We start from the raw sequence: 118,359 nt of genomic DNA, 5'->3' as shown, positions 1-118,359 counted from the left end.
AGGAGGGAGGAGAGTCCGTAGACAGAGAGAGAAGAGGAAAGGTAAGAGTGTAGGACTGAGAATAGGAACTCTGAATGTTGGTACTATGACAGGGAAAGGTAGGCTGGCTGATATGATGGAGAGAAGGAAGGTGGATATACTGTGTGTACAGGAGACCAGGTGGAAGGGTAGCAAGGCTCGTAGTATAGGAGCAGGATTCAAGCTGTTTTATTATGGTGTGGATAGTAAGAGAAATGGGGTAGATGTGGTCTTGAAGGAGGAGTTTGGGAGGAATGTTCTGGAAGTGAAGAGAGTGTCAGACAGGGTGATGAGTCTGAAGTTAGAGATTGAAGGGGTGATGTTGAATGTTGTTAGTGGTTATGCCCCACAGGTAGGTTGTGAGTTAGAGGAGAAAGAGAGATTCTGGAGTGAATTGGATGAGGTGATAGAGGGTATTTCCACAGGTGAGAGAATGGTGATAGGAGCAGATTTTAATTGACATGTTGGTGAGGGGAACACAGGTGATGAGGAGGTGATGGGCAAGTTTGGAGTTAATTAAAGGAACCTTGAAGGACAGATGGTAGTGGACTTTGCTAAGAGGATGGACATGGCTGTGGTTAACACTTATTTTCAGAAGAGGGAGGGGCATAGAGTGACTTACAAGAGTGGAGGTAGGAGCACACAGGTAGACTACATCCTATGTAGAAGAGGCAATCTGAAAGAGATTAGTGACTGTAAAGTGGTAGTGGGAGAGAGTGTAGCCAGACAGCATAGGATGGTGGTGTGTAGGATGACTTTGATGGTCTGTAAGAAGAAAGGGTCAAAGATAGAGATAGAGAAGAAAACCAAGTGGTGGAAGCTCAAAAAGGAGAAATGTTGTGAGGACTTTAGACAGAAGTTAAGGCAGGCTCTGGGTGGTCAGGTAGTGCTGCCAGATGACTGGGAAACTACAGCAGAAGTGATCAGGGTGACAGGAAGAAAGGTGCTGGGTCATCTGGAAGGAGGAAAGAAGATAAGGAGACTTGGTGGTGGAATGAGGGAGTTCAGGATAGTATCCAGAGGAAGACGTTAGCCAAGAAGAAGTGGGACATGGACAGGACTGAAGAGAATAGACAGGAATACAAGGAGCTACAGCGCAGAGTGAAGAGGGAGGTGTCTAAGGCCAAGCAGGAGGCATATGATGAGTTGTACACTAGGTTAGACACTAGAGAAGAACAGAAGGACTTATACTGGTTAGATAGGCAGAGGGATCGAGATGGGAAGGATGTGCAGCAAGTTAGAGTTATTAAGGATAGAGATGGAAGGGTGCTCACAAGTGAGGGGAGTGTACAGAGGAGATGGAAGGAGTACTTTGAAGAGCTGAGGAATGAGGAAAATGAGAGGGGAAAAAAGAGTAGAAGGGGTGACCTCTGTGGAACAGAAAGTAGATAAAATTAGAAAGGATTAAGTCAGGAAGGCTTTGAAGAGGATGAAAAGTGATAAGGCAGTTGGTCCTGACGACATCCCGGTGGAGGTCTGGAAGTGTCTAGGAGAGGCAGCAGTGGAATTTTTAACTAGTTTGTTTAACAGGGTTTTAGAGAGGGAGAAGATGCCTGAGGAATGGAGAAGTAGTGTATTAGTGCCAATCTTTAAGAATAAGGGTGACGTGCAGAGTTGCAGCAACTAAACGTCGATAAAGTTGATGAGCCATACAATGAAGCTATGGGAAAGAGTAGTGGAAGCTAGGTTAAGGAAGGTAGTGGAAATTTGTGAGCAGCAGTATGGCTTCATGCCCAGAAAGAGCACAACAGATGCAATTTTTGCTCTGAGAATTTTGATGGAGAAGTATAGGGATGGTCAGAGGGAGTTGCACTGTGTGTTTGTAGACTTGGAGAAGGCGTATGACAGGGTGCCAAGAGAAGAGCTGTGGTACTGTATGAGGAAGTCAGGAGTGGCAGAGAAGTATGTCAGAGTAGTGCAGGACATGTATGAGAGGAGCAGGACAGTGGTGAGGTGTGCTGTAAGTCAGACAGAGAAGTTCAAAGTGGAGGTGGGACTGCATCAGGGATCGGCTCTGAGCCCCTTCCTGTTTGCTATAGTGATGGACCAGTTGTCAGAGGAGGTCAGACAGGAGTCTCTTTACACAATGATGTTTGCGGATGACATTGTGATCTGTAGTGCGAGCAGGGAGCAGGTGGAGGAAAACCTGGAGAGGTGGAGGTTTGCGCTGGAGAGAAGAGGAATGAAAGTCAGTCGTAGTAAGACTGAGTACATGTGTGTGAATGAAAGGGAGGGAAGTGTGTTACGGCCTATGCCTGGAGTGTGTATTCTCCTTCATGTGACGTCATGTCTCTTCTAATCTTTCTCTTTAAGTCTGATTGTTTAGGTCCCTTGGTGCACCTGCGTCTCATGGTATGTGTGTTGATTAACTATTGAGGACGCTGAAGTGGAGCATGGCGGGGGTAAGGAGAGCCACCAGCAAACAAGTTTTTTGATCCTTATTTTTCTTTTTTAATTTTGGTTGATTAATCTTCGTTGTCCTTATATTTTGGAGGTGTTCTGGGGTTTGATTGTGGTTTTCATTTTTCGAACGTTCTTTTAGGAACCTTTGTTTTTTCTTTGTTTTTGTTTTGATACGTGTTTCCTTGGTGTTATGTTTAGGTTTGTTCTTTAAATAAATGTTTTTCCTTTTGCATGACATCTAGGATTCACGCATCCTTCTTTGTGTTGCGTTCCCCTTTCTGGCTAATTTAAAATAGGGGTTCGTAACATAAATTGGGGGCTCGTCCGGGATAACTCTGTTTGATGTTGTTTTGTTGAGCAGATAGGCTAATAATGGTGGTGCGAAGCGATCTCCGGGTAGGTAGAGTAAACCAGGGGGACTGTGTCTAGCGCCGGTTCTCACAACGGTTTACTGGTTTATTGTTTTGTTTATTATTTTAGTTTGTTGTTTTTGGAGGAATCCCGGGGGGGAGGCTTGCCTCTCAATTGGTACCCTCTGAAGACTAGAGAGGAGGTAGTTAGATCTCGGTTAGGTAGGTGTAGGCCCGGAGTCGTTTGTACTATTATATTATGATTCTGTTTTTGCTCATTCATTTATGATGGCGACATTTGATTTAAATGGGTTTTTAAATCAACCTAGTGCTGCAGTGTTAGAAACGTGTAGAAAGGACGATTTGTTCCTTATTGTTCAATATTTTGAAATTCCTGTTTCGCAAACATTGCTTAAGAAGGATTTAAAAGCTTGTTTGTTGGCTGGGTTAATTAGTAAAAGGGTGTTACCTTCAGTGCATAACATTTCTGAATCAGCAGAATCGGTTGCAGCTGTGGTGGATGAAGCGGAACTTGCTCCACCGCGTTCTCCTGTTGGTGATCCAGTTACTCCGGTTGCCGGTGGTGGGGTGGAGGTAGGACCACGACCACCTCTTTCGATGCCTAAATTTGAACCTTTTTCACTCTCTACTGAAGCGTCACCAGCATCTCAGGTCGATTTGCGTTTGAAAGTGCGGTTGGCTCGATTACAGCTAGAGACGCAAGATAAAGCTCAAGCGCGGAAGGATGAGTTGCAGCATCAGCTTGAATTGTATCGGGTTGACGCGGATACGAAAGTTAGAATGCGGCAGTTAGAGTTGCAGTCTTGGCGAGACGACCCAAGAGGATTTAAGAAATCACCTGCGGTGGAAGGTAGGCCTAGTTCTGAGAGTGAGGCAGCTGCGGTATTATTAAATCCTACAACAGTGCCAAATGATCGTGGCCCTACAGCTAGCTCGGGATCTGTGTTAACGGATTCTTTAAATGTTCCTTCGACATCTCCATTTAATGTGGCGAAGAACATTGTAATTGTTCCACCGTTTCCTGAGAAAGAAGTGGAGGCTTATTTTCACGCATTTGAGCGCATAGCTTCTGCTTTAAGGTGGCCAACTGAGGTCTGGTCATTAATGTTACAATGTAAATTGACAGGAAAAGCGCAAGAGGTTTGTGCATCTCTTCCTTTGGAAGAAAGTGTTCAGTACGAGACTGTGAAAAATGCAATTCTCCGTGCTTATGAGTTGGTGCCTGAACATTACAGACAACGATTTCATATAACGAAAAAATCTGCGTCTCAGACATATGTGGAGTTTGCCCGTGAGAAGGGTATACTTTTTGACAGATGGATAAAGGCGTGTAGAGTCACTGACTATAATTCCTTGCGAGAACTTCTGCTCATTGAGGAATTTAAGAATTGTGTTCCGGAGCGTACTGCTTTGTATTTAAATGAACAAAAGGTTAGTACTATGCAACAAGCAGCCGTCTTGGCAGACGAGTATGCATTAATGCATAAACCTGTGTTTTTAAAACGTGCGGGTGAGGCTGGATACACTTCACAAAAGGGAAATGAAGTTGGCCCTTTTGATTTTAAAATAAGGCCTAGTACATATAGCCCAAAAATTCATAAAGAGTGTGGCTATTGTCATAAAGTGGGACATATAATTTCTGAGTGTTGAAGTTTAAAACAAAAACAAGAGCGACCAGATGCTCCGCTGACTCAATCCCGGGGTTCAGTTTTAGTGAAAGTTGTGTCTCCGCAGCCTGTGACTTCTGTAGTTCCTGACGAGTGTTTTCAGCCCTTTGTGTTTGATGGTTTTGTGTCACTGACTGGTCGTATTGAGGATCAGAAAGCTGTGAAGATTTTGCGTGATACAGGGGGATCTCAGTCCTTTATATTGTCCGATACTCTGCCTTTTTGCGCGGAATTTGCGTGCGATACCAGCATTATTGTACAGGGTATCAAAATGGGTTTTACACCTGTCCCTCTTTATCGTGTTTGGGTGTCGTCTGATTTAGTCTCTGGGTGTTTTAATGTAGCGGTCCGTTCTTCCCTACCTGTGAAAGGTATTGATTTTATCATGGGAAATGATCTTGCTGGAGGCAAAGTAATGCCAGTTGTGCATGTCACTAACATTCCACTTGTTGATCAACAACCTGATGCGCTTGCACAAGACTTTCCAAATGTGTTCGCTGCTAGTGCAGTCACGACCCGCGCTCAGGCAAAACGTCTCGTTAAGGAGAATGAAATGAGTTTAGGTGAGTCCGTTTTTGCAAAGATTTTTAAGAAAGATGCATTTTCGGAGATTTTGGATACTTCTAAGCCGATAACAAAGTCTGTTGTTTGTCCAAGTCCTGATGTATTTCTGCCCGTTTCGTGTGATGTTCTTACTGAGGTGCAGAAAAGTGACCCTACGCTGGCGAAATGTCGTTTAAGCGCTGACATTAAAATGTCACTGCGGCGTAATCATCAGTTTTTTTTGGAATAACACTGTGTTAATGCGTAGCTGGAATGCTCGACCATTGAGTGATGAGAACTCGGATGATTGGAATGTAGTCCATCAGATTGTGGTACTGTTGAAATTCCGACAGCATATTTTGAGCCTGGCACATGATCATCCTTGGTCTGGACACCTGGGCGTAAATAAAACCTACAATCGGGTGCTCCAACACTTCTTTTGGCCTGGGCTGAAAACTGATGTTTCTAGCTACTGTAAAACTTGCCATACATGTCAAGTAGTAGGAAAGCCTAATCAGGTTGTGCCACCTGCTCCGCTTTGTCCTATTCCGGCTGTAGGAGAACCATTTGAACGTGTTTTGGTGGATTGTGTTGGTCCACTCCCACGAACTAAGTCTGGTTCCCAGTATATTTTAACAATTATGTGCGCTGCCACACGATTTCCGGAAGCGATACCGTTACGGAAAATAACTGCTAAATCTGTCACTAAAGCTTTAATAAAGTTTTTTACTATGTTTGGATTACCAAAAACTGTTCAAACTGATCGAGGCTCGAATTTTCTGTCTAAAGTCTTTCAAAACGTATTGAAAGATCTGAAGGTGTCACATGTCGTATCCAGTGCCTATCATCCAGAATCACAGGGTGCTTTGGAGCGATGGCATCAAACTCTTAAATCTGCTTTGCGGAAGTATTGTCTGGATACTGAGAATGAGTGGGATGATGGGGTGCCTTTGGTGTTATTTGCCCTTCGTGAAGCACGGCAGGAATCACTTGGTTTTAGTCCATCTGAATTGGTTTTTGGACACAACGTACGGGGTCCTTTAAAGGTCCTAAAAGACGAATTTTTTGGTACAGGTTCGTCTGAGAAAAGTAACGTGTTTGATGTTATTTCTCGTACCCGTGAGCGTTTACGAAGGGCTTGTGCTGTTGCAAAAGAAGCGCTCTCCTTGTCACAGAAGAAGATGAAGCGGTGCCTCGATAAGCGAGCTGTGGCACGAAACTTTACACCGGGAGAGGAAGTATTGGTGTTGCTTCCTTCACCTGGTTCTGCATTGGCTGCACGTTTTACAGGTCCGTATGTGATCAAAAGTAAATTAAGTGACACGGATTATATAATTCATACTCCAGAACGCCGACGGAAGACGCGTTTGTGTCATGTGAATATGTTAAAACCCTATCTATGCCGTGCTGGTAAAACCGAAAAGGAAATGAACTTCTCTGAGAGTAAGTTACCGGTGCAAGAGGCAGAGCAAGTGTCTATGCTGTCCTGTACCCTGGTGATTGAGGAGGGTGATGATGGGTTGAACATGTCCACGGAGCTGTTAAATGGTGGTTGTTTAAAGAATTCTGAAGTTTTAAAAGTGTTCCCTTCTCAACTATCTCATTTATCCAGTGACCAACGGCAGGATGTGATTGAGTTGGTGGAAAATTTCCCTAACCTGTTTAATGATGTTCCATCTGGTACCTCGGTCATCCAGCATGACATTGAGGTAGGTAACGCAGTTCCAATAAAGCAGCATGCGTATCGCTGTCCAGCTGGTAAGAGGGAGATCATGAAGCAGGAAGTGAAATATCTAGTCCAGAATGGTTTTGCTAAAAAGAGCAATAGCCCTTGGAGTTCACCATGTGTTTTAGTGCCTAAAGCTGACGGGTCATTTCGTTTTTGCACTGACTTCCGAAAAGTGAATTCTGTTACTGTACCGGATGCATTTCCATTGCCACGTATAGATGATTGTATCGATAATCTTGGCACTGCTCAGTACATTACTAAACTAGACCTTTTAAAAGGCTATTGGCAAGTGCCACTGACTGAACGTGCTTCTGAAATTTCTGCATTTGTGACTCCTGATTCTTTTCTTCAGTATACCCGGATGGCGTTTGGACTGCGAAATGCTCCTGCCACATTCCAAAGGTTGATGTCTATGGTTTTGGGTGACGTTCCGAATTGTAACATCTATTTGGATGACGTAGTCATTTATTCTTCTGCGTGGGCTGATCACATTTCCACATTGCACGATGTTTTTAGTCGATTAGTAGCCGCGTCCTTAACGTTACACTTGAAAAAATGCGACTTTGCAAAAGCTTCCGTCACGTATTTAGGAAAACAGGTCGGGAACGGTCAAGTACGTCCTGTGGACGCAAAAGTGACCGCTATCCTTGTGTACCCTGCGCCTACTACGAGGCGAGAGTTGCGACGCTTTTTAGGGATGGCTGGCTATTACAGATGCTTCTGTAAAAATTTCTTGACTGTGGTTGCCCCCTTAACGAAAATGTGCAGTCCTAAAGTTGTGTTTAAGTGGACTGACGAATGTCAAAATGCATTTTTGGGTGCAAAGTTGCTTCTTTGTAGTGCTCCGGTGTTGTCTGCTCCTGACGTGTCTCGTGCGTTTAAGCTCGAGGTGGACGCCAGCGCGACCGGAATTGGAGCGGTCCTGCTTCAGGATGGTGCTGATGGTATATCCCATCCAGTGTCTTATTTTTCTGCTAAATTTAATCGTTACCAATTGAACTATTCTACTATTGAAAAGGAGACTCTGGCTCTGTTGCTTGCTTTGCAGCACTTTGATGTGTATGTTGGATGTAGCTCTTTTCCTATCGTTGTCTATACGGACCACAATCCGTTGTTTTTTTTAAATAAAATGTACAATCATAACCAACGTTTGATGCGCTGGGCTTGGATGGCTCAACATTACAATCTTGAGATCCACCATAAGAAAGGAACTGACAATGTCGTGGCAGATGCCCTTTCTCGGGGCTAGGTAGTTATCTTTTTTTTTTATTTTTATTTTTTTCTCCCTCTTAGATTCACTGGGGGTGTGTATTTTTCTTGTTTGCTTTCATCTGATAGCTTCACCCAGAACCTGTCTGTTTTGTAAATAGGAGACTAGGTTCTTCTTTTAGGTGGGGGAGTGTTACGGCCTATGCCTGGAGTGTGTATTCTCCTTCATGTGACGTCATGTCTCTTCTAATCTTTCTCTTTAAGTCTGATTGTTTAGGTCCCTTGGTGCACCTGCGTCTCATAGTATGTGTGTTGATTAACTATTAAGGACGCTGAAGTGGAGCATGGCGGGGGTAAGGAGAGCCACCAGCAAACAAGTTTTTTGATCCTTATTTTTCTTTTTTAATTTTGGTTGATTAATCTTCGTTGTCCTTATATTTTGGAGGTGTTCTGGGGTTTGATTGTGGTTTTCATTTTTCGAACGTTCTTTTAGGAACCTTTGTTTTTTCTTTGTTTTTGTTTTGATACGTGTTTCCTTGGTGTTATGTTTAGGTTTGTTCTTTAAATAAATGTTTTTCCTTTTGCATGACATCTAGGATTCACGCGTCCTTCTTTGTGTTGCGTTCCCCTTTCTGGCTAATTTAAAATAGGGGTTCGTAACAAGTGGAACAGTAAGATTACAGAGTGAAGAGGTGAAGAAGGTTTAAGTACTTGGGGTCAACAGTCCAGAGTAATGGAGAGTGTTGGAGAGAGGTAAAGAAGCGAGTGCAGGCAGGTTGGAATGGGTGGAGAAAGGTGTCGGGAGTTCTGTGTGATAGAAAAATATCAGCGAGACTCAAGGAGAAGGTGTACAAGACAGTGGTGAGACCGGCTATGCTGTATGGTTTAGAGACAGTGGCACTGAGGAAGAGACAGGAGTCAGAGCTAGAGGTAGCAGAGCTGAAGATGTTGAGGTTCTCTTTGGGAGTGACAAGGTTGGACAGGATTAGGAACGAGTACATCAGAGGGACAGCTCATGTTGGACGTTTGGAGGACAAAGTTAGGGAGGCCAGATTAAGATGGTTTGGACATGTTCAGAGGAGGGAGAGTGAGTATATTGGTAGGAGAATGTTGGACATGGAGCTGCCAGGCAGGAGGCAAAGAGGGAGGCCAAAGAGGAGGTATATGGAGGTAATAAATGAGGATATGAAGCTAGTGGGTGCAAGTGTTGAGGTTGCAGAAGATAGGGATAGGTGGAGAGTGATGATTCACTGTGGCGACTCATATAAGGAAAAGCCGAAAGAAGAAGAAGTCTGTAGGAGCTCCCGAAAATGAACATCAACGTTCATCATTCACAGTATGTAAGAACACTTGCAAAGCTCCTTCTATTAAGCATGAGAAAGGTGTCAGACTGTATGCTTTGTCATACATAAACTACATAAAATACTACTATGAAGGTAAGAAAATATCTAATAATAGAAACCAACAACCAGGCTAATGCTAGCCCAACAGTATGATTTTATTTTAAGATTGAAAAAAGCAAAAGTTAGACATTGCTGTCTCATTGTACTGCTGATTATAAACGATGCTACCAGAGACGTAAGATTTGTTCTATTTCAAAATGGATATACTTCACAGCCCTGAGTGCAAGTAGCACACTGACCATTTGAGGCTCATGCACATGCACATGACATGCAGTCCCCTCAGAAAGTACTGGACTGGCAATGCCAGTTCTATTGTTTTGCTATATGCTGAAGATATTTGGGTTTGAGATCAAAAGATGAATATAAGACGATAGGATTTCAGCTTTCACTTCTTGATATTTACATCTAGATGTGTTAAACAACTTAGAACATGGCACCTTTTGTTTGAACCCACCCATTTTTCAAGTAATCAAAATTATTGGAACTTATGACTGACAGGCGTTTCTTGTTACCCAGTTGTATTAGATGATTGTTTAAACAATTAATAGCTATGAATGTCTACTCTGGGTTTTGCCTGCGAAGACTGCATTTGTTTTCAAAAAGGATAAAAAACATGAAGACCTTGTCTATGGGACAAGCAAGTCATTTTGAAGTTGAGAAAAGAGGGAAAATCGATCAGAGCCATTGCACAAGAATTGCGCATAGCCAGGACAACAAATTGGAATGTCCTGAAAAAGAAAGAAACCACTGGTGTACTAACAACTAGACATGGAACAGGCCAACCAAAGAAAACAACAGCAGCTGAAGACAGAAACATTGTGGAAGCTGTGAAGAAAAACCCAAAAACAACAGGCAGTTTCATCACCAGCAACCTGCACAGGGCAGTGGTGAAGGTATCACAATTCACCTTTCGAAGAAGACTTTGAGGGTAGAAATATAGAGGCCATACCACAAGATGCAAACCACTCATCAGCAGTAAGATACAGAAGGCCAGACTGGAATTCACAAAGAAATACACAGATGAGCCACAAAAGTTCTGGAACCAAGACTAACTTGTACCAAAGTGATGGAAAGGCCAAAGTCTGGAGAAAGAAAAGATCTGCTCATGATCCAAAAGATACAAGCCCATCGGTCAAGCGGGTGGAGGTAGTGTCTTTATTATCTTTATTGATGTTGTAACTCATGATGGTAGCAGCAAAATGAATTCAGAAGTATACACAAACATTCTGTCTGCCAATTTACAGAGAAATGGATCCAATGTATTTGGGAGGAACTTCATCAGGCAGCAAGACTATAACCCAAAACACACTGCCAACACAACAAAAGACTTCATCAGGGGGAAAAAGTGGAAGGTTTTAGACTGGCCAAGTCAGTCATCAGAGCTTAAAACAATTGAGCATGCATTTCACCTCCTGAAGAGGAGAGTGAAGGGAGAAACCCCCCAAAACAAACTGAATGGAGAAGAAGCTGCAGTACAATCCTGGAAAAGCATCACAAAAGTAGAATGCAACAGTTTGGTGATGGGTTGCTGGCTTGATGCAGTTATTGCAGGCAAGGTATATGCAACCAAAAATTAAGTATACTATACCTTTGTTCACCAAAAATTGATCTCTTTTTGATCTCAAACCCAAATGTCTTCATTGTATAGCAAAAACAAAAGAATTGGCCTTGTCCTTCCAATACCTTCAGACAGGACTATATAAGAAAAAGCACAATAATGGCTAAGCGAGGCACAATCTCACGGAAATCACCAGACAAATGCACAGCATATGCTTTGTTAATCTGACCTAAAAATAAAAAAAATAAGATGACAGTGTAATATGTGGATTGTAAATGTGAATCAACACATTTTAGTTATAAAATGCTTCAGTTCTTGGTTGATTACTTAGTGCCTGCTCATGTGCTAACCACATACCATACAGTATACAGTAAGTAAATATTTGCATTTAACAACTAATTATTTTCTTCTGACTTCATAACAATTTGCTCAGATTTTATGTTCATCTCTGACTGTCTATGTTAATGTCACGAAATGGTGGGTGGAGACGGATGCAATTGCAGTAAAAGACTTTATTGAAAGGCAGGCAGGCAGACAAATCCAAAAACGAAGAGCAAACACATAGTCAAAAACAGGCACAGGGTCAGGTGGTCAGCAAACAGGCATAACTAAGCATAGACAAGAATCACAAAACACGAGAAGAAGAACAGGATCAAAACCAAGAAGCATGAACACTAAGCAAAAGGCTCGGTAGTGTACAAGTGGCAAAACACTGATACAATACTCTGCACCGTTACAATGAAACACAAGGGTAAAAAATAGACAAACTAATCAAGGGAAATCAGGAACAAGAGTAGCAGGGTCAAGAGGCAGGGCTAGGACAGGCTTGCTGGGGTCAGGTAGCAGGGTTAGGACAGGCTTGCCAGTGTTACTGGGCAGGAACCAGGCTTTGGAGGCCAAGCCATCGGCCTCTGGCAGGGGCATGGCGTGGGAGGCCGTGCCATCAGCTTCAAACTGGAGCAGAACCTGGGAGGCCTTATCATCAGCCACGGGCAGACATGGCATGGGAGGCGTGGGATCACCTCTTTGGTCTCAGGCTGGTGCTCTGGAGGTGAGGTCGCCATGTTGACCTCTGGAGGGAGCTCTGCAGGAGAGGCCTACCTGTCGGCCTTTGTCTGGAGCTCTGCAGGGAAGCAGGCCGCCCTGTTGGCCTCTGGCTGGAGCTCTGCAGGGAAGAAGGCCACCCTGTCGGCCTCTGGAAGGAGCTCTGCAGGAAAGGAGCCCGTCCTGTCAGCCTCTGGAGTGAGCTCTGCAGGAGAGGAGTGGTGGGCTGGGCCAGTGAGCCAGCACAACATGAACCCCAGCTGCTGCTTCTCGTTGGGCTTGAGGTCCACCATGCTTACAAAATAAAATTATCAATGCAAAAGAAAACATTTAGGATAAACAGAAAATCCAATAAATGATTCTGTGGGGAGATGGATGCAAGTGCAGTAAAAGGCTTTATTGAAAGGCAGGCAGACAAGTCCAAAAAAAGTAAAGCAAACAGGTACTCAAAAACAGGCACAGGGTCAGGTGATCAGGAAACAGGCATAACTAGGCATAGACAAGACACGAAACACACAACACCACAAAACACTAGAAGAAGAAGAACAGGATCAAAACCAAGAAGCATGAACACTAAACAAAAGACTCAGTAGCGTACACACGGCAAAACACTGATACAATACTTCGCCCCATTACAATGAAACACGAGGGTGTAAATAGACAAATCAGGAACAGGTGATAATGATGACACATTAGGAACACACCCAATAACAAGACAAGGGAGGAGACAAGATGGAAACCAAAACAAAACACACATGGCTATGTAAACACACGTGTATATGCGCAATGTCGCTCTACGGGCAGTTTATGGAAATCCCTGACAGTTAAATATGCTGAATATGTTATTGTGGTGTACTGGTTTATGAAGTGCATTACTTACCACATCTGGGTGGCCTTAGTATAATGAGCATTATGAGATTTGCGCATGTGCAGTTTTTCCATGTGTCGCTGTTCCATCTAAGCTTACATAAAGAGTGAGCTAAAGGGCATGAGCGTGTTTCCACCTCGTAAATATATAACAAAGAATTGGCAATGAGGCAAAAAGTTTATAAAAGGGAGAAAGGTGACATTGTACACATCAACGCACTAAGGATGGCACAAATTGGAAGACTTGACAAGTTTAAACCTGGAATTGAATCCTGGTCAGCATATACAGAATGAGTGGAACTGTACTTCTTAGCCAGTTGATGATGCAAAGCAAGTAGTGGTTTTGCTTAGTGCAATGGGTGCATCAGCATATGGACCTTTGCAAAACTTAGTTCAGCTGGAGAAGCCTAAGGACAAAATGTTTAAAGAGATTGCGGACATTCTGAAGGCGCAATTCGAGCCAAAGCTGCTCGTAATTACTGAATGCTTTCGGTTTCAATGCTGTACACAAAGGCCCTAGTGAGACTGTCTCCCAATATGTTGCATCGAGGGGGCAGTTGTGGCCTAATGAATAGCGAGTTGGACTTACAACCCAAACGTGAACCTGAAGGTCGTGGGTTCGAGTCTCAGGTCTGGCAGGGAATGTAGGTGGGGGGAGTGAATGACCAGTGCTCTCTTCCACCCTCAATACCACGAGTGAGGTGAGACCCTTGAGCAAGGCACCGAACCCCCAACTGCTCCCCAGGCGCTGCAGCAAAAAAAGGCTGCCCACCACTGCTCCGGGTGTGTGTTCACTACTGTGTGTGTGCACTTGGATGGGTTAAATGCAGAGCACAAATTCCGAGTATGGGTCACCATACTTGGCCACAAGTCACCTCACTGAACTGAAACAATGTGCCATGAAGTGTGAGTTTGGTACAAGTTTAGCTGAAGCTCTGTGTGACTGCTTTGTTAGCGGAACAAAAAGTGAAGCCTGCCAGCGAAGATTGCTTTCACAAGATGGGCTCATGTTCGCATGGGCATTTGAGATTGTTCTCAGTATGGAAATGGTTGACTGGGACACACAGCAGCTGATGAAAATCATTCCACCCATAAATGCCATGTTAAAGACACTAAATGTCATAACTGTGGCAAAGTTGGCCACATCAGGAAAGTATGCAGGGCTAAAGGACAATCACACTTGAACATCAATGCTACCAGGCAGTGGACCAAACACAAAGTAACAAGTTATGTGCAAGTGGAAGAACCAGTGTTAGAGATGTTCTCTGTGTTTAGTGTAACTGATGCAGACAGACAGGCATTCAGAGTAGATTTTAGAGTGAATAATCAAAACATGACAATACAAACAGGCACAGGCGCTGCTGTAAGCATCATTTCTCATGAAAGATCAGGCTGTTTGGTGCTGGAACAAAGCACAGATGTAAAGACTTGTACAAAAAGTCAAACCAAAGAATTGCCACTCATTGTTGTGAAAGGAGCTGGACCAGCCCTTTTTGGTAGGAACTGGCTACAGAAAATAAAGCTGAACTGGAAGCTGATATGACATGTATGTCAGCAGAATGACAAGACCAGGTCTATTCAAGAAGTACCTGCAAAGTACAGTGATGTGTTCAAATATGGGTTGGGTACTCAGGAGATTATAGCCACAATTTCAGTTAGGCCAGATGTGGTGTCCAAGTTTCACAAGAGCCACCCCCAGACTTTTGCAATGAAAGAGCAAGCTGAAAAAGAGCTACAGCAACTAAAAACACAGTAAGTGGGCTGCGCCTATTGTCCCTATTATTAGAAGAGACGCAACTATCCGTTTATGTGGGGAATATAAGGTAACTGTCATTCAGGCTGCTATCACTGAGATCTACCCCTTGCCATGGATTGAGGAGGTGCTGACCGCATTCAGTGGCTGGAAGCTGTTTTGATCTAGCTGCTGCCTATCAGTAGGTCCTACTGGATGAAGATTCAAAGAAATGTACAATTATTAACTCGCACAAAGGCCTGTATGTATGTAACTGCTTAGCTTTTGGAATCAGTGGATTATGAAAAATCTGAGGAAAGACCTCAATGTGATTGTATATTTAGATGATCTGCTCATCACAGACAAAGATGAACAGGAGCATCTAACTAACATTTCCAATTTCTTACAGCATCTGCAAGACAACAGGCTGAAAGTGGAAAAAGTCAAAGTGTGAGTGGGGACAAACATAGATTGAGTATTTGGGCAATATGCTTGATGGGAAGGGTATTTACCCTGCAAAGGATAAAGAGCTTTGGGCTTTCCTAGGTTTAGTCAATTAGTATGGACGTTTTGTGTCACATCAGAGTACTGTGTTAGAGCCACTCTACAGATTGCTGAAGGATCAAGCTGTTTGGCTGTGGAACAAAGCAGAGCAAGATGCATTCAACAGATTCAAAGAACTACTGACCAGTGACAAGGTATTAGTTCATTATGACCCTTTATTTTTGCCTTTAATGCTAGCTTGTGACGCATCTGTCTATGGAATTGGAGCTGTCATTCAGCACACCATGTCAAATGGGGAGGAACACGCAATCGCTTATGCTTCCCGTACTCTGTTTCCCACAGAGAAAAAGTACTCGCCGATTGAAAAGGAAGCTTTGAGCCTGATATTTGGGTCAAGAAGTTCCATCAGTATCTCTGGGGCAGACAGTTAATAACAGATCATAGACCCCTAACAACACTGTTTGGGGAGCACACGTGCCTTCCAACTATGGCTGCTCCATGCATCCAGTGGTGGTCCATTACACTGTCAGCACACAACTATCACATAAGTTACCACAAGTCTGAGGACCACAGTAATGTGGATGGATTGTCACACGTCCCATTGCCCGAGACCAGTGATGTCGGAACAGAAGCAATGTCAGCACACATTCATGCTCTCCTGAATGATCACCTACAAGGGGCTCCCCTCAATGGAACGCACGCAGCCAGAGTGATTATAACTGATCAAGAGCTCTCTAAAGTTTTCAGATACATTATGGAGGGTTGGCCTAGTGAGGTTGTAGAGGAATTGAGAGTTTACTATGCAAAGACAGATGAGTTGTCTGTGGAACAGGGTTGTGTGTTATGGGGCACCAGAGTGATCACATGGATCACAAGTCCACATGGATGTTGAGAGAATCAGCGAGGAGTGTGAAACCTGCTAGCTGGAACAGCAGATGCCAAATCAGGTCCCATTGCATCCATAGGAGTTGCTGGGTAAGTGTTGGAAAAGGTTGCACATAGACTTTGCTGAATAACATGTTCATGATCCTGGTTGATGCACATTCAAAGTAGATAGAAGTTTCCCGCATGTCACAAATCACTTCACAAGCGTTAGCGTTAGGAGACAAGGCCAGGGAGCAGACAGGAAGGCTAAACCGACCAGCTGTTATCTGCACTGAGTCATCAATCAGGTTTCAACATATTGAGACTGTGTCTGTTCTCTGAGCTAAACAAAAATGTAGAAATACTCAAAGTTTGTTTTACTAACCTAATTAACATAAAATTAAATTATACCGAATGCACAGCAAGCACCTTTGATCTGAAGCTAGGATTGTTAAATATTGGATCTCTTATGTCTAAAGTGCTTATTGTTAATTAAACTATTACTGATCAGGAGTTTAATATACTGTGTTTAACAGAAATGTAGATTAAACCAAATGAGTATGTAGCATTAAATGAAGCTAGTCCTCCCGGATACAGTTACATACATCAGCCCCTAACTGGCACTGGAGGAGGTGTTGCAGATATTTAATAATGATAATCTAGGCATCACACAAAAACCTAGTCATAAATGCAAAATGTTTGAAGTGGTTTATGCTAACATACATAGCCACAAAAAATAAGACTACCCAGACAATTCTGGTAATTATTATTTACAGACCCCCAGGTCCATATTCAGAATTCCTTCCTCTGAATCCTCATCTAAAAATAATCAATTCTTCCCACAGAACTGCCTATGTACCAAAATCTTTTAAACTAGCAGTTATCAAACCCGATTAAAAAACCTGACCTCAACCCTTGTCAATTGTCCAACTATAGGCCAATATCAAATCTCCCCTTTATCTCCAAGATCCTAGAAAAGGTTGTAGCACAGCAGTTATGCTCATACGTACACAGGAATAACACTGATGAAATGTATCTGTCGGGATTTAGGCCTCATCATAGCACAGAGATAGTGCTGGTTAAAGTGGTAAATGACCTACTACTGGCCTCTGATCAGGGTTGTGTCTCGTTGCTTGTGTTTCTTGACCTTAGTGCAGCTTTTGATACCATTGATCATACTATTCTCCTTGATAGACTACAAAATGTTGTTGGAGTTAAGGGAATGGCCCTCTCCTGGCTCAGGCCTTATTTGACTGATCATTATCAGTTTGTAGATGTAAATGGTGTCCTCTCTACACATAGTAAGTTAAAGTTTGGTGTTCTCCAAAATTCTGTTTTAGGCCCACTGCTCTTTTCAATATATATTCTACCTCTGGGCAAAATTATTTGTAAACATGGTATTAGCTTCCACTGTTATGCAGATAACACACAGTTGTATGTTTCAGCAAAGCCAGATGACAGACACCAGCTTAATAAAGTTGAGGAATGTGTAAAGGGCGTTAGACACTGGTTGCTTATTAACTTTCTTTTACTTAATTCTAACAAGACAGAAGTACTTGTACTAGGACCACATGCAACTAGAAGTAAGTTTACCACATGCAACTAGAAGTAAGTTTTCTGATTATATAGTAACTCTAGACGGCATTTCTGTTTCATCATATGCAGCAGTAAAAGACTTTGGTGTGATTATTGACTCCAGTCTTTCATTTGAAGCTCATGTAGATAATATTACTAGAATAGCTTTCTTTCATCTCAGATGTATTGCTAAGATAAGAAATATAATATCACTACACAAAGCAGAAAAACTACTTCATGCTTTTGTTTCCTTTAGGCTGGATTATTGGATTACTGTCTGGATGTTCCAGTAGGTGCATAAACAAGCTTCAGTTAGTCCAGAATGCAGCAGCAAGAGTCTTTACTAGAACCAGAAGGTATAACCACATCACCCCTATCTTCTCCACACTGCATTGGCTTCCAATCAAGTTTCATATTGATTATAAAATACTACTATTGACCTATAAAGCATTGAATGGTCTCGCCACTCAGTACCTGAGCGAACTTTTGGTCTTTTTATGATCTGCCACTCCTGCCTCCTGCCTCAAATGGTACAGGCTATTTTTTGGGACCTTGAATAGTGCAGGCTACAGCAGGGGGTCGAACTTTCTCTTACAAAGCCCCACAGCCTTCCATGTAGTGTTTGGGGCTTCGACATAGTCTCAGTGTTTAAGTCTAGGCTGAAAACAAATAGTCAAGCCTTTTGTGAATAGATTTTTCTTACGTAAAGAAGCAGATCTGGAGGGCTCACAGGCATAGAGTGTTGTGGTGAACTGGGATGTTCAGACCCTCCCTCCACCCTCCCTTCTGGCTCTACCTTTTAGTTATGCTGTCACAGCTAGTCTTGCTGGAATCCCTGCTTGCACTCTGCATGCAAAGTCATCGTCCTTAAGCATTACAGGACAAAAGCTTACCTAACAATCTCTTCCTTTCTCCCTCTCTCTCTCTCTCCCCTCCTCTCTGTCAAGCTACACATGCTACTCCTGAGATAACAGTGATCCTGACCCCTTCTGCTCTCCAGACCTGCCTGATCCATCCTAATGCCCTACTGCTGGTTGGAGTTCTCATCATTTGGAGATCGCTCATTGCTGCTGGGGGTGGCCCCACATGGACGGACTGAATATCATTGGGATTGCTGGTGATGGTGCCACTTGGGGGCAGTGAAGATGGCTTGGGGATCTCATATGGGGAGTTGTACTGTGGTGGCTTTGGGGCTACGGTTGCCACAAGCAATTTTGCACTCAAGTCTCCATAAGTGGACAGTGGATATGTTCAACAAACCAGACTACATGTGAAAACTGTAATGAATTTCCTGGTTACACAATTGCACTATTTGTCCATGTAGTACACAGTTATAGAAGGAATTTATTTATAGTTGCACTATCCATTGTCACCCAGATGAGGATGGGTTTGTTCATACTGGGCCAACGAATCTGACGGCAAAGCTGCCAAACAGGAATTGAAGCTGTATCTCAGCAACGACTTTGCGCACTGAAACAAAACATGGTAGGCAGGACCAAGGACCATGCCCTGAGGCTCTACAACAAATTTCATGCCAGCGCCACCTACTAGTCAAAAGTAACAATAACATGCTAAAAAAATGCTTATATCTAACTGCCATGTTTGCTACTCCTCCAGATTTTGTCCAATCTTCACCAAATTGGGCTCACATCATCTTGACAACTGTCTAAACAATGCTGCAGCAATGCCACCCTGCTGCTCATTTGTTTATCTAGACCTTTCCTTCTACAGTCAGAGAATTCCACCACTGTCCGAGTTCAAAACATACACATCATGAGTGAAACTACAAATCACTCTTGAAATCACAAATCACTCTGCTTTACATTGATTGCTTGGGCAACAACTGTAGCATGATCGTGAATGTGTGGCTCACTGAGTATGGGTACTTGGCCCCCGAAAATGCCGCTTACAGCTTTAATTATTATTATTATTATTATTTTGTAAACATAAGCTAAAATTCAGCTGTGGGGTCATTATGCATTGCATCTACCCTTTTTAAGAGTAATTCTAAGGAGCTTTATAAATACTGACCCAGGTGTTCTTTGATTGGTCAGGAATTTGGTGAGGTTTGATAGACACCTTTTTTTGTCCTCACAGAGGTTGTATTTCCAATATAGGCCATGCATTTTTATTAGAGAAAGTAATTCAACATCATGGAACAAATCAAACAATGTTTCTGAAGATACACACATATGGAGCTATTACCATTTTTCTTGACCCACAAAAAGTTATCCTCCTATGGAGCTATGGGAATCTGGTAAACATTCAAACATTTATTTGTTACATAATTTCAGTAATCAGAAAGGATGTAACAACTATAATGAATCGGGAAAGATAATTATTACAGTGCAGGTAAATATGCAGCAGAAAACAGAGTAGACTCATATCCAGCCTCCATAAGACAACTTATTGTGTAGGTATACCCGAGTGAGGAAATGAGGAGCAATAGAGACAAGGGACTGGATCTCAGCTTTCTGCTTCCATCTCAACATGAGTTCCATCTTAGAGACACAGACAATACACAAATGAAAAATGACATCACTAAATGCTTAAGTTTACAGTACTAATTCTTATGCTGCTATTCATATCTTCACCTAGTAATGTGGTACATATGTTGATGTATAGCATCATATACTAGACACTAACTTAATTCTGTTATACACATCAAAGTTGTTCTATATTGCCTTGCCTGCCTTCCAGAATGATTGGCACCTTTCATAAAAATGATCAAAAGTGTTTGTATAAAATAACCACTACATACAATAATTTAAAATACACATTTATAATTATATAATTATAATTTAAATTGTATTTGGATTTAATTTAAATTAGAACATATTTTTAAATAACCAAAATGTGCAAAAATTACTGACACCCCTAGAAATATTTTAAAATAAATGCAAATAATATTTTATTTTTTGTTCTCGGTCCCCACCTGAGTCCCACTCAGTGCTATTATTCCCTCCAGGACAGGCATCAGAAAAAAATGGGCCATTTTCAGAGTTGAATGACATATCACACACACACAGTTAATATCAAAATTGTGCACACAGGTATTCAGACCTCAGACGTAACTACAGTACACGTCTCAAAACATGTGCTAAACAGACACTTGCCCAGAAGTTTGCTGAAAACAGAGGTGTGTGTGTGTGTGTGTGTGCAGACCGGGACATAGGTAGATTTTTCTTGTGTGATTAAGAGCTTGAGCAAGGAGCCATATTAAATCAACAGTTTGATGTATGGTGGAATATGGAATGCCATTCAGAGCCAATATTAAATACATACATATGATACTATTGAACTGTAACCGTAACAGATGAATGCTTAGTCAGCTTATTTATTAAACATTATTTCCCAGGAAAGCACACAGAATTAACCAACACACTGGAAATATTTTATTAATTTGGCAACTCAAAATAGCAAAGTAAGTGTGCTAAAATAGCCTACATCTCCATGCAGGCATATAGTTTCAAGACCTTGATTTACATTTTACATTTACATCATTTAGCCAGTATCAATATCCAGAGTGACTAGAGTACAGATTATCTTCCTTATCTTACTTACTTATCTTACTAATCTTACAATTACTTATCTTGTCTACATTAAGATGTGCACATAATTAACTGCTAGCACACAATATTAAACTCAAAAATAACCTGTCAAGTCACAAAATAAAATCCACAAATTAATAGGTGCTATATTATATGCTACCAAATAATGAGAGTGGAAGCCATACTGTTAAATTTGCAATTATTAAAGTGATAATTACAACTAAGACTATTCATTGTAGGAATATATTGACCAACCAAATAACCCTAACACAGTTAGATTAGAAAAAAATTTGACGTAAAAATAAACAACTCCATCTGCTTCTTCAGTCCACATTTTCTATCCGCCATTTTTTTTGAAAGGCAAGTGCTTTTGTTTAAAGGAGGTGGTGTAAAAGCTACTGATAGACCCTATCAGAGACTTCTACTCAAGAAAATTCTGCCAACCTTAGAGGAGTGAACTACATGCAGGTGAGGGGCATCCAGAAAATCAGGTCTGTTAAGGTTATTTGTTATGTCCTCGACTGTGTTTCTGTCTTTTCTGTGTGCCATTCGTGTGTCTTTTTTCTCCTCCACTTTCAGGCCCAGCCCACTGCAAGGAGTCACGTTTCTGCTTCTGGCTTGCGACTGGAAGATCACAACATCCATTGCTTTTCTCCTGCCACGTGCTTTGTCGTTGGTTGGATATACTGCTTCGGGTGTGTAAGTCTACATCCCCGCGCAGATCACTGCCTTTGCCTTGTTCTGTGTAAATTTAGCTATGTGTGCTGATTGCTCCTGTGTATGTCCTTCCACCTGTTACTGACCTCATTTGTGCTTTGGGTCTTTGGGTTTGATTGTTTCATCTTGTAAATAACGTAACAATAACCACCACTAGTACATTGTAAACAGTGGTTAGTAGGAAGTCGGCACCATTTATGTTTAATTTGATTTCTCTTGGTTTTGGGTGAGCTAGGGAGTGAGGGAAGGAAGTGTATTTTTGTTTATTTTTTTGGTTAGGTTAAGTAGTTCACTTTGTGTATAGTCAGAGGGAATTTTGCTTATTAATTTGGCCTAGTTGGCATCTGAAGCTTTAGCTACTTTGGAAATAAGAGAGAACAAAGCACATGCAATCTTGGTCTTGCCACATCTTTATTCCTAATGCTCAAAGGATTTAATGAGTGTGTCACTTATTGCACGTTATTCTTTTTATATAGTCACTTCTGCTCATTTTCATGAAGGCTGCCAATAATAGAGGGCGCTGTATAGCATTAACACATGTTTGAGAAGGAGGTATTCAGAAAGACTAGGTACGGCATAAAACATGGGATTTTTGACTTATTTTGACATCATAACAGGAATATTGTTTATAAATATATATAAACAAAATAATTAAAAACAGTTTTATTGCCTTCAGTCAACTGCAAGAGCTGATTCACTATTTGTAAATAGGTAGCTAAGCGATGGATTTACTTGAATAATACCCAAAAATATATACTTGAATGTCTCATTGGCTTTACCTCCCTCTCCCATGCAGGATGGCAAGAGATGTAAGGTCTTTTCTTTATATGGTTGAGCTTCCTTTCATCTGCCTCTGTTAATGGAATTAGAGCATCCTGTGGCACTCCAAGGCTGGACACACACAACATTTCATGAGTTAATCAGGAGCAAAGGGTCCAGGTTTTACTGAAATAAGCAAATTTAGGAGATGAACTGGAATTCAGTAAATTAACTTGATAATCATATACACCTTATCAGGAAATCCCAATAAGTCTGGCTGGAAACATTCACTCTTACCCTCAGTGATACTACATGCATACTTTTCCAGAATGACAAATGCGGATCAGTGGTCAGGTTATTGTTTGTTGTTTCTGCAACTTATTTTCTATTTCAATCAGCATACAATTAATTAATCCCATTATTTCTATAACACAAAGTTAAAATTGCATAAAAAAATAGTATAAAGTAATATATTAATAACAATATACTAATAGTATACCTATCCATGGACAAATTTAAAAGGACTGTCCAGGAGTAAATGCCAAGGTGGAATTAATGCTCAGCTAGCATCCAATCAATGGTAACCACCTCAGAATCTTTAATATTTAAAAATTTAAAAAAGCAAACAAATATTTGTGCAAGTAGCTCATTACTTCTGCATTATATTCACCATGGTTCCTGCATGTCTGGTTCATTCATTACAGTCATAATTGTGGAATTTACAGTCAGGGTCTGCAAGAACTCCGGAAGATAAATGTCAGTGACTTTCATCAGATTTTTAAGAACACTTGCAAAGCCCCTTCTAGCAAGCTGGAGAAAGGCTTCAAACAGTATGCTTCACCATGAATACACAACCATGAAGGTAAGAAAACACCTATTAACAGAAATGACCACCTAAGCTAATATTAGCCCACATACAATAGGGTCCAAAAGTCTGAGACCACAAGTGAAAATGCTTCTGTTTGGCATTCTTTTTATAAACACAAAGGTTTTCATTACAAATGATATTATCACCAATAACTTGAGTGAAAACTAGGATCTTAGATATATTTACATGAATTTCCAAATTTCTTAGTATTTGGTATGCCACCTTTTTCCTTAATGACAGTGTGCTCTTGAGCTGGCATGGACTCAAAGTTTGTGTACCTTTGGCACAAAGGCGTTAATATGGTCAATATCACAAATTTGCTTAAATTTAAATAGTGACCTAAAAATTGAATAGTTAAGAGGTTGCATATTTCTTTTTTTGTTCCAGAATTCTAACGCTTTCTGTTTATTTTCAGTTTTAAAAAAATCCGAGATTTTCAATGTGGTCTTGAAACCCACTGAGTGTGTGTGTCCTCCAAACGTTTTGGAACAGCAAGGCCAATTCATTTGTTTTTGCTATACACTGAAGACACTTGAGTTTGAGATAAAAAAAAAATGAATACAGAGACAATAGAATAGAATTTCAGCTTTTATTTCCTGATATTTACATCTAGATATGTTAAACAGCTTAGTGCATGGCAGATCACCCAATTTTTAGGTGAGCGAAAGTATAGGATCAGATAGTCTTAAAGTAAATTAAAGTAAATAACACTTTGACTGCATATCCCTTGCTTGAAATAACTGCATCAAGCCAGTGACCCACTGACATCACCAAACTGTTGCATTCTTCTTTTGTGATGCTTTTCCAGGCTTGTACTGCAGCTTCTTTCAGTTGTTTGTTTTGTGGGGTTTCTCCTTTTCAGGAGGTGAAATCCATGTTCAATTGGGTTAAAGTCTGGTGATTGACTGGGCAAGACTAAAACCTTCTACTTTTTTCCTCTGATGAAGTCAAGTCAAGTAGATCTTTATTGTCATCACAGCCATATGCAGTGTGCAGCACATAGTGAGATGAAATAACTTTTCTCCTATATCCAAGCTGCATGATACATGTATGATATACACAGTGCTGATAGGACATAAATAAAGTGCAACAGGATTCGGAAGCATGCAGGGAGGGGGTATGCAAGACAGTCGGGGTATGTACAAAGATAGGCAGCAGAATATAAATACTCTGTATACTCTGTACAGATTATAATACTCCAACCACAAAAAAAAAGAATATTTAACATGACAATTACAGTAAATGCAAGGCCCAAAGCTGCAACTGAAAATTTAGTAAAAAAGTGTCAGTGCAGTAATTCTTAGAAAACTGTGATGAATGATGTTTATAGTGACAGTGCAGTACTGTAATGAATCAGTACAATCATAGTGTCTGTGCTGTAAACAGTAGGTCAGGGTAGTAAATGAACAAAGTGACATGTGCATCATGATTAAGTTAAAGTGTCTGTGCAGTAGGGCGGAGGGGGTTACTTGGATCCCAGGGTGATATGTTTGTGGGTGGCTGGGGAAGGGGTGAGAGGTATCGTCCACAATCCAGGAGGTCTTGTGGATGCTGCACAAGTGGAAAACGTCCAGGGGGTAGAGGTGCACCAATGATGCATTCAGCTGTCCACACTTTCCTATGTAGGGTCTTTTGATCGGATATCACAAATCCCAAACCAGACAGTTGGTCAGGACACTATCTTTGGTTCCCCTGTAGAAGGTGGTGAAGATGCATGGAGGGATGTTCGCTTTCTTCAGGAACCAGAGGAAATGCAGATGCTGCTGGGTTCTCTTGGCCAGGGAGCTGGTGTGGGTTGCTCATGTGAGGTCTTCCATGACGTGAATGCCAAGGAACTTGGTGCTCATCACTCTCTACACCGTGGAGCTGTTTATTCACAGGGGCAAAAGATCAATGCAGGACTTCCTGAAGTCAACGATCATCTATTTTATTTTGTCAATATTCAGAGACAGACTATTGTTCTTGCACCGGCCATGAGCCACTCCACATTGTCTCTGAATGCTGTCTTATCACTGTCTTATCACTAGCTGATTAGGCTGACTACTGTGATGTCGAACTTGACAATGTGGTTTGAACTGTATCTGGCAGTGCAGTCATGGGTTAGCAGCATGAAAAGCAGTGGGCTGAGCACACGTCCCTGGGGGCCACCAGTGCTCTGGTGGTGGAAGTCACATGTTCCAATATTTTGATTACTTGAAAAATGGGTGGGTTCAAACACAAAATGCCATAATCTAAGGTGTTTAACACATCTATATATAAATATCAAGAAATGAAAGCTGAAATTTTGATCTATCGCCTCATTCATCTTTTGATCTCAACTCCGATTGTCTTCAGTGTATAGCAAAAATAAAAGAATTGGCCTTGCCATTTCAATATTTTTGGAGGGGACTGTGTGTGTATCACACACATATTGTCCATTTTAATAGGAACACCTGTACATTTATGCAGTTATCCAGTCAGCCAATCATGTGCCAGCAGACAATGCAAACAAAAAAAATTGTGCAGATACAGGTCAAGAGCTTCAGTTAATGTTCACGTCAAACATCATAATGGGGAAAAAGTGTGATCTCTGAGACTTTAACCGTGGCATGGTTTTTGGTGGCAAAAGGGCTGGTTTGAATATTTCAGGAACTGCTGATCTCCTGGGAATTTCACACACAACAGTCTCTAGAGTTTACAAATAATGGTTAGGAAAACAAAAACATCCTGTGAGAGTCTGTAGGAAGAAACACAATGAGAGAGCTTAGAGGAGAATGACCAGACTGGTTTGAACTGACAGGCAGTCTATTGTAACTCAAATAAGCACTCTTTACAACTGTGGTGAACAGAAAAGCATCTCACGACACATCAAATAGGTGGATGAGTTACAACAGCAGGAGATCATATTAGGTTCCAAACCTGTCAGCCAAGAACAAGAATCTAAGGCTATCATGAGCACAGATTCACCAAAACTGGACAGTTGAAGACTGGAAAAAGGTAATTTTTTCCCCCTAATCCTTAATTTTTATTCTAATCACTGACAGGCGGGGAACCTGATGTGGTCTTCTGCTGCTGTAGCCCATCCGCTGCAAGGTTCAACGTGTTCTGCATTCTGAGATGCTTTTCTGCTCCCCCAATTGACACAGTGGTTATCTGAGTTTCTATAGCCTTTCTCTCAACTCGAACCAGGCTGGCCATTATCCGTTGACCTCTCTCAACAACAAGGTGTTTCTGTCCACAGAACTGCCTCTCACTGGATTTTTTTTAAATTGCACCATTCCGAGTAATCTTTAGAGACTGCTGTGCATGAAAATCCCAGATCAGCCGTTATACTGTCACCAAAACTCAAACCAGCCCATCTGGCATCAACAATCATGTTATGATCAAAATCACTGACATCACATTATTTAACATGATGTATATACAGTATATGTGTGTGTATATATATACACACACACACACACACACACACACACACAGTCAGGTCCGGAAGTATTTGGACAATGACAGAGTTTTTGTGATTCTGGCACTGCAGTTGCTTTAAAACCAAAAATTTCAAAAGTAATAAAAGTTACTGTTCACATGAAAACATGATATTACTTAATTTCATCAGTAAAAAAGTATACTTTTTAATATATTTCTTTTTAATATTTGAGTACACTGATACATAGCAACAACTTTCACTTGAGTACCTTTTTGGCTGACTACTTCCACTTTTAACTGAGTAAGATTTTAACATATTATACTTACACTTAAGTATATTTTCTCAGTACTTTTTCCATATCTGTCAGAATATGCAAATTGGAAATGTCCCAGCTGCAACATTTTGCATATCCCTCACTTGCATTTTGATAAAAATTTTGATATGAAGTGCTGGCACATCATAAAAGGAACAATGTTTAAAGCTTACCTGAATTTTAAGAAACTCCCTCTGTTTCTTCAAAGAATGCAACAAAATCACTGCACAATTTTCATTTGTGAAATTTAAAACCTGTTTTTTTAAACATTTTATAATATTTAGGGGGTCTATTATATCACACCACCATATGATAGCTGTGGTTGGAAAGGGAAAGAAAAAAAAAAAAACAACAAAAAATGGTGTACTGAAGCACATTGTTCAAACCTTTCAATGTCTGAAGGCAACAGGCCCAACCAAAGCATGGAAGAGACAGTCAGAGTTGGGGCTTCAAATGCCATTGACTGGGAACAAAAGGTAGTTACAATCTTTAGGCTACTCTAATAATTAAAATAGTTCAATGCAAAAAAGGGAAGCAATGCAAACTGAGGCAGAAAAAAAGGAAGCAGTAAAGGAAAGATTTCATTTGCAATCTGTTTATTATGAGGAATGAGATTATGAAAAATTTAATCAACATTCTGATGAACATTCTTATATCAATCAACAGTTTCATACAGTCAGAGATTCAATTGCCACCAGATGCTTCACAGGGAATAATTCAAATGAACTTTTTAAACCATACTAGTAAGTCTTTACTAGTATTTACAGTGATGATGTAAATAATAGTAAAGACTTTTTTCTTAAAAAGAAAAAAGAATTTACTAGTATATACAATGTGGTACAACGACCCCTAATGACTACGCTAAAATCAACATTGACAGAAAAAAATCTTTGTGATTTTTTCCATGCCCAGATTTTGAAGTGATTAGTCAGAGATGAGTTTTGCATATTTGAGTCTAAACAGGAATCATACCTAATAGAGCAAAATATATGCAAATAAGCTAGTGTTCATGGTAACACATCACAAGACACTAATTAAACTTGTCAGGTTAATACAATCTGCAATGCTGAAATAGCAGCCAATACTTACAATTGATCCATACTTATAAATGCACATGATTTCGATCCCTGGGTGGGGAGGAAGGAGGAGAGAGACACTAAATTTCTGCATTCACCATTACTATTACTCTATTAATTAACAATACTTTACTCAGTAAACACTACAGATGCATTCTTTAATGAAGGACAACATATCAAGCTACATACCCCATCATAGTGTGTTTACATGACTAATGATGCTCATAATCATTAATACTTTTTCATACTGAACAGCCTAAAGAACACCCACAGCAGACAGTATTGCATGATAAATTTGTGTCATTGCTGATGAAATTGGACCTGTAACTAATGCATAAAACCATACCGTGTGGGTCAGCATCCACCAAGGCAAATACAGGGATGTGCAGTGTCTCCCATAGTTTCTTCACCATTAGCCTGCTGTTGACATCTGGCATACCTTTTCCCTAACATCCACAGAGATTAACAAATAGTATTTGAGAACTCGCTATTAGATATCATGAGCCATTTTGCAGATCAGTGTTTGGGAATTTTTACTGTTATATGTTGTTCCTGTAATAACAGTCTTTTCTTATAATGATTCTGTCAGTGTTGCTATTCATACTACATGCCTAAGGTTATAAGGAACCACCTTCTTAAGCTGTTATTACCTAATGAGGAGATATAGAAACTCATGTACATCCTTTCTATACTATTATGAATTTTTATTTATTTTGTAACCTATGAGGAAATGTTTTATGGTTTCCACCTCACTATAAAAGAGGTACACCTCTGAGCGTGGACTCACTACTGCTGTATTGCTGAGGTGTGCTCCTGCTACTGAGGAAGAATAAAACTTCTCTCCATTGATCTGTGAGATTGTATGCTGGTCTTATTTAGGGAACAGGGAAAATTATCCAAAAATCCTGGTGCAGAAGTGGGATCCCAAAAAAAGAAAAGGTAGGTGAATATATATATATATATATATATATATATATATATATATATATATATATATATATATATATATATACACACACACTATATTCCCAAAAGTTTTGGGACACCCCTCCAAATCATTGAATTCAGGTGTTCCAATCACTTCCATGGCCACAAGTGTATAAAATCAAGCACCTAGGCATGCAGACTGCTTCTACAATCATTTGTGAAAGAATGGGTCGCTCTCAGGAGCTCAGTGAATTCAAGCGTGGTACCGTGATAGGTTGCCACCTGTGCAATAAGTCCATTCGTGAAATTTCCTCACTACTAAATATTCCATGGTCAACTGTTAGTGGTATTATAACAAAGTGGAAGCAATTGAGAACAACAGCAACTCAGCCACGAAGTGGTAGGCCACGTAAAATCACAGAGCGAGGTGCACAGTGCGCAGAAGTCGCCAACTTTCTGCAGAGTCAATAGCTACAGACCTCCAAACTTTGTGTGGCCTTCAGATTAGCTCAAGAACAGTGCGTAGAGAGCTTCATGGCATGGGTTTCCATTGCCGAGCAGCTGCATCCAAGCCTTACATCACCAAGTGCAATGCAAAGCGTCGGATGCAGTGGTGTAAAGCACGCCGCCACTGGACTCTAGAGCAGTGGAGACGTGTTCTCTGGAGTGATGAATCACACTTCTCTGTCTGGCAATCAGATGGACAAGTCTGGGTTTGGCGGTTTCCAGGAGAACGGTACTTGCCCGACTGCATTGTGCCAAGTGTAAAGTTTGGTGGAGGGGGGATTATGGTGTGGGGTTGTTTTTCTGGGGTTGGGCTTGGCCCCTTAGTTCCAGTGTTGCTTTAAAAAAATAGTAGTCATATATAATATAGATATACATATATAATATGTATATCTATATTATATATGACTACTATTTTTTTAAAGCAACAGGCTGTCACAACAAACACTGACTTTCATTTATTACTCTTTACTGCTCTTTATAGTATTTTTTTAAATGTAGAAACATTTAATTTCATTATTTTTGAAGGCATCATTGCATTTCTTTGCATGTGCCTGTGCATGTGCCTCTTTGAACGGCAGTCCTACTGTAATGCACACTTTAATGACATGGCTAGAAAGCCTTGCTTTTGATAGTGCAGAAATAATGAGTAAACATAAAGAACCAGCTGGTGCAGCTTATGCAGCCTTATATTTGTGGGCTTGTAATACTGATAAACCATCCTGTGAGAAATTGCATCATGTTTTGCTGCTAGGAAGATGCAGCTTAGCCTAACACACGAATTTTCAAAGCATGTGCCTGCTACTGCAGCTGTGCCACTTTATCCAATATTTACTCTTCAACCCTCTACAATTCCTGCATATGATGAGGCAGAACTTTTAGCAGTAGTTGCCACTGTTGTAATGCATCCACTGCTGCACCAGCCCAACCGTAACGGCAGCAACCACAACAACAGCAATATCAGATGCATAACACTCAGTGCAAATATTGAGCAGGGGATGGAATCCCAGTCACCACAGCTTTCCTCTCAAACACTGCCTCAACTATCACAAACCCCCATTTGCTCACTTATAGTAGTAGTGTTTCAGCAGCATATAGATGCTCTTGCTGAGTGGTACACTAAACTACAGAAAAGGTTTTATGGGGAGATGGATAAGAGAAAATGCTTAAAAAGATTCTGCAGCAAATCATTACCATATTGTGTCATGAAACACCACTATCGATCTGTTAGGGAGAGATGTTCTGTGTAAACGCAATGCCACAATTCACTGTAAATTCACTGTTATTTTCTGTGATGATCACAGAAAATAAACTTTGGCCATTGCAGATGTTCTCGGACTCTCTCTCAGCCACTATTGTGAGTCTGCCTTTACCTCAGTTGCAAAATCCAATAACATAATTTGCTCAAACAATGGCAAAGCTCAACCTTTCTTTCAGATCTGCATTATTAACTCATGCTGTCTTGGTTACACTGTACTCCTTCTCATGTTCCAGATCTGTTCAATTCTGCATATCAGAAGAAAATTGTTGAAGCTGGGCATACTGTTTGACTTTCACATGACCGATATTTATGTTGGGCCTGAAGGCTGTGTTTTTAGAGCTAATTTAAGACCTCAGCTAATGGCAAACTAGAAAACCCAGAATCAGAAGTCTCCCTTTCCTTGAAACCCAGAGGGTGTGCACAAAGTTTGGGTCCTATGGTTTTGGCAATGATGCAAATAAAAGTGCGAGGCCAATATAGGCACTTTTTTTCCTAAGTGAGAGACAGGTCACATTTGCATTTGATACTGACATTTAGATATTGACATTTCACTGCTGCCTGCACTACCTGCAGTTAATTCTAACTTGTGTGAACTTGGATTGTAACACTTACTCTCCACAGTTTAGCTGAACACATTATTTATTTATTTAATAATTTATTATTTTTTATAATGTTTTTTTCTGTTTTCACTAGAATGCTACAATACTCAGCATGCAATATGGCAATATATAATTCAAGACATGTGACTCTCATGTGATGTCTTTCCAGAAAATACAGCAGTGTAAACACAGCAGGAGCTACAGTCATAATTTTACACCACCACAATGGATTTGAGCTGAAAGTCTACACTTCAATCACATCTTGATTGCTTCATTTCAAATCCATTGTGGTGGTGTACAGAGGCAAAATTACCAAAATTGTCTCACTGTCCAAATATTAATGGACCTGACTGTATATAAACATGGAACCTTTTTGTGATTTTAACACGTGTGGAAAATAATCAGAAAATACGTTTTATATTTTCATATCACCTATTTTATACTGCATATAATCCATTTTATAATGTTGGTCTTAATGTGACTTGAGAAGTGACTCTGGATTGGGGCAACTTGACATGAGGAAAAACAAGTTCACTGTTATCAAATTCCTAGTAGTCACTATCAGAAGCAGAGTGGAACGAACATATTCGATCACCTAGGAAGGCTCCAGTAAGTCTGTCTAATAAATTTAGTATTACCAAGTTATGCAGAAGACTGCTTAAGATGACAAGTAAAAACTTTGATAGATTAACAGGTAGAACTCACAGTACACATGCAGGAGGTATGTGTGTCAAATATCGATAAGGAGGTTAGTCTGATCTGGTGCTGTCTCAGTGGCCTTGTGTGCCTTTAAGTAACATAAAAAGGCAAATGGGAGATCTAAAAGGAATGTGAGACATCTAGAGGAGCAGGGGTGATAAATAGCGTCACTGCCTGGACGCAGGTGGTTAAAATTCCTCACATCAGAAAACCTGTGTGCAGTTCAGTAGTTTCTACTCCAGGAAAGACTTTATACAGGTTTTGCTTAGTGGGTAGAATTCATATTGTCTGTGTTTGTGTGTTTGAGTTTGTGAACAAAACCCATGTGCAGGTCAATAGTTTCTGCTCCAGTAAAGGCTTTATTCAGGTTTTGCTCAGTGGGTAGAATTCATATTGCTGGGGCTGGACTCTATTCCACTCTGGAGTTGCCCTGGGTGAGAGGCGCAGAGCAGGAATGGGTGTACTCATAGCTGCCAGGTTCGGCGCTGGTATGTTGGAGTTTACCCCTGAACGAAAGGGTCTCCTCTCTTCAGCTTCGTGTCGGGGGGACAGACTAACTGCTGTTTGTGCATATACACCAAACATCAGTTCAGAGTATTCGGCCTTCTTGGAGTCCTTGGGTGGAGTGCTGGAAGATGCCCCCATAGGAGACTCCATAGTTTTACTGAGGGACTTTAATGCTCAAGTGGGTAACGACAGTGAAACCTGGGGGGTTGTGATTGGGAGGAACGGCCCACTTGATCTGAACCAGAATGGTGGAGTTGGATTTCTGTGCTAATCTCAGAAATTTATCCATAACATGTTATAATACCATGTTTGAACATAAGGGTGTTCATAAGTATACTTGGTATCAGAGCACCCTAGACCATAGTTCAATTATCGACTATCCGGTTGTATCACCAGACTTGCGAACATATGTTCTGGACATTTGGGTGAAGAGAGGACCTGAGCTGACCTGCTAAGGCAGCTGAACAGATCTGTGGCTGTAGGTTTGTCGGTGCCTGCTCTGGCAGGAGTCCCCGAATCTGTTGGTGGACATTGGGGGTAAAGGGAGCCGTCAGGGTGAAGAAGGAGGCCTTTTGAGCTTAATTAGCTTGTGGGACTCCAGAAACAGCTGACAGATATCAGCGGGCCTAGGAAGGCGGCAATGGGAGTGGCGGAAACAAAAACTTGTGTATGGGAGGGGTTCAGTGAGTCCATGGAAAATGACTTTCAGTCAGCCTCGAAGAGATTCTGGCAAACCGTCAGGCGACTCAGGAGGGGGAAGTTGGGCTCCGCCAGGGCTGCCTTTTGTCACTGATTCTGATCATGATTTTTATGGACAGAATTTCTATGCACAGCCAAGGGGCAGAGGGGGTCCAGTTTGGTGACCTCAGGATTGCATCTTTGTTATTTGCAGATGATGTGATCCTGTTGGCTTCATTGAGCAGTGACCTCCAGGGTGCTCTGGGACGGTTTGTATCTGAGTGCGAAGCAGCCGAGATGAGGGTCAGCACCTCCGAATCTGAGGCCACGGTTCTCAGCAGGAAAAGGGTGGGTCGTTCCCTTCAGGTTGGGAATGAGATAATGCCTCAAGCAGAGGAGTTTACTCGTGTTCACGAGTGAAGGTAGAATTGTGACAGGTAGAAGTGTGAGATTGACAGTTCGGTGCAGCATCAGCAGTTATGCAGACATTGTATCGGTCTGTTGCTGTGAATAGAAAGGTGAAGCTATCAATTTACTGGTCAATCTACATCCCAAGCCTCAACTATGATCACGAGCTTTGGGTAGTGACTAAAAAAATTAGGTCGCAGATACAAGCAGCGGAAATGAGCTTCCTGCGCAGGGTGGCTGGGCTCAGCCTTAGAGATAGGGGGAGCATCAGGGGAGCTCAAAGTAGAGTCAATGCTCCTCTGTATGAAAAGGAGCCAGTTGAGGTGGTTTGGGCATCCCTGGGGAGGTGTTCCAGGCATGTCCAACGGGGAGAAGACCAAGGACTAGATGGAGAGATTATATCTCTTGTCTGGCCTAGAAGTGCCTGGGAATCCCCCTGGAGGACCTGGAGGAGGTGGCTAGGGAGAGGAAGGTCTGGGCATCTCTTCACAGATTGCTGCCCTCGCAGCCCAGACCCAGATAATTGGAAGAAAATGGATGGATTTTGAGTAGTTTATTGCATTGTTTATTTGCTATCAGAATTTTTAGCATTTTAGTGGGTTAATGCAGTATTTGCTATCTGAATTCTTAGCATTCTCCATTTTGAGTATGTAAATGCACTGTTTATTTGCTAGGAGAAAATTTAGCTTTTTTCTTTTTAATATAATTATTTTTAATTAAGTAGATTAATGCATTGTTTATTGGATATCTGATTTTAGCATTTTTCATTTTGAATGTGTTAAGTAAACCTGCATTATGAGTACATATTGCCAGCTGAATTTTTAGCATTCTGAGCATGTCAATTAAAATGTATAATCAGAGTACTCTTGCTGTTGTATATCTGAAAGTTAGTATTTAGCATTCTGGGTTTGTTACTTAAATTGTATAATCAGCGCATTGTTGGATATCTGAATTTTAAGCTACATAACTGTGTGTGTATGTGTGTTTAAGTGGTAGTGTGTGTAAGAGTGTGTGAACCTGATTATTGATGAATCATAAAATTACTTCTGTAAGATTATAGTCTGCTTAAGTGAAAGGCTTATATTAACAGCTGGGTCATACTCACAGCAGATTGGTAAAATATAAATATGTGTGTTAAAGCATTAGAGAAAACAATTATTCTTTGACTTATTGCAATTATTTATACTGTACATGGTGTTTTGTGGCTGGTCATGGAAAGACTATTATAATAAGCAATGTCAGTAACATCACAGACATAGAATTAAAAAAGTACACTAGCAGACAAAGAACCTATTTTGGCTACAAAACACTTGTTTTAGGGACAAAGTGGAGGAATATCAGACATCAGAGGACATAAATAGTAAATTGTAGACAGTGAGATAATGGTACAATAAATAGAAAATAGTGGTATAATCTGAGAGAATTGATAGCTGACTTAGAACAACAGGATTTTGAGAGAAGTGTGGACTTAAAGGAATCTAACTGACATCCTAGACACTTTACTGCAGCGTGAGGTTAGAGCTAAGGTCAGATTACCCATTTCTGCCTGGATATCAGCATCAAATATAGATTGTGGTGACATAGTAGAAGAACACATCACGGACATTCTAGCTTATGATATCAGTCCCCTATCCCCTTTCCACATACATGTGAGATCTGGATCACCAAAAGACTTGTTAGTTGGAAAAGTGTACTAGTGTCTACCCTCCAGACAGGCTATAGAGAACAATAGAAGAAATCTTAGAAGACATGTTCTGCAAACTAATTTGGCAAGACCAAAGATAAGTAGACAGGTGTGTTTAGGAAAACAATGAAAACCCCGTTGGAAAAAGTTTGTTATAGCCATGCCTCAGAAGAGAAATATATCACTAAGCAGAGCAAAAAATGGACAGTCAAGACTAAAGGTGTTTCCAAGTGGCCCCAAAATGGCACGTTTGACCCCTCATGCATTGCAGAAGTAGAAAAGTTTATAAAACAAAAACACTTCAAACCAGGAAACGCTGATGAGAAGTTAGGAGTTCTGGAAGGATAAAGCTAAAGAAAGGAGAGAGGCAGCAGAAAAAAGACAGGCTGAGGAAAAGGCAAAAGAGGTGGAGCCTTTGAAGCCAGATGCACCAGTTACACTGATAGGAACACCTCACATATCCCCACCTTGTTATAAGGGCATTTATCCACTCACAAAAGAAGAAGAGGGACTAGAACTGGAAGGAGATATTATGTTTAAAGGCATGGTAAGAACTGTCTGAGGCTGTCCACCCAGAAGTGAAGGAGGAAATCCAGTTGCATACAACCCTATTCCAAGACACTGCTTGGTGGGAGAGGCAGGCCAAGGTGACGAGATGAAAAAAAGAACAAGCCCCACCCTCAACCTCTCCTCACCAGCAGGAGAGATAGGATGTCAGATAGGATGTCTGTTTGCGTAGTGTCAAGGAAAGTGGTAGCGCCAGTGAAACTGTTGCCTTTCCTTCGCAGAGTGGCTCACAGCGTGACCCACTCTGCAAGGGGGCTAAATGAACAGATGTATTGAACAACATTGGTTTTTACTTTATTTGCAACCCAAGACTGACAATTGCTAAATGTGATATCTGCAGAAAATACAATGTACATAAGACATTTCAGCCCCAAACAGGAAATCCCTAGCCCCTTAGGCCCATTTGAACACATCTACGTGGACTTTATTGACATGACAGAAAGGAAGGAAGGGAAAAGGTACTGTCTAGTAGTGGTAAACAGATTCTCTAGATGGGTAGAGGCCTTTCCATCCAACCACAATGACGCACACACAGCTGCAAAATGTTTAGCAAGGGAAGTATTCCAATATTTGGCATACCTAAAACGATTAGCTTGGACAATGGCAGCCATTTTGTAAACAGCTGAATTAGCTAGGTAGGTAGCTGCGTTGCCCCTTGTCCTGAGGAGCATGAGATGCTCAAGAAACCGTAGCACACATTTGACCCCACATGAAATGCTTACTGGAAGACCAATGCAAATCCCCTGTGCACAACCAGAGTATCTAGGCCCATAACTTGAGCAATTGGAGAATGAGTTGTCAAACTACTTGAAAGGACTTTCTTCTATACGTCAGTCCCTGTATCACCAGATGAAGGAGGCCAACCAACTTCATGAAGAACCTGTGAAGCCTGAGAACCTGCCCAAGGCAGATGACTGGGTCTGCGTGAAGATGCACAAGAGAAAGTGGGCTGAGCCAAGGGTCCAAGGATTATACAAGGTAATCCTAGCAACAGCTACAACAGTTAAGGTAGATGGACTGAACCTGTGAATCCACCTCAGCTACTGCAGCCCAGCCGAAGACCCTGGTAGATCTCTGAATGAGACAATCGAACACCTAAAGACACAGAGAACAGAGGAAAGAATGAAGTGCTAGTAACCTCTCCTCTGACCTCCAACGAGCCTCTCTACATACTGTAAAATCACAAGGACCAAAAAAAGAATGATAGGTACGTTGTGTTTATTAAGAGACTATTTGGCACCAAGTGATGAATTTGGCATACTGTTGGGACATTTGGACAATTGCAAAAGGTATTTTTTGTGACAAGGGACAAGAACTTTACGACGAGCAGCACCCCACCCATATGCACCACAACAAACTGTGAAACAAAGTAAACTTTATATGAAGTGTAATTTGAGTAAGTTCACATATTGACATCACTGAGGCATGCAATAATTACATTTGTGATCTTCTGGGCAACAGTATTTTTTTAACTAACAAACATCTATAGATCTTAGAGTAACCTGCTATAACATTTAATAACAATAATAAAAACCGTGGGTAATAATGGGAGTATCCACTGCACTGTATGTTTTAGCCCTTTGGACAGGCCTAGCCCTGGACCCACTTGCACAGGTCCCAACCACAGCAGCTCTTTTGTTATTCGAACATGCACATCTCCAGAATGAATGGTGGAAGTTTATGAATTTCACTGCTAGCAGAACGACGAGTGTCTCGTGTTATGTCTGTGTCTTACTACCAAAATGTAGCTCAGCACAAACTGAAGTATTTCCAGCAGAATCCACGGAAGATGACCTATTCTGTCCTTCGCACATGATTAGATTGCATCAATCAAATCACTCTCAACTCAAGCTAGAATAAAATGGTATAGGATATTTTTTTTTACAGAATTTGGTGAGAGGTTCAAAAGCAAAACTTCGTTTTGTCGGAACGGACTCACATATTACACAATTTACCTGTTCCAAGTATTGCCAACAAATGAGCTGGGGAATAAGGGATGAGCCCTACTTGGATAAAGTAAGAACGTTAGAAGAAAAAATCCTTTAATCATTGTATTTGTAGAGCCTCATGGAAAGATAAATATGACCTTTATTTGGGGGTAATTGAGTGTAAAAATAGACAATGGAGGAGAGAGAGTAGATCGACCACAATAAAGGGGGTAGCTTATGAGGACGGAAACTTTTCAGAAATGATTCCAGGGATAGAAACAAGTTATGCCCTTACAGATAAATATTGGTTGTGTGGAACTCGTGTGTATCGTTATTTGTCATATGATAACTCCTACCATATTTAGGCTCTGCAACATATCATAATTGAGTTATGAATTTGAGTTATTTGCAAATGAAATAATTCAGGGTTTTCAATCAGAGTTATGAGCACTGTGGCTTACTGCACTGAAGAATAGGATAGCTACCATCCTGGCAAGGGGGGCGGTATCACATTGCAATAATAATTATTGCTATCATCCTGAGTGTCCTGATTGTGTCATCCTGATTGGGGAAAACCAGGAAGAAGGTTTGGTTTCCTTACTTATCCTCAAACCTACGTGGGAGTTGGGAAAAATTTCCCATGACAGATTTTCTGATTATTTTCCACACAAGCAAGAATATGCTATCTGAACTGTCACTTTGTGCATAATATCAAACTGGACATGTTTCCAAGCCAACAGAAGACCGCTGTTTTTACAGTAAGTTTGGAGTGATAATTCTTGTTCAGGTTGTTCTGCCTGCAGTGCCCATTTCATCTGAGAAAAGTAGTAAATTAGCAGTAAACTTGCCATCCTAACAAAGAATTTAACATGCTTAGTGTGCTAGTAATTTATATTCTTTAAGAAACTTATGTTACTCTACATCAATCTTGTTCTTACTGAGGAGGAGCCTATAATGGACATTTAGCTATCTAAATTTTTTCAGCTTACAAAAGAGTTTATAGCTTCTGGCTAGGCAGCAACTCAAACAACTACGTTGTATGCACCAAGAGCCTACATTCATTTCTCTATCATATACAAGCTCACAGCGTTTATGAGATATGTATACATGTCCAGTCATTGCAGGCTAGACTAACACTTAGCATTATTTAGCCACCACTGACACGACACCATGCCATAGGGATCTTCTAGAGGTACACCATTTGAAAGTGTTAGTTTAGCCAAATAGCACTTACTATTTTTTTTATTGCTAATTAATAATAATTGGTGTAGTATATCTTGATAGATTCTTCAGTCAGATTATAAACATGCAGCTCATTTGCTAGGTGAATCATGTCTCTTTCTAACAATGTTAGAAATCTATTTTTGTTTACAAACACTAAAGCTACTAAACTACTAAAAAGAAATATCAGCTCAGTTGGACTTTTGGTTCCTGAAAAACAGCTATTTGAACTTAACTCCAACCCCTGTGAATATGAATAGCATCCCCCAGTAAACAATTTGTGTGAGACTGCATCAGGTACTAGTAGGTTGCTCCCTGAAACTACCATTCAAGCTTCATAACAATAACTCAGTGTGAAACTTATCAAATGCATGCTAAAACCTGATGATTTTTCAGTAATTAGGGACCATGAAAAAAATCCACTTACAGATTAGCACATTTTCAGACATCTTCAAACCTTGTACTGAACTTGCATTTCAAGTTTGGTTGAAGTCCATATGACAAATCAAATATTACAGCTATTTGAGTAAACCACCTTCGCCTCCTTAGAATAGATGGACACGTGGTGGCCATATTATTTATGAATGTCAAAATGTTTTGATAATTATTGAGGTTCACAATCTCCTAAGTAGTTTGACATCAATAATGTTCAGATTGGCCAAAAATCCTGACAGGAATTAGTTTCAGCAATAGAATCATGCTAAAAAAGAAATTTCTTTCTACACCTTATTTTCCCAGAGATATGCTTGTGTGCAAAAATATGAATAGTGCCCCCCAGTGGCCAATTTGAGTGATACTGCATCAGTTACTAGTGTGTCACTGCCTGAACCTACCATCCAAGTTTCATGATGTTACACCTGTCAAATGCCTGCTGAAACCTGATTGGTCAATGGCAGCAATTTTTTTCTAAATTAATTAGATCATCATCATCAGTAATGTACTAGTAAACTTCTTGAGAAACAGTTATCTGACCTTAGCTCCACCCCTATTCCTGTATGTACTTTTCAGGTTTCAAGCAAATACATGCAACCTTAATGGGTTAAAGCTGTTTGAATAAATTAGACCCCACCTCATAAGAATTGATTGGCATGTGACGGCCATACTGTTTACGAATGTCAACATCTTTTTAATAATTATTGAGTTTAATACTGCTGGGTAATTTAACACCATAATTGTGAAGACAGGCCAAAAATCCCAGGACAGGTTCAGCAAAGTAAGTTTTGCTTATTATGCACATTATCACAAATTTGACTGCGCAAAGCTAAATGGTCCAAAATTTAGTTTTTTTTTTATAGATTGAGCAAAAGTTAAAAAGCAACTTAATGGTACACTTTATTTCCAAGAAATACACTTGGGTTTGTATGCGCAAACACGAATAGTGCCCCCAAGGGGCACTGTGATGAGGCCTGCTGGTAGAGGCTGCAAACCAGCTTTGGCTTTAGGCTATGTTAGCACCAGGCAGGACACAACAGTTGTAGTGGCATGACATATCAGACATTTTCAATACTTCACTTAACTCAGGCATATCCCAGCCCAAAACCGTATCAGCAGGCAATCTTTCAACCACCCAAAACTCATCAGATACAACTGTTCATTAGCATTGACCATAACCTCAGCAGTACTGTAGGATATATTCTATTGTCACCATGAACACATTTTATAGCACTGGTGTTTGAATAGTCAATCAGGTTTTCAGGACCATGGCAGCACTTAATGAGGGACTTTGAGCTCCTTATGTCTCGCAGTGCCTTTAAATTTTGTCCATTAAGAGTCAGGTCATAGAGACGGGCTGAAAGTTCAGGATTGTCTCCATTGTCACCTTTCCTTGGCACATAAAGTCCATCCATCAGTTCATGTTCTCTCACCCAGGTCCAGTCATCATAAGGTAGAATGCAAAGCAGCTGCTCCAGGATGATGCCTCCTATCTCCTCCTTGATGCATTGCTCCAGTCTGAACCAGGGACAACAGAGACCCTTTAAATGGCAGGTTTTGGTGGGTGTTTCTCCTGGTGCTGTACAGTGACGTCCATAAGTATTTGGACGGTGACACAATTTTCATGATTTTGCCTCTGAACACCACCACAATGGATTTGAAATGAAGCAATCAAGATGTGATTGAAGTGTCGACTTTCAGCTTTAGGTTTAACAAAAATATTGCAGTAACCGTTTAGGAATTACCGCCTTTTTTTTTTTTTTTGATTGCCTGAAGTTTGGAACCCACAGCCATCACTAAATGCTGAGCTGCCTCTCTTGAGATGCTCTGCCAGGCCTTTACTGCAGCCACCTTCAGTTGCTGCTTGTTTGTGGGTCTTTCTGCCTTCAGTTTTGTCTTCAGGAAGTGAAAAGCATGCTCAATTGGGTTGAGGTCATCAGACATTTAATTTCTTGCCTTAGGAAGCTCTTGGGATGCTTTTGCCGTATGTTTTGGGTCATTATCTATCTGTACTGAGAGGCGCCATCTTACCAGTTTTGTAACATTTGACAACCTACAAACAGTAGATTTTTGCCTGAAGCATTGACAGTAAGTCTCTGTGGAGATGTTGAACTGCAGGAGATGGCCTGCCTCAGGTCACCATAGATGACTGCCCTCGCCATGTACATAGCGATATATGCTACCAGTGCCTTTCTGGTAAGTAGTGGCACTAACCAACATGCCCATTCCTCCTCCAGCCATCTCCATGCCCTTGCCAAAACGCTCAAAATGGCGAAGATAGTTCTCTATATCCTCCTCCTCTTGATATGCTGGCATTCTGGGCTCCTGACACACATGGCTGATCAGTCACTTGGAGGGGATCTGCAGAAGGATGGGAACTCGGCTGATGTGTCTCCTTTGACGTCACCACATTGCGATGGGCCACTGGGGTGGGGAGCTCTAATCACAGACGCTGAGACAATTCTGGTGTTGGCACTGGCTCAGGTGATCTCCAATGGTGGATCGCCTCTCTGACACCCCGGAGTTCACAGAGAAGCCTCTCTGCCCTCTTTTGCTGAGCCATCAGGAAGTCTCACATCAGCATCACCATGTCCCTCTCTCTGGAGCAGACGTGTTTGGTGTACACTGAGGGGAGCAGGCTCTGGGGAGTGCCCAGTGGGCCTCTTCTTCCTCCTCAACCAGTGTGTCCCAAGCCACTTCCTCCTGTACAGTCTTGCTCTGTTACTGTAGACCCTTCCTGGTACATTTTTCCAATGGGCAGTAGCCATGCCACTGCTGCCACCACTCGTGATGAGGCATGATGGTAGAGGCTCTCTGCACAAAATGATGGCTCAGCCGCAACAGCAGGTCAGTGCAAGGATGTTTATTTGGGATGTGCACAAAAAATATTTTAAAATTTACAAAAGAATGGGAAGGAAAAATGAATATTAACAAAATATATACAGGTCTTGGCTGGACTGCCTTCTTCAAAAATGTACACAATAATAAAACTTTTGATGGTACCACTCTTGCACATCTGACTCCTCATCATCTAACAAACCAACCAACCTACAAACAAACAAACCAATCAACCCCCGAATGTATGAGAGCACCCTGCTTTTAAAGCCGAAGCTCTACCCACTCTGAATGAACCATTATAAGGGTAAGTATCAGGTAAGTATCAATACAACAACCTCCCATATAAAGGTAAGTATACGTCATTATACACATATAAACATATAACCACCCACAAACACAGATAATAGTGGCAACCTGAACCAACCATTAAAATTTCATAACTATAGTTCAATGTTAACACTGTCAAATGCCTGCTAGAAACTAATTGGCTGATGGCAGCCATGTTTTTAAAAAAAAATTAATTAGGTTTCTTTAAAAATCTACTTTCACATTAGCATATAGATGCGGTATTCCGAATTTCAGCTCGATGCAACTTACAGTTGCTGAGAAAAAGTTCTCACCTTAGCTCCACCCAATGTATGATCATGCCACAAACTTTGTACACGACCTCAGAATCTTGTCTTCTATATGCCTTTTGAGTTTCATGCTATGCAAGCACTCATGAGTTGCATCTGTAAATGTGGGTCCTCCTCATCATAAGTGATTAACCTGTTTTGGATAACTTTTATGTTATCACATTCTTCCGAATAATTTGACACCAATTTTCTTGCAGGCTAGGCTAAAAACCTAGGATGAGTATGCAAAGGTACACTATATTACCAAAAGTATTCGGTCACCTGCCTTGACTCACATATGAACTTAAGTGCCATCCCATTCCTAACCTATAGGGTTCAATATGATGTCGGTCCACCTTTTGCAGCTATTACAGCTTCAACTCTTCTGGGAAGGCTTTCCACAAGGTTGAGGAGTGTGTTTATAGGAATTTTTGACCATTCTTCCAAAAGCGCATTGTTGAGGTCACACACTGATGTTGGTCGAGAAGGCCTGGCTCTCAGTCTCCGCTCTAATTCATCCCAAAGGTGTTCTATCGGGTTCAGGTCAGGACTCTGTGCAGGCCAGTCAAGTTCATCCACACCAGACTCTGTCATCCATGTCTTTATGGACCTTGCTTTGTGCACTGGTGCACAGTCATGTTGGAAGAGGAAGGGGCCCGCTCCAAACTGTTCCCACAAGGTTGGGAGCATGGAATTGTCCAAAATGTTTTGGTATCCTGAAGCATTCAAAGTTCCTTTCACTGGAACTAAGGGGCCAAGCCCAACTCCTGAAAAACAACCCCACACCATAATTCCTCCTCCACCAAATTTCACACTCGGCACAATGCAGTCCAAAATGTACCGTTCTCCTGGCAACCTCCAAACCCAGACTCGTCCATCAGATTGCCAGATGGAAAATCGTGATTCATCACTCCAGAGAACGCGTCTCCACCGCTCTAGAGTCCAGTGGCGGCGTGCTTTACACCACTGCATCCGATGCTTTGCATTGCACTTGGTGATGTGTGGCTTGGATGCAGCTGCTCAGCCATGGAAACCCATTCCATGAAGCTCTCTGCGTACTGTACTTGGGCTAATCTGAAGGTCACATGAAGTTTGGAGCTCTGTAGCAATTGACTGTGAAGAAAGTCGACGACCTCTTTGCACTATGCGCTTCAGCATCCGCTGACCCCTCTCCGTCAGTTTACGTGGCCTACCACTTCGTGGCTGAGTTGCTGTTGTTCCCAAACTCTTCCATTTTGTTATGATAAAGCTGACAGTTGACTGTGGAATATTTAGGAGTGAGGAAATTTCACGACTGGATTTGTTGCACAGGTGGCATCCTATGACAGTTCCACGCTGGAATTCACTGAGCTCCTAATAGCGGCCCATTCTTTCACAAATGTTTGTAAAAACAGTCTGCATGCCTAATTGCTTGATTTTATACACCTGTGGCCAGGCCAAGTGATTAGGACACCTGATTCTGATCATTTGGATGGGTGACCGAATACTTTTGGTAATATAGTGTAGGTTATGCAAATTATCTTAAATTGGAATGAGTGGGGATAAAGGGTTCAAAAGGCAAATTTGTGTGCTTTCAGCCACAGAATCATCATAAAGATGATGATTAAGGTATGCCTTAAGATATATACATACCTTTCGAGTTTTGTGACAATAGCTCCATGTTAACATTCCTATTAAATTCCTACTGAATGCTGATTGGCTGATAGAGGCCATGTTTAAGTAATTGGGTTATCATCAAATATCCAGTTACAGATTAGCAGATTAAACCTTGGCTATGTGTGACTATGCCCCCAAATTGTTTATGACATCAGAATCTTATCATATGTATGGCTTTCAAGTTTCAAGACACACTAAGCCTTTGCATTTGGTTTGAAATGTGCTATCGCTAATAATAAAATGTAATAACTAAATAACATTTAATTAAAAATAAATTAAATAACAATACTATTATCACTACCAGTAATAAAATATAAATCTACATAAATGAGTCTATAATAATAAAATGTAGTAGAAGTCAGATAACAGTATTATTCATCAGTAATTAAAAAAAAATGCAATTCTAATAGGTTTTTCAAATATAACATTGCTCATATCTGAACTAAACAAAAAATGGTTAGCAAAAAATGCTTAAATTTCAGGCATATAAAGATTTTTTTTTAATATGCAGCCCTAGGAAACCCACCATAATGATATTTTTCAAAACATATTTGCAACTGTCAGCAGCTGTTCATTTATTTTCATCTGAGAAATCTTTTCTTTAAAATCACAGGTCATTGCTGCACAACAGCTTGCAGCAAAAGAAGAAAGTTTCTCAAGTCTCTGAGTTCCATGGTATCAAATAGCTCTCAAACAGCTAAGCTGCTTTACTGTATTGAAGGTATCAAGAGCCAGCTTGCAACAATGGCTCTGGATTTTTTTTTTTTTACTAGACAAAGAAAATATTTGTGAACAAATATGTGAAATTTGTGAAAAAGCTTGTGACTACAGTTGGAGCTACATGTAACCTGTCCTCCAAAGTTGATGATAGACTCATATCAACTTCTTTTTTCAGTTAGCTACAAACTGTTTTTGTGAATTTGTGTGGCACCCACCTATGAATCTATAACCAAGACTGGTGTCCCTTGGTTTGCTGAGTTTTTCTGATATTGCCCACCATCTAAGGAAACATGGGCCTAAAGACTAAATTTGGAGCCTACCTCTCTCCAGTTCCTATTTGCACTCCACTGAGTCATTTTTGTATTTGAATTCAGTTTTTTTTCAGTTTTCACATCCTCCACTATTCAAAGAAGTAGCAAGCCTATGTTTTCACTCTCTATAATTTCCTGGTGGGTTTCTATTGGAATACTAGCTCCTTGTGGTCAGTTGCTGGTCTCCCTACATACAGTCCCCTCTGAAAGTACTGGAATGGCAAGGCTGATTCTTTTGTTTCTGCTATACACATTTTGTTTGAACCCCTCCATTTTTCAAGTGATCAAAAATATTGGAACACCTGATTGACAGATGTGCCCTGTTAGATTGTTAGTTTGTTTGTTTCAACAATTAATAGTTCTGAATGTCTATTCTTGGTTTGAGCCCTGGGTTTCTCCTGTGAAGACTGCATTTATTGTTAAAAAGGATAAACCAACATGAAGGCCGGAGAACTGTCTATGGAAGAAAAGTAAGTCACTTTGAAGCTGATGCACAAGCCAATACAACAATTTGGAATGTCCCTAAAAAAGAAACACTACTGGTACAGTAATAACCAGAAAATGAACACGGCAGCCAAGGAAAACAACAGCAGTCGATGACAAAAATATTGTGACATCTGTGAAGAAAAACCCAAAAACAACAGTCAGTGAAATCAACAACCTCCACAGGGCAGGGGTGAAGGTATCACAATCCACCTTTGACTCTGAAAGCAGAAATATAGAGGCCATACCACAAAATACAAACCCCTCATCAGCAATAAGAGTCTGAAGGCTAGATTGGAATTCGCAAAGAAATACAGAGGTGAACCACAAAAGTTCTGGAACCAAGATTAGCCTCTACCAAAGTGATGGAAAGGCCAAAGTCTGGAGAAAGAAGGAACCTACTCATCAGTCAAGCATGGCGGTGGTAGTGTCATGGCTTGGGCTTGCATGGCTGCTTGTGGAAAGGGCTCACTATTCTTTATTGATTATGTAACTCATGATGGTAGCAGCAGAATTAATTCAGAAGTTCTGTCTGCCAATTTACAGAGAAAATGCATCCAATCTTATTAGGAGGAACTTCATCATACAGCAAGACAATGACCCAAAATGCACTGCTAACAGAACATCTGGGGGAAAAGTGGAAGGTTTTAGACTGACCAAGTCAAACACCAGACAAACCAATTGAGCATGCATTTCACCTCCTGAAGAGGAGACTGAAGGGAGAAACCCCAAAAACACTTGAAAGAAGCTATAGTGCAAACCTGAAACAGCACTGCAAAAGAAGAATGCAAGAATGCAACAGTTTGGTGATGTCAGTGGGTTGCCAGCTTGATGCAGTTACTACAAAGGACATGCAACCAAATTTTAAGTGTTATTTACTTTAAGACTATCTCTTCCAATAATTTTGCTCACCAAAAAGTGTGTGTGTGTGTGTGTGTGGTGGGGGGGTGTTTTCGGGGTCTGTGTTATTTAACACGTCTAGATGTAAATATCAGGAAATGAAAGCTGAAATTCTGATCTATTTTCTCATCTTTTGATCTCAACCTCAAATGTGTTTAGTGTATAGCTAAAATATTTTCAGAGGGAACAGTATGTAATTTTGGCTCCAAGCGACTTACCAATCTATACTGTGGGGTTCACACTTGTGTGGTCAATGTCTGAGCTCTCTGCAAATTGAGAACGTCCATCAGTTCCGCTCCTGATGCATCAGTAGAAAAGCAAATGTTGGACCCGAGTGTCACAGGTTAAATGGTCTGTTAGGCATAAATGTTCATGGACAAAAAAGACTGATAAGGAAAATTAAAGCAAAGAAAGAGTGTGGAGTCTCTTTCAAAACATGTGGAAGACCTAGCATCAGATATGGCTTAGCTGAATTCAACGATATTACAGATGAACTCGTGCCCTTCAGCAGAATTCTTAGCATAGCCCAAGAGCTGATTCTTCCTCCTACTCCTCAGATGAAGCGAGCAAAAATGCTTATATCTGTGGCCATGTCTTAGAAGCTACCTGTCCAGTGGGTATCCGCCAGCCAAGACAGTTCCAACAATATTAATCTTTGCTGTTCTGTGGATTCTGAAGAGTGATTTTTTTTTCAATCCAAACCTATTAGCACTGAAGTGATTAGAATTTTGACCACTTAGGTTACTGGCTAAAAATGAGAATCCCTTTTTCACTCAGCAAGGAAAAAGAGAATAAATAAAAGAATAAATTAAAATTACAAACTGCCAGGGCATGTTTGCCCTGAATAAGAATATCACATTCAGACATCTCTTTCATGCAATGTATCACAACAGGATACCACATCAATGGTGGCACGTTAGTGCATTAGGTAGCATAGCAACCTCCCAGCCACGAGGGGTTCAAACCCAAGCTGAAGTGACTGTCTAAGTTTCATGTTCTCTGTGCTTTAATCAAGTGTTTGAATGTGTGTTTGTATGATGCCCTGCAATAGAGGAGCATCCATCCAGGTTATGTTCCCAGGATAGGTTATGGCTCCACTGTGATCCTGAGCAGGATAAAGCAGTAACTGAACATGAATGAATCATACAAAGTCAGCAGATACTGTCTCCAATTAGCAGAAAATATCTATTTCTGCTCTTTCTCAATAACAGGATTTATTCAGCAGCAACGATACTTACTGTTATGATGATACATGGATAGAATTGAGTGCAAAACTCATCATCCAAAAGTCTCTGGAAAGTTGCATCTTTTTCAATGACTAGAACAAATTTTGCACCTGACACAATATCTTGATACTATTAAGGAGAACAAACACTTTCAAAGGATACACATGATGGTAATGATTGCTTAAGGAAATGAAAAGGATACTCATGATCCCATTGACATTAGAAGACACAGGCACTGCCTATTGAGAAACACACATTATTTCAATCATTACACAGTGATTAATAATTTTGTTAAACATACAGAAGTCTATGCCAAAAGTGTTATAACAGCAAAAAATATAGATCTTTGGCAAGTATACCGACTTTGTCATAGGTATGACAACAATTGAGGTTGTGGACTGAATTAGAACACTATTTATCACAAATATTGTTGCTTTAGAGAACAAGAACACAAAATTGGCAATGTTACCAAATGCTGTAAGCAATTGGCTCATCTCTGGAAGTGCAGTTAAGGACAGCAATGCACTAACTATTGTATGCAGTCATTATTATAGAGGCTACAGACAATTCAGTACAATAATATATATCGGCACTGGAAAGTTTGTAATCAGTTAATTATTACAAAATTCTTGTAATCAATAAGGGTTCAGAATACAAAACATTTTACCCAGTACATATCACAAAGGAAGGAAAAAAAAAAAGATTCCCAGTCAAAATTTTGTAACAACAACAGATCACCTTTTTCTTTTTTTTTTTTGTCACACTAATTGTGACTGCAAGCAAGTCTTGATTCAAACTAATATTCCATGTATAATAAATTTAAATTTGATTAGGCATACTTTGCTGCTGACTTTTCCCCAATTCGGTCTGTTATGCCTAGTACATGGGAAACCTGACTACAAAAGCTTTGATTCCTGAAAAATTTTTAGGGCCGAACTGCAGTAATACAAAATGTAATGCCTCAAAAGATGCTTTCAGAATACTCACCATAAAAAAGTAGCCCTAAGTTACTTGTAACAGGCATTAAATGCTTACAGGCATTAAATGTCTTAGAATAACAGCTGCAGGAGAGCTGTGCTGATTCAGTTTGTTGTGCTCCAGCCACTAGGTGGCACATGAGATATTGCTTCTTTAAAAAGAACGTTATTTTGTTAGCAGTAGGCCAGATAGTTGCTAGAGTTGTGTTAAATGTAAACAGACATTCGAATTTGTACATGTGCATCTGTAATTGCATTTAAGCATTGTCTGTAGGTGCATTTCACCTTGAAGCACCTATTAACAGTTACCTTATTTAGTCAGTCTAATGATTACAAGTGGATGATTTACTGTAGTTTAAGAACTGAGTTCATGCTAATCTCAGTGTGCCTTGTTAACTTGTTAACTTTGTTTGCTGTTTTTTTTTTGTTTTCTTTACTTATTTCTCTATATTTAGTTTTACTGTGTACACTCTTCATTGGATGGCCAGCGGCAATAAAGCTATTTGACTACAATAGTGTTTCGAGAGAGATTGCTATCTGCCAAGCTGTTGAAGCTGAACTCATAAGCGAGCACAGAGTTGTAAAAATACGAACAAGTAAGACTAAAGTCATCAGTGGTTGAGATATTTATCTGCACTTTTCTTCGTATCATGAAGAAAGATGGAAGGTGAAGACATTGAGGTCAGATCATGCTTTAAATCCTCTTCTCATAAATCATCAGCAAGTATAACTACAACAGAGGCTTGGGCAAGGGCAGAGGCTGCAAAGGCTAGAGCTGTATATGCACAAAAAAGAGTTTGGAAGTCAAGGTAAAGAAAGCACAGCCAAAAAATGTGCAAGTGAAGGAGGTGTGTTTTGAGAGAGATTGCTCTCTGCCAAGCTGTTGAAGCTGAACTCATAAGCGAGCACAGAGTTGTAAAAATACGAACAAGTAAGACTAAAGTCATCAGTGGTTGAGATATTTATCTGCACTTTTCTTCGTATCATGAAGAAAGATGGAAGGTGAAGACATTGAGGTCAGATCATGCTTTAAATCCTCTTCTCATAAATCATCAGCAAGTATAACTACAACAGAGGCTTGGGCAAGGGCAGAGGCTGCAAAGGCTAGAGCTGTATATGCACAAAAAAGAGTCTGGAAGTCAAGGTAAAGAAAGCACAGCCAAAAAATGAAGAAACATGTCTGTAAAGCTTAGAAGCACTTGAAATGGAAAGAAGGTGCATTAGCTGAAGCTACGGTCTTTGAGGCTGCAACTGAAATAGCTTTGCCAGAACAGCTGTCTATCATGACCAATCACTGAACTCCCTAGAAAGAACAAGGATAAAAATGACATCAGGCATTCAGCCAATCCGCCAATGATAAGCCACCATTTGTGGTGGGTGAGCCATTTCTACAAATCAATGACATGTAACCATTTGACCCATTCACATCATACGGGCAGCCACGAGAAAGCTGATAAGAGACACGCCACGTTTCACGCAGCAGTTTACAAACCAAACAGATCATACAGTCACAACGCCATTACAGTATGCATTTAGCAGCCAAAGCCCATACATCCAATGTGTCCTCTCCATCAGCTGGATTGAGCAAATATGATGATATGCCTAAACACTACTGGTCCAGAAGTCCTAATACTGTAATGTAGAGGTGCTAGGGTTAAAGCCGAACAAAGCCCTTGACCTCCTAGACAAATGGCTTGCCCCTGTCTCTACAGAGCATGTCAGACGGATAAGGTCAGTCCATATTATATTTATTATATATATATATATATATATATATATATACAGTCAGGTCCATAAATATTGGGACAGTGACACAGTTTTGGTAATTTTGCCTCTGTACACCACCACAGTGGATTTGAAATGAAGCAGTCAAGATGTGACGGAAGCGTAGACTTTCAGCTTTAATTCAAGGGGTTTAACAAAAATATTGCATTAACCGTTTAGGAATTACAGCCATTTTTTACAGACTCAAAAGTAATGGGACAATTGACCGATAAGCAGTTTCATGGCCAGCTGTGGCCTGTTTCCTCCTTATATCATGATAAATTAAGGAGATAAAAGGTCTGGATCTGATTCCAAGTGTTGAATTTGCATTTGGTAGCTGTTCATGGGAACTCTCAATATGCAGTCCAAAGAGGTGTTGATGCAAGTGAAGGAGGCCATCATTAGGCTGAAAAACCAAAACAGACCTATCAGAGAGATAGCAGGAACTTTAGGAGGGCCAAATCAACAATTTGGTACATTCTTAAAAAGAAGGAATGCACTGGCGAGCTCAGCAACACCAAAAGGCCTGGGAGACCATGGGAGACAACTAAAGTGGATGATTGCAGAATTCTTTTCTTATTGAAGAACAACCCCTTCACAACATCTAGCCAAGTCAGGAACACTCTGGAGGAGGTAGGCCTATCAATGTCAAAGTCTACAATCAAGAGCCACCTTCATGAACGTAAATACAGACGGTTTACCTCAAGATGCAAACCGCTGGTAACACTCAAGAACACAAAGGCCAGATTAGACTTTGCTAAAAAACCTCTAAAAAAAAGCCTGACCAGTTCTGATGCAAGATTAACTTGTACCAGAATGATGGGAAGAGAAAAGTATGGAGAAGGAAAGGAAGGGCTCATGATCCAAAGCATACCACATCATCCGTCAAACATGTGGAGGCAGTGTTATGGCATGGGCATGTTTGGCTGCCAATGGAACTGGGTCACTGGGGTTTATTGATAATGTGACTGTTGATAGAAGTAGCAGGATGAATTCTGAAGTGTACAGAGCTGTACTTTCTGCTCAGATTCAGTCAAATGCTGCAAAACTGATGTGCAAAACAGTGCTTCACAGTACAGATGGATAACAACCCAAAACATACTGTGAAAGCAGCCCAAGAGCTTGGAAATTAAATGTTCTTAAATGGCCGAGTCAGTCACCTGACCTCAACCCAACTGAGCTGCTTTTCACTTACTGAAGACAAATCTGAAGGCAGAATGACCCACAAACAAGCAGCAACTGAAGATGGCTGCAGTAAAGACCTGGCAAATCATCTCAAGGGAGGAAACTCAGCATTTGGTGATGTCCATGGGGTCCAGACTTCAGGTAAGTCATTGACTGCAAAGGATTTACCTCCAAGTAATAAAAATAATCCTAATATTTATGATTATATTAGTTTGTCCCATTACTTTTGAGCCTCTGAAAATGGAGGAACTCTGTAAAAAATGGCTGTAATTCCTAAACGGTTAACGCAATATTTTTGTTAAACCCATTGAATTAAAGCTGAAAGTCTACGCTTCAGTCACATCTTGACTGCTTCATTTCAAATCCACTGTGGTGGTGTACAGAGGCAAAATTACCAAAACTGTGTCACTGTCCCAATATTTATGGACCTGACTGTATATATATATATACATACGTAATGGGTATGAGGACACCTGATCATCACACCCATGGGTACCCATTCCAAAACCATGGGGATTTGGTCATTCCAATGGGCATTCCAATTCATCCCAAACATGCTCAGTGTGGTTGAGGTCAGGGCTCAGGCCATTCAAGATCTTCTACATCAACCTTGGCAAACCATGTCCTTATGGAGCTCGTTTTGTGTATTGATACGACGAAACAGGTTTGAGTCCTTTAGTTACAGTGCAGGGAAATCTTAATGCTACAGCATACTAAGATATTCTAGACAATTGTGTGCTTACATCTTTGTGGCAACAGTTTGGGGATGGCCCAGATATGGGTGTGATGGTCAGGTCCATATACTTTTGGCCATATAGTGTATAAACAATAAAGCACATGGGTCAAACACAAGGCCTTAAGGCCAAATCCGGCCCACAGCCTCATTTCCTTTGCCCTGCGTTAACTTAAATAAATGGTGAAATGGCCTGCAGTAGGCCTACACCACTGTTCAACATTTTCACACTATCCAGAATTCACAGTAGAGCGACCACAGTGTAGTGACCAAAATTGTACAGCTCATGAACACATCAAGTCAAGTGGGATTTTATAGTCATTTCTCTATACAGCTTGTATACATTGGAACGAAATATCGTTTCTCCAGGACCATGGTGCAACACACAACAGTATGCAAGACTACATATAGTGCAAATACACAGCAGTGTGACACAGGACACTAAAAATACAGAACATGGGCTGTAAACTGTAAACTACTGATAGGGTAGCATCAATAGCAGCAATATATTTAGTGTTCCATAAAGTGTCTGATGGAGCTTTTTAAAGTGCGGTGTGCAGTGGTATTGAGTCATACTGGATTAGGTGTTTGACTAGCCCAGGTGAGTAATCTCACCTGCCTCAGGGAAGAAACTGGTCTGGTCTGCTGGTGGTGGCACGGATGCTCCTGTACCTTCTGCCAGATGGCAGGAGAGTGAAGAGTCTATGAGATGAGTGAGAGAGGGGTCGTCCGCAATACTGGTGGCTTTGCAGATGCAGTGGTTGTTGTATGAGATGTCGATGGTGGATAGAGAGACCCCATTGGTCTTTTCAGCTACTCTCACAATCCTTTGTAGCATCTTGCGGTCGGAGACTGTGCAGTTCCCAAACCACATGGTTAGACATTTGGTCAGGATGTTCTCTATTGTCCTTCTGTAGAAGATGGTGAGGATGGGAGGGGGGTGTTTGGCTCTCTTCAGCCTCCACAGGAAGTGGATGTACTGCTGGGCCTTCTTGGCTAGGCAGGTGGTGTTGAGAGTCCAGGAGAAGACCTCTGTCATGTGCACGCCAAGAAACTTGGAGCTTTTGACTCTCTCCACAGTTGTTTCATTGATGTGCAGTGGTGAGTGGTCTACAGGAGTCCTCCTGAAGTAGACAATCACCTCTTTTGTTTTATCAACATTAAGACACAGACTGTTGTCTCTACACTACCTTGTGAGCTGGTTCACCTCCTCCTTGTATGCCCATCTTTGTTGCTGATGAGGCCTACAACTGTAGTGATTGTGACGATGTGATTTGAACTGTACATTGTAGCAGAGTTAAATTCTGAACTGAAGTCTATGAACAGTGTCCTTACATAGTTGTCCAGTTTTTGGCCAAATGGGTCAGAGAATGGTGGATGGTAGCATATACGGCACCCTGTGTTGAGCGGTTGGGATGGTAGGCTTACTGAAATGGGTCCAGTGTGGTGGGAACACTGCTCTTTACGTGTTTCATGACTAGCAACTCAAAGCACATTATGACAGGTGTGAGTGCAACAGGCTGGTAGTCATTCAGGCAGGACACAGATGATTTCTTTGGCACAAGGATGATGGTGGTCACCTTGAAGCACACAGAGACAACTGCTTGGCTCAGGGAAATGTTGAAGATGTCTAAGAGGTCATTTGCAATCTGAGCAGCACATTCCATGAGCACCCAGCCAGGTATGTCATCAGGACATGCGGCTTTCCATGGGTTAACTGTGGACAGAGTCTTCCTGACAGTTACCGCAGACAAAGTACTTCGTAAGTGGGAGTTGGGGTGGGCTTCCCCGCTGCCATGTTGTTCTGAGATTCGAACCGTGCATAGAAATCATTCAGTGTGTCTGGGAGTGGAGGTCACCCTCACAGATAAGTGGTGTAACTTTGTAGTCTGTGATGGCCTGAATGCCTTGCCACATACACCTTATGTCCTTCGTGTTTAGGAAGCAACCGTGGATTCTTTCTGCATAGTTTTGCTTTGCCTCTCGGATAGCCTGGGACAGATTGGCCCTTGCTGTTCACAGGGCTGCCTTGTCACCAGATCTGAAGGCAGTGTCTTGGCTTTTCAGCAGCAAGCGCACTTCAGCAGTCATCCACTGTTTCTGGTTTGCACGTGTTGTGATGGTCTTGAGGGAAGTCTCAGCATCCGTGCACTTGTTGTAGCCAGTCACTGACACTGTGTGTTCCTCTGTCTGTAGTGTTGTGGAATGTAGCAGCCTCTCTCAACATATTCCAATCTGTGTGCTCAATACAGTCCTGAAAAGTGCTGAAATGGCTCCCTCAGATCAGGTTCTCACCTGTTTCAAAACCGGTTTGGTACGTTTCAGAAGGGTCTGTATACTGGGATTAGCATAACAGAGATGTGGACTGAGCAGCTGAGGTGGGGGCGGGGTGGAGCCTTGTAAGCACCATGAATGTTCGTGTAAACAATGTCTAAAATGTTTGTGCCAAGGGTCGTGAAATTAACATGCAGGTGGAATTTTAGCAGCACTGATTTCAGCTTGAGACAACAACAGCATTCTTGCACCATTTGTTGTGTGTGTAAACACGCCACCACTACGAGTTTTACCAGGCAGTGCAGCCTGTCGGCGTGATGTGTTGTTAGCCCGGCTAGCTGAATGGCTGCATCTGGAATGCTGTTGTTGACCCATGTTTCCATAAGAACGAAAAACCAGCAGTCCCTGAGTTCACGATGGGTATTCATCTGTAGTCTGAGGAAGTCCAGTTTATTGTCCAGGGTTTATTGACTAGGGTTAGCCTTTAGCCTAGCACAGATGCCAGCTCAGATACCGTGCTTCGGCTTCCTCATGCACGCTTTCCAGCGTCCTCTATCCCGGTCGGTGGCATCAGGCAATACCGTGGTCCCAGGGCCTGGTTCGCGTAGCAGCCCGAGGTCACATAGCTCTTCCCGCAGTCCATCATTTATTTCTCCTTTTCAGGGATGGATACGTTCACCAGTGCACATTCCAATGCACATTTCTGGTAAAAGTGAAGTGGCCAAAAGAGGCCGCTGCGTGCTACCACACCACCACACCACACCAGATGTATCCACTCCAATACATCTCACGCTGCTTAACTAAAACCAACAAGCAGTAGCCTTTTCCCCATTTTTTTAAATATCTGAATGGTAGTTACCATAAACTGCCATGTGAACATTGATACATTTCTGGTTAAACAATTACACTTTTTGACTATAGAGTGTATAGTTATAGAAGGGAAATTATTTATAAGTGCACTATCCGGTGTCACCCAGATGAGGATGGGTACACTTTTGAGTCTGGTTCCTCTCAAGGTTTCTTCTTAACATCATCTCTGTTTTTCCTTGCCACCATTGCCTCTGGCTTGCTCATTACGGATAAATTTACAAAATCTTAAATTTATATCCAGAATTTATATATATCTGTAAAGCATAACCCTATACAAATAAAATCGAATTGAATTAAATGTGTACCATAGCTGGCTTGACTGTGCTCTGAATGCAGGTTGTTTGTTAAGCTTGATCTAAGTCACACTCAAGTCTAAAAACGATTCAGAAGCACATTGTGCATTGTGCTGGCAGTGGCGTAACTATAAATTAATTTCAGAGGAATGAGGAAATAAAGAAAATAAAATCATGATTGTTTTCCTGATCTGTACAATTAAACTGGTAAGTGTGATGTGCTCATACATTTCAGGTAGATGTCAGACAGCTGTCAGAGCAGTGATGACATATTTGTTATTTAGCCTCATCATTTATGACACAATCTACTGTCATCTTTCATTATAAATAATGTTGCCATAAAATACCTTTATGACAGTTCAACTAAAAAAGATTAAGACGTTAATAATATATAATAATAGAGAAAAAATATTTTGCAATACTTTCTGTGGGAACTGTACATACATACATATTGTATACACACACACAATTTATGGCCCTTGTATGTCTCACAAAAATGCTGATGTGGACCAGGGACAATATACACCAATCAGCCATAACATTAAAACCACCTGCCTAATATTGCGTAGATCCCACTTGTGCTGCCAAAACAGCTCTGACTCGTCAAGACATGGACTCCACAAGACCTCTGAATCAGTGTTATTCACTTCACCTGTCAATAGTTTTAATGTTATGGCTGATTAGTGCATGTTCTGGTGCTGTGTGGGTCTTGCGTCTTGAGGTTTTTATTTTCTTTGTCATAGTATGAATGAAATGTAAGTTTAATTGCAATACCAAAAGACTTATGGTAAGATATGAAAAAATTACGATAACCATTATAATGTCAAAACAGCAGCCTAATGGCTATGTTGAAATAATGAGAAGAACAACTGAGTATAACTCAGTAGTTTCAACCTGCTGCCTCAACTGATTTACACAGACATGGCAGCACAAATTTCAAGAAATGAAAAAAGCTCTTCACCTATCACTTGTAGCCTTTTAGATCTCATGATTCAATATGTATGCTGGTTCTACCTTTGCTCAGGTTTTGCTGATGAAGATACTCTTCTTTTTTTGTAAAAGAAAATACAATCGCCCTTTGTTGGTATAAGTAGGATGTTTTGTTATGAGGTGCCGTTTAAGTTTTGAGGGTTTCATGCTAGCACTGGCTAACTTTTCTAAACATAAAAGGCACTGAGGGGCTTCCTCACCATCTGGATCTCTGCAGGCAATAAAATCTATGTCAAGGTAAGACTGGTCATATTTTCTACGTGGCTCTTTTTTAGATTTTGTTGTTTGATTTTGATCTGAACAGCTGACAGAGGTCTGGGATGCTTTTTCCATTTTAGCTAGCATACGTTGACCGATTCAACCCTTGTGGTCATTGAATGCTAGCATATGTTAATGACGCAGACGTAACCTACCATTCAGCTCAAATGAGTCAGATGATTGATTCAGTGAATGATACGTCAGTTTGAATTTTCATGTGTTTTTAAAAAGAATCATCTCTTAAGAGTCATTTGTTTATGAATCAGACTACACTGGTTTTTGTGTCATTTACCACAACACAAATTTAGCTGCAGCTAAGTGATTTTGTGCAACCCACCTTTTACCACTCTGGGACCCACAGTTTTAAAACCCCTGGATTATGGCACAGGAATAATGGTGGATCTCTTAAAGCCTGTGAGGACAACAGACTGTTTCGAGGACACGTTGAAAATAGTGGTGAGCACTGGGGCTATTTTGTCAGCACAGGTTTTCAGAACTCTTCCTTTCTGTTGCATTAGCAGGAATGCTAGTAGTAGCCAGGATGCTAATATTAGCAGCGCCAGTCAAAATGTCTATAGGAATGGTCAAGTTTGTTAACCAGGAAGTGTTTGGCGCACACAACACTTGGGATCTGCCTCTGTAGTCCATGATAGTCCATAGTCCTTGCCGCACTCTTCAGGTGTTGTTCCTGGATCCGAGACTGAACTTGGTTGCTGGTTGGGAAAGACTCTGATCATTCTCTTGGGAAAGATATCACCTGTCAGTGTAGCAATGAAACATGACACCACTTCTGTAAACTCTCTAATGTTTCTGGAACTAGACTGAAACATGTCCCAATTGATGTCACTCAGCATGTTCTGGAGTGTAGCTTCTGATTGGGCCATCCAGCTTCTGACCTCTTGCTTTAATGGGGCTTTCTGAATTGGGTATAACAGTTGTCCAGAGTCTTTTCACCCTGGTGGGGCTGATGATATGTTGGTATAAGTTTGGCATGTCCTGGTTCAAGCTGGCCCTTTTAAAGTTTCTGGCTACGATGAGGGCATCGCCTGAATATTTGTTCTGATGGCTGTTCAGTGTATTATGAAATACATATAAGGCAATGTCCATGTCTGCTTGAGATTGGATGTAAACGGCTGTGATGATGACAAAAGAGAATTCTCGAGACAGGTTGAAGGGACAGCATCTGATCATCAGGTGTTCCAGGTTTGTTGAGCAGAAATGGAAGAGAACAGCAATGTTCCTAGCATCATACCAGTTGTTGTTGGTAATAAAACAGACTCCCCCACAATTGGAATTTCTGGAGTCTTCCGTTCTGTCCATACAGAAAATGGAGAATGCCTCCACAGGTTGAAGGGACTGGTCTGGTTCTAGGGGGGTGAGCCACATTTCAGTGAAACAATGCATATTTCAGTTTCTCACATCACATTGGAAGCCAATGTGTCATCCAGCTTGTTTTCTGTGGACTGTACATTGGCAAGCGGTGGTCAGTGTGCTCCTGCTTTTAGCCTGCTTCGCACCCCTGAGCATTCCCTTCTGTGTTTCTGTGCATCTTGGCAGATCCCGTTCAGCCAAGAGGGATCACTGATGTGTCCAGTAGCTGGAAAGTGAGCTTAGGTCCTATATTTAAGTGTGTGCTGTGGTCATAGGTGATGAATTGTAAAGATGTGGTGCAAAAGAAGTAAGTAAATTAAGATTAAAAGACAAAAAATGCACAGTGTTAACGAGGCAGCTGCAGTGGCATCTTGAGTCATCTACACCACCTTGCAAGGACATATGTAAGCTTGGACAACCAAAGTAAGAAGTCACTGGCTATGGCAGCCTTATATGACATGGATAATAACCTGATGAGGCTTCAACATAAATGCTTAAAACATGTACAGGTATAACAAAGACAGAAGATCATATATATATACGGTGCGAGTAAAAAGTATTTGATCCCTTGCTGATTTTGTTGGTTTGCCCACTAATAAAGACATGATCATTCTATACTTTTAATGGTAAATGTATTCTAACATGGAGAGACAAATCCAGAAAGTAACTTTAAAGAATATATATTAATTGATTTGTATTTCACTGAGGGAAATAAGTATTTGATCCCCTAGTATGCATTAGGAGTTCTGGCTTTCACAGACCAGTTAGACACTCCCAATCAACTTGTTACCTGAATTGACCCCACCTGTATGAAAGACACCTGTTCACAGAATCAGACAATCAGACAGATTCCAAACTCTCCAACATGGGTAAGACCAAAGAACTCTCTCAGGACCTCAGAGACAGGATTGTTGACCTGCACAAATCTGGAATGGGCTACAAAAACATTAGCAAGATGCTGGGTATTAAAGTAACAACCATTGGTGCAATTGTGAGAAAATTTAAGAAGTATAACATGACCATCAATAGACCTCGGTCTGGTGCTCCACAGAAGATTTCACCTTGTGGGGTGGCAATGATCATGAGAACTGTGAGAAATCGGCCTGCAACCACACAGTGGGAGTTAGTGAATGACCTCAAGGCAGCTGGGACCACAGTCACCAGGAAAACAATTGGCAACACTTTGCGCCGCAATGGATTAAAATCCTGCAGTGCCCGAAAGGTACCCCTGCTTAAGAAGGCACATGTGGAGGCCCGCCTAAGGTATGCCAATGATCACCTCAAAGATGTACAAAGTGATTGGGAGAAGGTTCTGTGGTCAGACGAGACCAAAATTGAACTATTTGGCCTAAACTCTACTCGTCATGTGTGGAGGAAGAAAAATGCTGCCTATGACCCCAGGAACACTGTGCCCACCGTCAAGCATGGAGGTGGAAGCATTATGTTTTGGGGGTGTTTCTTTGCCAAGGGCACAGGGCTACTTCACCGCATCAGTGGGAAGATGGATGGAGCCATGTACCGTGCAGTCCTGAGGGACAACCTCCTCCCCTCTGCCAGGAAGTTGAAAATGGGCCGTGGTTGGGTCTTCCAACATGACAACGACCCGAAGCATACAGCAAAGGCAACAAAGGAGTGGCTCAAGAAGAACCACATTAAGGTCATGGAGTGGCCCAGCCAGTCTCCGGACCTCAATCCAATCGAAAATCTATGGAGGGAGCTGAAGGTCCGAGTTGCCAAGCGACAGCCCACCAACCTTAATGATTTAGAGAGGATCTGCAAAGAAGAGTGGGCCAAAATTCCCCCTGATATGTGTGCTAACCTTGTGGTTAACTACAACAAACGTCTGTCCGCTGTGCTTGCAAACAAAGGCTGTGCCACCAAGTATTAAGTGCTTTTGGCTAGAGGGATCAAATACTTATTTCCCTCAATGAAATACAAATCAATTAAAATATATTCTTTAAAGTTACTTTCTGGATTTTCATTTTGATATTCTGTCTCTCCATGTTAGAATACATCTACCATTAAAAGTATAGAATGATCATGTCTTTATTAGTGGGCAAACCAACAAAATCAGCAAGGGATCAAATACTTTTTACTCTCACTGTATATACAGTTGAGGTCAAAAGTTTACATACCCCTTTCAGAATCTGCAAAATGTTTATTATTTTACCAAAATAAGAGGGATCATACAAAATGCATGTTATTGTTTATTTAGTGCTGACCTGAATAAGATATTTCACATAAAAGATGTTTACATATAGTCCGCAAGAGAAAATAATAGTTGAATTTATAAAAATGACCCCGTTCAAAAGTTTACATACCCTTGATTCTTAATACTGTGTTGTTACCTGAATGATCCACAGCTGTGTTTTTTTGTTTACTGATAGTTGTTCAAGAGTCCCTTGTTTGTCCTGAACAGTTAAACTGCCTGCTGTTCTTCAGAAAAATCCTTCAAGGTTCCACAAATTCTTTGGTTTTCCAGCATTTTTTGTGTATTTGAACCCTTTCCAACAATGACTGTATGATTTTGAGAGCCATCTTTTCACACTGAGGACAACTGAGGGACTCATATGCAACTATTACAGAAGGTTCAAATGCTCACAGATGCTCCAGAAGGAAAAACCATGCATTAAGAGCCGGGGGTGAAAACTTTTTGAATTTGAAGATCATGTAATTATCTTCTGTAGCCTCTGAAGGGCAGTACTAAATGAAAAAAATATGATATTTAGCCAAAATATGAAAAATGTACACATCTCCATTCTGTTCAAAAGTTTTCACCCCCCGGCTCTTAATGCATGTTTTTTCCTTCTGGAGCATCAGTGTGCGTTTGAACCTTCTGTAATAGTTGCATATTAGTCCCTCAGTTGTCCTCAGTGTGAAAAGATGGATCTCAAAATCATACAGTCATTGTTGGAAAAATATATATACACACATACACACAAACTGCGTGCGCCACACACACACACACACATACGCACTCACCGTTCACTTTATTAGGAACACCTGCACACTTGCCAGGCAATCATGTGGCAGAAGCACAATGCAAAAGCTCATGCAGAAACAGGTCAAGAGTTTCAGGTAATATTTACATCAAACATGAGAATGGCAAAAAAAAGTGTGATCTCTGTGACTTGTGATTGTGGCATGGATGTTGGTACCAGACGGGCTGGTTTGACTATATCAGTGAGAGACAGTTCTGTGGGTGGAAACACCTTGTTGATAAGAGAGGTCAGAAGAAAATGGCCAGATTGGTTCAAGCTGCCAGGAAAGACACAGTAAATCAATGACTGTTTACAACCATGGGGAGCAGAAAAGCATTTCAGCATGCACAAAACATCGAACCTTGAGGTGGATAGGCTACAAAAGCAGAAGACCACATTGGCTTCCAATGCTGTTTTCCAAGAACAAGGATCTGAGACTATCATGGGAACGGGCTCACCCAAACTGGACAGCTGAAGATTAGAAAAATCATCTGTCATCCACCTCAAGATTTGATGTGTTGTCATTCTGAGATGCTTTTTTGCTCACCACAGTTGTAAAGAGTGCTTATTTTTATGCATTGAGCTGCCGCTAAATGATTGGCTGATTGGATAACTGCGTAAATCGGCAGGTGTACAGGTGTTCCTGTTAAAGTGACTGGTGTGTGTGAGCGTGTGTGTGTGTATATATATATATATCACACACACAATGGCACCTGTCAAGGGGTGGGATATATTAGGCAGCAAGTGAGCAGTCTGCTCTTGAAGTTATGGGTTGGAAGCAGGAAAAATGGGCAAGTGTTACGATCTGAGCAACTTTGACAAGGGTCAAATTGTAATGGCTAGACGACTGGGTTAGAGTATCTCCAAAACAACAGGTCTTGTGGGGTGTTCCCAGTGCTTCCCAGTGGCAGTGGTTAGTACCCACCAAAAGTAGTCCAAGGAAGGACAACCAGTGAACCGGCAACAGGGTTATGGGCACCCAAAGCTCAAGTGAAGGCTAGCCTGTCTGGTCCGATCCCACAAAAGAGCTACTGTAGCACAAAATGTCGAAAAAGTTAATGCTGGCTATGCTATAAAGGTGTCAGAACACACAGTGCATCGCAGCTTGCTGTGTATGAGGCTGCATAGCCGCAGACCAGTGCCCATGCTGACTCCTGAAAGCACCTACAATGGGCACATGTGCATCAGAACTGGACCATGGAGCAATGGAAGAAGATGGCCTGGACTGATGAATCACGTTTTCTTTTACATCACATGGATTGCCGGGTGCGTGTGCGTCGCTTAGCTGGGGAAGAGATGGCACCAGGATGCACTATGGAAAGATAGCAAGCTGGCAGAGGCAGTGTGATGCTCTGTGCAATGTTCTGCTGGGAAACCTTGGGTCCCGGCATTTATGTGGATGTTACTTTGACACGTACCAGCTAACGGTATTCCCTAAACAATATTAGGCAGGTGGTTTTAATGTTATGGCTGATTTTATATTATATTATATTATATTATATTATATATATATATATAATGATGAAGCACACTGTGTGAACAGTTAACAAAATATAATTGAAAATGATTTTTATGGTTTTATATGGTTTTACAGCCAGAAAACTGGAGAAGGTCAGAAAATTCAGTACAAGGCGGTTAATATGGATGGCTCAAGCAGGGACATCACGGTTCCACTGTTTCTCACATTCCCACAAACATATGATAATATTACTCACATTAAAACACAAGTTTTTTTTAAAAGTCATGAGTCCAGCAGGGTAGCATACTATAAAAAGCTTCCCTACTGTAGAGCAGGTTGTACTGTTTTCTCTGTGCTCCACCATTTCAATCAATTGTGTTTTTATGAACACAGTGTGCTTCATCACACAGTTCAACTAATCGATAATGAAGTCTGTTGTATCCGTAATGCCCTTATATAGAAGACTGAGGCACTTGCACCTTCCCTAGTTGGGTTCATTGAAAGGGATCTGCATGCTGGTGTAAAGAGACAGTGTAATACTGAACGACCACCATATCCATAGGAATTGGCCTATAGGCATAATCACCAACACTTTTCCTGGTACAGATTTTAAGCTAGCAAGTGAAGTGACGCATGTGCAGTTGCTTCTTTAGAGATCACTAATTTGTTAAGAGAGTAAGTTGAAAGGCCAGTGAGTTAGATGCTAGAGAGTTAATTGTGAACAAAAAATCTATCTGCAGCCAATCCTGTGTTTAATCATTGTCTGTAGGTGTATTTCACCTTGCAACATCTTTTAACAGTTCACCTGAGTATTTAGTCAGTCTAATGATTACAACTGTATGATTTTTTGTATGTCAGAATTGAGTTCATACTACACTCAGTGTGCTTATGTACACACCCAGCTAGCTGTGTACCTTGTTAATTGTGAATGAAATGATTTAAGTTTCATGTTTATTTTCTTATTTCTACACTTATTTCTGTATTTTAGGTTTACTGTGTATGTTCCAGGTGCAGTCTTCATTAGATTGGCAAGCTGCAATAAAGCTATTTGAGTACAAGAGTGTTTTAGAGTCTATCTGCCTAGCTGTTGAAGCTAAACTCATAAATGAGGGCAGAATAAGAGCATTTGTCAACATAAAGGCTTGTTGACAACTAGTTAACTGTTTAACTCTTTATATATAGTGGAAAAAACCCACTGTTGTTCATCTACTTAAAACATCTGTGAAAGCACACTGAAAAAATTGGAGATTATTCTGTTTAAAGACTAGTCTACTCAGATTATAAGGACTTCCAAATTCCTTTAATAATCTCCAAATAGACTGTATCACAACAGAAGTACTAGTGTTCGTTGACAACGTCCTACACTAGGTATTTCCAAAAAGACAGAATGCTAGTAGTAGAAGATCATTACACACATCATCCTCAGTGTGTGGACAATAGACTAACATTAATGTAGAGCTTGGTGATGGTGCTGACTTACAGTGGAACTACAGTCCACCCTTGTCCCATCCTCCTCCAAGTAACACAGATCACCAGAGATTAATCCTTTAGTAGTGGCACACTGTAAAGGGAACACATACATTAACCTCCCACAATTATTAGCTACAGGGAAATAACATGACCATGACAATTCTTGGTTTTATAGGAAAAAGGGACATTGACTGAATATCCATGAATATCATAAATTTGGATTTGAACATAAAGGTTCTAATATTGTGTCAAGAGCATTTGAAACAAATTTTTAGAATTACAACAATTCTAACAACTCAAAGAACTGGTCAAACGACAGACTTACAATCCCTACTAAAGACCTTAAGTATGAATGTAAAACAGCATCAGTACTAGGGATGGGCAATATGACAAAAATATATCATTTCATGATTCTCAATGGCATTTCTATGATACAAGATATGTATCACAATATATAGGTTTGCTCACAAATTGCTAGCAATACAGTTTGTCTACAAAAAAGTCAAAATAAAAATAAAAAAATATAATGCATTTCTTATTGTTTATAATTAAAAAATGATAATTTTTATGGATAGAAACACAAAAGGAGGAAAAAAATTAAAATCTGACAACCATCCCATGTACCAACCGACTGCTGGAAAAGCTCCACTCTAACAATGAATGGGCACAGATAAGTCTTGCTGCCAGGAAACCTCAAGCCCTGGTGGCTACAGTTTGGATTGCTCTCTTGGGTGTTGTGGCCACTGATTGTTTAAAAAGTCTCCATCACTCAGATCAGAAGAGATGGAGAGGATGGTCAGTTCCTTCAGTTCCTGGATTATTATAGACCCTTCATAAAGAATGGATGGGCCTACCAAGAACTTTCGGCAACATCTACCTGTACTGCATTCTGTAACCTCTTGTATGGGGTTGGCTGAAGAATTCAAATGCCCTAAGGTGAGACTTAAGATGATACACTCTGAATCTCAGGACAGTGTCATCCAGGTAACTGCACCCATCTGATCTTAGCCTGGAGGAGGTGGTGTCCAGCAGAGACAGTAAAACAGGCAAAGGCTTCTCTCAGGTTTGCTGACTCTGATGCTAATTTATCAAGCTAGTTTAAAATTAATAAAAAAGATTTATTAATTTATTCCTGTGCATGTCCAAGATAAGTGCCTTACATAGTATGTCTCAACCTACAATGACCTGTATACTCCCTAGTGTGCTGCCTGCCATAATCTGGCTTGTTCATAAATACATCAGAGCCCATTCCTCCTCCAGCTCTTAATGAAAACTCTAGTGAGGACGTGGTTACTACATGTCAGCACCTCATCATGCATCTGTAAAGCTAAAGTTTCTGGCAAAGAAATTCAGCCATCCGTTTAATTTACATAATCAGCTTTATTTTCTTTGAACCTGAACTTTGCAGTGATTGGGCATTTTTTCTTTAAACCTGAAATGTCTCTTAGAATTGCTGCAATGTCCACAACCGCTCTGAACATAGCATCCTGCTTTCTAAGAAAGCCTCATTGAGGACTCTTGGTTTCTCTCTAAAATTTGGCCTTTTCAGGTGCTCTGACTCTGCTGGTTATGCTGCTAAATAATTTTTTTCCATATAAACATGAGTCAAAATTAATTCCACATCTGCCGCTGAGAAATCCTTCTTTTTCGGCTGTTTGGTAGTTATTTTGCACTTTCCATTCTGTGAGCTTTGCCTTTTATGGAGATTTGTGGGCATCACTAAATGCAAATCAGCTGTGCCGTGCACATGCTGGTAATTTACGTGATTGCCATTTATCAAAATATGCATGTGAATATGGAGAAAATCAGCATTTCCAAAACTTTTTGTAAATCTGGAGGAAATTTTTAGTTTAGTTTGGCTTACACAAGTCTATTAAAATATTGATAAATGAGGCCCATTGTTGGTCAAGTGCATTCTGAAAGAAGGGGTCTTAGCACAGGTCCTCTTGGCACAAGGCAGCGACACAACACCAACAAAGATGAGCAATGGTAGTGTAGGATGGGCAGCAACAAGACCTGACGAGATACGCAAGAGCAGTGGCTCAGGAAAAACAGGGTGGCATGGTCCAGGAGTGTAAAGGCTGCAATCATATGTGAACTCACAGTACCCTGGGAAGATGCAAATGAGAGGAAATATCTCAGATATGCAACATTTATCTAGAATGATAGGCAGAGAAGATGGAAACTACAGATATTCCCAGTGGAGTTTGTCTGTAGAGGATTTGTGACTATACCTATGGTTAGACGACTAAGGGCACTGGGAGTCTGAGGCCGGGGGTACCAGCAAGTCATAATAACTCTTAGATGCAGCTGAACGAAGCAGCCACTGGACATAGGTGAAAAGGAATGACATTAGTTGGGCCTCAAAATGACCACTGGGTTGTCAGATGCAGAGGGAGTGTACCAGGGACGGCAGACTGCAATGTTGAGCCCTCTGGAGATGTAGTAGGCTTAAATCAAGAAAACATCTAAGAAGGGGGTACTCTGTGTGCTCTGGTGTGAAGTGTGAAGCAAACATTTGAGTAGGCAATTGCTTACAATACATACAATAACCTGGTTGCACAAGTGTGCACATCCTTTTATAATGGGGCATGTGACTGTTCTCAGAATTAACACATGTTCAGAGGTAATTATCAAATCAGGTGCTAAGTTGCTGTATTGCAAGCAAAATGTGCTTTAACAAAATATTAGTTAAAGACTGTGCATACCTATGCACCCAGGCTACTGTAATTTAAAAAAAAAAAAAAAAAACTACAATGTTTTTTGATTTTCATTTGAGTTTTCTTGTTGCTATATCACAAAAGGTGGAAAAAGATCTGACATGACTTATCTTGGTTTAATTTTTTACATCACAAAAACCTGCAATAGCAGTATGTAGACTTTTTATATCCACTGTATATGCTTGAACTCAAAAGAGTATTGTAGCTATCACAATAAAATCACAATATTTTATCATCACATTGCCCAACCCTAATCAGGACTTTTCACAAATACATGCATAAACTAGAAAATATAATCTTGTCCACACTTAGAAAAACTCTTTTAGGCTATATTCCTCAATTGTGCATCTGTGTTTTTTTATGCCATTATCCTCCAATCACTGGTGAGATCAGCAATATAGTCATTTGAACCTAAAATGATAGTCAGATTGCTCACAATTAAATATGCTAGACATGCACACAAAAATGGTGTATGTTTTGTGGTCATATTTTGTTACATTTATATTCACATGGCAAAGTACTGCCATATCTGTGTATTTGTGTTACATTCATAAAACATGTCCTATTTTTGTAAATCTTATTTTATACTTATTGTACACATGTCCAAATGTTTTATGTTATTTTATTTTTAATTTATTATGTGTTATTGTTATCAATGTTATCAAATGTGTTCTTACCATGCAAGTCTTGGTGTACAATTATGTGGTTTGCTGTGCATTGATTTGCTATGTCTATGTGAGATTTTTAATAATCCGGTAGTGTGTACCACTCCACACAAGTGATTACTGCAAACAGGATACTATCAAGCATAAGCTGCACAGCATATGCTACAACTGAAAACAAAGTGTTTTCCAGAATTATCCAGAAAGTGGTATAACTCCAGACCTACAATATAGATTGTACACTGATTTTATTAAGCAAAAATTGTGAACTGCTCTGTCAGAATAGTATTAAGCAAAAATATCAGTGTTTTGGCTGAACAAGAAAAGCAGTGACCAATGTACATCTTCCATGGAAAACAACTTTAGTGGTGGGCTATCAAGTATAAGCTGCATGAAGTGAGTTTGAATGCGTTAACACAGTGGTTCCCAACCTGGGGGGCGCCAGAGTTCACAGGAGGGTCGCGGGAGCTGATATGATTTGAGGTCAAATAAAGATGCATAAAATGTTCCACTAATAGTTTTATATAAAAATATTTTTGTATGTTTTTAAAAAATCATGTGCTTACAATAAGGCAGTCAAAAAACAATTATCTCTTATATAAAATATTATTAAGGATTCTCTTTTACACTAGCCAATTGCGTTCACGTTCCAAGCTATAAGGACTGTTATTGGCTGTTCTCGGTTCAGATAACGTGTCAACACACTATCAAAATCAAATGGAAAAACGTCAGAGAAACGAAAATGCGGTGATTCTTCATCAGATGTGAGGAAAAAGTTTAGACACTATGACAAAACCTACTTAAAAAACAAAATCCCGCAACAGACTCAAAGTCCACAGTGATTTTAGACTGGCTGTTACTGCAATTACACCTGACATACCATCGCTAGTCAAAGGCATGCAAGCCCAAGGTGGACATTAGCGTTACGTGTTTACGCTGACGATATGATTAGCCTGGTAAAAATACGCAGTGTAACTGACAGTAGCCTACATCTGTCCAAGGAAATCTGGGTAAGGAAAAAAGGTTGGGAACCACTGCGTTAACACAAGCAATGCTTGAGGGTTTTTGATAACCACATTATCAGGGGTTTTGGAAAGTCCCACATCGTCCGAGTGTGCATGCATGCTAGGAAATGTACCACATGTAGGCTCCTCCGAGGAACTTTGAGCAGGCATGATACATCATCAACAATGGCATCCAAAGTCTTCTGTGATCCAAATAGCTGGGGGTCATTATAATAGATATCCCTGTTTTCCACAAGACATAAGTCAAAACTGTATGTTATGAATATAAATTATGGGACTGTGTGTATAATTATAGTTACAGTATAATTGCAATTAAGCCAAACAAAAATATTTTAATTCCTTATTATTTTTTTTTTTTTTGCAACAGCAGATTAACATATTTTTCTGTAATCATGTCGAAATGCTTCCAAGAAAAGTGAAACCAGATTTTATTATAATTATTGTTATTATTATTGTTATTATTATTATTATTATTATTAAATCAGATCATACATACCTTTTGGTTACATATGAATCACTCTGGACAAGTTTGTAAATTGTTGACAGGGCCTTCAAAATCAGTGCTGAGAGCAGAGAAATACCAATTTAAGTATTATATAACATGCTCTATTTGTACAGAAAATACAGTATATACAGTATAATACTTAAATACTGTATCCTCCAAATTTGCCAGTGGGTTTGGTATCACTGTCTTTCTCCACAGTAAAACATCATCCAATGATTTTTAGATTTTTTAGTAAATAGTTTTTTTTTAGCAAATTGTAGGTTTGTAACAATACGCAATTATAAAATTTGATTATATATGGAGGTGTCTCAATACAATACAAATGAGTGTTTCCTGAATTCAGTTTCAGGTTTCCATTTTCAGTTACAACATTCAACATCATAAAAGTACAATGACTGAAACTTAATAATGACAGTGTTTGCATGATCCATTCAGATCCATCCGTAACAAAACATTAGAATGAAACAAAATTAAACATAGCAAATCTTTCACTGGTGTGACTCAAGGGGGTGTGTCTGAAGCACAGGCCTTTTCTCATTCTGCTGTTAGCAAGTTGTGCTGTCACTCAAATAGTGCTCTATAGCCCTAGACCAGGGGTGTCTAACGACATACTTTAAACACCATACTTTCTAAACAATATAAAGCTTCCAAAATAACTGAACAAGATAAAAGGACAAGAAAATGCTTTAGATAAACCAATAGAACATGACAATATCCACAAGGCCCTTAGCCATATGCCTAACAATAAAGCACCAGGTCCTGATGGCTTCCCTGCCAAGTTCTATAAAAATATCTGGACTATTTTAGCACCACTATTTAATAGATTCCTAAAATTAATAGAGTATGACACTACAAACAGAAATGAATACTGTAACTATATTACTTCACCTAAAACCCAACAAAGACCCCACTTACCCTCCAGTTATCCCCTATCATCACTCATCAACACAGGCACAAAAATTATAAGCAAGACTCTATATGGAGAAGGACCAGCAAAAATGGCAGTTAGATGGATGCATTTTTGTCATGTTATTGTAACTTTTGACCAGTAAGTGGCACTGTCACAAAATCTTCAAAAATTTATAGCCTCAGGGCATGGTCCTGAAAATGCCTACCAAGTTTAGCGACTTTGCTGTTAGATTTGTTGGCAAACTGAAAAACTGTTTGGAATATCAACATTCTTTTGGTCTGAATATGATGTATGGCACATTTGGTGTTGATTGGACATAATTTGTAGGAGGAGTAGCAAAAAAAACAGTTTTTGACAAAATCCAAAACAGTCGACAGTAAGTACACTTGAATTTCAGATCTTGGTGTGTGTTCACTTCAGCATACCCCAGGGAATTATAGGAAAAAAGAACTGGGAATTTAGTACAAACTCTTCAAATTATATAAGGAAAAAAATAAAAGTTGTCACAGTTCTTGACCACAAGGTGGCACAGTCACAAAATGTCTTGGGTATATTCAGGACATGGTCCTGAAGATAATTATCAAGTTTCGTGATGAAACGTAGATGCATTGCTGAGATACACCCTCACATCCTGTTATTTGCACTTGCCAGTGTGTTACAGGAGAACGGTTTGAATATCAATATTCTTTGATAACTTTTGTTCAGACAGGTCTGAAGATGATTGCTAAGTTGCTGCTGAGATACAGCCTCATTTCCCGTTTGTGGCTTCGCTGTCAGATTCTGGACAAACTGTTTGGAATATTCAAAAGTCTTTTGATAACTTTTGTGACTTTTATTCTGAAGATGACGTGTGCCAAATTTGGTGATGGTTGGATAAAATCTAAGACGAACAGCGAAAAAAAAACCCAGTTTTTGACAAAATGGCGGAAAATCTAATTAGGCAGAAATTGACGCCATAGGGTGCGCTGAAATAGTCTCGACCCAGGGAATCCAGGGATGCCTTTTAAATTTTGGATGCCGTTCAAAAGTTAAACATAACTTCAAAAGTTAAACATCTTCCAAATTAGGCCAAAATTTGGCCCGATGTTGGTGCTAGAGTGTTGGCAGCACTTGTCCCAAATGTGGACAGAATGTTCCTTAGACCTTCCCCAAACAGTGTGCGAAATTTCACAAGTTTTTACTAGATGGTTCTATGGGCTGCCATAGACACCCTGGCCAAAAGAAGAAGAAGAAGAAGAAGAAGAAGAGGTAGAATAACAATAGAGTTTGGTGCTTGGCCCCTTAATAATATAGATTTGGCTAGCCTGCCTGGTCCGATCCCATGGAAGAGCTACTGTCACACAAATTGCTGAAAGTTAATGCTGGCTATGATAGAAAGGTGTCAGAACACACAGTGCATTGCAGCTTGCTACGTATGGGGCTACGTAGCTGCAGACCAGTCAGAGTGCCCATGCTGACCCCTGTCCACCACTGAAAGTGCCTACAATGACAATGTGAGCATCAGAACCGGACCACGGAGCAATGAAAGAAGGTGGCCTGGTCTGATGAATCACTGGGAATCATGATGAAAAACTGTGTAGTCTGGCACAAAGGGTGCCATATTCTAAGATGTTTAACACATCTAGATGTAAATATCAGGAAAGCAAAGCTGAAATTCTGATCTGTCTCATATTCATCTTTTGACCTCAAACAATGTCTTCAGTGTATAGCAAAAACAAAAGTATTGGCCTTGCTGTTCCAATACTTTCGGAGGGGACTGTCAACAAGATGTTAGTAGCAGATCCTTTAAGTCCTATAAATTGTAAAGTAGGGCCTCCACGGATCAAACTTGTTGAATTTGGAGGCCAAGTTAACACTTTGAACACTGTCATGTTCCTCGAACCATTCCTGTACAATTGTTGCAGTGTGGCAGGGTGCATCATCCTGCTGAAAGAGGCCACTGTCATGTGTCAAGGGGTGTACTTCATCTGCAACAATGTTTAGGTAGTGGTATGTGTCAAAGTAACATCCACATGAATGTTAAGGACTCAAGGTTCCCAGAAGAACGCTGCCCAGCATCACACTGCCTCCCCTGGCCTGCCTTCTTCCCGTAGTGCATCCTGGTGCCATCTCTTCCCCAGGTAAGAGATGCACACTTCCATTGCTCACTGGTCCAGTTCTGATGCTCATTATAGGCACTTCCGGCAGTGGACAGGGGTCAGCATGGGCACTCTGACTGCTCTGTGGCTACGCAGCCCCGTACACAGCAAGCTGCAATGCATTTCTGACACCTTTCTAGCACCTTTCTTTCATAGCCAGCATTAAATTTTGCAGCAATTTGTGCTACAGTAGCTCTTCTGTGGGATCGGACCAGACAGGCTAACCTTCACTCCCCACCCGCATCAATGAGCCTTGGGCGCCCATGACCCTGATGCCAGTTCACCAGTTGTCCTTCCTTGGACCATTTTTGGTTGGTACTAACCACTGCATACTGGCAACACCTCAAAAGGCCTACCATTTTGGAAGTGCTCTGACCCAGTCATCTAGCCATCACAATTTGGCCCTTGTCAAAGTTGCTCAGATCCTTATGCCTGCCCATTGTTCCTGCTTAAAACACGTCAACTTTGAGAACTGACTGTTCTCTTGCTTCCTAATATATCCCACCTCTTAACAGGTGCCACTGTAAGGAGATAACCAATGTTACTTACTTCAACTTTTAGTGGTTTTAATGTTGTGCATTATAATGAAATGCAGTTTAAAGGACCCCATTTAGACCAGCAGCAGCACTGCGTCCCGGCATCATGGTAGATTCTGATGTCCAGTGAACATTTCTGATCTTTCTGGAATGTACCAAACCCAAAAATTGAAGTTAATTGAATAAAATATTATTAGGTGGCCATTGTTGTCAACTATAAACACAACAGTTCAATGGTTTGGGAAAGACATTGTTGTTTTGAAAGCAGGAGTTCCAAGCTTATTAGTCACTTTAAAGAGAAAGCTTCCCAGAAAGTTCCACAGGGCATCTAGTTGTGAACTGAAGTGCAGTAGCTGAGGAACTGTACAAATTCAGAAGTTGGATAAAGTTGTGTTCTGTAAATTACTTGTTGTTAATTTGTGACTGAAAAAAGGACTTTCTATTTAGAGCCGCTTGTTTTTCCTATTATTACCAGGGGTATAGTGGCAGTGGCAAGACAAGAAATTGAACAAGGTGGGCCTGGGTAAAATATAGAGTGAGCAAGGGTGTGACAGCAGGGGTATGGTGTGGTCGAGTATCAGATGCAGATGGAGAGGAAGTGGGTTGAACAGGCAGTTAATGCGTGATGATTCTCACCTGTGCTTTATGGCCGCCAGCATACTTGTATGTGTTTCTTTTTGCTTTCAGTGACTGCCATGAGCCAGAGAGGGAGGGACAGTGGCAAAGCTGGTGGAGCTTGCAACACACACACACACACACAATCTTGACCTTGAACAAGGTGAAAGCCACAAGCTAGTGATGGACCCTTTTATGTTACATTTCTGTTAGTTTGGATTTTTTTTGTTGCGTTTTTAAAAGTGCACTGAAAAGTGCTGCTGAAAATACACGTGAGCCCAGAGCACCAATGAAATTCTGCCTGCCTCCTGAGTCATCCTCCGCATCCATACCCACTGGGTTCTACAGTGGTGCCAAAATCTAGCATCAAGGAGGACTCAGCCACATCATGGATGCCTCCTCACTCAGGGACATCCTAAACTCCCTCTCCAGCCTCCACCTAACCCAACACCAAGTGGTTCTCGACCTGAGTAATGAGAAGCAGCTCTGTGCTTTAAAGCTCTCACTCAGGAGTAGGCCAAGAGCTGACAGGCACTCCAGAAGCTGTTGCAGCCCACCATTTCTCCAGCTGTGTTCACTGTCACTGTCCCACACATTATGCTCACCAGTATGGTCTCAACCACCGATCCAGAGGCCTTCATTGAGCTTTTCAAGCCTGCAGCAGCTGCAAAGGAGTGGTTGGAGGATAAATGGGCTCTGCGACTCCTCTCACAGCTTGCCGCCCAGCAACTACCATCAAGGACACGGCTGGAGTATCTGAGCGTCACAAAGGCAGTCCTATAGTGGGTCAGCCAGACAGTGGAGGAGCACCACTGAAGCTTCTGGTCCCTGCAGCTCACCGAGGTCAGCAGCCCCTTCACTTACATGCAGCAGCTGAAGGAGTCCTGTTGCCAGTAGTTGATGGCGGAGGAGGGGGACGCAGAACAGATCATCAAGCTGATGTATGTTCAAGCTTCTTGAACATACATCAAGATGAAGTTGGCGTCAAGATGAAGTTGGCAAAGGATCACCTGGTGACAGTCCCCAGTCCAGGTGTCTCTCTTTTCTCTCTCTCTCTCTCTCTCTCTCTCTCCACCCCCACCCCACCTCCCAGGGCCCCAAAACCAACAACTCAGACCTGGTGTTCCCCCCAGGGGTCCTCCCCTCCCTCCTCCCAGCCCTCTAGCGTCTACCCATGCTCCATCTCTTTCACCACAGGGAACTGTGGCAAAGCCAGGGCAGGATTGTTGGCGCTGCGGGAAATCCAGACATTTCCAGGATCAGTGCTCCCTCATGGCTGTGGAACCACTGACTCGCCGCAGGCCTCCCCCAATCGAGAAGGACTGTACCACAAGTCAGTGGTACTACACATCAGGCCTTGGTGGACTTGGGGTGTAACCAGACCACCGTCCATCAAAGCCTGATTCAATGCAGGGCACCAAACCTTCTCATGGCCTGCTTCTATTGGCCAGGCATTCACGGCAATGTTCACAGGTGGTGTGCAGCGCGAATGTCAGCTGGTGAATCTGCCAGCCACCCCAAAAGTGCCATTTTCCGCCCTGTCCCTTGATCGAGGTCCCCTTCATCCAGCCACGAGGTGCATGACGGCATTGCTTTGTGTTAGTTTTAGTGGCCTATGCAATGTGACACTCAGAAGCAGTGGCTCAGCGCAACATCTCAGCATGCATGTCATGCACCCTTCGTGAACTACAGCTACGAATTATTAGGGATTATATCGATTTGCACCAGTGTTTACCATCCGAAAATCGATGGGCTGGTCGAACTGTTTAATTAAATACTTAAAAATACGATTCATAAGTTTTTACACAATGATGCTTGAATTGGGATAAGTGGATCAAACCCCTTTTATTTTCAGTATGAGAGGTCATGCAAGCCTCCACAGGAGTCCTACCCATTCAAATAATTGTACAGACACATGCTCCACAACGTCTTGGATGTCATTAGGGAAAATTGGGAGGAGGGACCTTCTAACAGTGAAAATGAAATACAGTACGTTCTGGACCTGAGAGTAAAACTCAACACCTCGAGTCAACTAACAAAGGAGAATTTGCTTCAGACCACTGGGAGATAAAGCGCTCATACTACTTCCCATATCAGGCCTAAATTACTTACAAAACGGCAAGGGCCCATTGAGGTCACACGTCAATTGTGGGGAAGTCGACTACAAGGTCAGGCAAGTCTTTCACACAAACAAACACACACAATGTTGCCCCAGCTACAGCGTTTCAGCATCTTTACATGGCTTAACATGAAAACAGCAAAAGGGCCATCACAAAATGCACTGGGTAGTGCCAAACATTAAATATCAGCTAAATCCAGCAGCTGAATGTATCGCACCTAACATAAATTCATCAAATGAAACAAAACTGGTTGCAGAAATAACCTGATAAAATTACAGATGTTTATATTGCTGTGTTTTACAAGCACTTTAGACATTTCAGTAACCCAATTTGAATTTTATTTCCTAGAACTCTTCTTACTAACTCTTACTAGACACCGCTCCAAGCCTATCAATTTAAATGTAATGTTTTTATTTTTTATTCAACATAATGTTTCCTATAGGCTAGGTCGCCAATGAAATTATAACAAAATACACAACAAATCCCATGAATTGTTTGAAAAAGATTTCTTTTAAATCTATTAGGAGAACCATATAACATTCTGCCATGATTAATCTTTGGCTGCTGTGACATTTAAAATAATTTTATTCAAATAAGGATTTTAACAGAAGAAATAAGGATTTTAACAGAAGAAATTTTTAAAATTTTCTCTCACATGCTACAGCAAAAGAATTGAGATTTCGCGTGAAAAAAAGGAAACCAGGCCTACTAATTCCTACGATTAAAGATAATGTGTACAGTACACAGGCATAATTTTATTAAGCATTTATATTACAGTTAAACATGACTAGTTTAGTGTTGGACCATGCACTGTGATCTCCACTCTGCATGAGTCTGATCTCCACTATGACGGCGCATTCCAGCGTTAACAGAAACTGAAACACATTTCATGTTATTATATCCTCTGATTATAGTGTGCAAGAAGTGGGGGAAAAAGGCACAGTGTGGCATCAGTTTCAGAGAAGGTAAACTCTTTATTGAACTAGGTGACAATGAATCAGTAAAACCCTCTCTGATTAAATTCAAATCTATAACTAGCCATTAAACATTATCAGACAGAATTCTCTCACCAAACTTGATTGCAGTTGAAGGGCAGTCACTTCGCAGAGTTGATACAGTGCCACCCGTAGTCATTAGCAGACCAACAGATTTGTTAAATCTGAGAATTTACACACAAATAAATAAATAAATAAATTACATGTCATGCACAACAAGTACTACTGTCCCTGAACCAATCCATTAAATCACCTAATTTGCCGGTCACACAAACACGTCACAGTTTTGGGTTGTGAACAATGCATTGCATGTAAAGCCATGACCCATTAATACACCATAGTGTTATTTTCAGGATTATTCACTTACCATTATGCATTACCACTGAAAGACAGGGAGTGATATTTGGCTAAATTAACACTTTAAATGGCATAACTCTAGAGGATTCTTATGGTTTAGCACCCTGCCTGCAATATTTCTTTGATTACATCATCATAAAGTTGAACAAAGATGGTTGCTAAACTTGTCCATTATAGGCAACTCCTGCATAAGAATGTGATGTAGCTACCTAGTGTTAGATAGCTAGTTTGTTGTTGTAGATTTCAGATGAGCTTTGCTGGGTTGTTAAAGCAATATAAAATAACCATCTTGGTGAACTAGCAAACTAAGCCTGTTAAATTCTTAGTTAGTTCACTGTTATGACAGTTAGCTACTAGATGAAATGGGCACTGCAAAAATTTAGCTCCTTGGACCAATTCTCTCTCCTAATTGTCTGTAGCCACAACTGTCTTCTGCTGAATTGGAAAGGTGTCCAGTTCAATAGTAAATAATAATTTACTATTAATAAATAATAAAAAGGAATGTGTTAATGAACGCTTTTCCAATTCTGACATCCAACAGCACAATGCAACATTTTACAAAACAAATTCTGGTCTGCTTTATAAAATCATTATAGGCTCCGACTGCGTTTCTGCACCCAGGAGGCTTGTCTGACATCACAGTTACATATCTCACTCAGAGAGATCCATTCATATGGGATCCATCAACATCAGTATGAGATGAATTGATCATAACAGTCAATACTTATTAAGACATTCTTTATTTGGATAGACTTTGATGTGTTTTAATTAGGCAAGGTCTTCTACCTTTTCAACAGCCAAATTCATATGTGCATAATTTGTGAAGCACCTGCTGAGAAAACTGAAAGAGCTCTGGTTATAGGAGACTATCATAAGGCACGTGAAATTAGCTAGCCCTTTACTTTAGGGGCACCAGCTGCTTCAGTTATGTAGCTTACAGCAGGTTATGGTCGCTGATCTACTGGATGTCCTGATGGTGCGCCAAAAAAATGTGGGCTTTATAGAAAAATGAGTAGTTTTGAGGGCAAGGCTGGCCTGTTAGGGCAGGATGATATCCATCCCACTTGAGAAGGTGCTGCTCTCATTTCATGCTGCATAACCCACAGGCTTAGAACTGGCTTAATTAATCAGTGACAATCCAGAGACAAGGCCAAGGAGCAGATAAGCAGGCTAAAATGACCTGTCTGCAGTGAGCCGTCACTCAGGTTCAACCATATTGAGACCGTGTCTGTTCCCCGAGCTAAACGAAAGTGTAGAAATGCTCAGAAAGTTTAGTAACCTAATTAACATAAACTTAGATCATACTGACTGCCAGCACCTTTGAAATGAAGCTAGGACTGTTAAATATTAGATCTCTTACATCCAAACTGCTTATAGTTAATGACACTATTACTGATTAGGAGTTTAATGTACTTTGTTTAACAGAAACGTGGATTAAACCAAATGAGTATGTAGGAGCATGCATTAAATGAAGCTAGTCCAACTGGATAGTTATATACATCAGCCTCGTCTAACTGGCAGAGGAGTAGTTATTTGTAATACTAGACATAAATTCATTTGAAATTTTTTATACTAACATATGTAGCCACAAAAAGTCTACCCAGTCGATTCCAATAATTATTATTTATAGACACCCAGGGCCGTACTCTGAATTTCTTCATGAATTTGCGGATTTCATCTCAAACCTGGCTGTTTCTTTAGACAAAACATTAATTGTTGGAGACTTTATATTCTTTTATTTTGATAACCCAGAAGATCTTCTGAGAACAGTGGTTGTGCCCATTCTAGATTCAGTAGGGATTAATCAGAACTTAATAGGACCCACTCGTAATAGTTGTCACACTCTTCATCTAATACTAACATTCTGATTAAATAAAGAAAATATAGTCACATTTCCACAGTCCGAAGCTCTCTCAGATCATTACTTGATCTCATTTAAAATGTGTCTTACTCATAATATGTGCAGGCTACCGTATGAAACGTACATTCACATTGGCTACTACACACAGTTTTATCAATAATCTCCCAGTTATCAACTTTGATTGGATCACAGGAATCACGTGACGCTTTCATGGACCCAGACGCACATTAGCAGAGCTCCACGCTTTTACTGCTTTCTCGACTTATTTTGACATCTGGGGAAGCTTTTCATTTGACGGCAGTTTGCTAAATGGCTTACAGTCGGAAACTGATTGATTATCCATTGCCATCATCTTTTCCATTAAAGAAGAAAACTAAATCAGGATCCACAGCCTTGAGCAACAGGTGATAGAACTACAGGACCGCAGCAGACACAGCACATCTCCTGCTGCTAGGGTTACCTGAAGGGGCAGAGAAAGATGATCCACTTGGCTTTCTAAAGCAATCATTACCGATCTGTATACCCTCGATAGCAGGCAAGAGATATAAGTTGAATGAGCACACCGAGTTTACTCCAGAGCAAGAACAAGCAACAATGTAACACTGAGGTTTTTCTCTGAATTCTCCCCCCAAACAGCAAAGAAACAGAGCTCCTTCACATCAATAAGGAAGAAAATGATAGAGGCAAGGATGCAACTTTCTCCTGTACCCAGCTATGCTGGCAAGACCAAGCTACTGTACTCCCCAGAGGAAGCGTGACATTTCCTATGCTCGACTCTCAAACCCCGTTCTTCAAGTATTGACATGGTAGAAGAAGTTGTTATAATTACATAACTTGGTAAATTCTAACAGTATATGACGGTTGACTACTGGTAGCATTTTTCATTTAGGCAAACAGGCAAGGTGTCTACTAACTTACAGACTCATACGCATAAGTTATAACTTAATTTGTATTTGTTTCCTCTTTCCATGGTGCACTGCATGTTTTATTTTTAAGTCTCTATCCCGTGTCAGCACTGAAACTCAGGAAGTTACTTTGTTTTCTTATAATAGGGGTAATGGCAGTGTACTAATGCTGAGCCGATGCTGACGTCCTCCAATTGTGATAGGGGAGGGTGGCAAACTGGTGTTTGTTTGTGCCTCAGTCCACACCATTTCTGTGGGGTGGGTTTGCTGTATGTTACAGGGTTTTTCTGTAGTGAACAGCAGTTAAGATGGCATTCCAGAGCCCAGTTTTTAAGAGGGCCCCTCCCTAACTGCCAGGGTGGAGAAAGGTTTGCCACATTGTGATTGGATCTTAGAGAACAAACAAACAAATGCCTACATCAGATAAGCTACTAAGACAACTGCCAGACATCTCCCACATCCACACGAGGAAGGACTCCTCATTGGACCACAGGTTGACCCTAACCACCAAACTCATTCCTAAGGTTTAGGCCAGCACTTCCATAAAAATTCCTTAGGACTTCTGGATGCGGCAGCAGTGGCTGAAGCAAAGAAAGGCCACAAAGACCCATTCAAATCCACTCATACATACGTTTGGAATCCTTAAAATTGACAAACTCTAACACATCCACTTCACATTCATGTAAAGAGCAGTTTATGTTACTGGAAAATGATTGTTGACAACAGTTTATATGACCTATTAATACATAAACGAATGCATAGTTATAGTTTAACCATTTCTTATCATGTTTGGACTCTGTGTTCAGGATAAGGCCTATAATATTTTTGAAGGAAGTTTGGAAAAGAAATAATGGAAATAGGCAAACTTTCCACACTAGGGTGGGCTACACTGTGGCCACTTTTGGCATCAGTAGCCAATCACGTTGCTAGAATGGAAGGGTGCCAGATTACAATCTCCTCCTTATCAGAAAGGGATAAAAGTACCTCCCCGATCGGCATCTCCTTGTTCTGAGTTTCTAGGAAAGAAACATTAACAGAAACACCACATTCTGAGTCTTTGGCCCATGAGGAAGAAGACATTAACAGAAACAACCATCCTGAATCTCTGACCTGACAAAGAGAGAGGTAATGGTACGATTAAGGTTAAGCTTTTGCAAGCAAAACCTTCCCTTCAAGGTATAAGTTAATTATTTTACCAAAATAAGAGGAATCATACAAAATGCATGTTATTGTTTATTTTGTGCTGACCTGAATAAAATATTTCACATAAATTAGAATCAGAATCCGAATGAGCTTTATTGCCAGGTATGTTTACACATACGAGGAATTTGTTTTAGTGACAGAAGCTAAACAGAATAGACACAGATAATAAAAAGAATAATATACAAATATACAATGTACAAAATAGCAAAAACACAATATACAAAATAGACAATTTTGTATGTACGGGTATGTGTGTTAAGTAAATAAATGTATGATAGTGTTGTGTGTTCCACGTTTTATTGTCAAGTGATCATGAGATGGATTGCCTGAGGGAAGAAACTGTTCCTGTGCCTGGCCATTCTGGTGCTTAGTTCTCTGTAGCGTCGACCAGATGGCAACAGTTCAAAGAGGGAGTGTGCTGGATGTGAGGGGTCCAGAGTGATTTTGCCAGCCCTTTTGCTCACTCTGGATAAGCACAGTTCTTGGAGAGTGGGGAGGGGTGTACCAGTGATTTGCTCAGCAGTCCGGACGATCCTCTGCAGTCTTCTGAGATCAGATTTCGTAGCTGAGCTGAACCAGACAGTTACTGAAGTGCAGAGGACGGATTCAATAATGGCAGAGTACAACTGTTTCAGCAGCTCCTGTGGCAGGTTGAACTTCCTCAGCTGGGGAAGGAAATAAAACCTCTGCTGGGCCTTTTTAACAATGGACTCAATGTGAATGTTCCACTTCATGTCCTGAGAGATAGTATTGCCCAGGAACCTGAATGACTCCACTATCGTTACAGTGCTGTCCATGATGGTGAGTGGGGGGTGTGCAGGGGTGTTCCTCCTGAAGTCAACTATCATCTCCACTGTTTTGAGCGTGTTGAGCTCCAGGTTGTTAAGACTGCACCAGACAGCCAGCTTTTTTACCTCCTGTCTGTAGGCAGACTCATCACCGTCCTGATTGAGGCCGATAAGTGTGGTGCCGTCTGCAAACTTTAGGAGCTTGACAGAGGGGTCCTTAGATGTGCAGTCGTTGGCATACAGGGAGAAGAGCAGTGGGGAGAGGACGCAACCCTGAGGAGCACCAGTGCTGATTGTACGGGTGCTGGATGAGAATTTTCCCCGCTTTACTAGCTGCTGCCTGTCTGTCAGGAAGCTGTTGATCCACTGACAGACGGAGGTGGGCATAGATAACAGGATCCTCACATAAGTCCCTGGTCTGTCTAGATGTTGCAGGATGTAGTGCAGTCCCATGTTGACTGCATCATCCACAGACCTGTTTTCTCAGTAAGCAAACTGCAGGGGGTCCAGTGAAGGTCCGGTGATGTCCTTCAGATAAGCTAAAACCAGCCTTTCAAATGACTTCATGGACACAGACATTAGAGCCACAGGTCTGTAGTCATTAAGTCCTGAAATTTTGGGTTTCTTTGGGATGGGGATGATGGTGGAGCATTTGAAGCAGGAAGGGACTTCGTATAGCTCCAGTGATCTGTTGAAGATCTGTGAAAAGATGGGGGCCAGCTGGTCAGCACTGGTTTTCAGACAGGCTGGTGTGACACCGTCTGGGCCTGGTGCCTTTCTTCTCTTGTTCTTTCTGAAGACCTGACGCACATCATCTTCACTGATCTGAAGTGCAGGAGTGGGGGAGAGGGGGTTTGCTGGAGGTGTTAATGGTATTTTTTCAAACCTGCAATAAAACTCATTCAGATTGTCTGCCTGTTGTTCATTCTCCACAGTGCTAGGGGATGGTGTCTTGATGCGGGGTCACTGAAAGAGAATTGGTTCCTTAGCTTTCCAGAATAATTCTTCTTTGCCACTCTGATCTCTTTTTCCAGTGTGTATTTGGCCTGTTTATACAAGACGCTGTCCCCATTCCTGTAAGCATCTTCTTTGGCCTGACGGAGCTGTCTGAGTTTTGCAGTGAACCATGGTTTGTCATTGTTGTATGTTAGATAGGTCCTGGCAGAAATGCACATGTCTTCACAGAAACTGATATAGGATGTTACAGTCTCCGTGAGCTCGTCCAGATCGCTGGCAGCAGTTTCAAAAACACTCCAATCAGTGCATTCGAAGCAGGCTTGTAAATCCCGCTCTGCTTCGTTAGTCCATCTTTTTTACAGTCCTTAATACAGGTTTAGCTGATTTCAGTTTCTGCCTGTAGGTTGGTATAAGACGAACCAAACAGTGATCAGAGAGTCCCAAAGCTGCTCTGGGGATGGACCGATATATATATTCTTTATTATGGTGTAACAGTGATCCAATATATTACTGTCTCTGGTAGGACATGTAACGTGCTCTCTGTATTTTGGCAGTTCCCGGGAGAGATTTGCTTTATTAAAATCCCCGAGAATGATTATAGCAGAGTCCGGGTGATGTTGTTCTGTGTCTGATCAGCGAGTTTGTGTAAAGCCAGGCTCACGTGCACTTGCGGAGGAATGTAAACACTTATGAGAATTAACGAGCAGAACTCCCGTGAAGAATAGAAAGGCTTACAGTTAATGAAGAGAGCTTCTAGATCGGAACAGCACAGCTGCTTTAATACTGTTACATCTGTACATCTGTACCTCTCATTGATGTAAAAACATGTCCCGCCGCCATGCGATTTCACCGCTGATTCTGCGTCGCAATCCGCTCTGAACAGCTGGAAGCCCGGCTGATTTAAAGCGCTGTCCGGTATGGCGTCATTCAGCCAGGTTTCTGTGAAACACAGAGCAGCAAAGTTTGAAAAATCCTTATTAGTCCGGAAGAGCAGAAGTTCGTCCGTTTTGTTGGGTAGAGAGCGGAGATTCGCCAGATGGATGCTAGGCAGCGCCGTTCGAAATCCACGCTGATGAAGCTTCACGAGCGCGCCAGCACGCTTCCCCCGTCTGCGCGTCCTAAAGCGCGCCCTAAAGCGTCTGAACAGCGCCGCTGCTCCGCCAAATACAATGTTCAGCAAAACGTCAGAATAGTCGAAAACTGGTAGAAGATTGTGTGGTGTGTTCTGCCGAATGTTCAGCAGTTCATCCCTGGTAAAACTGATCGTGCTTGAGAAACAAAAAACAGGAAAAACTAACAAAAACAGTACAAACACTGGAGAGCCGAACACTGAGGCGGCCGTGTGCAGCGCCATCTTGGATAAAAGATGTTTACATATAGTCCACAAGAGAAAATAATAGTTGAATTTATAAAAATGACCCCGTTCAAAAGTTTACATCCACTTGATTCTTAATACTGTGCTGTTACCTGAATGATCAACAGCTGTGTTTTTTTGTTTAGTGATAGTTGTTCATGAGTCCCTTGTTTGTCCTGAACAGTTAAAGGTTCAAGGTTCTTTATTTGTCAATGCCACCATATGTGCATACATACAGAGGAATCGAAATACCGTTTCTCTTCTCTCTTATCAAGTGTTTACGGTCAATGCAGTCAGTGCATATAGAACAGATTTAGTATGAGGGTAACAGCAGTGTACTTGATAATAAATAGATATAAATAAACAGAGTGAAAATATATTGTAAACATCTGAATGAATATACATCTAAGTAAATGTAAACAATGTATTCTGTAAAATATACAAATATACGTCCAAAGGTGCAGATATACCTGCAGATAAATGTAAACATATCTCTGACAGTGTCAGATTTAAGTAGTTTGTACATGTAACGTTTTGAATAGGTGTTTGTAAACAGGTCCATGTTTGCAGAGTTCTGCAGAAGTATAAAGTGTCTTATGTGCAATCAAAGAAGTGTGGGGTGAGCTATAGATTATTAGAGTTCAGAAGTAGGTGGGGGAGGGGGGAGATAATGGACAGAGCTCAGCATCCTGACAGCCTGGTGGATGAAGCTGTTAGAAAGCCTTGTGGAACGAGCCTGGAGGCTCCAGTATCTTCTCCCTGAAGGCAGTAGGCTGAAGTGGAGGTTTGACGGGTGAAAAGCATCTGCTGCAATGCTGATGGCTCTGCTAGTGAGGCGGGTGTGGAAGATATCCATAAGGGAGGGCAGAGAGACTCCAATGATCTTACTGGCTGCATTCACTATGCGTTGCTGAGTCTTCCGACAGGAGGCATTGCAGCCTCCGTACCACACAGTGATGCAGCTGGTGAGAATGCTCTCAATAGTGCCCCGGTAAAAGGAGCACATGATAAGAGGTGGGACTCGTGCTTTCCTCAGTTTGCGAAGGAAGTAGAGGCGTGACTGAGCTTTCTTGGCCAGCGATGTGGTGTTCGTTACCCAGGAGAGGTCCTCAGAGATATGCACCCCTAGGAACTTGATGCTGTTCACCCTCTCAACCGGGGCACCGTTGATGGTAAGTGGGGGGGTGCAGTGGAGGTCCTCTTCTGAAGTCAATGACAATTTCTTTGGTCTTCCCCACGTTGAGGAAGAGGTTGTTGTCGTTACACCACTGGACCAGTCGGCTCACCTCACTCCTGTAGTTGGCCTTGTTGTTGTTGGTGATAAGACCCACTACAGTCGTGTCATCTGCAAACTTGACTATGTGGTTGGTACTGTAACTGGGTACACAGTCATGGGTCAACAGGGTGAAGATCAGCGGGCTGAGCACGCACCCTTGTAGCGACCCTGTGCTTAGTGTGACGGTCTTAGATGTTTTTCCGCCAACCCGTACATTTTGTGATCTTTCCGACAATAAGTCCAGCACCCAGTTACAGAGAGGGGAGTTTAGTCCCAGGTGTCTCAGTTTGTTTATTAGCTGCTGGGGGATGACCGTGTTAAAAGCTGAGCTAAAATCCAGGAACAGCATACGCACATAGGAGTCTTTGGAGTCCAGGTGTGTAAGGGCTGGATGGAGAGCGGCTGAGATGGCGTCTTCCGTGGACCTGTTGGTTCTGTATGCAAACTGGAACATGTCGTGGGAGGGAGGAAGCATGGATTTTATGTGCTGCATGACCAGTCTCTCGAAGCACTTCATAATGATGGGGGTCAGCGCAATGGGCCGGTAGTCGTGGTGACTGGATGGGTGTGGCTTCTTTGGGACTGGGATTATTGTGGTGGCCTTGAAACACTTAGGAACGACTGCCTGACTCAGCGAGATGCTAAAGATGTCTGTTAGAAAATCCTTGAGTTCTTCAGCACAATTCTTAAGAACACGACCAGGTATGTTGTCTGGTCCAGCTGCCTTGCATGGGTTAATCCTCAGGAGGGTCTTCTTCACACTGACTGGGGTCAGATACACAGCCTGTTCGTGTGGGAAAGGTGGGATCTTCTGTTCCTGTGAGTTGTTATAGGTCTCAAATCGGCCAAAGAATTCGTTGAGACTGTTAAGCAGAGATATGTCAGTGTCACAGGTCCGTGGAAGGGGTTTATAGTCTGTTAGAGTCTGTGTGTCTCTGGTGCTGCTGAAATGTCCAGATATTTTATTGCTGTATTGTTGTTTTGCTTCCCTGATTCCCCAGGACAAGTTGGCTCTTGCTGTTGCTAGGTCTGCAGTGTCACCGGCTCTAAAGTCTGCATCCCGTGCCCTCAGAAGCTTGCGCACTTCTCCTGTCAACCATGGTTTCTGGTCATCCCGAATAGTGACGATCTTTCTGTGTGTGACATCGTTGGTGACATCGTATATTCTTCTATGTCTGTGTGGTTGTTGTGAGTTGCTGCTTCTTTGAAGATGTCCCAGTCTGTTGTGTCAAAGCAGTCTTTAAGGGCAGACTGGGCCCCCTCTGGCCACACACGTACCTCCTTCTTGGTTGGTCTTGTGACTCTCACCTTCGGTCTGTACGCAAGTCTAAGCAAGATGGTGATGTGGTCAGAGAGTCCAAGGTGGGGGAGGGGGGAGGCTTTGTATGCTCCTTTGCTGTTTGTGTATGCTAAGTCTAATGTGTTATTGCCCCTTGTTATTGCCTCGATTCGGTCGCTGTTGTTAGTGCTGGGGGGGATGTAAACAGCGACGAGTAAAATCACTGAAAATTCCCTCGGTAGGTAGAAGGGTCGGCACTTGATAATAACAAACTCTGCCAGCGGAGAACAGTGGTTACGGACAACAGCAGCATTTTGGCACCAAGCATCGCCAATATAAACACAAACACCCCCGCCGCAAGTCTTTCCTCCCTCAACACAGACTCGGTCAGCGCAGTAGCATGTTAGCCCAGCTAGCTGGATAGCAGAGTCTGGAATGTTGTCATTTAACCACGTCTCCGTAAAGATGTAAACACAGCATTCTCTCACCTCACGCTGCGCAGATCTTAGGGTCTGTGTGGGCTAGCTGCTAGCCTAGCATGGATGCCTCAGCGTTTGCCTCGCTTCTGCTTCCTCTCGCAGGGCTTTCGATGCCTCCTCTCTGGGTGAGGTGCCGCAGGCGAGGTCGGCGGTTTGGTCGGCCAGCGGAATATACAGGCCCGAAGTTCCTCAGATACTGTGTTGTCCAAGATGTGGTTTATTGTCCTTGTTTCAATTTCCAAAAGCAAGTAGCGACTGTACCTAGCTTTGGACAGAGATGACGGTGAACTACGCAAACATGAACGTGAACAAAAAGCACTCGAAAATGCACAATTGAACACTGATGTCGGAGAGAGAGGGGCCGCTGCGTCTGTACGCGCCGCCATCTTGGTACACAAAGTGCCTGCTGTTCTTCAGAAAAATCCTTCAGGTCTCATAAATTCCTTGGTTTTCCAGCATTTTTGTGTATTTGAACCCTTTCCAACAATGTCTGTATGATTTTGAGATCCATCTTTTCACACTGAGGACAACTGAGGGACTCGTATACAACTATTACAGAAGGTTCAAACGCTCACTGATGCTCCAGAAGGAAAAACCATGCATTAAGAGCCGGGGGGTGAAAACATTTTGAATTTGAAGATCAGGGTAAATTTACCTTATTTTGTCTTCTGGGAAACATGTAACTATCTTCTGTAGCCTCTGAAGGGCAGTACTAAATGAACAAATATGATATTTAGGCAAAATGCCAGCTCTTAATGCATGGTTTTTCCATCAAACTATGTGGCAAAATGTGTTATGGTCTGATGAGACCCATTCCAAAAGGTATAACAATTCCATAATTTCAAAAGGTATGTTTGGTGCAAAAAAAACAAAAAAAAAAAAACAAAAAAAAAACGCATCACCAAAAGAACACCATACCCACGGTGAAACATGGTGGTGGCATCATGCTTTAGGGCTGCTTTTCTTCAGCAAGAACTGCGGGTTTTATCAAGGTGGCGGGAATCATGAATAGCTACAAATACCAGTCGATTTTAGTGCAAAACCTTCAGGTATCTGCTAGTAAGCTGAAGATGAAAAGGAAATGTTTCTAATTGTTTTTCACTTAATTTTTATATGTTGTAATTTCACTTTAAGGGTGGAAAAAGTTCTGACGTGATTTATCTTGGTTTCTTTTTCTTTTATTTCTTTTATATTACAAAAACCTGCCATTTTAACAGGGGTGTGTAGACTTTTTATATCCACTGTATTAGACAAACACTGTGATTCAGATGGCAAAATAACCTATATAAAGACTCTGATTGGGAATAGGAATATAGCCTCTCTTCCAATCTACACACCATTTAGCTCAGATCCAACTTTTCTTTTTCTCCACGTTATCAGCTTATCTCACTGATTTAACAGACTCTGAGGTAGTTGTGGGAGCAGATATGAATGTGGTAATGTCCCACAATCTAGACAGGTCAGGAGATAATGTTTCACACTCCCAGGCTATTTCCACTAATAAACTCAGATTATTCAACCCTTCCCAAAAAAAAAAAAAAACATACATTTCTCTCAGCAAGACACAAATCATATTCACAGATCGACTACATTTTTGCTTCCTTTACCCAGACTTCAGTGATACGTGAAGCCAACATCTGCCCCTTATCTCTTTCAGACCAAAGTAGCAATCTCTTGAAAATTTCACTTGCCCTGTGACCCCCATGTGCCCCTAGATGGTGGCTTAACCCTAATATACTGCAAGACAAAGTCTTTTGTGCTCATTTCAGAACTAAATTCTGTGAATTTACTTACATTAATCAGGGCTCAGTAGATGACCCACGAATACTCTAGGGGGTGGCAAAAGGGCTTTATAAGGAATAATTCAATCTCATATACTACTTTTTAACAAAAAGCTCATTGCAGGAAAATCCCTGACCTGGAATCCAAGCTTTGGACATTAGAACAGGCAAACCAACACTCTTTGGACATTAGAACAGGAAAAGCACCACAACTAAAACTGACATTGTTAGAAAAGAACTTGTTACATAGATCCAGAGCAGGATTTCTTACACAAAGATCCAGACAGAACTACTACTTTCATTGAAGCAGACCCAGCCATCTACTGGCCTTAAGATTATGCAATAGTGAAACATTTGCTAATATTACAGCCCTGAAATCTCAAGCAGGTGAGATTCTGGCTGACCAAGAGAGTATAAACCTTTTGTTCCTTTTAATCGGAACTATACGGCTAGAATTCTAAATTCTGAGTTTTTAGCCGAACATATAAACACTTGATGAACTAGAATCCGCAGTCAATTCTATGAGCTTGGGGATATCTCCAGGCTTAGGCATACCAGTTGTGTTCTATTCGACCTTCTGGGCTGAGCTGGGTCCAACTATGTTAGATATGATAAACTATTCAATTGATCAAGGATCCTTTCAGCAAGGCATCAATACAGCTATTTTATTTCTTTTCTTAAAAAGAGACAAGGACCCTACATCATGTTCTAGTTACTATCCACTCTGCCTAATAGGTACAGACTTTAAGACAGAGTTTTAGCCCACCGTTTAGAAGGATTTATAACTAAAATTTTTCATCATGACCAAACAGGTTTTATTAAGACCTACTCCACCTCAGAGAATCTCCGTAGACTGCTTCATACAATTCACTCAGCAGAACACTTGACCTCTCCATGTGAAATATTGTCCTAACATGCAATGAAAGCATTCGACCATCTGGAGTGGAACTATCCGTTGGCAGTGTTGGACCACCTAGGTCTCGGTTCTGGTTTTATAAATATGATTAAAGACTTATTTGCCAATCTCACAGCCGCCACTCTCACAGGTCAGATATGTTCATGACTTTTCTCTATTGGAAGAGGCACTCGTCAGGGTTGCCCTCTTTCACCATTACTGTTCTCTTTGTCCTTAGAGCCGCTTGCTCAAGCTGTAAGTCAGTCAGACCTTATATTTCTCATATCTGTTAGAAACACCTTCCATATGTCGCAGACAACATAATGCTGTTTCTATACAAACCAGTTCAGTCAGTCCCCCAGGTTTTAAATTTATTTATCAATTTTGGTGCTGCCTGTTCCATCCTTATGCCCTACATCTGGTTGGAGTTCTCATCACCTTAAAATCACTTGCTGCTGCTGAGGATGGCCCAACATGGACACCCTAAAGATCAATGATTACTGTGGATTGTACCACATTGAAACCATAAAGATGGCTGTAGATGTTCTTCCTTGCATAGCCTTATTACTGCAATTGCGACGAACAGTTTTGCAGTCAAGTCTTCATAATTGAACAGTCAATAACTTCAACAAAATAGACTTCCGTTTAAAACAATTATGAATTCAAAAATGACTCTGATGCTCATATTCATAAGTTGCTCATAAGCTCATCATTGCACTTTTTAACTATATAGTATACAGTTTAGAAGGGACATTATTTACAATCACACTATCCGGTGTCACCCAGATGAGGATGGGTTCCCTTCTGAGTCTGGTTCCTCTCAAGGTTTTTTCTCATGTCGTCTCAGGGAGTTTTTCATTGCCATGCCACGCTTGCCTCTGGTTTGCTCATTATGGATAAATTTATAAATGTAAAATTTATATCTGGAATTTTTTATTTTTGTAAAGCTGGTTTGTTACAATGTCCACTGTTAAAAGCGCTATACAAGTAAAATTTAATTGAATTATTTGGAGCTACTAATGAGTCCCTCTATCTTGACAAATGCCCCAGTCACAGCTGAAGAGAAGAAGCCCATAGCATGATGCTACCATCACCATGCTTCACTGTGGATATGGTGTTCTTTGGGTGATGATGTCTTGTTTTTGTGACATCTTTTAGAATTATGCCCAAAAGGTTCTACCTTGGGTTCATTAGCCCATAGCACCATTTACCACATGCTTTGCAGTGATTTATGTGGGCTTGGATTTTTTTTTTTTTTTTTTTTTTTTTTTTTTTTAATTCATGAGAAAGAGCTTTCGTATAGCCACCCGATCCCATAGACCAGACATGTAAAGAATACGAGAGATTGTTGTCACATGCTGGGAATGACCAGTACTTGCCAAATATTCCTGAAGCTCCTTTAGTGTTGCTGTAAGTCTCTTATTAGCCTCCCTGATAAGTGTTCATCTTGCAGTTTCATCAGGTCTGGAGGAATGTGCTGTTCTTGTTAATGTCACTGTGGTGCCCCATTTTCTCCACTTGTTGATGTTAGCCTTCATGGTGTTCCGGCTAATGTTTTGGAAATTATTTTGTACCCCTCTCCTGATCGATACCTTTTGACAATAAAAACCTGTACATTATTTGTAAGCTCTTTGCAGACCATGGCTTCAGCAAATGGATTAAGCCAAGATGTAGTCAAGAAAATCCCACAGAATGTTTAATCAGTCCTAATCAGCACTCTGATTAAACAAGGTTAATTAGAATTACTTCATTGATAACAGGTGTGTGATAATTACTTTAGAACATGACTTTCAAAGTGACTTGTTATTTCTGAGCACAGTCACATGCCCCATTATAAAAGGGAGTGCACACTTGTGCAGCCAGGTTATTTATTTCTTTTTTTCCTTTTTCCTAAAATGTTTCTATTTGTTTTTTTTGTTGTTTTTTGCTTGAATTTTGTTGGTTGCTATACCACATTAAAGGTGGACCATCTGTAATCCATTCAAAATAGAATAAATGCTTCATAACCTATCTGGGTTACTGTTATTTATGGGGCCAATACCGAAGGTCCGTAGGGACCCTATAGTGATCGTATGTTATCTTCCTACTAGGAGGCAAAGCATGCAGTGCTTGGAACCCTATTGTTTTCCTTAAGATGTTTCTTCTTTTCTTCTTCTTCTTCTTTTCTCTGCCATAACTGATAGTGTAAACCAAAGTGTATGTCCTACAGATATGAAACTTGGTCAGTACATAGTATTCCCTCCCTCAGGCAAGAGAGATGAGCCTGATCGACTTAATTGTGATGCTATGCATTTTACATTTTGACTCATATCTCAAATATCGTAAGTCCTATACTAAAAAGGGCTCTGCCCACTTAGATTTTAGCTAATTTGCATTATATGCAAAATCTCTTTTTGAGAACTTGTCCTAGGATTTTTGTCCTATTTTCACAATTTTGGCATCAAACAATTCAGCAGAGTGTAAAACTCAATAATTGTCAAAAACATGTTGGCATTTGGTAACAATATGGCCACCACATGTCAATCAATTCGAATGAGGTGGAGCCTCAATGTACTTAAACAGCTATAAGACAGGGTTATCATTGACACATTCCCACCAAGTTTGGTCATTATTTCCCACATCCCACCCCCTACTCAGCCAAATGAAATGACCCATACCCACCAAAAGGGGGCACTATAATAAATGGATTTATCTTTTGGTTACTGTCTTCACAACTGTAAGAAATAGACTAAAACTTGTTATATCAGCACAATTCCTGGGTCCTCCAGCATCTTTTTGCCATATGGTTTAATTACTTTTGGCTGATATACTTTCTGCTATTTTTAATTTACTGAAAAACCTTCTTTTTCAAACTAGTCCTAGGTGGTTCATCTGATCAGCATATGAAATCTAGCAAGTAGAGATTTTGATGACAAAAACATACTAAAACAATTTTGATTGGCCAAACCGTTCGGCCGTAACAGGTCAGTGAAACTTTAAACCACTGTATGTATGTACTTAAAGAGTTTCTATGAATTTTACGATACATAGTCACTAGGACACTCTCTGACCACCCCTAAAATTTAATATATAAACTATTTTAGTAATTAATACATTTGGGGAAGAAATATAGCCTATTTCTGTTCTTCTCCTACAAATCTTTTCCAATCATTACCACATTTGGCATGCAGCATTGTGAGGCCAAAAAGAGCTGTTTATCTGAGTTTAGCTATTTGGGATGGTTCTTCCATAGCATGAATTTCATTACATGAATTTGATGGTAAGTCCACCAAGCAGGAAGTGAGGGTGTATCTCAGCAACCTTATGACGAATTTTGACCAAACTTGGTTGATCACAGAAGGACCTCATTCTAGGGCGCTCCAATTTTGTCTAATTTCACCTCTAAAATGGAGCTACAATTCTTAAATTTGTAAAATTGCTTGTAACTTTTTAACCGCTCAACATTAAATCACGATTCTTGTTTCTCTTGATTAAATCAAAGACTCAGAGTGACAAATATGACAAATTTTCACTGCTGAGGTTAGTGGCACATGTTCTATAAAGGTAATGTTAATGGAGATAATTAAGTTAAACATAACAGTTAACAACACTGACATGATGCTCAATTACAGTAGTGAATACTCACTACAGAAGCACTTATATTATGAAAGAGGGTACTTCAATGTATTGATGAGTTTCCAGAAAAGCCCTTCTACTTCCATTTACCAGCAAAAAAGTCAGCAAGGACACCAAGTTAATACCTTTCCTCAATTTTGAATTTATGGGAGATATGAACTTTTATGCTGCTGCAAATGTTTAACTAGTTAAGACAAAGTTTTCCATACTCCATGGCATTAGCTTCTATAACACTTCCCCACATGCCATTTCCATATCACGTAGTGGGTCTTTCACAATTTACTGTAATTTTTTAGATCACAGCATGTTACTACTTGACTAGATAATGTAAAGTGGATGTAAAAAAATATATATACACACCCCCGTTAAATTGGCAGGTTTCTGCGATCTAAAAAAAGTGAAACTAAGTTAAACCATGTCAGAAACTTTTTTACCTTTATTGTGAATTCAGGCAGTAATTGACTGCAAAGGATTTGCATCCAAGTATTAAAAATAATTCTAATTAGAGTCTCGGACTTGTAACTCAACGGTGAACCTGTAGGTCGTAGGTTTGAGTCTGGTCCGGCAGGGATTGTAGGTGGGGGGGAGTGAATGACCAGCGCTCTCTCCCATCCTCCATACCTCGACTGAGATGAGACACTTGAGCAAGGCACCGAACCCCCAACTGCTCCCCGGGCACCGCAGCAAAAAAAGGCTGCCCACTGCTTCGTGTGTGTGTTCACTGTGTGTGTGTGTGTGTGTGTGTGTGTGTGTGTGTGTGTGTTCACTACTGTGTGTGTGCACTTGGATGGGTTAAATGCAGAGCACAAATTCTGAGTATGGGTCACCATACTTGGCCACACTTCACTTCACTAAATATTAGTTTACACACCAGGTTATTGTACATGTTTTAACTTTCATTTTTTCCCTAAAATGATTCTTATTTTCACTTTAATTTATAGGTTGCAATTTCAAAATAAAGGTAGAAAAGGTTCTGACATGCTTTATCTTGGTTTTAATTTTTTTGCATCACAAAAACCTGCCATTTTAACAGAGAAGTTCCACTGTAATGTTCACTGTAATATATTTCACAGTTTTAATTGAAGGAAAAGGTCAAGTGTACAGAATACTGCCCTCTTACATTCAGTAGAATGGTTTTATATAGAAAACACAACATGGTATTATCTTAAGAATAAGAAATTTTAAAATAGAACCCCTTGTGCTGAACGGTGGAGTCTACCTTTCAAGTAGTCCTTAAGTCAGAGCTGTGACTTTTTCGGGGTCTTGACCCCCAACCTTCTTGGGCTCAATGGCATAACTGGTGTTTGTACTCCTGCAACATGGTCAATCAAGATCAACTAGACTGATAGACAATGTTTTTGGCCATAAAGCATCATGCCAACAAGCTCTGCCATTCACTAGTGGACTCCATGGGATTCTTTCAAGGTGGGGAGGCCCAAAGATCAGCCCAGGTACACAGAGCAGACTTTGCAGGGTCATTTTGCATGCTTCTGGCAGTGTGAACAGTGACAATGCATAAACCAGATTAGTGGAGATGAGCTTTCTCATCTCCCAGGCCTGCTGCAAGTCTTTGATCAACTCTGCCGAAGAGGGACTGAGTGGAGCAGCTGCTCCAATGTTAGCTAGAAAAATCACCAAACAATTGGTCAGCAAGTCATTAATACTGCACTGCACTCAAACACATTTTTTTCTTCAGTAATTTCCATACTGTCGTTATGAGATGCTGTAGTTTATTTTTCTTGCCATGCTTCTTTTTTCTAGTAACTGTTTTTTTTTTTTGACAGCAAGCAGAGGCCATCCACAACAAAGGGTTAGTGTAATATTTTCCACATGGCCAACCTTCAGCTTGTTCAGTGGGTTGAGTGTAGGATGTTAAGTAGCTCTTATTAGGTTGTTAGTAATAGCTTGAAAGTGTTGACAGTTAGCATTCTGACAGAGAAGACTGTTGCATTAGAAGTGCAAATCCTAGAGAGGACTAGCAAGATCAGAAGAGTTTCAGTAGGGGAAAGTCTGGATACATTAGGCAGAGACAGCAAACTGCCAACTCTGGCATTAGAGCCCTCATAGGAGGGCGAATGGGTGAAGACTCAGTGGAATAGTCACAAAGCCCATTCATGCGTCGAACAGGTTTGCTCTCCTTAGTGAGACACAAGCTGTGAAGCCTGCTGAAAGCACTCTAGTTATTTGAGTCTCTATTCTATTTCTATCCCGTTAGGGGCACCAGCAACTGTAGTTAGATTAATAACTGGACACTGCACTGGACACTGCAAGTAATCTTGGGATCTTAGTCGAGCACAGGTGTATCTGTTGCCATTATATTGTTTACATTATTTATATCATTTGTTTACCTTTTCTATGACCAGTTTCATAATAGAGAATCTACTTATGTTGCATTTGTTATTTATACATTATTTCATTTAGTACAAGTAATAGTAGTTTTATTTTGAAGGCTCAGCTCAAATTCTGTGGGGCTGAGCTCACATGAGTAAGATTTCAGGCAGTTTCTGCAAGTAAGCAGCAAGCTAGGACTGCTTAATATTAGTTCTCTTACACCTAAAACGATTTCTGTAAATGAAACTATTACTGATCAAGGATTTAATGTAGTTTGTTTGACAGAAACTTGGGTTAGACCAAATAAGTATGTAACTTTAAAAGACGCTAACCCTCCTGGATACAGCTACGCTTAGGTCCATAAATATTTGGACATTGAAAAAATTATTCATATTTTAGCTATCATAGTTATTGGAATTGAAATTAAACAATTCCTTTCAGCTTTAATTTGAAGGTATTTCTATCTAAATGGGGTGAATGACTTTTTATGTGTGGTCCATTAGCGATCTAAACCTTCTTTCAAGCTGCTGTGACAAATGTCAACATTGTTAAAAGCGCTATGTAAATACTACTGAATTGATTTGAAATACACAGAAATCAGTGTCTACAGGCAAAAGGGCACATTCAGTGTTATTGGTTGAACCACAGTTTCTAACCTTATTTGGGCTGCCGCCATTTTAAGGGTGGCTGTCACAGCTGGTCCAGAGCCTGCTGGCTGTGTCTGTGAGCTGGTGGAGGCTAATCCAGGCCCCTCCCTGGGCACCATCAATTCTGGAGTCCAAGCAAGGTGGCTCAGTTTCCAGTTTGTCCTCCATCTAGAAGAGTCTCCTGGACGCAGACATGAACAAGCACCAAATTGGGTGCTTCGACCTTGAGCTATCAGGAGGGACATGAGCCTCAGTGTGTGGCTGCAGCCCTAAAATTAGTGATTCTGGCTGAGATATGTCTGATGGCAAGCTTTCCCTATGCTCGGAGAGACGCTCAAATAAATTCTTGGGATTTTTTTATGTGTGTTTGGCAGTACTGGGCCTTAATGTTTGTGGCTAGGATGAGGTGTCACAGTTACTCATAATGATACTCTAGGCATTACACAAAAATCTGGATATTATCTAACTCATTTGAAGTGCTTAACACTAACATAATCCATATAGCCACTAAAAATAAGTTGACTCAGTTGTTTCCACTAATTAGTATTTACAGACCACCAAGGCCATATTTTGAATTTCTACTGGAATTTGCAGACTTCATGTCAAACCTGGTTGTTTTGGCTGAAGAAGCAGTAATTGTTGGAGAGTTTAATATTCATTTTGATAATCAAAAAGCCCTTCTGACAACAGTGTTTGTGTCCATGTTAGACTCAGTAGAGGTCAATCAGAATACAATAGGACCCACTCATTATGGTGGACACACTCTTGATTTAAAACTGACATTTGGATTAAATATAGAAAACAGCCTTCTCCCGATACCTCGGACACTGCAGTATGTACGCTAACAAGCTAAGATAGTTTAGGGTGTTCTCCAGTTACTAAGTTACAGACTCAAAGGGCTCAGACAGAGAAGGAAACGAATACAAGAGAAAGAACAGGAGAAAAAACAGGAGTCTATCACAGGTTTGGAAACTGTAATTCCAACCATAGTCACAAGGTGCACAGAACAGCTCCAAGATCTACAGGTAAATCCACACGTGCACCAGGTCAGTTAGAGAAAAGTGACGTGGTGTGAAGGTGTTTATAGCAAATACATCATCATCATTTTCACTTCGTCACAAAGGTGTGTGCACATAGACACTAGAGGATATCCAGGTGTTAGAAGGGGTGAAATAGAACTGGCTTCCACTATAAATCATGGGAACATTCAAACATTAGGCGGAGTTAGCAATCCCCCAACTCCGGCAGTAGAGCCCTCACAGCGGGACGAATGGGTGATGACTCGGCGGCATAATCGCAAAGCCAAAGCTAACGCTAAGGCTCGCCCACGGGAGCACCACTCCTCTCCGCTTCACGTGTCAACAGGTTTGCTCTCCTCAGTGAAGCACCCGCTGAGAAACCTGAAAGAGCTCTGGTTATAGGTGACTATCTTGCACCACGTAAAATTAGCTAGGCCTTTAGGGGCACCAGCAGCTTTAGTTAGGTGTATACCGGGAGCCAGGGCGCCGGACATAGCAGGTAATCTTAGGGTCTTAGGCAAGCACAGGTTTTCAAAGACAGTTATTCATGTAGGAGCTAATGATATACGCCTTCGTCAGTCTGAGGTTACTAAGAGTAACATGGTAGAAGTGTGTAAATTAGCGAAGACGATGTCCGATGCTGTAATATGCTCTGGATTAAACCAAACGACTTTGTAGCATTAAATGAAGCTAGTCCTCCCAGGTACAGTTAGATACATCAGCCCCGTCTAACTGGCAAAGGAGGAGGCGTCACAGTCATCTATAATGATAATCTAGGCATCATGCAAAAACCTAGTCATAAGTTCAACGCATTTAAAGTTCTTTATACTAACATAACATACGTAGCCACTAAAAATAAGTCTACCCAGGTGATTCCAGTAATTATTATTTACAGACCCCCAGGGCCATATTCGGAGTTCCTATGTGAATTTGCACTGAATTTGAAATTTCATCTCTAACCTGGTTTCTTTAGACAAAGCATTAATTGTTGGAGCATTTAGATAAAGCATTAATTGTTAATATTCATTTTGATAATCCAGAAGACCCTCTGAGAACAGCAGTTGTGTCCATACTTGATTCAGTAGGGGTTAATCAGAATGTAATAGGACCCACTCATAGTGGTGGTCACACTCTTGATTTAATACTAACATTCAGATTAAATATAGAAAATATAGTCTTAATTCCACAGTCTGAAGCTCTCTCAGATCATTACCTCATCTCATTTAAAATGTGTCTTAATCATAATATATGCACCTTGCCACATCACCATGTCAAACGTACTTTCACGTCAACAACTGCACAGAGTTTTATCAGTAATCTCCCAGATTTACTAACCATAATTGGATCACTGTCTGATCCCAAAGAACTTGACAAGGCAACTGAATGCTTAGAATCAATGTTCTGCAACTCACTAGATAAGGTAGCTCCACTTAAAAGAAAAATAATTAGGGAGAAAAGGCTAACACCCTGGCATAGCGATCACACACAAACTTTAAAACAGACCACTCGAAAACTGGGACGTAAATGGCGTCAAACTAAATCGGTAGTATTTCAAATAGCATGGAAGGAGAGCCTTTTGAGCTATAAGAAAGCTCTTAGTGCTGCTAGATCAGTGTATCTCTCCACCCTAATTGAAGATAACAGAAATAATCCTAGATTCTTATTTAATACTGTAGCAAAATTAACTAGGAATAAGACCACAAAGGAAACACGCACGCAATCATTATACAGCAGTGATGACTTCGTGAATTTTTTCAATTGTAAAATTGAAAATATCAGGCAAGAAATTCAGACTATTAATTTAAAACTGGACAGTTTTATAACTAACCCTGTAGACGATAATATAATCTTATCAGACCAACAATTACAATGTTTTACTCCCCTTGAAGAGACTGAATTAATTTCACTAATCTCATCATCAAAATCATCAACCTGTATACTAGATCCTTTACCTACTTGTTTCCTCAAACAGATAATTCCTGAAATAATTAAATCTCTTTTAAAGATAATCAGTTCTTCCCTTAGCAATGGCTATGTACCTAAATCTTTTAAATTAGCAGGTATCAAGCCCTTGATTAAAAAACCTGACCTTGACCCCTGTCAGCTGTCTAACTATAGACCAATATCAAACCTCCCCTTTTTCTCCAAGGTCCTAGAAAAGGTTGTAGCACAGCAACTATGCTCATACTTACATAGGAATAACATTCATGAAATGTATCAGTCAGGATTTAGGCCTCACCATAGCACAGAGACAGCACTGGTAAAAGTTGTAAATGACTTACTACTGGCCTCTGATCAGGGTTGTGTCTCCTTGCTTGTGCTGATTGACCTTAGTGCAGCTTTTGATACCATTGATCATGCTATTCTCCTCGATAGACTGGAACATGTAGTAGGCATTAAAGGAACAGCCCTTTCCTGGCTCAGGTCTTATTTGACTGATCGTTGTCAGTTTGTAAACGTAAATGGTGACTTCTCTTCTCATACTAAGTTAAAGTTTGGTGTCCCGCAAGGCTCTGTTTTAGGCCCATTGCTCTTTTCTTTATATATGCTACCTCTGGGCAAAACTATCCGTAAACATGGTATTAGCTTCCACTGTTATGCTGATGACACACAGTTGTATGTTTCAGCAAAGCCAGATGACAGACACCAGCATAATGAAGTTGAGGAATGTGTAAAAGACATTAGAAACTGGATGCTTATTAACTTTCTCTTACTTACTTAATTCTGACAATCAGAAGATATGACCACATCACCCCTATCTTATCCACACTGCATTGGCTCCCAATCAAATTTCGTATTGATTATAAAATACTACTATTGACCTATAAAGCACGAAATGGTCTCGCGCCACAGTACCTGAGCGAACTTTTGGTCTTTTATGATCTGCCATGCCTACTCAGATCAAAAGGTTCAGGCTATATGTTGGTACCTCGAATAGTGGGTGCTACAGCTGGGGGTAGAGCTTTCTCTTACAAAGCCCCACAGTTATGGAACAGCCTTCCACTTAGTGTTCAGGGGTCAGACACAGTCTCAGTGTTTAAGTCTAGGCTGAAAACATATTTGTTTAGTCAAGCCTTTAGTGAATAGTTTTCCTAGGTACAGGACAGGTCTGGAGGGTTCACAGGCATAAAGTGTTGTGGTGAACTGTGATGTTTGGATGCTGTCGCCCCCCCACTCACACGCGTTCAAACTCAGGTTTGTCGACAGTGGAGTGGCTCTCCCTTTTAGTTATGCTGTCATAGCTAGTTTTGCCGGAGTCCCTGCTTGCACTCTGCACGCAAAGTACATTGTCCTTAACCATTAGAGGACAAAAGCATACCTAACAATCTTTCCCTCGCTCTCCATCTCTCTCTCTCCCCCACTCTCTGTCGAGCTACAGATGCTACTTCTGAGATGCCAGTGATCCTGACCCCTTCTGCTCCACCTTGCTGCCTGACCCATTCTGATGCCCCTTCTGCTCCTCCTCGCTGCCTGACCCATCCTGATGCCCCTTCTGCTCCTCCTCGGTGCTTGACCCATCCTGATGCCCTACTTCTGTTTGGAGTTCTCACTAGTTGAGTTCGCTCGCTGCTGCTGGGGGTGGCCCCATATGGACGATCTGAAGAACCATTTGGTTTGCTGGGGATAGTCCCACCTGGGGGCTGTGGAGATGGCTTGGGGATCACATATTGGGAGCTGTACTGTAATGGCTTGGGACTGCAATTGCTGTAGTGGCTTTGAGGCTGCGGTTGCCACGAACACCTTCGTACTCAGGACTCCATCAGTGGACAGTGGATAGATTTTAACCAACCGGACTTCTTGCAAAAACTGTGATGAATTTATTGGTTGCACAATTGCACTATTTGTCCATATAGTACGCAATAATAGAAGGGATTTATTTATAATTGCACTATCCGTTGAGCCCAGATGAGGATGGGTTTCCTTTTGAGCCTGGTTCCTCTCAAGGTTTCTTCATCATATCATCTCGGGGAGTTTTTCCTTGCCACCATCACCACTGGCTTGCTCATTAGGGATAAATTCACAGGTATAAATTCAAATATTTACAATATATTTTTGTGAATCCATTTATTTCTGTAAAGCTGCTTTGTGACAATGTCCATTGTTAAAAGCGCTATACAAATAAAATTGAATTGAATTGAATCAGAAAAATGTGGATAATGGTTGTTTTTATTTGTTTAATTACACTGGTTTGCTTCCTTTCCTTCCTTCCTTTTTCTCTCTTTCTTGAAAAAAATTCACATTGGAACCACCCGTGTATCTTTGATCTGGAAGCTGCTCAGTCAGTCTTTTTACAGTCCCCTCAAACATAATCAATTTTCCCATGACTGGCTGCAAAAAAAAAAAGGCACTCCACAAGCATTCCAAAGTGAAGTCAAAGGTTACTAAAGATGCAATGCTGGCCCATCACTGAACTAGCATACCTTCTGCAGTTCAGGGATGAGTTTAAAAAAAACAAAACCAAAAAAACACTACCTTCTGAAATGCGTATACAGCAGTGGTCAAGTAGGAAATTTTTTTATGATTTACGATGCTATCGATATTTTAGGAATAAGGATTTACAGAAGCAGAAAGAAACAGTGGCAGCTGGTGGTGATATTAGATGGGAAGGCTAATACATCACCAATACATTATATTTCAAAATATTGTTGATAATAATAATCATCAATCAGTAAGTCTCTGTGGATAAGGGTATCTGTTAAATGCTATAAATGTAAATAATATTGGGATGAATTAACATACACTTAAAGGCAGATAAGGAGCTGGATTAGAGATCATCCAGCTATGAGCTTTTAGTTTCTGCTTTTCCAAAAGCAATTTAACAAAAAAAAAATATATATATATATATATATATATATATATATATATATATACATACACACATACACACACACACAGTCAGGTCCTGAAGTACTTGGACAATGACAGAGTTTTTGTGATTTTGCCTTTATATACCACCACAATGGATTTGAAATAAAACAATCAAGATGTGATCGAAATGTAGACTTTCAGCTTTATTTTAAGAGGTTCCACAAAAATATGGCATTTACAATTTAGGAATTACAGCCATGTTAAGCAAAGTACCTCCATTTTCAGGGGCTCAAAGGTATTTGGACAATTGACTGACAAAAAGTTAATTGACCAGGTGCGGCTCATTCCCTCATTACTTCAAGACAAATGAAGCAGATAAAAGGTCTGGAGTTGATATCAGGTATTGAGTTGGCATTTGGCAGCTGTTCGACTGGAGCTACCAATATGAAGTCCAAGGAGATCTCAATGCAAGTGAAGGAGGCCATCATTAGGCTGAAAATACAACGTAAATCTATAAGAGAGATAGCAAAAACCTTAGGTGTGGCCAAATCAACAGTTGGGTACATTCTTAGAAAGAAACAAAGCATTGGTGAGCTCAACAACATCGAAAGGCCTGGAAGACCATGGAAGACAACTAAAGTGGATGATTGCAGAATCCTTTCCTTGGTGAAGAAAAACCCCTTCACAACATCAACAGAAGTCAAGAATACTCTGGAGAAGGTAGACATATCATTGCCAAAATCTACAATCAAGAGATGCCTTCATGAATGTAAACCACTGTGCAAACCACTGGTAACACTCAAGAACAGGAAAGCCAAATTAGACTTTGCCAGAAAACATCTAAAAAAGCCTCCCATGTTCTGGAATAAGATTCTTTGGACTGATGAAACCAAGCTTTAACTTGTACCAGAATGATTTGAAGAGAAAAGTATGGTGAAAGAAAGGAACAGCTCATGATCCAAAGTATACCACATCGTGTGTCAAACATGGTGGAGGAAGTGTTATGGCATGGGCTCACTCGTGTTTATTGATGATGTGACTGCTGACAGAAGTAGCAAGATGAATTCTGAGGTGTATAGGGCTATACTCTCTGCTCACATTCAGCCAAATGCTACAAAACCGATAGGACGCCACTTCACAGTGCAGGTGGATAATGACCCTAAACATACTGCGAAAGCAACTCAAGACTTTTTGAAGGCAAAGAAATTCTTGAATGGCCAAGTCAGTCGCCTGATCTGAACCCAATAGACCATGCTTTTCACTTACTGAAGACAAGACTGAAGGCAGAAAGACCCACAAACAAGCAGCAACTGAAGTGAAGGCCTGGCAAAACATCTCCAGGGAGGAAATTCAGAATTTAAGTTGTGAGAATATGGGCTCCAGACTTCAGGCAGTCAAAGGATGACTGCAAAGGATTTTCATCCAAGTATTAAAATTATGGTTATATTTACAATTATGTCACTTTGTCCAAATACCTTTGAGCCTCTGAAAATGGAGGTACTTTGTTGAAAATGGCTGTAATTCCTAAATGGTAAATGCTATATTTTTGTGGAACCTCTTAAAATAAAGCTGAAAGTCTACACTTTGATCACATCTTGATTGATTTATTTCAAATCCATTGTGGTGGTATATAAAGGCAAAATCACAAAAACTCTGTCATTGTCCAAGTACTTCAGGACCTGACTGTGTGTGTGTATGTGTGTGTATACACACACTGGCCCTGACCTGAGATGACCCCCAAAATGACCCCCAAAACAGGAAGGGTCTTACAGGGGGAGGCCACTGACATTTTTTTTCCCTACTCATCTTTTCTGATTGTTTTTCACTAGTTTTGCATTTGGCAAGGGTCATTGTCACTACTGAGGCGATACCTGGACCCTACAGAGTTTGCACAGGCAGTCCAACTCCTCCAGGATGGCACATCAATACGTGCCATTGCTAGAAGGTTTTCTGTGTCTCCCAGCACAGTCTCAAGAGCATGGAGGAGATTCCAGGAGACAGGCAGTTATTCTAGGAGACAGGACAGTAGAAGGTCCTTAACCCATCAGCAGGACCGGTATCTGCTCCTTTGTGCAAGGAGAAACAGGATGATCACTGCCAGAGCGCTACAAAATGACCTCCAGCAGGCCACTGGTGTGAATGACTCTGACCAAACAATCAGAAACAGACTTCATCCTTCAGCATGACCGGTTTGGTGGTGGGTCAGTGATGGTCTGGGGAGGCATATCCATGGAGGGAGGCACAGACCTCTACAGGCTAGACAATGGCACCCTGACTGCCATTAGGTATCGGGATGAAATCCTTGGACCCACTGTCAGACCCTACGCTGGTGCAGTGGGTCCTGGGTTCCTCCTGGTGCACGACAATGCCCGGCCTCATGTGGCGAGAGGATGCAGGCAGTTCCTGGAGGATGAAGGAATTGATTTTATTGAATGACCCCACGGTCACCTGACCTAAATCCAATAGAACACCTCTGGGACATTATGTTTCAGTCCATCCGACGCCGCCAGGTTGCACCTCAGACTGTCCAGGAGTTCAGTGATGCCCTGGTCCAGATCTGGGAGGAAATACCCCAGGACACCATCCGTCGTCTCATTAGGAGCATTATATATATATTATACATTATATATATATATATATATATATATATATATATATATATATATATATATATATATATATATATATATATATATAATATACTGCTCAAAAAAATGGAACACTTTGAAAACACATCAGATCTCAATGGGGGAAAATATCATGCTGGATATCTATACTGATATGGACTGAGTAATGTGTTAGGAACGAAAGGATGCCACATCGTTTGATGGAAATGAAAATTATCAACCTACAGAGGGCTGAATTCAAAGATACCCTGAAAATCAAATCAAATATATATATATATATATATATATATATATAGTACCAGTCAAAAGTTTGGACACACCTTCTTATTCAATAATAAGTAGGTTGATAAGTACTTATTGTAGTACTTACTGTAGTAGCACTAATAGGGCTATTGACTCTGTACCCACCCTTCCTCTGCACAAGACAACTGATGGTCTAAAGCACATTAAGAAGGCAAGAAATGTCACAAATTAACTCTTGAAAAGGCATGTGTAAATTGAAAACCATTCCACTCCTCATGAATCTGATGAGAGAATACCATGAGTGTGCCAAGCTGTCATCAAAGCTAAATGTAGCTGCTGTTACGACCCGCAGTATCCTGCTGTATGCCTTGGTTGTGTGTCTTCTGTGCAGGTATGCCAATCCGGAATCCAGTCCGGCCCACCTTGCCCTGCTGCTCTATGCCTGGATTTTGTGGCTGCTGCCTACAATGATGTCATCCAGAGGCGACAGTACTTAAACCTCTGTTCGGCTCAGCTCAATGGGCTCGGCTTGCTTCTTTGATGCATTGCTCATTTCTGTGTGTTGCCATTCCAATTTGTATGACGTGTTTTGACTTTGCTTGACTGGTGTTGGACTCTGAACTTGGATTGCCCCTTGGTTTTGCTTAGGGAGTTTAGGGAAGTCTTGCTGTATTTTGTTTTAATGTTTCTTTGTAGGTCAGGTAGTTCCCTAAAACAGCATCTTTTGTTTATTATTTTGGCCTTGGTCCACCCTGAAGCTCCACCTGGTTGTTGCTTGTACAGCACTTGTATATATCTTGCATAATATACCACGTTTTGTATATATCTGGTGTGTCCTGTGTGTGTGCTCCCGACATCACCTCATACTGCCCTCCAGCTAACACAACCCCGTGCCACTAACGCTGTATGACCCAACCCTAGACTGGGTCGTAACAGATTCGGGGGCTCGTCTGGGATCATTTATAAGGGTATTTTGTGTTGTTTGGATTCTGTTTTGTGTATTTTTAGCATGATTGACTGCCCTTTTCTTTTGATTGTCGTGATACATTGTGCTTATCGTTATTAGGGGAAATAGCAATCATGGCAGGATTTGATTTAACTGCTTTCATGCTGTGTCCTACGTTAGAAGAATTTGAGAAGTGTACGAAAGATGATCTCGGACTTCTCTGATGTTTCCGTTCTGCGATTGGCCAGTAAAAAGGTGATGAAAACTGTCTTATACGAGGCAGTAGTGGATCAGCGAGTCTTACCTGAGCGTGAAGTGCTTCCGGGCCACACCACTCCCCCAATCCAGGTTTCCCATGCGGCGGCCTGAAGATTGGGTGGGCGCAGATGTAGGTCCCGAACACTCACGGGCCATTGCAGCAGACCCCGGTTGGCAGCTCGTGCTGAAGAAGCTGAAGAAGCTGGAGTTGGAGATTAAGCGGCAGGAATATGAGACGCAACTGCTGTGCGTTCAGGAGAGGGAGTTGGATGCTGAGGGGAAGAAGCTTGATCTGGCTGTTCAGAGTCGGAAGTCAGTACCTCTTGCAGTAACCTCCCCTGCTCCAATTGGGGCTGAGAGCTCCAGTGCGCTGGTGTCACCGCCCGCTCCAACCCCGTCCTTGCCGGTAAATCAAACTGCTTTTGATGTCAGCCGAAATGTTGGTTTAGTGCCTGTATTTAAAGAGGATGAAGGTGATGCTTACTTTGTGGTATTTGAGAGAATAGCCACCACATTGAACTGGCCAAGATTACAGTGTTACAAATTACAAATTGTTACAAATTACAAATTACAGTGTTACAAATTACAAATTGTCAGCGGGAGTGCAGGAAGCGTGCTCACCTCTCACTTTGGGGCAAAGCTGAGATCATGATATTGTTAAAGCACATATGAGTACGTGCCTGAAGCATATTGGCAGAATTTCAGAAACTCTACGAAATCAGCCGGCCAAACTTATGTTGAGTTTGCACGTGAGAAAGCCGCACTGTTTGATAAATGGTGTTCAGCGAGTAGCGTAAAGAGTGTTGAGCAGCTAAGAGAGCTAATACTACTGGAGGAATTTAAGTCTTGTTGCCCTGAACCGTTTGTATTGCATTTGAATGAGCAAAAGATTGATATCCTGTCCAAAGCAGCGATTTTAGCCGACGAGTTTGTGTTAACCCATAAAATGGTGTTTTGTCCCCCTACGTCGCGCAAGGATGCTAAAAACGCCAAATAAACCTTGCATATCTTCTAGCTCCTCTTCAGAAACTTGCGACTGTTTTTACTGTCATGAGCAAGGTCACGTAATTGCTAAGTGTCCCGCATTAAAATGGAGCAAATGAGGCAGCAATATGGGATTAAAAAGGTTAACGCCGCAGCGATTTCAGAGAGTCCTTGTCCAATTGAACCGGTATTTAAATCCTTCATATCTCCAGGATTTGTGAAAGTTTTCGAGGTGGTGGTCCCTTGTTCCCTAAGAAGTCATGTTTTAAGCTCATGACCATCCCTGTTCTGGACATGCCCATCCCTGTTCTGGACATGCCCGTGTTCGTAAAACTTACCTGCGTGCTTTAAAGTATTTCATTTGGCCTGGCATGAAGGGCACCGTAGCACATTACTGTCGCACGTGTCACACATGTCAAGTATTGGGTAAACCTAACCAAGCTATTTTGCCTGCACTGTTACAGCCCATTTTGATTCAGACAGAGCCATCTGAACGCATTATTGTTGACTGTGTTGGGCCCTTGCCTAAGACTCGTTCTGGTAACTGTTACTTGCTGACACTCATGTGCTGCCACCAGGTTTCCTGTAGCAATTCCTATGTGCACTCTGAAGTCTAAAACTGTCATCAGAGCACTCATTAAGTTCTGCACTACTTATCTCCAAGATCCTAGAAAAGGTTGTAGCACAACAGCTATGCTCACATAGGAATAACATTCAACAACAGTCAGGATTTAGGCCTCATCATAGCACAGAGACAGAACTGGTTAAAGTGGTAAATGACTTACTACTGGCCTCTGATCAGGGTTGTGTCTCCTTGCTGGTGCTGCTTGACCTTAGTGCAGCTTTTGATACCATTGATCATGCTATTCTCCTCGACTGACTAGAAAATGTAGTAGGCATTAACGGAATGGCCCTTTCCTGGCTCAGATCTTATTTGACTGATCGTTGTCAGTTGTAGACGTAAATGGTGACTTCTCTTCGCATACTAAGGTAATGTTTGGTGTCTCGCAAGGCTCTGTTTTAGGCCCACTGCTCTTTTCTTTATATATGCTACCTCTGGGCAAAATTATTTGTAAACATGGTATTAGCTTCCACTGTTATGTTGATGACACACAGTTGTATGTTTCAGCAAAGCCAGATGACAGACACTAGCTTAATAAAGACATGAGGAATGTGTAAGAGACATTAGAAACTGGATGCTTATTAACTTTCTCTTACTTAATTCTGACAAGACAGAAGTACTTGTACTAGGACCACATGCAGCTAGAAGTAAGCTTTCTGATTGCATAATAACTCTGGATGATCTTTCTGTTTCATCATGTGCAGTAGTAAAAGACCTTGGTGTGATTATCGACTCTAGTCTTTCTTTTGAAGCTCATGTAGATAATATCACTAGGATTGCTTTCATTCATCTCAGAAATATTGCTAAAATAAGAAATATATTGTCCCTACATGATGCAGAAAAATTTGTTCATGCTTTTGTTACCTCTAGGTTGGATTACTGTAATGCCTTACTGTCTGGATGTTCCAGTAGATGCATAAACAAGCTCCAGTTAGTCAAGAATGCAGCAGCAAGAATCCTTACTAGAACCAGAAGATATGACCACATCACCACTATTTTGTAAATACACTGCATTGGCTCCCAATCAAATTTCGTATTGATTATAAAATACTACTATTTACCTATAAAGCACTAAATGGTCTCGTTCCACAGTACCTGAGTGAACCTTTGGTCTTTTATTATCTGCCACGCCTACTTAGATCAAAAGGTTCAGACTATTTGTTGGTTCCTCGAATAGTGAGGGCTACAGCTAGGGGTAGAGCTTTCTCTTACAAAGCCCCACAGTTATGGAACAGCCTTCCACTTAGTGTTCGGAGCTCAGACACAGTCTCAGTGTTTAAGTCTAGGCTGAAAACATATTTGTTTAGTCAAGCCTTTAGTGAATAGTTTTTTCTTAGTTACAGGAGCAGGTCTGGAGGGTTCACAGGCATAGTGTTGTGGTGAACTGGAATGTTCACACTCTCGTGCGTTCACTCAGATTTGTTGACGGTGGAGTGGCTGGCTGTCTTATGTCCCAGGGTGCCCTCATGTCTGTGTTAGCTTCTGGCTCTCCCTTTTAGTTATGCTGTCATAGCTAGTTTTGCCAGAGTCCCTGCTTGCACTCTGCACGCAAAGTACATTGTCCTTAACCATTAGAGGACAAAAGCTTACCTAACAATCTCTCCATCTCTCTCTCACTCTCTCTCTGTCGAGCTACACATGCTACTTCTAAGATGCCAGTGATCCTGACCCCTTCTGCTCCCTGGACCTGCCTGACCCATCCTGATGCCCTACTTCTGGTTGGAGTTCTCACCGGTTGAGTTCGCTTGCTGCTACTGGGGGCGGCCCCATATGGACGGCCTGAAGAACCGTTTGGATTGCTGGGGATGGTGTCACCTGGGGGCTGTGGAGATGGCTTGGGGATCACATATTGGGAGCTGTACTGTAATGGCTTGGGACTGCGATTGCCGTGGTGGCTTTGGGGCTGCAGTTGCCATGAGCACCTTCGTACTCAGGACTCCATCAGCGGACAGTGGATAGATTTTAACCAACCGGATTTCTTGCGAAAACGGTGATGAATTTACTGGTTGCACATTTGCACTATTTGTCCATATAGTACACAATAATAGAAGGGATTTATTTATAATTGCACTATCCGTTGCAGCCATCTGAGTCTGGTTCCTCTCAAGGTTTCTTCCTCATATTGTCTCAGGGAGTTTTTCCTTGCCACCGTCGCCTCTGGCTTGCTCATTAGTGTAACGCGGAGTCAACAGAATGGGGATCCATTAGCAGCGTTTTAATAAAAGGCAGACACAGTCGTACAGGCGTGGTCGAGCAACAGCGAAACAGGGTAATCAGAGGCGAAACAAAGGCAGAGTGATCAAACAGGCAGATGGTCAGGGCAGGCAGCAAAGAATCCAGAAACGAGAAGAAACAGTCCAAGGTCAAACACGGTAATCCAACAAAGAAGATACAAACGCTCAGAAATGTCAGCCGGGGCAAAACAAGACTTCGCAAAGAGTGAGCGAGAGGCGGAGGCTTAAGTAGTCCCGGTAATAGGCTGCAGGTGAGCTCGTAATCAGTGCTGGGTGCGGGGTGATGGGAAATGTAGTTTCGAGGGGAAAGTCAATACTCGGGTGATGGTGACCTCTGGTGACGATCAGGGGGAACCACAGAGGCCGGATTCGTTACAATTAGGGATAAATTCACATATTTACAATATGTTTTTTGAATCCATTTATTTCTGTAAGGCTGCTTTGTGACAATGTCCATTGTTAAAAGTGCCATACAAATAAAATTGAATTGATACATACATACACACACGCATATATACACACCTCACTCTGTGTAATCACCTGACACGACTGTCGCTGATTGGCTGTGTGAATCTGCAATGCTGAACTCACTTGGGTTCACAAAAATCAAAAATAATATTCTTTAAAACATTTGTTAACTGCAAAAAAAAAAAAATTATGTGGATGCCTAAGATTTCATTTCTGTGAACCCAAGTGCAACAGCACCACCAGTGGTCTTAAGAAAAACCCACAGATTTTTTTTTTTCTTTTCTTTTTTTAAAAATTTTTTAAAGACAGGGGACAGGGGCTTAGCTCTGCGAGCCCATTGATACAAGCTGTCCGTGCATATAAAGGTACGTGGATTTTGGAATACTAACTTTACTAAAACCATTGCTTATGCATGCTAAAATGTATACCACCTTGTCAGCACTGAACGTTATGCTTTTTAAAATAGTAAATATCAATTTTACCAAGTTCAACCAAGTTGTGTTTGTAACAAAGTCTAAAGAGCAGATGCTAAAGTTCTCATGACATGACTTTCCTGCATTTCTACTGTAGAAATTTAAAGTAATGGCATTTTAAAAATGACTATTCAGTTCTATTTGTACTGTAATTCAAATGCTCAAAAAATTAATAAGTCAAATTGTTTTCTGCAAACTGTAATATATTCATAAAGAGCAGATGCTATTGACATCACTTTTGTGCATTTCTACTGCAGAAATGTAAAGAAATGACACTGATGAGAAATGACAATAAAATGCTCAAAAATGGCTATTCTGTACTACTGGTGCAACATTTTAAACTCCCATAAAATTTATAAATCAAACTGCTATTGCAAGAAAATGCCATGCTGCAGGCATCCCAAAGTCATCTTTGGCAGAGGTTACTGAAGTTCTTGTAATCCTTGTACTGTGATGCTGCCCCATCACTGAAGTAGTATACTTTCTGCAGTTCAGGAATGAGTTGACAAACAAACTGTAATACTGCCTTCTGAACTGTGTATACAGCAGTGGTCTGTGGAGCATTTTAGGAATTTAGGGGAAGTCCCATTGCTTCCACATATGGATTCACAGAAGTAGAAATATGTAAAGACAACCCTGTTGGTACATGGAATTTGGGGTGCTGATAATAATAGCTATTGCTTATGCATGCTAAAATTCATATCTCCAACACTGAATTATACGCTTTGTAAAAATGCAAATTTGTCTCTTTTACCAATTTCTGCAATATTGTGTTTATAACAGTCAAGTGTTTATCTGTGATTAAAAATGAGTGGTTTTACTTCACATATAGCAGAGTACAAGACATAAAAAAGAAAACAGATAACAGCATAGAGAATTTTCTATAATTTTTTTAAATACTAGTCATGAGTACTAAAAACTGATGACTTGTTTGAACCTTCTGTAATAGTTGCATATGAGTCCCTCAGTTGTCCTCAGTGTGAAAAGATGGATCTCAAAATCATACAGTCATTGTTGGAAAGGGTTCAATTACACAAAAAATGTTGGAAAACCAAAGAATTTGTGGGACCTGAAGGATTTTTCTGAAGAACAGCAGGCAGTTTAACTGTTCAGGACAAACAAGGGACTCTTGAACAACTATCAGTAAACAAAAAAACACAGCTGTGGATCATTCATGTAACAACACAGTATTAAGAATCAAGGGTATGTAAACTTTTGAACGGGGTCATTTTTATAAATTCAACTATTATTTTCTCTTGTGGACTATATGTAAACATCTTTTATGTGAAATATCTTATTCAGGTCAGCACTAAATAAACAATAACATGCATTTTGTATGATCCCTCTTATTTTGGTAAAATAATAAACATTTTGCAGATTCTGAAAGGGGTATGTAAACTTTTGACCTCAACTGTAGTTTGTTTTACGCACCGGGAATGCAGCCTTACCTCACGTTGGACCACCGGGAACGGCTTTTTAAGACCAAGACCGGTGCTTCTTCCTTCGATAAACTGCTAACTATCCTTTTGGTAACCTCTTCTATTCGTGACACAACTTCTAGCCTGTTCATGGTGAATAAAACTATTGCTTATGAAATACATCATATCCACAAATAAAATATGAATACACAAGATATGTTACTGGCATGTTATTAACACTACCTCGCGACATCACTGAAGTAGCTGGTTACGGTTTCCCCAGCATCTTCAAGATTTTGCAACAACTCAACTCGTAGTATGTCTACCTGGGAATACTGCTTAGCCATGTCTCTGTCAGACAGAAAACGAAATCTTAACTGATAAAGCAAGTTTTACACCACATTTACACCCCTTACACTATACTTCAAAATACTATTTCCTGATAGCGCTAGCTAACATAGAACACCCTAAAACTGCTTTAACAAGGGAATTTTCACCTCAATTGGCTAGTTGCACAAGATGGCGCGGTTTAACTTCCGGTTTAACGAAGCGTCCTCACTTGACTATATTCTTGATCCTAGCCAAATATCGAGGATGCCGCTGATGGCGACTTGCCGACGGGAACGAACGAACTATATACCATCTATATGACCAACAAATTGATGCGATAAATTAGTCCTGTAGTTGTCAAATCTTTGCTCATTTGGTACTGTCGTGGAAAACTTTCTCAGTTCGGAATAAAAAAAGACCTTTCAAAGTCAAAGGGTTTTGGATGCCAAAAAAAAAAAAAAAATCAGACTATTGAATCAACCAACAAAGCCGAGATTATCATCATCTGATTTACATAGTCGTGGCTCATGCTTTTATACAGTTCTAAAAACAATGATCTCATTGGCGGAGTTTTCTCATTCATTTTTTAATCACGAACTCTGAACTCTCGCCACAATTATGTCGTTGTCCCTTTGTCTTAGTTTTAACCGTGGCGCGAGCTCCAACTTATTTATTTTTTAAAAGTTAATATTCATCACAACCTTAACAATGCACTTCAGCACTTCAGTAGAAAAAAAATTGATTGATTTCCCACAAGCACGGTCCATCTGCAAGGTCAAATCAGTATTAAATCTTATTTTTCTTGATTCACATACAGAAATATTCTTGTCAATTATATGCATAAAGTCACTCTCTTCATGAGTAAATTGTACTAAATGTACTAAATTTCTTATAATTTCTGATTATTTTAACTCTTGATTGGACCTGATGGATTATATGATAATCATACTTAAATCATACTCTGATCAGGAAAATTCTTCTATAGTACAAACAATGTATAATATAAAAATTTGTTAGGCGTTTTGAAAACTACAAAAACTATATATTGTTAGCTAAATTTGCATTCACTAACAGCTAACACACACTGAAACAAAGATTTGTATCTTTGTATTTTAACCTAGTCTTTCTTTAAATGATGGATTAACAATCATAATGAAACTATAGGGATCTTAACCAAAATGTTATTTAGAGAGCGCGGAAGAGCCCAGAGCCCTTACTGAATGGAGGAGTTGAACGAGGTCGTCACAGAGAAGTGGACATCCTAAATGAATGGGAGTAAGTAACTTATCTTGTAAGTGTCTTATCAATCACTGGAATTTTATGCAAAGACTAGAGTTAGTTAATTTAGAATTCGGTTGTAATCAATGTATGTTAAACAGCTTATTTAAGGTTCACGGAAAAAAGTAATGCATTCAATCGACCTGATGCAAATGTGTGCATAATGTCCATAAAAATAAAATAGTACATCACTGAAATTTCTGCCAACATTAAATTGAAAAGCAAACTTATGTTAATGTAATTTATATTTTAGTCATTTGGAATGATGCATGTATTAAATGCATTACCTTTTCAGTGTGTAAATAAATAAATAAATGGTTGAATAAATAAACAAACACTATTCAAATAATAGATGTCTTTGTTCAATGATTTGTCAGTTAAAATGTACTGGTCATTGGAATTTACCCTAGTGATTAATTCCATATCAATTTAGATAGGGTTGCTGCTAATTTTCTAATTAAAAAACATCTTTTCTTGGAAGCCATTATTCCCAGCCACATGACATTTGGCAGAGATATAAAGACAAATTTATTTTCTATCTGTCTAAACGCTCAGAAATCACCACAGAAGGCCAGTTTTTTCTTATGGGTTCATTTCCAAATGTGAGTGATATTACTGGCTTATAGACTCAATTTTAATAGACATAGATGATAAAAATCACAGTTTGTGCTTAAACGACTATATTTCATTGGCATTGTGTCAAAATCTGAGGTCTGAACAGCCAATAAAATTAAAGATATTGACAAAATGACAAGATAAGTTTAAAACTTTGCACTATTTTGACATGCCTAGATGGTGATTTTGACACACTAGTACAATCATGAAAAATTGTGTTAAATATGTTTAAAATATGGTCACGGTATGTTCCAAGTTGCAGTGTCTTTTCATGTTGTTTTCATATTCAAACTTAATGTTGTCGTTTACAACAAACTAATCTTTCCCTCAGATGCAGAGGGTGGAAGCATAAGGCTGGAGACAGGATCTTCACTGTAGATTAATTTTATTTGAAGAATTTCTTAGATTTTATTTGTATAGCGGTTTTAACAATTAACAATTAACAAACATTGTTACATAGCAGTTTTACAGAAATATATAAATTCTGGATATAAATTTTAAATTTATAAATTTATCCCTAATGACCAAGCCAGAGGCAAGAGTGGCAAGGAAAAACTCCCAGAGACGATATGAGGAAGAAATCTTTAGAAGAACCAGACTCAAAAGGGAACCCATCCTCATCTGGGTGACACTGGATAATGCAATTGTAAATAATTTCCCTTCTATAACTCTATATTACAGTATATAGTCAAAAGTGCAATTGTGTAACCAGGAACTTATGAGCTTCAGCGTTATTTCTGAATTTATTAAAATTTTAACATGAAGGCAATTTTGTTGAAGTTATCAACTGTTCAGAGATGGAGACTTGAATGCAAAACTGTTTGTAGCAGTAGCAGTCCTAAGACTATCATAGCAAGTGCAGTCGTAAGCCATCATTTAAAAACTGTTTGTAGCAATTGCAGTCCTAAGCCATCTTTATGTTTTCTAAGTGGTACCATCCACAACAGCAAGTGGTTTTCAGATGATAAGAACTCCAACCAGAAGTAGGGCATCAGGTTGGATCAGGGAGGTCCGAAAAGCAGAAGGGGTCAAGATTGACTGGAATCTCAGGTGTAGCATGTGTAGCTCAAGAGAGCGAGAGAGAGAGAAACAGAAACACAGATTATTAAATTCTTCAGATGGAGAAATATGGGAGTATAGTTCGGGAACTTGTCTCACTTCCTGTCAAACTAAATATGTGAAAGTCCACCCAGCAAGATTTTAGGTCATTTATGCAATACGATGTTCAGTTCAATTCAATTTTGTTTGTATAGAGCTTTTAACAATGGACATTGTCAAAAGCAGCTTTACAGAAATAAATACATTCAGGATATAAATTGTAAATGTATGAAGTTATCCCTAATGAGCAAGCCAGAGGCAACGGTGGCAAGGAAAAACTCCCTGAGACGATATGAGAAAGAAACCTCGAGAGGAACCAGACTCAAAAGGGAACCCATGCTCATCTCGGTGACGAGAGATAGTGCAATTATAAATAAATCCCTTCTATAACTGTGTACTACATGGACAAATAGTGCAAGTGTGTAACCAGGAAATTCAGTCAGGAAACCAGGAAATACAGTTTTCACATGAAGTCTGGTTTGTTGAACATATCCACTGTCCACTGATGGAGACCTGTTATCTCCACGGTCCCCAAGCAGCACCATCCCCAGCAATCCCAAAGATCTTCAGGCCATCCATGTGGGGCCACCCCCAGCAGCAGCATGCAATCTTCAACCGACAACATGACAACGTGTACCACTTGTATATCTCCTTACATACATTCCATCCACTTATCTTATGGTGTGGCTTATCAGGTCAGAGCACCTTGGTACAGAATACACTCACAAATAATAAGAATCAGCATAAAGAAAATAAAACACATATTAAGCCTAAGAAAAAGTAAAGGAAAATCAATAATTCCACATTTCTCCCCCCTTGATTATATGAGAATAATAGCCAAACATGTACATTGATTTATGCAAGCTAACATTCATAACCTTCGCATAGTGAAAGAAGCCTTCAGCGTACCTAGCGTGGGTATAGGCCGTATGGGACTTTGAACAGTCGATTAGCTTAGTAACAAGACATACCATCAGTTTAATACATATCTAATCCAAGAGGATACCCAACATAAACAGGCCAAAACAGACCATAATATTGTTTATCCACCTCCACAATGTTCCAAACATACCTTCAAACCATGTCCGGTCATTTCTAGTCATAGTCTCAAGTTGTGTTCTAATATTAGCCAAGTCATTTTGTAGACCACTCAAGTTATCAATTGGATCAAGAACATCAGTACAGCACTCAGTACCCAGGACTGAATAGGCCCCACCTATTGTGCCGCTAGTAAATAGTCTAGTGCCACACGATTTTGAAAGATCATAATCCTGTGTGATTTTAATGCTGCAGAGATGTTGTCTAAAGCAAGAGCGCTGTCATTAGTGTGTTTCTCAATCTCTCAAGATAGTGTTCTAATTTGATGTAAGGCTATCATGACACCATAATTAGGAATGATTGCACCCAAAGTCGTTGACCACCATGTTTGAGTACATGTAAAATGTTGTATACATCCATGTGGTTGCTCACTGTCACTAGAAAAATCTCTAATAATACACAATGGTGATGATATTCACACAATATACATTTTAACTATAGTTATGTTTTTCTGTATTATGTCATGAACACGGCTAGGGAATGTTATATTAACATGTATCTCAATGCAGTTCTCTCCAAAAGTCAGAATCAATGTATTCACTACATGTCTCATGGTACCTTTACATGCTAAAAAAGATTCTACTGATTTTCCATGTACTTGAGTCTCTGTTTCACATGTGTTTGTATTAACTACTGTTGTGTAATCCCTATGATTAGGACATACATGTTGATGTGTTTGTGGTGGTGAGTCAGGTGGATTGACAGAGCTGTCTTTAGATTGAGGCATGGTCGGAGTCCCCAGTGTGCCTTGGGGAGTTCACTATATATAGTCTGATCACAAAACCACCATGTGCCAGTTGGGGCTTTTAGACGGCACCATTGGTTGATACCCTTCGAAGAGCAGATTGTGCACTTCATTCTTGTAATCTAATGCAGTAATACCTTTCCAAAAGAACATAACATAAAACAAGGACCAAAACTCA

General features: G+C 40.8%; 1 protein-coding gene across 3 annotated transcripts; it reads right to left on the bottom strand.

The window, feature by feature from the left end:
* Positions 1-11,558: 11,558 nt before the first annotated feature.
* Positions 11,559-113,508, bottom strand: spo11 (SPO11 initiator of meiotic double stranded breaks). 3 transcript variants are annotated; one of them, XM_053240554.1, is made up of 11 exons: positions 113,261-113,508; positions 113,048-113,161; positions 77,264-77,352; positions 69,866-69,932; positions 69,483-69,591; positions 64,973-65,053; positions 48,540-48,576; positions 48,350-48,459; positions 47,330-47,409; positions 22,535-22,646; positions 11,559-19,988 (listed from the first exon to the last, which is right to left on the bottom strand). In XM_053240554.1, exons 1-9 carry the CDS (start codon positions 113,362-113,364, stop codon positions 47,398-47,400), a joined length of 723 nt encoding a protein of 240 aa, XP_053096529.1. In that variant the 5' UTR covers positions 113,365-113,508; the 3' UTR covers positions 11,559-19,988; positions 22,535-22,646; positions 47,330-47,397. The 3 variants fall into 3 exon arrangements, with proteins under 3 accessions (XP_053096529.1, XP_053096530.1, XP_053096531.1); XM_053240555.1 differs by lacking the exons at positions 47,330-47,409; positions 48,350-48,459; positions 48,540-48,576; XM_053240556.1 differs by lacking the exons at positions 47,330-47,409; positions 48,350-48,459; positions 48,540-48,576 and having other exon boundaries at positions 11,559-22,646.
* Positions 113,509-118,359: the final 4,851 nt, after the last annotated feature.

Source organism: Pangasianodon hypophthalmus, chromosome 16 (assembly GCF_027358585.1).
Source record: "Pangasianodon hypophthalmus isolate fPanHyp1 chromosome 16, fPanHyp1.pri, whole genome shotgun sequence".
Taxonomy (NCBI): Eukaryota; Metazoa; Chordata; class Actinopteri; order Siluriformes; family Pangasiidae; genus Pangasianodon; species Pangasianodon hypophthalmus.
This window is presented reverse-complemented; position numbering and strand designations above follow the sequence as displayed.

Excerpts from the sequence above, each read along its gene's own strand:
- spo11 (XM_053240554.1), bottom strand. The coding sequence starts at position 113,364 with ATGGCTAAGCAGTATTCCCAGGTAGACATACTACGAGTTGAGTTGTTG. Across the intron at positions 113,162-113,260 it reads TACTTCAGTGATGTCGCGAG|GCTAGAAGTTGTGTCACGAA; the intron begins GTAGTGTTAATA and ends CACCATGAACAG. Across the intron at positions 65,054-69,482 it reads CTCGGAGGAGCCTACATGTG|TGTGCCACTACTAAAGGATT; the intron begins GTACATTTCCTA and ends TTCCCTTTACAG.